The sequence below is a fragment of the Mastacembelus armatus genome, chromosome 14 (assembly GCF_900324485.2).
Source record: "Mastacembelus armatus chromosome 14, fMasArm1.2, whole genome shotgun sequence".
In the NCBI taxonomy this organism is placed as follows: Eukaryota; Metazoa; Chordata; class Actinopteri; order Synbranchiformes; family Mastacembelidae; genus Mastacembelus; species Mastacembelus armatus.
The window spans coordinates 14703085-14825257 of NC_046646.1; the positions used below are offsets into that span (position 1 = coordinate 14703085).

Below are 122173 nucleotides of genomic sequence, written 5' to 3' on the forward strand. Positions count from 1 at the left end.
TAACGATCAAGAAAAAAAATGACTTGATTTGCTCTTTTGAGATTTTTTGAGATTGGATCAGGACAGCCCTAATTTCAAATTAATGTAAAATCAACCATAGCACAGAAATCTTCTTAGATATGACTGAGTTGCCTTCAACAACAGAGCATTAAATCCACTGGTGAGTGGGGGTATTCAGTTTTTGCTGTAACAGAGAGGCATTGATTCAACTTTGTGATCATATTAGAGGACATGGTTTGTTTTGCTGTTGAACTGTATTGCACTGAAATGTGTTGCTGATATTTTGCCCATTTATAGCAATGAGGGTAGACTAAATATTAGAAACTACAGGCTACAAAATGATTTTAAAATTCAATATAAAAATTCAACTGAAGATAGTTTTCATTAGTGATTAATCTGCCAGTTATTTTCAGTTTGGTCTGTTTGTTGAATAGAAACTGAAAATAATAAAATCTGAAAACAGTGAGCCCTAAATATGAGCCCAATCAGCTATATCAGTCTCAGTGTTGTTGAAAATCATCTCATCATGGAGCTTAGATCAATGTCCCAATAAGCCACTTCCTCTTTCGTTCCTCTTCTTCACATCATATGGTGGTCAGGCTTACTTGACAAGCGCATCCTGACATGCACTGCATCACGAGCAGCTCTGCGGCTGCGATGCGCCATGAATAATGATTGCGACATGTATCGATGATGCTAACTGGTGTGAGCACCAGAACCACCGCTTGCTGACAATTGTCTGGCCTTTTCCTGCAGCTCTGGCTGGTTTATAAATTCTTCTGGGAACGCAGGAGAGGATGAAAGCTGCCGGCTCTAGGATCATAATTACCTTAAAAGGCCAACACAGGCAGTCCACTCATTATTAACATAAAAAAGTCTTGTGAGTCATTACAAATATACTGATCAAAATTTTAAGCAGTATTCGTGGGAATATGGGGCAGATCCTGATCTGAAGTTGGTTTTATAATTCACTACTCGCAGCATACCCCCTCCCCCCTCACCTCTGTCTCTCAAAGTTATTACAGCAGTGTGCTCCGCTCCCTCTGCTCTGCGCAGATAACAAGCAGCTACACTCATCTGCTGACTCCTCGTCACCCAAAGCAAAGCTTATCGTTCTTAAACACACTGCTCCTGTGAAACTAATTATTGTGCTGGCTTTCTGCTGCGTGTGTTACACTGGAAGAAAAAAATGTAAAAAATGCAAGGGTTTTCAGCCCAGCCAGTCCTCTGTTGTCCTTTTAACTCCCTGCTCCCTCTCTCTTGAGTCCCACTCAGGTGACGATTTAAATGCTACAATAGTTCAATCCGAGTCAAGCTGCATTTCCTTTTTCATACAGTAAATACATAATGCTTCAGATGAGGAGGTGTATAATTATTTTGGACAGGAGGGAACAGTGAACTTTTCTTAGTAGTAAGAGGAATTGAATCCAAACTCATCCTCCCACACATTGCAAGTGACATATTTCTATGTTTATTTGCACTTATCCATATGTTGAAAAAATATGAGCAGAAAAGAAAAGATGAATCATTGTCATAACTTTGAAATTTACAATTTTTTGTAATTCCCTCTGTTTTCCCCTCTCTGTTTGATTAGCCTGTTAAGGGGTTCTGGCACAAAGAAATTTGCTGTTGTGTCCCTGTGCAACCACACTGCAACTTAGGAAAACAACCACAAATAGAGAAAACACTAGTAAACAAAGTAAGCATCTGCAAAAAATATCACAACATGAGCAGCATTTAGACAAAATGCTGCAAAGGGAGAAAACTCAAGTACTGTAACACTACTAGTAACACATGCTAATGTGCATATCTTTATTCTGATTATATGATGCAGACATTATTCCAGATAACTGCTGTAGCATTTCTGTATTTGGATGTGTTTTTTTTATTTTTACCTAAATGCTGCATGTATATGTGCATGGTTTTGTTACCATAATGTGCTTGTGTGACTAATGTATGTGTCTTCTCTATTGTCTGTCTACTCACTATTGACCTTTCTTAGTAGAGTCCAGTGAACAGAACAGCATGGCAGCTTTATTATTTGCCAGAAGATCCAGAAACAAACCAGTATGGAATGTGTGTTGGGCACATGTTGTACAGCATTTTTAATTAAACCATCATTTTAAATAATAAAGCTTTTAAAACTAGACGTAGGACCCATGTACACGACAGGGCCTCACGATAACACTAGCTAATAATGCACGGTCTGCCTTGGAGCAAATGCTGTAACAAATTTGCAACTCATCAAGTGACCAAATATCAGTCGACGTTTACTGACCTTGGGATGTGGGGGAGGAGCCGTGTGGGATGTTGCCTGCTTTGCCAGGTCAGGAATCACACTTTGTTTATAACCGCTGTCTGGGTCACTGGGTTCAGAACCACTGTAAAAAGGCAAAAAAATATATGTTATAGATTGTGTATCTTTAGTGTGTGAGCTGTCAGTCATACACTCACTGTTAGGCTTTGCATGCATCTTTATTTTGCAGGTTTAGCTTGCTGTGCTGTGAAGCCTGATTGAAACCTGATGGATAATTTATGCTGTTGAGGTGAGCCTGTAATTTCCAGGGGAGCAGTAGTCTGTGTGCTTGGCTGGTCACCATAAATGATTAATACGTAAACATTATTCATAACTTTCCCTCATAAATTTAGCTGGTCATTAATTCAACCAACCTCCGCACAGGTTGAGAGGAGAGGCAAAGCGGATGAGTTTCAGGCTGAGGTGTGAAACTGTGTGTGCAGGCTAGAAAAGCACAACGGAGAAAAGGGATGTCATGATTCTCCCTGTCCCTCGTTCTGTTCATGCTTACCCTCTTTTCGTCTTTGTGTTGTTTTTGGAACAGTGGTCTAATGTGGTGGTTAAACATGCTGTTGACATTTTCAGTCCAGCGGTTTGAACTAATTAGCTACTAATTAGCCTGCGTCTCTGTTGTCCTCTGAGACATGTTTCTCTGTGGTTTTTCCAGAAAAAGGGCCTTCAGAAAGCAGCTGATCAGACAGAAAAAAGAAGCGATTGATTTTCCTGGCTACCAAGTGCAATAAGCATGTCTATTAGCTGTTTATATATATCTATATATATATAGATATATAGATATATATATATGTTTGTGTGTGTGTATATTAAATATAACTAAATCATTTTTATTTAATCACATACCGATTTGAGAGATTACTGCTGTGGGTTAATGAGGCCAAGGTTTTATGATGTGTTTAACAAGTGGGACGGCTGCTGTATCATTAGCTCCTATCAAAACAATCAGATTCAACTTTGTGTTTTACGCCTCTAAACTTTCTGGTCAAAATTGGTTTGCCAGGAAAATACACCTCTATTATCAGATTGAGAATTTAAATACAGGCAGGCTGTTTTGCTGTGTCAGCTATGGTCTTTTGCTCAAGGTATGTATGTCTCAAAAGCTGACAACATAAATCTAATAGAAATATTTTGCTTTGTGGTGTAAGTGGGAAGTAATAGTAGGCTTATATCTAATACTGTAAGTGTTTGCACAAGCACCAATGCAGAGCTGCACATCCTCATCACTACGGATGTCATGTCTGATATTAGAGCTTGTTTTACTATTCTGAAGCAGCGACGTTGAAAGCAGTGCTTCAGAATTGCGAAGGCCACTTGACTGATGACATCTGAAGCAATTTAATGCATGGATGGGTTTTGAGACAATGGACCCCCTAGCACAGACATGTAAAAGGCCCCCCATCGCTCCTACCTGGGAGGAAGACCCACAAAATGAAAGAGATAACAAAATGACTACAAGTGAAGCGTCTTTGTGTAGTTCTTTTGCTTCTTTTCAGACTCTGGGGGGTTGATTGTGGTCATAGTGATTTTGTGTCTTTTGAGGTCATTGTGTAGTTGTATCGTATCTCTGTGGTCATTTTGTGTTTTTATGTTTTGTGTCTTTTGTGGTCACTTTGGTGGTCTCTTTGAGTGTGGTTATTTTCCAATTCTTTATAGTTGCTTGATTGAAGCAGACATTTTGACAGTCGCTTTAGCAAAGCAGGGCAGGCAGGGTTTCAAGCAAACAAACTACACTTGTTTAAGTAATTAAATCAAACATGCAGCCTTAAATAAATGTCTCTTGGTTTTATACACTATACATCTTTTTTGTTTTTTTTTTTTTTTTGGGAGGTTGCTGGGATTTGTTTGATTTGGTGACAAGTATGGCTGCTGGTGAGAAATTGTCTGTGTCCAAAGCAAACATATTCCTTTCTCTTTGAGGAAATTAAAAGCCGGTGACATGGGTTTCAAATTGTACTTTGTGAGTCGAACTCATTTGCCTTGTGGTGGGTACAAGACAATTAATTTCTCATTTTCAGTGCAGACCTCCAGTTATTTTAGGAGATAAATATTCCGTGATGCTACTGAGTGCCACACAGTGCCTTTAAAAGAGGGTCCTGCACACCGTTCTGTCTTAGTGACAGGTGCGTGGGATCAAAAACCCTCGAGTTGAAAAGAAAACTGAGGAATCCTGCACAGTCTACTTTATTAACACAGTGTTTTGGTCCTTCATCACTTACCTTGGTGTAAACTTTAGCTTGTACTGGGAGATGGGTGGAGTTGCTGCTGATTATTGGAAGTATAGAACATCTCTTTAAATAATGGAAAATAAAACAGATGGTATGGAATTTGTTTTCCCATTAAGTGCTCATACCAATGCTAAACTTTAATTGAGGTGGAAAGTGTAAAGGTACAGGGTCAAAATTAGAGTGCACAGGACACACTTCACTGTCACAGCTCTGCTCTGTGATTACAGCTGTTGAGGCTGGTGTGTTAAGTCCTGCCTAGCTCAACATTTACTACAGTTCATGTGGTAATTGCATGTGAATTGATCAGTTTGCGTGTCTACCTCTGAAAAGCTGTTTCTCTTTTGCACATCTTCAGCCATGTGATGTTGCCCTGGCACCTACTGTATCTTAGTTAACCATGATGCAATTGTTCTGATTTGAGAAATTGGTGCTGAGGAGAGATTTGTACATTTCAGTACGGAGCAGGGATCAAGGCAAGAATAGATATGCCTTACTTAAGGAGATGCAGATTTTTGAGATGTCAATATTTGCAATACATAAAAAGGGGTTCATAAATACATATAGCCAAAAGCCTTTTTTCATTGGCTGACCATTAATGTGGAACCTTGTGTTTTACCTGGCTCTGAATCAATACAAGTTTAGAGACATGGAGCGCTTAAGTTGAAAAATCTATAAATAGGTCTATAAATAACCCAGTTTGAGGTTTAGGCCCTGACTGGACCGGATGATGGATGGCTGAGGCGACTGCATTTCTCCATAGTGAAAGTGATATCACAGCTTCAAAAGACCAACTCTCCAGAGTATCTTGGAAAGGTTGGGCACTTTGAGCAGACGGTGCATTATTTTACATGGCTTGGTATCTGTCAAAGTTCAAAGTTTTCTTTAAAAAAACAGCAAAACGAGTCTCTGCTGACACTCATTTGAAGTTATCAAAGTTTCCCTTAACAACATTGATTGACTTTTAACTGACTTTGCACTGGGCTTGTTATCGGACCTGATGTGCTGACTCCAGCTGACATCCCTCATGTAACTACTCAGCTCTCTCCACTTCTACATTAGCACTTTAAAGCACATCTGTTGGCTGCCAGGCCAATTACTGCCAGATATGATGATTTCACATGAAGATTTTTCTCAATCTAGATGGAAAATGATGCTGGAAATTTTAAAGGAACCAGAAAGATATTTGCATTGAAAAAAGATACATGAGGAAAACACTTTAAAATTTAAGGAGGGAATATATGAACCAGTATCAATCTTACATGGTGTTTTCCTCGACTATGTGATTTATTTGTGCTGACCCAGATTTCATGTTGGTTTGCCTTGGAGGAGTTGGCTTTGTTTTCAGGGTTGGATCTCTCCATCTGGCTATTTCAAACAAAAGAGGCCTTTTCAAAACAAAGCCATATGCTGCAATGGAGTCCAATTTTTCTTCAAAATTCAGACAACATGCACAGAAGCACTCTGAATTTTGTAGCACCCATGATCAAGAGCCTCAGTTGAAAATGGTTGAAAGTTCCAATAAACAGTTTGTACCTTCATATTAACGAAGTTCAGCGTTAAAAACAAGCCGTAATAATGCACTTACTGAGGTAATTGCTGAGATCTGGAAACATTGTTAAAACACATGTAAAAGCCAAAGAACAGATGAATATGTTGTAAACAAACTCCCACATTGACAGACAAAAAATTTAAATTACACTGGACAAGAAGGATTTAGCGTTTTGAACACTTCTGGGTGTACGTTACAGATTTTAGGCTGCTGGTCACAGAAATCACCTTTAAAATTATCTGTCACATAATGTATTTAAATCAGATTTTTTTGTAATTTCATATCTTAGCTTTTTAACATTTGATTCATGGTTTTCAATCAAGTGCAACATGTCACTGAAGATCCACTTTCTGTGTTTAGGAACACTAACTACAAATAAGTCCATGGGTCAACTAACATGAGGTCAGACAATTGTACATGTTGTTTAGCAACAGACGACAAAGGCGAACACTGAGGTTATTTAAACTGTGTGTGTAAACATACATGTACTGTAACTTGTGTACTTACTGTAACTGTTTGCTGTTTTCTTGGGAGATTATTAGCAACATTTAAGGTTTGGCCAGTTTGAGTTTTACTAAAGTGCTTCAGATAATCTTTCCAAACTGCTGGCTTGTTTACAGCTTCTCTGATCGTTTGAGTACTCATGTTTATTGCTCTATCAGACTTTGTTGTAGTTCTTTTGCTGTGGTTTTAGATCTAAGTACGGAAATGACTTAAATAGTTGTAAAAGTACTTTTTTTAAAGCTATCGATGATAAGGAAGCTCTAATTCCAGCACTGCTTTTGAGCCATCATGGCCATCAGTCAGCCTGTAGTAAGCCACAAAGAACAGCAGAGCAAACACACAACAAAGCTAGTCCCATCTGTGACCTCACCAGTCTGCGTGTTTTTTCTGTGTTTCAGGTACACAGCATTTCTTATCCAAACTATATTTTTACAGTAGCATGTTTCATCTTCAAAGGTCTTTTCATGATCTCACAGATGTCTACTTTCTGCCTGGAGTTATAAAATATTTTTCATAGCCTGTGCCACTCTGCTGTACTCTACAGTAGTACTTTGATGGGACATACTTTGAATCTGCAGCGCAGATCTCAGCAGTGTCGGTTGCAGTTTGAAATAATGAAATATAAATAAATAATACAAATAATTAATTTAATTATTAATTTTGCCCATTGTAAACATTTTATCTTTGTGGGCAGACACTAGAAACAGTCAGACCACTTTAAAGATACTAAACTACAACAATAAAGAAAAATAAAGATGTTTTCTTTCTAAGATTTGTGTTGTGTTGAACATCCATCCATCCATCCATCCATTTTCTATACCCGCTTATTCCTTAATCAGAGTCACAGGGATCTGCTGGAGCCTGTTGAGTTGAACACTGTGGCCAAATCAAGTGGTAACATGTAGACTGCAGAGGTCATAAATAGGACTGTCTCTGAACATGCTGTTTAGTTTCTGCATTCACTCAACCCTGGCACTTATTCTGCTCCAGCGTGACATGCTGCCGGCTGACTCCACCTTTATCGCTAACTGATCAGCAGCCAGTGAGCACAGTTTCGGAGATCACCCAGGTATCACATATATGTCTCTCTTTTGTGAAAATTCAGTGATCTTCATGAAACATAGGTTTGTATTTATATCTAAAATGATAGAAATGTGACTTTTCCCATCAGTACCTCAGACGCTTTTAAAAGATATTCTTAAAAGAATATTTTAATTGGTTTTGTAAACCAATGAAATGAAAACATCTCAGGAAGAATCTAATCATTAAATTCTGTAACCTGGACAGATGAACAGGACTTTGAGCTCCTAAATTAGAAACTGTTCTCACCTCCCAGGACACATTAATATTAATCTGACTCTGTTCATGAAGTTTGAGCAGTACTTTGGATCTGGAGTCATAAGAATTAAAGCAAAACAATTATACAAACTTACTGTTTACTGCATATGCTGATTGTGAAATTAGACTTTATAATTAGCACCATTCATGCATTACAATATGGATCCTCATTTTAATTAATTGAAATTTAAAGGCAGAAAGTTTCTCTTTCATATTTCCAAACTCTGACTGCATTTTTGAGAATTCCTCTACCTGTATGTTACTTGTACAGTATATGTGGTGATAGAATGCTGATAGAAGAATCAACGTTATATAATGCCTGTAGCATAGATGGGACAGTGTCTGTTGATAGCTTGGTTTTCTTGTCAACAATAAAGTAGAAAAAGTAAATGCATGTTTGTAACAGATCGTGGTCTCATTGAAAACTTGGCAGCAACACTGGTTTTGCATCGTAATTTCAAACAAGCCTCCTGAGTCTTGAGTGCACCAGAGGAGACAGCTGCCAATTCAGACTGCGGCAGCTCTCTGCAGTGATGGATGAGCCTGCCTTGTGGTCTCACCTTGCTCATGTAATTGAAGCTTCAGTTGTTGTCACACCATAGGATTGTGGGAAATGCCAAAGATCACTGCCCTGCGTTTTAGGACAGGACCAGCAGAAACAGCAATATTGGTTGAATCGCTTGGACGTTGTAATTAATTGTACATATGGTACAGTAAATGGTTAAGTAGATCAATGGGCTCCTCAGTGAGCACACTTTAAGTTAAGATATCTTAACAATGGGCTCATGCGACATGATTTCACCAACTCTATTGTTTATATGTATGGTAGACGCAACAAACCCCCCAGAATGCACTGCGGTTTCCAGAGTTTTTACTTCAGCTTCCTTCTAGGAATTAAACTGCAGAAAACCTTCCATTGGCATGTGGCTTGAAAATAGTGGATATATATATTGTTTAGTTTCAGAGAGTTTACTATACAGAATGGTGTAAATAAATACCTCCACAAAAATATGAAATTGCTTCTGTTTATAGAGCTCTTTCATTTGACTTTAATGGAGGAACATGTACGCAGATTGTTTAAAGTGCACTGTAACAGTGAATGGACATCTGAAATGTTTGGTAGTAGCTCATAATTAAAAAAAAAACTGCTGCCAGCTGAAAAGAATATAAGTAATAGCTCTATGTTGTTTGTGCCAAAAGCAACTAAGAAATGCAAAAATACATTCTGCCTTGCTTTTTTTTTTTTCTGGGAGTGACCATTAAAGGGACAAATGATCCTTCCTCTTCTTGTGTCATATCTTTAAAGGCGTCATCTTTCCAAGTGTCATCAGAACCAGCATGCTGTGCAGCATTGATGGCCATTTAAAAGTCTTTAAATGGATCTTTAATGATAACGCCTCCATCAAGCCAGTCAGTGTAATGTTTTTGAACACAGCAGTCCAGGAACAACCAAAAATGAATCAAAACCTTTATAAAACCTTTTATAAGTGTCACTGGCCTGGTTTTAGCTTGACTTTCATATACTGAGGCTACAGTATCTACAAAGCTTTGTCCAGATTGTCCAAGTGCCAGATTATCTTCCTACATACATACTGGTTGGGAATAATGTTCTGTCTTGTGTGTGCTGTTGTTTAAAAATATTGCAAGAACATAGTACAACATAGAATTATACTAAATCTAAGGCTGCAGTCAGAATTTCTAGCTCTTTGTTTATCCATCTCCCTATAAATGGATCCAACATGAGCTATGACATTTATGTTTTTTACTGTATCTATAATTAAGCTGAAACTGTGTTGATTTAAATACTTTTTGAAGGCTCGAGTTATCTTGCCTGTTTCTGACACATCTTTCCTGATATCTGAGTGCTTAATATTTAACACAGCTTGGCGATCTGTGAACACAAACTGTAATATATCTATGTGCAAACACAGCAAGAAACAGAGCAGATTTAGTGGAGCTGCTCTGTGAAGCAGAGGACGTTCGGCTGGATAAGGACCTGAATACCACTTTTGACACCAAGTCTCCATATCTGTCTTTCTGCTTGCCTTAACTTCAGATTGGATGGGGTGTGGGTGAAGATGTTTGGAGAGTGTGTATTGATATGAGATGAAGTGCTCATGTTCGAGTGCTCATGTTCGAGTGTGTCAGCAGAGCAAAGGAGAACTGTTGGTGCTTAAGCTTGTGTCAGCCTCTCTGTATTGGTGGTCAGTTTAATTTTATTTTTTGTAGCTGCACAAGTCCTGCAGATTTGGACAGATTTATGACAGGAAAGAAAAAAGTACAGTAGCATTTAAAGGTACCATGTTAAATTTTTTTTTCAACCACTAGAGGGTCTAATGAGAAACATAACACATTTGCACGGTAAGCCACTCCTTAGAACGGTTTGTCTCTCCAATCCTCTTGTGATATGTGAACTATAGATGTCCTGGTTGTATTAGAAGGTTTATAATTGAAATAACATTTAAAAAAAAATAGGTGGATGGAAATGCACAATGAAGCACATCTGATGCTTCTTGTTGAAGCACATCAGAACTGGCTACAAGTGGCTACAAGTGTTCCTGCTTAAAGGAGGTACATCAGTAATTTAGTGTTGTGTTTCCAGGAGTTTGAGACCGACAGGAAGAAAACATGGTAAAAACAGAAGCAGCAGAGAATGAGAAATCTTGACCTTGACCTCCAAAACCCAAGTCCTACATTTCCCATAATGCAACTCATTAGCTACCTGCAGCATAAGTTTCAGTGTTCTCAAAGCATAACCCTAATGTTATCTCCTCAGTAGTTCCACTTGACTTGTCAACGAGTTCGCAGAATCACACCAAAAAGAGTTTGTGTTAACCAACAGCAAAAAACTCTCCAAGTGTGTGAAGTACTATTCGCAAATTGACCAGTGCATATTTTAAAGAGGAAATAATTGCTTTATTGCAAATAAGTGAATCAGCTTTTCTCTCTTACAAGCACTACCCTGCTCACTCTGACACACAAATGGCTAATTTGCTTTGCCTATAATTGTTATTGTTACTAAAATGATTAAATAGACAGGATTCAATTAATCAAATTCCCCCAATAATCCAATTAATTTGACTGAAGTACTTACGCATTGTCAAAGACACAATTTTTGTTTAAAGCTAAGAAAACGGAAGAAGAAAAGAAGATATTTGTTTCTTGTCCAGGTCTTATCAAACAGAGCCAATGCAACGGCAGCTGTGATTTCCACAACACATTGTTCTGTTCACACCAGCCATAAGCCTTTCTCTGTGGCAATTAAAATGCACTGCCTGAGGCATTGTTAGTCAAGTGCATTTTTTTTTTTTTTTTTATGAAGGCAGAAAACACAAATTTGTACCACATATTACACCCTCTATCCTTAAAGCCTTGATAATGAAAAGGGAAAAAAATGTCTAAAAACAAACTTCAGGAAGAGCAACAGTGGAGAGATAACCAAGGTGCGGACAGTAGATAATATACCTACCAATGAATCAAGTTTAATGAAAAAAAATACACTGGTGTTGTGCTTTATATCCATTCTATAGGTTTAATTTATCTTCTCTTTATATTGTGGGTCCTTAATACTCCCCTTACAGACTTTGAGTATGAATAGGTGTTTCAGTTCAATTCATTCGCTAACCTTCCACCTTTTTTGGCTAATTCAGCCTTCAGCAGTGCTTCTGGAAAATGCAAGATAATCTGTAGTGTGTATTTGTGCTTTTGGTCCAGAACGTGATTGATTCTGGCATTTACATCTCTTCATGTTAATGTCAATCATATATGCTATTTATGTGATGAAGGCAGATTAACCACAGCTCAGCCTGTCTGTCTATGGTATGTAAAAAGTGTGTAATGGTTGTGAGGCAGGTACATATTGGAGGACACCCAAACAGCACACACAGACACAGATGTACAGAGACAAACATGATCAATTCAGCCAGTTTGATATAGTTGATGAGAGAAGAGAAAGCGCGGGTCATATTCCACGCCTCTTCAGCTCTCTTTAGTATCTTTTGTCGTGGAGGATCAAAGCATTCGCCATTGTGCTTCCTTCCAGTGAGATTTTAGTGCTCTGCAACTCTCAGCTCAGCTAAAGGATTAGGCCAGCCTTGAATTTAAAGGGGTGGGGGAGAATTTTAGCCTACAGGGGGTGGCATGTTTCTATTTATGGCATGTGCTGCATAAACTCAAGCTTGGTGTCTTGCAGGCATTCACTGGAGTCTTGGCCCTGTTTTGATAGAAATAATGTGGTACAGTTATGTTTATGAGCTCCATGAAGGCATTTTACTTCCACAACATGTTTATTTCATTTATAGCAAGGGATTTTATATACTAAGCAGTTTTTTTTTTGTTTTCTTGTCAGATTCCCCAAAGTATTTTAGGCGTATGAGACATATCTGGGATCCACTGACAGTGTGATGTTTCTTTTCTATGCTTATATTAAAATTAATGGAAACCGCACTGTGTTTATGTCTCTGACTGTCGTCTTGTGTGAAACACCGGTGTCACTGAGCTCATCTGGGCCGGGGATCTGATGTCACATCCACCAATCACACCAGGGCTCAGAGCAGATCGACCAATTACACACCAGCTGTGCACACATGGTAGGGGGGCGCAGATAACACCTCTAAGACAGAGATCTGAACAGAGGAGTCTTGACAGTATTGGTATTTCCATTTTTTAGTAATAGTTGAATATTTTAGTGAATAACTCATTGCTTGCATTTAGTTCTCAACTGGTTCCTGCTTTCTACTCTTCTGTTTCTTTTTGAGACCGTGATAGTGGAAAATGACAAATATTCACTCTTTCCTTCCAAATTTTATTCTCGCCACTGACAGGATTTCATGACGCTATCCTCCTGTGAAACAGCGTTTTACTCATTTAGTAATATCAGTAATATTCTTGCATACTTGTGTGAAGCTGGATGAAAAGCAGCAGTGTGTCTCTGATTAGGCAGTTACACATGGCATTGATTTTTTTTTTCCATCCAAGGAAATTTCTAGTAACTGACCATATCAAATTGAGTTAAAGGAGGAATTTGGTTTATTTGCACGTTAATCTATTTATCACTCTAAAAGCCAATCTAGATGAAAATTATACATTACACAAAGAGAACCTCACTGCAAAACCACAGCATTGAAATTAGTGATTGGTGAACTTTGGAGGAATTTTTAGGAATACTACCTTTGTGGTACAAGGGATGGCAATGCTATTTTGTCAGCTGGTCCACCACTTTGGTCTGGACTCTAAATATGTCAATGACTTTTTGATAAATTACCATGAAATTTCATAAAGATATTCACAATTCCCAAAGGAGGAAGCCTACTGACTTTGGTGATGCCCTTATGTTACCTCAAACGGCATCATGAGCTTGACAGTTTTTAATATATCTCAAATGTGTTGGCATAAAATAGTAGCAGTAAGAAAATAAGTCATCTAGCACCATCAGGGGACAATTTCATTCATTTTCAGCAGTTGTACTTTCTGGTTAATTCTTCTTATTTGATGTTAGCTTGATGTTATGTTGAACTAAGATTGTGAACATGATGTTACCTGCTGCAGTATATTACAGAGCTATGTGTATTTTCTATGTCTCATTGCTTATGATTGCAGACTGTGAATTTGTCTCCAGTGTTCACAGTTTATAAAAGGTGAGCATTATTGAATAACAGAAGACAGTGATTTTGCAGCCTGCCGTGATTATGAGGTATCTGAGGACTGAAAGTCTACACTCAGACTCAGACTTGTTTCTCTTTTAGAGAATTGCACAGTTGCGCCATGTATATTCAAGTGTTACTGCTCATAGAGAATACAGATGGTTGGTTTGGGTCTCAGAGAAATCATACAGCTATTTATCTCCTGAACTAAAGGGAAGCATATCTACCTGTGAAAGACGAGTCCTGTCTCATTGTAATACAGACAACAGCTGCAGGAAAATCAAACATCATTTATTTTGTTTATTGTACAAGTTTGGTTCTCTCACAGATAAGGTGTCTAAGAAAGTGTATGTGCGCTAATCAGCCATCACGACTAGGGAAAAATAAATCAGTCCCTGAAAAACATTTCCTCCTTTCTGGCATTTCTGCAATGAAGTGCTATTTAAAAATGCATGCAGTGGCCTCTCCTCCATTCAATAAATAGGTCCTTAATAAAATGCTAATTAATATTTAATTGTTGCATTGTGCATTATTAAAACCATATTGAGTCATTGAGGTATTTCTCATTGATTTACCTAGTTAACAGTGTTGATTTACATTTAGAGAAATCTCTTTATTTGTGCAGTTTATGTACTTAACCTAGCTGAGATCTGGCTCAGAGAGCAGCAGTATATTCAACAAATGGCCAGATGAACAATAAACAGGCTCAGAGAGAGAAAAACACAGGAACACAGAGGCAAGAGAAGGGTGACAGTGTGGTAGTTACAGTATGGAAAATAACAAAACAAAGCACTGATAATGTCCAATTCATTCCATGCCATTTTAAAATATTTTTATCTTTAAACCCATACTTATCCTTTCTGTGATGCAAGACTAAATAAAGATAATTACACTGGTTATAAAACCATGAATTAGGCTAATTATTTTCAAATCCGACAATGATGTAAGGGTTAATCAGCTGGCATAAATAAGACGGCCCACGCAGTCTTGTCTGTGCAGAGCTGAAAAGTAGACATATTGCAGTGGATTTGTCTGTCTGCTGTTTTGCAGCAGTGCATAGGTCTACCTGCTTTTCCTCAGTAGGAGGCCTTCCCTGATGAGTGTTTGCTGCTGTTTTGTTCCAAATGAACATCAACAACATCTGTTTATCCAACAGACTGAAGAAAGGTGTGTCATGTTTGTGTTACTGCACCTGATTAGGAAAACTGGATAGTTATACAAACTCCATCCTATGAAAAGGTCTGTAATCAGGAGGTTTAAGGTGTTTATTATAATACTGATCATACTCAGCTACTGTGATTAAAATGTACATGCCAAAAGTGAAGTTATAAATGGCTTTACAGAAAAATGATTGCAGAAACACTACCCAGTACTAAGAGTCAGATTATTTTAATGTAAAAAAAATCTTAAAATGAAAAGAATAATGTGCAGGCGTAAAATATATACACCTTCATAAAAACTAATGCAATACCCCTGTGTTAAATCAATATTTACAAGTAACAACTACCATCTATGACTATTAAAAGTCATCAGAGGAAAGGTGATGTGTTTAAATGCTATACCCCAAGAGTTTCCCATTGTTTTTGTCATGTACTATGCTTGAATCTCATCCTGTTAGAGACCACGACATGTAAATTATTATCCTGACTGTACAACATGTTGATTTAAAATATATACATACATATTTTTCTCACTTTTCAACCTCGGTATGCGCTTATTATGAGTTGATTCATCAAAAGCATTTGCCAAATGAATGCCAGTAAAGACTTTACTAAGGTTAATTAACATATATAGTGCATATTATGAATGGGGCACAAACAAAAAAATGGGTGCCTTTGACTGTAGTGCCTCATTAACACGCCTGTGATGATCGAACTAAAATCACAGTATTTGCTATTGTAGATTGTGACCATTATTGTTTACAGGTTAATTATAGAGCTGTGTTAACTATAGACAAGTAGATGGTAGTGCTAAGCATGAGACCTGTGATTAAAAGCTGTTCTTATATCCACTGTTTAATTTGAATAATAGCCTAGGTCTAAGTTTATTTCCTGTCAGCTACTGATAATTGTATTGTATAAACTGCAGCAAAAAATAAATCAACCATTTAAAACATTCACTTGTGAAAAGGTCTAATTTGTATTGTTTAATGTTTTCCAGTTTGCTGGGCACTCTCCTAACCTGTGGAATCCAAGCCCTTCATACACCAGGGCCCACTAGAAAACCTGGATGACTCCTAGGAGCACAAACAGTCCAATAGCACACATTTTCTGCTTGTATGCTGAAAATTGCCATTTGTCAATATTAGTCAAATATGTACACTAAAATATTTAAAAGTACATTTGAATAATTAAATATAGCATTATTTTCCTTCCACATTTGGAATCTGATTTCTGTCTGCTTTTGTTTGGTGCTCAGCAATGTGCAGCTCAGCCCTGTGTAATGGGACTAACAACTCCGATAAACCTAAACTGGAAATGTAATGAGGAACAATTCATCATGCAATACAGCCAGCCTGTCACACGATGCAGCCTAATGTGTTGGCCACAGAATATTGTATCTGATTCTGCAGGAAACACATTGCTTCCCTTGTAAGAATAATGACACCTACTTCTCAGCTGATATGTTTCATACTGCTTTTCTGTCAAATAAATATATTCAAAAATGCACTGTAGTGGAGAGTAAGCTTATAGAACATCCTGCTCTAGCTGGCAAAAATATTTATGGAGTCAGGTTTATAGTTCAACTGCAATCTTTCAAAAGGACAGCTCCACTGTGATTTTTTTTATTTGCTTTAGATGCAGGATGAGGCAGAAAAAGCTCACAGCAACATGCACTACAGGAACCTTGCAATAATTCACAGTTGTTACACAAATGATAATTCAACACATGCTTTCAGCCTCATTTATGGCTTTAATGACCTGTATTGCATTATATATTAAGGCGTTCCTGTTATTCTGCCCTTTTACTTTGCTATAGCTTTGAACAGGTTTTCATATTTAATACTTACATTATTATGCATGACTCCAAATCAAGTTGCCTAAAGGAATCTAAGAACAGTTATGTTAAAATCACTATTGATATTTAATCATTGCCATATCTGATATATGGGACAGAAAAAAAAAAGATTTCAAATGTCGCTAATGTTTGTATTTTGAAGAATGTGCAGAATTGTGCCAGTTGTAGTGTTGTTAAGGGTTTTTGTTTTTTTGTTTAATGAATCTGGTCATGTCAATATTGCTGATGATTTCTGAAAAACAATTGTGAGGATTTTACCTAATGGGTGAACTATGTATAGTATTTAGATGATGACAGGACCCCACAAACTTGTGAAACTAAACACTACTGGTGTGAAAGGAGGCAGGATTTTGAACAAATGGGGTTTGAACAAGTTTCATAGAAGAGATGAAATGATTACCCAAACTGTTTAGATCATCTGGTTTAATCTGGCTGACCGATTAGCTTGTTTACAACTTATCTCAGCACTTCTGTTCCTTGCCCTATTGGATTCGTAGTGCCACCTGCTCTTGCAATGTTTCCGTGTTGTCAGATCAAAACGAAGACTTTGGTGAGCACCGTGTTCCAAGTTGTAATAAGCTGCAGTTTTTCTCTGAAGCGGAGGGCGTATTGAACAAATCAGATATGTACTGGATTTATCACCACAATACTGTATGAAGGAATTGTCTTGGCCATGAAACCAACACAGCCTGATCTACAACTCTCGTAAACCGTGCTGCTCTTCCTTCAGCTCACATCACGGCTGATACTAGTTTCTGTCCCATTCGGGTCCTCCATGTTCTCCTAGAGCAATATTGAGCTCCAGCGATGCAGTGATGTGTGATGGAGGTGAGAAATTAGAAAAGAGCTGAGAGAGGGAGAGGCTTCTGAAAACTGACAGCAGCTTTAATCACAAGAGTGCAGGCATTTGTTCTGTCAGCAGAAAAGAGAGCGTCACAGGGGAGGTATGTATTCAGAATCAGGCTGATATGAGCGTGCCTACCTCTGTGGAGTGTGTGAATGCGTGTGTGTATATTGGGGTGAGAAACACTGCAATGAATGGTAGTGAGGACACACACATGCAGGAGCTGGAAATATGCGAGGATTTGTTCCATCATTGTCTCAGTGGATGAACCCACACAGCTGGAGTCTTGTCTCTCCACTTCACTTCTCTCCCTGCTTCTCCTTTTAGTGATTTTGGCACAATTGGCGGCAATCATTCACGCACGTAGTGGAAGACACTGATGGATGCAGGTCGACCTCTTGGACTCCCTGGTGATTTCAAACACAGAAAAAATAGAAAGGAGGGAGTGTGGAGCCTTGTCTTCTATAATCCTATATCTTTGTTATATATCACTGGGACTAGCTTTGATTCAGCTGTAAAGATTAAGTTAAGTGTAAATTTAGATCCAAACATCTGTTTGCTGATGCATGGAGCGCATTTAATAATATTTAGGTACAAAAAATAATTGGGTAAGGAAGAACAGAATGAGGTACTAAAATCACCAAACAAAATAAATAATTGGAAAAAAGACAAACTTGACTTGTGTTAATCTTTTGTCTTCTATTTACTAATGTCCACTCATGTGCTGGACCTGTAACATCAGCTGTACAGAATATATGTAGTTTGCAATAATTTTTGCACATAATGTAATCGTTTTTTTTATTTACTTCATATTTAACTAATATATTTTGGAAGGTTAGAGTATTACAGTGCTAAATATATCAATTTGAATGGAATGTTTACATGAAAACAAGGTTTAGTCCATACATGAGTTTGGACATTGCTTTCAAAAAGCTCTCCAGCCACAACAGAAGAAGCTCTTGTTCTTCCAGTTTTTTCATTATGGTCAACAGTTGTGATGTACATTGACATGCCACCATGGTGTGGACTTGTATAAAAAACTAACTAGGTGCAGGCGTTTTGATGCTTCTCATATGCGCTGGTATGTGTTGTCATATTTTTAGCATTTTTTTCCTTTTAACAAGGCTAAGAGTTCACAGCATGTTCGCATCTCTGTGATGTTCTGTATTGCCTGGAGCAAAATGCCGTGATGACAACCTGATTATGTTGGGGGACCACCAAAGTTATTATAATTCTTCATGACAGGGATCTAAATGTCTGTGCAAAATTTCATGGCATTCATCAAACAGTTGGCAAAAGATTTTATTCAGAACTCACAACAGTAAATGAATGGGATGACTGAAGTCATCAGGGTGCATCATCAGGGAACCATGTGGGAGGAAACCGGAGTGCCTGGAGTAAACCCAAGCAAGCAAACTCCACACAGCAAGAAGGTCGTGGGTTGCGAACCCAGGACCTTCTTGCTGTGTGGCAACAGTGCTGAGCCACCATGCTGCCCAGGTTAACAAAGCCATTAGGATTAAACATCTGTGCACCATGAATATCTTTACCAAATTTTATGGGAATCCATCTGATAGTGTTGAGATATTCCAAAGCACAAAGCCACTTTATTGGAGTCAAATCCCTTGTATATGAAACATACCTGGCAATAAAGATGATTCTGATTCTGATATTTCAGTCTTCACCAAAGAAATTGACTGACATTGAAATCCCTATAACAACACAGAAAAGATGGTAACAAATACATTAACTAATTTACAAAAGTTTTTATTGGTCATATTCTCTACAGCTTACAGTGACTTATACTCTGCGAGTCACACGCACAGCCAAACAGATAATAATGGTGGCTCTCATTCTTTTCAGCCCACCTTTTCCAGTCACAGAAATGGAAAGGACTATATGAAGCAGTGCAAAAATCAAAGAGTTCATAGCTATGGATTATACTCACTAATGGTAAAGACGTTCTGCACAGGGAGCAGCCAAGCGCATTACAGGGACTCCATATTTTCTATTCATGAAATGAGGGAAAGAGCGAATGAGGGGAAGAATGAAAGAGAAAAAAAGAATGGATTGAGGAAGGATTCACCACCCCATTCATGCTTCAAAGAGCCTCCAGTTGCTATAAAAAGTGAAGTTATCAGCCTTGGGTGGTGGTGGGGTGTGGATCAATGAACCAGTATATCCATGAAGAGCTGTCAAATCCTCTGTATAAGAAGTGGGAGGGTGTGACTGCGGGTTTTAGTGACAGGGGGTTACCGGGTTTCCAATTGTGCTAATCAATATGTCTCTAAGCAAGAGCTGCATTCGTAATTCAAAAGCACTTGTTCATGAGCATTTGAATTTAAATGTTGCTGTAAACTTTAATTGCTTCAGGTCATTTGCACATCAGTAGACGAGACGTGAGAAGGCAGGAATGATTCATTTCAGTAATAAAAATCCCTGACTCATTTTGTGTCATCATGGAATTGTTAAGAGTTTACACTGGCGGGGGGGGGGCATGATTGAAATGAGCAAAAGACAGGCGCTACAAATCACAGAAACTGTCATAGACTTAGGAGCATAGTAATTTGGCAGCACCCAGACTTCTGCCATATAGCTAATCTCTACTAGTACCTACCTAACTTTGCTAATTTAGGTTTTATGAAAATTTGAGCCTATAGGGGTCATAATCTGCCAATGGAGTTAATGTGAATGTTAATAAGGCTGTTATTTTTTCCTAATTACTTCACACAGGACAAAACCAAAGGATCAGCTCTGTTAAGCATTCAAACTTATTAAGCAGTTACCCAAACCATCCCGCTTTGATTGCATTTCATCATCTCATCTTTACACAAAACAATATGCCTTCACCAACTCAGCACTCTTTTTGGATTTTTGGATGTATTTTATTTTATCTAAATACCTGTTAAAAGTGAAGAAAAAATAAAAGCCCCTCCTAGAGGGTATCTTCATATCTCTGAGGTGGCGGTGCCCCTGAGCCTTTAGTAGACAAACGTGTGGGTTGGTGTGGATATAGTAGTCAAACGTGTGCAGGCTGCAGTGCTGTACAAAACAAATAACTTTTGCTGCAGCAAATGTCATGTTACATTATGGGGGCTTGGTGGCATGAAAAGGGTATTTATCATAAAATACCAGGACTGTTTCCTACTTACAGCCCAGTGAAATCCAGCCTACAGCAGCCACCATGATTACAAATAACACACAGCGGCACACAGGCATTCACACACTGCTTCACCCATTCACTCACACACATACCCATGTGTGCACTTGCCCCAATAATACACATTTACACCATCCTTGGGGTATGAAAGGGGAGTGCTGTTACAAAGGGATCCTCTTGGTCTCCACCCTAAGAGATGGCTGGAGGCTATAGGAAACTCTCAGCCTGACACTAAGGAAACATACAAGCTAATATAGATGCACTGTTCCTACTGCAGTGTAACTGTTAAATATATTTTTATTGCACTAATTGATTTTGGTTTTCAGTGTGTGGCCTTCAGGGATGAACAGGTTTAGTCTTTTGAATTCAGTGTGCCTGTGGGTACATTAGACAGGCTCAGATCAATAAGAGAATTATAGGCTCATCTTTTAGGATTACTGTATTACTCACACTTTTTCCTGCAGGACCCTCTGAACTTAACCCATCTTCATTGGCTCTGGCAGATTTTTTGTAGACGTAGCAAGGGCGGTACCTGCTCAGTTGGTATTGCAGAGGAAAAAAAAAAAAAAAACACAAGCCACAAGATTGTTTGTCTCCACTCGCTCCATTAAAATTGTTTAATCCATACCTCCGAGGGCGTGTGTCTGCATCAAACAGGGCCACTTGTGAAAAATTAAAAACCGAGTGCTTGTTCATCTTTTTTGAGAGCATAATGATATTTGGGCTTTTATTTATTTATTTATTTATTTTTTGCTGGTTACTTGGAAGAAAGTGGTCCCTTTGCAACATATTGCTTGACGAGCAGTATGCACCTGCACAGCTGATGTGAGTGGTAGGATTTTTACAGAACACGTGTTTCTGTGCAAATTTCCCATCTCCCAACCAAGCTTGTCAAGTTTCTTCCCATAGTGATGGCATCTAAGGATGGACAGACTTAAGTTAGACTTACTTAAAGAAGTGACCTTAAATGCTCACGATTACTCAGGTAATTGGTATGAGCTGATGGACAGGAAATTAAATACAAACAGTTTTAGCTGGCAGTATGGTGGCTGAGTGGTTAGCACTGTTGCCTCACAGCAAGAAGGTCCTGTTTTCGCAACCTGGCCTTTCTGTGTGGGGTTTGCATGTTCTCCCTGTGCTTGCGTGGGTTTACTCTGGGTACTCTGGTTTCCTCCACAGTCCAAAAACATGTATGTTAGGTTGATTGGTGACTCTAAAATTGCCCATGTGTGCAATTGTTTGTCTTTGTGTGTCTCTATGTGGCCCTGTGATGGACTGGTGACCTGTCCAGGGTGTACCCCTGCCTTCCACCAAAAGAGAAGTGGGATAGGCTCCAGCAGATCCCTGTGACCCTGGTTAAGGAATAAGCATGTATAGAAAATTGATGGATGGATGGACAATTTTAACTGGTTAATATTTTAAACAAAATGACAATCATTTGCTAGTTCCAGCATTTCAACAATTTGTGATGGTAAATTAAATATCTGGCTGTAGGTGGTGAACAAGAGAGCAATGCCGTTTTTAAGGCATGAAGTTGCCTCTGTGTGTAAAACCACAAGAGTTGTGCTCTTTGAGACTGAAATATCCTTGTAAAGATTCCCTTAAGGACAGGGTTATTCATTTGTCTTTATTGCCAACCTATTCAATGTGCATTGTGGGAATTACTAAATGGAATAAACAAAGCACCAATTCTCTAAAAATTGCTTCTCCACAGCTGTCTTGTTGGAAGAAAATTTAGGGGTTGAATGAAGTCATGGTGCTGTGACTAATTACAAATAGCATGTCATTGTAAGAGTTGGTGTCAGTGAAGAAAAATGCTGGGTTCATATATTATGGGAATTAATGCTTGAGTGAGTTAATCGTTAAGAAGGAAAACCTTCAAAGTGAATCCATTTTTAAAATGTTTTGAAGCCATCCTATTGACAGATCTAGTGTCAGGGTGTCCTCGGCGAACATCAACAGGCTCCGCATGCCAGTGGGTCCTTGCATGTGCATGTAAATTATGACCGATTGTCCAAGATGTTTAGTCATACTACAATTCTTACTTATTTAACTTAGCTGAGCTACTCTCCAGTCTTTCCACATACCCACTGGAAACTGCAAATGTGCCTTGCTGTGCCCTGAAGGTTTCTTCAAGTAGTCACACAAATATTTTTGTGATGAGGCCCATTCGGCTAGATTTGAGATGAATACACTGTCCCTGCACTTGACTGAAGGTCTGTCCCTGGTGACCCCAGTGCACAGGATAGTTTAGGTTAACTGTGACTCATCAGCTCATCATTTTGAATTGTTGTCACCCCTTTCAGTGGCTTGTTTCAGTTGTTGTTATGGTCATAATTATTTATGAGTTAGGGCAGTAGGCCCAAATGCGCATGCCATTGATGCATGTTATAATTAGGTGACCTCTAGCAGCCTTGTGATTATGCCAGGAGCAACAGCAACATTATTTTTCAACAGTGATTTGTAACCAGTTTTAGAAAAAACAGACAAATGCTGTTAGATCAGAAAATGCTTCTATGTATTCACCTTTATTTTGGTGTATGTTCATTTTAGGTTTTAAGTCACGCCAATGGCTTGTCAAATTTTACTTCCACCTTGCTATGTAAATGGGGTTTTCTTAGTTATAGTGCATTGCACTTTCAGGGCCACTGTACCAATCCCTTTACATAAACAACTAAATGAGATGATGTCAGAAAAATGACTTTAGAATGAGCCCAAATTGTAGGTGTCTTATTTATCCCAAGACATAAATTGTAAGTAAATTTGGTCAAAGCAATCAAAAATACTTCAAAGTGATAGAATGGAGAAGTTTTTAATGAAGGTTCCTCCAGTGGATATTTAATTTCACGCAGGGACTAATCATGACTACAGTTGTTCCTGTTCAGCTGCAGAAGACGGTTTGTGCATCACTTCATCTATTTAAGATTTCATTTAAGATAATCACTGTTTCTTGCCAATATTCCTTTCCCAAATGTGGCTTTTAGCTTGACCTATGAGGATTAGCACATTCAAAGTAATGTTTTTATTTTGCTTTCCATATTTCACCATTTTATTTATTCCTTCTACCATCTGCCTTCTCCTGAAACTCTAAAAGCTCCATCATTTTAACAGCTGTTGGATGGTTTGGCAAGTAATTTAAAGCAAACATTCATGACACCTCCTAAGAGTAACTGGTTCCCTGATTTCTTATGTCAACGTCAGGTCATAGTTTCAAAATGCCCACTGCTTTGATTTATCACCAAATTATGTAAGACCAATGTCCCCACAGGTCCCAATTGAACAGTTTGTCAATTTAGCAGAACAGTCTTGTAACATAAGATGACTCACGATGGACAGATTTTAAGAAGAGTCCAGAGTCCTTTCTTCCTGGCATCTGTATTACCTCTAACGTAACATGATCGCTGAGCAGTGTTTTGGGTGTGTAACGCTGACAGTGACTAATGTAGCCTTGAACTGTAATTATCAAGCAGAGATGAGGAGTCAGTCATAAAGGTCTGGTAAGCTGACTCTTTAAATCCTCACCCACATATATATATATTTTTTTCACTTTCAAATTTGTACTATAGCCTTCAGCCCCAACAGCGACTCAAGTGACTCCACTTTAAGCAGTTAGTCAGACTTTGTGTAGCTCCCTTAGCAACCAGAAAAAGGTTTTATACAAATGTTCACATATGCAATTATACGCCTCAAGACCTATAAACAAACTTTCATGTATAAAATCTGTGCAGTTTCCCTCCTGTAGTTTTGTTATTGAAAATGCTCAAATACATTTTTCTTTTGATGGAGTCAGGCATTACACTCTGATGTACTGTTGGTTAATAATTTAGAATTGTAGTTGCTTTGCTATTGTGTTACAAAGAGCAGAAAAAGGTTTAAAATGTTGTTTTCTAAATCTTTCTGGTAACATTCATTATCATGAAATATTCACCAGTCTAGCAGGAGCGCTCGTGTACGCTTTCCATAATGGATAATACTGTCTGCTGACCTTGCTAAGTAATAGGACACCTCATAGAAAATAAAAATACCTTTTTTGTGTGATCAGCTCATACTTATTTCACTTGTACTTTTGTTAGTATTAGTTCAAGTAGTGCTTTATACTTATACATATTTATTTTTACAGGGAACTGTGTTTGATAAAAATCAGACACTACATGACTTTAGCCAGTCTAATAAATACAAGAAAAAGACACATTTCCTTCTGCATGCATTTCCCAACATATCACACTAATGTCTGTGAATGACATAAAAAAAACGAAAAGTCCATCATCAAAAAGTTCCCCTCCCGCCTGGATTGTGGATGATTATCAAGCAGTATCTGTTTATATTTTAGAATTTATCTCTTTATATTCTTCCACTTCAAAGCTGACTTGCCCATGTACTTTATCTAGGAGCAAATGTGCATACAGGAACAGATTTATCAGAAGGTGTTTGACTAAAGCAGATGGTGTGTCAGGCTGCTGTTGGAGATGGTAGCTGCAGCCTTCCTGGAAGGCATCTCTGTCAGTCAGCTAGGAGACCTGGAGGGTTTTGACTGCCTGCTAAAATTCTTCATTCAGAGCTGGTATGAGGGGAACACCTGGCTGAAATATTCTGTCTCTACAGATTCGGCTTAGGAAAGAGGACAGGATCGGTGGGAAGTAATTTAGTACCTTTTAGCATTGACTGAGATCACAAACATTTTTAGCAAAAATCTGAAACATTTCAAGTAACAGAGCTTCAAAGTTAACCCTGTTAATTCTGCTCCTTTTAAAATTAACTTTTGGTTACCATTTGACAAGTCTCATTACATTTACTCTTGAAAAGAAGTTAAAGTTAATATTTTTTTAATATCTACTTCGGATTCATTATTAGCCCGACAGGCAGTTTTGTTGAGAAGATACTTCACAATGGAGAAGAGACATAATGACAAGGTAATTTTTATAAACCTATTTTTTCTTTTATACTTTTATAACTAGAAATTTAATTCTCATGTTCACTGAAAGGAGGGTGGATACATTTTTTTTTTTCCACTGCAGACTTGGTATTTTTCAAGAACACATATGCGCATACATACACACGCTACCTAAAGACAAATGCATGCAGGTGAAGCACAACACTGTGTGTATGGGATTTCCCAACAGCACTTGAACCACACACTCTGTCACCCCCAGTGTCAGCAGGAAAAAACTACTTCAGGCTTCCCATCTGTTTAACTCCAGAGTTATGGCAGAAATCCATCACACACACACACACACACACACACACCTCATTCATAAAGTCAGACAGATTCAGACTAGTATCCACTGGGAGCAGAGTATGAGGGGGGAACAGCAGCAATGTTGCCGAAACTCTTCTGAAGTCTGGTTATAACATGCTGTGCCATTTAAAGCCATTACACAGTCACTCTGCTGGGCATGCTCAGTTTCAAACATTAATGCCAGCAAGCATACATTGAAATGAACTGAAGTCCTAGTTCCCAAACATGGCCCAGATTAAAAAGTTCATGAACAAATGAAATTTTTGTCTGAAATCGCTCCCTTGTTCTTATTCATTCCTTCTCAGGGGACACAACAGGAGCACCACTGCCATTCGTCCCAGACCTTTGTCATAATGGAAATCTGCTTATGATAATGGAACCATCACAGTTTCATTTGGTTCAGGCAAAAAAAAAAAAAAAAAAAAAACTACCTTGTTAGGTTTAGAGATCATGGTTTGGGCTAAAGTAAATTTCGACATCACTCCTACAATAATAAACATGGGTTAAAGTCTCTTGTGGGAAAGTCCTGTCTTTTCTGATCTATCCATCCATCCGATGGATGTATTATGAGAGCTGGATATGGCACCGTCACTTAACACTTTAGCCAGTTTTTCCCAGTAGCCCCTACTGGTACTGCAGCAAAAATATCCCCCCATTGCCCCAAAAGCTTTTTCTCTACACCACAATGATAAAAGAGATATCTTTAAAACTGTTGACTCCTGGAGCTGCAACTAGGTCAATTAACACTCTGTCTTTTATGAATTTTTAATCTATACTTGTAAGTACTTTCTCAAACACACACCACACTGTAGTCTTGTCTAGAAGATATCTTGAGCAAGAGAAACTGCACCACAATAAATTGAATAATGCCACAGGAAATGTTTGATATGTCATTCTGCAAAGATCCCACTGATTTCATAACATAAGGTTGCAGCTGTGATGGTTGAGGGTTTGTCACAATGTTGTCTGTAATGGATGTGAGTTTTCGAGCCTTTCGTAGAAAGGTAGAATTACAGTTAAAAACTCTGGCTTTATGTCATATTAATGTTTTTAATCATTGTCAGTCTTTTGGGTGCAGCGTTGAGAATAATCTTGAAGAAACTTGAACCTCACTTGGGAAACAAACTGTTTCAGAGGCCATTATATCAGCTTGTGTTTTTGTTCATTTTATTTATGCGCTTTGATCAGTGCAGATCTTCAAAATCTGCACTGACAGCTTCATTATTTCTGCACATAAATCTGGCAACTAAAAAGGCAGACAGGATGTTCGGTTTAATCAACCAGGTTTCAGCCCTAAAAGGAAACCGTTTCAAGGCCTTAGTCTTTAGAAGGTTCTGTCTTTATCAACTTGAATATTACTTCTTCTTGATCATTATGTCCATGGTTTCACAGCCCGCATGGCAGTGGTAGCACCCTCTTTGTTCTCAGGAGCGAGCATAGGGAGCTCTTACAGTTGGACAAAATGCACAACATGAAAACATTTTGACTGTCTAATTTGCACTTGAGAGACTTCTTGTGGCAGGGGAGCACAAGAAAATCCCAACATTTAATATAGTGTATTACTGCCTGGAGGCATTTTCCATTCATTATCTTCCACTGATGGAGGACTGGTCAGGGATGTTTAATGGATCAGTGCTGGTCATTATATTCACTTTTGGATTTTGGTATTGCCGTGCATAAATGAAAGCAATGTTTGCATGTAGGAGCACCCAGTGCTCACAAAGGCTATGCTGAACTTTGTGTTCCTATTTGATTTGCGATTTAAAAAATATTTATGAAGCGCATATATCTTGATGTCACAGTTAATCTATTATTTTGTGTCTTCAGTATTTAGGTGTGTATTTCCCATAGTGTAGTGAACTATTCCTTTAAACAGCTATATATTTTTTTTTAATCTAAAATATAAACAAATTCCCTGAATCAACCCAGTTGTTGCTATTTTTTGTGACAGTCAGTAAAAGCATTCAGCACCATGGACAGCTCCTCACCAGTGTTAAGTTTATCCAAAATATCAGTGTGTACAAAGGTCGATTACAATATTCTCCATTTTATTATCTTGAGTGCTGGAGTGAAAAATGAATCAGTTGCAATAAAACAGACTTTTCTAATTTAATCATGAACTAACTGTTATGCAATCACTTCCATTAGTTTGTCATGAACTGACTTTGAGGTTCTTGTTCATCTTATTGTACATCCTCAGATGGGAAAAGAAACAATTTTCCGTGATTTGCTCATGATCTTTAAGTGCTACAAAGGCAAATATTCTTAAATATATGCAAATGCTCTATGATCCACAGTCCAGAAGTGATTTCCCTAACAGTCATTGGAGGGCTGTTGTTTTTGCTGCCCTGGTGCACAGTAAGAGAATCTTTGCACTCTCTAGCAGCAAAGATTTATTCATTTAAGATAAAAGTGAAAAATATGTGAACCTACACTTTAAGAACCTTTGCATGGGTGGGAATCACAGTAGGTTTCTTGGACACAACATCTAGTGGCGATTAGAGGAACTGCAGCTGAACCTTCGCCTTCAGTTTTACGCCTGATGGTTGACACGTTGATGTTTTAACCATTATATCATGGTCACTGAAGATTCTGATGCAGGGACATTTCAGCTGTTTTATGGCAATAAAAACTATGTGCTGCTGAGGTCCAAATATAGGTTTAGAGATCTCTGCACTCAAAACTTTTTTTATGTGTGAATCTAAAAATCAGGGCATTTTCCTTTATTCGTTTATTGATGAAGTGGTTCCTTTATGTGTACGCGCATGGAACATAATGTCACAGGGCGTTTTGCCATTGTAGTGAAAATAAATGAGGCTCAACAACCCAGTGTGAAGCCAAGTAACGTCTGGTAAAATAAAATAAAAGAAGCAAAGTTAAACTAAACAAACCCCAAAGCCTGATTTGAACTTGTTCGGTATAATCCTGTTAACAGGTGCAGTTTGTGCGTTTTAATTCGCACCTTAAACTCTTTTTGCAGAATGATTTGAGCATGAGAGGACATTTATCCGTTTAAAAAAAAACACCTATCTGTGATCATGTGTCACACTGGGTAAAAAAAATCTGTGAACCATCAGTCACCACATATTCGTATTTTCGTATGAGTGGATGTGGAAGTTTGGGCGTTAAATGAGCAGCGGGGACTTTTTCCTGCGCTCGGTGCTGAGAGGACGGACTGACGCCACTCCTGCCTGCCCCGGTCGGTCGGGTAAAAAGGCGCATGTGTGTTCTTGCCGTGATGTGAGTTGAGCCGCATCCAGACTCACTGGCCGCCGCTGGCTGATGCCCCCCCACCCCCCTTCATCTTGGTGGTGTTGTGCGCAAAATCTCCAGCGACGGACGGACGCAGTTTGACGGTACAAACGAGTGGCACTGCGGGGGGATATCCAAAAAAAAAAAAAAAAAAAAAAAAATGCCATCCAAAGCAGACATGGATATTTAACGGGCACATTCTTTTTCTTTTTTAATCTTTGTGGGGTGTTTTTTACCCTGTGATGTTGCTTTTGCCCCGTGGGTGTTAATTAAACCTGCTCGATGTCTCTCATCAGTTTATAACCGAAACAAAATGAGGATTTCTTCTCGCGACTGGCTTCTGTTGATGGTCTCTGGCTTTTGGGGACTGACAATGGGCGCTTTCCCAAGCAGCGTTCAGATCGGTAAGTGTGAGCCTAAACGTTCATTTGAACCACAAAATAAGCCATGTGATTGCATGTGTGGACGTCCTGTCCTGCCATTTAACACCTCAGCGCTACTCAAACTGGGTATTCTTTTTCTTCTGCAGTTTTTTCATCTTTCTTCTCTGAAATATCACATGCAGACAGGATTCTTTTCTCCGTTTTAACACACACCTAGTGCGTTTTGTATCTGCAGGCTAGAGTGTGTATTCCAGCGCACTCCGCCACTGCAGCAGATCAGAGCAGCAAAGTCTGTACGTGTGTGTGTGTGTGTGTGTGTATTCCCTATGCAGGCTGCCTGTGCAATGAATGTTGTTAACACTCTCACAGACCCCGATCCTGACTCTGCAATAAACCTCTGCCACAGTCCAATCTTTACAGCTTCGCCGTTTCCCCTTTTTTTCCCAGGTGCGCCTTTTCAAAACATGTCCATATTTCTATTTAACAACTTCAGAGTGTCTGTCATGGGAAGGAATAAAGGCGATGGGTTCATGGTTTTCATTCCCCTGAATTGATTGACTTGGAGGATTTTAAAGCAGTAAATGAAAAGAAGGGCAAAGTGTAACATCCAGCTGTTGATGATCACCCATCCCTGTGCCCCCACCCCATTAAAAATTCCAGTTATCATTCAGATGAAAAAGGTAAACTCACAAATGACTTGTTCATTTTTAGTCTGGCGTTGTTTAAACTTTATTAATTGAATTAAACATTTGCCCAGGCTGACTTTTTGTTGGTTGTGTATCCTCCACTGCACCTCCTGCTTGTAGCAGAGTCAAGGCACATCAGAACCAGCCAGGCTGATGAAAAATGGCAGGCTGTTCAAATGATTCTCCTTGTCCTTTTATATCAGTGTGGTGCTCAATGCCCAGCCCCTCCAGGGAGGTCAGAGGTCAGGGTCTGTTACAGAACTGCACCTCTGGAACTGAGGACACTTGAGCTGAGTGGGGGTTTAAAGCTGTGGAAGTGCTGTGCCATCCCAGACATTCAAGTCATATTTTGTTGTTTTTTTGGGGCAAACACTTTTTGGGAGCATTTTTGCTGATAGAACTTGTCTGTTATTTCAGTCACAATTTCATATTTCAAATGATGTTACTTCTCAATGTTGCTGTCAGTGATAGAAAACGTTGATGTACTAAGTATATCTATTATTGTGTGTGTGTGTGTGTGTGTGTGTGTGTGTATGTTCTATCTCAGCCCTGTAAGTGATCTGTGGCAGTGTACAAATCCACACTCTGCTAGTGTTTCCTCACCCATCACACTTCATTTAACACTTACATGGGGTTTATCAGCCACCCCTGAGCTTCATCAGCTTTTAGAGAAGGTTGACATCTATCCAGTCAACTCTTGTCTTATTTGATACATACAGATGTATGTATTACAGTCCAGCTTAAAAAAAAACAAACCAATAAAAGCAGAAATATTCCTTATCATTAAAATGATCTGCCTTCTCTTTTATACCAAATCACACCACTGTTAAAGCAGATCAGGATTTTCAAAATGATTTCAAACAACTTTTAAAGTTTTTTTTTTTTTTTTTTTTTAAGAGTTCTGAAAGCATTTTATATGGTCTGTAGTGAGGGGTCCCAAAGGTCTTGTCACTTCTGAAGAGGATACTAACAGCATCTCAGCAGCCTGACTCAGTCGGTGGGTGTAAACTCTCCTAAGGCTGTGCCTCTTCAGAGGTCATTCACTAAGGTTAAACTAGTGTTGATACATTCTTAGACCAATTGAGACCAGTTACATCACTATGCATTCAGAAGACATTCATAGCTGATATTAACACTCAACCTATATCTGGATATGTTGTCAAGATAAAGAATAACACATGCTAATGCAGCTGTAAGTGGAAGTAGAACTACAACTGGTTATCATCTTTAATATGACTGGATATAAAATTGCTTCAAATGATCCAAAATTTCTATTAGATGTATTTTTTACTGTTGCATTGGAGAAGGTGTGGCTGTCTGATAGAAGTCAGGGAAAACCTTGTGTAATGAAATTTGGCTACATGAAACACAAGTTCATCCGCACAACATCATCCAGAAGAAAACAGAGTATACAGTGGGTATGGAAAGTATTCAGACCCCTTTAAATTTTTCACTCTTTGTGTCATTGCAGCCATTTGCCAAAATCAAAAAAGTTCATTTTATTTCTCATTAATGTACACTCAGCACCCCATCTTGACAGAAAAAACCAGAAATGTAGAAATTTTTGCAAATTTATTACAACAGAAAAACTGAAATATCACATGGTCATAAGTATTCAGACCCTTTGCAGTGACACTCATATTTAACTCACATGCTGTCCATTTCTTCTGATCCTCCTTGAGATGGTTCTGCGCCTTCATTGGAGTCTAGCTGTGTTTAATTAAACTGATTGGACTTGATTAGGAAAGGCACACACCTGTCTATATAAGACCTTACAGCTCACAGTGCATGTCAGAGCAAATGAGAATCATGAGGTCGAAGGAACTGCCCAAGGAGCTCAGAGACAGAATTGTGGCAAGGCACAGATCTGGCCAAGGTTACAAAAGAATTTCTGCAGCACTCAAGGTTCCTAAGAGCACAGTGGCCTCCATAATCCTCAAATGGAAAAAGTTTGGGACGACCAGAACTCTTCCTAGACCTGGCTGTCCAGCCAAACTGAGCAATCGTGGGAGAACAGCCTTGGTGAGAGAGGTAAAGAAGAACCCAAAGATCACTGTGGCTGAGCTCCAGAGATACAGTAGGGAGATGGGAGAAAGTTTCACACAGTCAACTATCACTGCAGCCCTCCACCAGTTGGGGCTTTATGGCAGAGGGGCCTGACGGAAGCCTCTCCTCAGTGCAAGACACATGAAAGCCCGCATAGAGTTTGCCAAAAGACACATGAAGGACTCCTAGACTATGAGAAATAAGATTCTCTGGTCTGATGAGACCAAGAACTGAACGTTTTGGCGTTAATTCTAAGCGGTGTGTGTGGAGAAAACCAGGCACTGCTCATCACCTGCCCAATACAATCCCTACAGTGAAACATGGTGGTGGGAGCATCATGTTGTGGGGGTGTTTTTCAGCTGCAGGGACAGGACGACTGGTTGCAATTGAAGGAAAGATGAATGTGGCCAAGTACAGAGATATCCTGGAAGAAAACCTCTTCCAGAGTGCTCAGGACCTCAGACTGGGCCGAAGGTTCACCTTTCAACAGGACAATGACCCTAAGCACACAGCTAAAATAACAAAGGAGTGGCTTTGGAACAACTCTGTGACCGTTCTTGACTGGCCCAGCCAGAGCCCTGACCTAAACCCAATTGAGCATCTCTGGAGAAACCTGAAAATGGCTGTCCACCAACTTTCACCATCCAACCTGACAGAACTGGAGAGGATCTGCAAGGAAGAATGGCAGAGGATCCCCAAATCCAGGTGTGAAAAACTTGTTGCATCATTCCCAAGAAGACTCATGGCTGTACAAGCTCAAAAGGGTGCTTCTACTCAATACTGAGCACAGGGTCTGAATACTTATGACCATGTGATATTTCAGTTTTTCTTTTTTAATAAATTTGCAAAAATTTCTACATTTCTGTTTTTTTCTGTCAAGATGGGGTGCTGAGTGTACATTAATGAGAAATAAAATGAACTTTTTTCATTTTGGAAAATGGCTGCAATGACACAAAGAGTGAAAAATTTAAAGGGGTCTGAATACTTTCCGTACCCACTGTATATATTCTTAGTGGGACTGCTGGCAACAAACTTTTATCCACGCAATTATGATAAGCTAAATGGTGCTTGCAAAGCTAGTCAGGTGCTATTAGCAATCTGCCTTTGTACTATAGCTGTTCAGAAATATATCTTCACCCCCCACACAAAGACATTTGGGTGTTATTAGCTTTTTTGTTATTTGTATGTATATACTGTATGTTTCAGGGTGTTAGTTTCATTTTCCAGCTATTTGCCCCCTTGGTAGGTGCAGAGGCTAATGCTAATGTTTCCTAATTAATATAGTTAACACATTGAGGGATGTAGTCAGCAGCTAACTCAATGCTAATGCAGTGCTGGCACTGTAATTGATTGAGATGTGGTGACATTTAGCTTTGTATGTAAAGATCAAGTATATTATATCAAAGTTAGGTAATGTCAGGCCAACTTGCTTGCCATTAAACATACTTTAGGTTAAGAGTGGTAATTTTGAGTTTGACTGTAGTTGCAGTTCAAATGTGTAACTGTGTTCCTGTTCAGACATTAGCGCTTTTGGCTTCTGAGTGTCATGAGATTCTCTTCTCTCATCTTGCAAAGAGAAAAAACCTCTACCCCTGTTTTGTGGAAGCTCAGTCATCAAAGGTGATTATTTCAGTGTTATGGTAAGACAATTAGCTGGTGTGGCCATGTCCTTTTGTAGCCATACTATAAGAATTTAGATACACTGTACATTACCAGATGTGAGTACAGAGGCCTGCAATTAAAAGCTATCATTCAGATATGTTTTGTCAGGTGGAAATGGGGTCAAAAATGAACAAGTTCACTGGAGCCATATGAGTTCGCATTAGTCCCTGCGATTTGGGTCAAGGCCTGTATCTTTTTGTTATCACCAGTGACAATAGGTTTTCAAGCTTGAAATGTTTAATGGTTGTTTCTAATGAGTGGTGGCAAAAATGCACAAATTGTTCACACCTTTTTTTTAATTTGGGAAATCAGGAATTTACATCTCCCGTGAGCATTATAGCGTCAATAAGCAAGTCAATAAGACATGAAACACTCACGCCAAAATTAAATAAAGATGAAAACAGCTCTTTTGCTTTATTTTTACTGGAGCCATGGGAAAGATTTACATGACTGGGCTTTATAAAAGAGTAAAATATTCTAAAGTTTACCTTTAAAGAGGTCAGCCATAAAAGAACACACTGGCATTTTGCTTTAAATGACATTTAAACAGCCTCATCCCAAGAAATGTAGCCGTAAGTTAAGATTTTGAAATGTGAAACATAATGCTTCTAAGCGAAAACACCACTGACATTTACACAAACATGAACAGCTTAGTGAAGATCTTTGTATATGAACGAGGCTGAAAAGAAAAAAAAAAAAACCAGCAAATCATGCATGTATGGTTGATACCAGAGGTGATCCTGTGTAAAAATGTCAAGGTAGAGAATGATATGATGATGCACTATTGCTGCTTGCTTAATTTTTGAAACAGAGGTGATTTATGTGTTAAACAGACTGTGCCCTGTTGTATGCACACCACAAAGGCTAGTGGTGCCTAAAGAGCTATGACTTGATATATTGTAACATTAAGGCTGACTTGTCAGCAATAGGATATTGGCAAAGTGATTTACCAGACCAATATTGGCTTTTTTATTACATTTCATATACTGTCCAGTCAGTTGTGTCCACCTCTAATATGATAGAGGCCCCTATGTGGCCACAGCTACTAAAACAGTCTATTAAACTTTTGGTGACTGCTTTAAACAACCCATATTGAGGTTGTCCTTACAGAACAGCATTAGTTATTTGTTCACATGTGTAATACAGACCATGCTTGCTTGACAACTTCATTTCTTTTATTAAACACAACTCTGGTCCTTTTGTAACTAGTCTGAAGATCTGAGTGTATCTCAGAGCCTTTTGTGGTATACAGTAAAACTGGCTCATTATACCCAATGGGCATTCTACCCTTTGGGGTCAATTAATATGGGTACTCTATCATAAGTTTATGAGTATGTGTAATTCATAGAAATATTTCAGTACCTCTGTCTGCAACAAAGTCCTTTACTTTTCAATAAGGTATTGTTTACATTAGGCACCTTTGGACCACTTCTAGGAACTACCCCACTGAGGAACATGCTGGATTTTCTTCTGGTGTTGTTTTTTCCTCATTTGTTCTGTGTTTTTCTTCCCTGTGTTCAGGTGGTCTCTTCATCAGAAACACTGATCAGGAGTACACTGCCTTTCGTTTGGCAATCTTCCTGCACAACACCAGCCCAAATGCGTCAGAAGCCCCATTCAACCTGGTGCCTCATGTGGACAACATAGAGACGGCCAACAGCTTTGCTGTCACTAACGCCTGTAAGTCAGCCGCATTTCCTCATGTTGAGTTACTGCTTGTTTGTTGTTTTGTTAAATAAGAAAATAAGTCTTCAAAGTGTGTGATTCAAGCAAATATCCATCTAGTATAATAACAGAGCTCCTAATTGGTATCATCAGTAATAACAGCAGTTATGTATACATATCAAGTTAATGCAAGTCTTCATATTGCTGTGACTGAGAATGCTTCAAAATCAGTAAATTAAAAATATGTTCTTTAATATTATTATTAATATTTAGGTTGTGTGTTTCCCTTCTGCTAAAACGGTGTGTGCAAATGTGTACTGTACGTGTGAGGCTGCATCAATGTAATATATGTGTGTGTGTGTCATGGTGTGGCAGTACAGCTGTGTCTGTAACTGTCTGCTGGTTCACATCTGATCCGAGCAAAGCTGCACACGCTGAAGGGGACAGCAGCTGTACACACGCAAACAAAAATAACACACACTGCCATGGTTAGATCTCCTAATAGTAATAGTCAGTGATTTTTATTGAGGATCCCTAGGGAAACCTCGTTCCTTCTTTCTCACTATTTGACTGAGTGAGTGTCTGTGCAGTGGGTGGGGGTTCCCGCAAAGACCATAAAACACTGCAGCCTGATGTCTTCTGCTATCTTTGGTGTGATCTGCTGGTAGAAAAATCAATGGCTAAATTAAGCAGAGAAAGCAGTGCTGTTGTGTTTTTTTGGTAATCGGAGGGGATGTAGTTGTGTGTTTGATATTCTCTCATTTTCTGATTTGTGGAATCAAATCATTTTCTAGGAGAATGAGTGTTTTGAAAAGTCTATTTTTAGTAAGCATTTGGAGGTTAGTGGCAATATGTCCCTCTAAATTTTCCCTTAACCTTCAAATTACACCAATGGTTTTAGCAAATTAGCACTAATAAAAAATGCTGAATTAGACGTTAGTGGCACCTGCTTGCAGTGTACCCATGGACGTGCACATTATCATTACTCTCAGACAAGTTCTGTTTTAAATAGCATCCTTTTTCTAAGGAGATTCATGGGATTTTATACACAATGTGCACTGGAAAATATAAATCATACTGAACCTAGAAAGATGTATATTGTCTCGGTATCTTCAGATTTGACTGAGTTATGGCTCCAAGGAGTACATATTTTTTACGCATCAGTCCATTTCTCAACACAGTATGTTTACTTCAAGTCTCTACCAGTGTCACCTCCTGTTCTATCTCCCTCACAGTTTGAAAATCTCTGAATTACACTGACAACACTGCAATTCACCTGGTTGTAGCACTTTATTCAGGTTGTATTACATTAATTTAAGTGACATCACATGGACAGTTTTTGCTGCATCATCATTGCCAAAATATATGTATGAGTTATTTTGTGAAATATTATATGTCGATTTCCCTGGTGGGATCATTGGAAACCTTGAAACCAAGGTAATGCAAGCTTTTGGATCAAATGCATTTATAGCTAAAACTAATCTGTAAGGTTTTCTCTATTAATGAGTTCTTAAGATGGATTTACAGTATATGAAGCTGCTATATGAAGTTGTAGTGATCCCTTTTGTGAAAGACAGTAGTAGGCCAAAACAGAAAAGTAGGTAATGAGCATAAATATTTTGATTAGAATATACCATGAGCAATAGCAACATGATTTTGCTACATATTCAAAGTAGAGTATGGGAAATATCATCCATACTAATGTGGTCTTAGTTTCAAAATAGTTTTGATGTTTTAAAAAAAACTTATAAATAAACATAATGATCCAGATCTAAACTACTGCAAAGTGTTTGCGTATGTTCATGAACTACTTAAAAATGAATAAACAACAAGAACAACAACAATAATACTAATGATATGCATAAGAATAGGTTCTCCAACACAGTAAAAGACAAGGACTGTAGCACAGTGATGTCCTTGTTTAAAGGTGCAGTGTGTATGATTTAGTGGCATCTAGAGGAGGCTGTAGAAACATGGAACAACATGGCAACCTCTGGAAATGGGGGTCTGATCTCTATGTATATATTAAAGGTTCATTCTAAGATTAAGAATATGCAATTCTTATTTTCAGCGGTTACAAACTAATGGAAACATAATTATGAAAACTATTCTATTTCTGTTAATATAACCCTCTAAATCTTTTACACTGCATCTTTCTGCTTTTGCTTGAATGTTACTTGCAAGGTTAAACCATCCTTGAAACAGGCATTGTGTCACTTGGTCAATACAGACACTGAAATAGCATGGAGAGCCTGGAAATGGCTCTAAGAAGAACACTCAATGATTGGTGCAATAAGATGAGAGCAGAAGTTCTTGCCTGTAGTAGAGGCAAGAATGGGCATAAACTGTATATTTCTACCAACTGAGGATTTTCACCTCTCGTCTAATGGCTGCACCATCACAGGAAGTGAGTCTGCAGCCTATTGATTTGCCAAGTCAAATCAGAGCAGAATTACATGAGCCAATCAAAGTCTCTGATAGCTCGGAGCCAGTGGGGAATCTGCGATCGAACCCCTGTTTTACATTTCCCAGTGTCTTTATGCTCCTTTTCCTCCTCAGTCCCTGTCTCACTCCATTATTAAAGGCCCTGACATAATGGTTATGAATCGGCAGTGTTACCATGTGACGTTTAAGAGCATAGCATACATTTGGGAAAGGGATGGGAGAGACAAAGCCAATTTGTGAGGAGAGATTAGGCCATTCAGCTCAGCGAGCTGGTGTCAAGAAGTCTGATGGAGCTAATTGGTGGGAGGATGAGGACAAATGATGTTGTATATCCCCATTTTTGTTGATAATCATTTTGTGGACCCAAAACCCTCTGATAAATTCTGCTCCCTTAGTTTGATCAACAGTACAGTATCATTATTATCCACAGTGGGGCTACTAGGGTGAAAATGCATCTTGTTGGTAATATCACAACTTTCGAAGACCTTGTTCTTAGTAGTTTAGAGCAGAAATTTAATACATCAATATCAAGTTAACTGCAACACCTCGGTATAATTTCCACTTAGAAATGACAATGGTCAAGATATTTGTTTGTCTTTGTGTTGCAACCATGCTCAGTTCTCTAGAGGGAAACTGCTTCTGTCAGCTATGAACTTTTGAAGATAGTTTGTCTTTCACAAAAAATATTCAAAGATGTATAAAAGCATTAGCACTTAGCACTTTTAATTATAACACAATCATTTGAATGATTGAATGAATATTCTGTTTTACTATCTATATGTGATTATATCCTCTTTCAAATGCAGCACTGCCACAGAACTAAATTGTTTTTCAAAAACTGTTAAAAACACACCAGTGAGCAGCACTGTTGCTCTGGGTGGCATGTTTTATTATGATGAACATTGATATTGTAGTTTATTTTGAGTCCCACATACACCATCCTGCTGCTGTGAGTGCTCACTAGAGCTCCAAATATATACAGTATGTATGACTGAAAATAGTTCTCATAAATGCACATTTTACTCCCCATCTAAATAAGGTGTGCTTAAAACTAGAGGTCTTAGCTATTTTTGGGAAATTACTAAACCTTTTTTATTTGCAAATGCAGCGATGTATATGGGGACTTTTTTTTCATCATCTTTAAGAGGAACTCAGAGACATAATACTCTTGATTTGTCTCAATCCGTCCATTTGGCCTTTTATTTAATTTGAGTGTGCAAACTATGTCTGATGTACATGTTATTAGACTGTGAAACCTTAAAGGGAAGTACAGCGTCTTACTGCTGTGTCTTGGCTTTTTGAATGAGGTCATTTGATTAAAACATTGACACATTTTTTTACAGACTGTCCTGGAGGAACATCACATGTGTGGAGTCAAATGTTTACCCTGTGACAGCTACAAATGCTGCAGCAGCAGTTACGTTAGATTTCAGTGAGACTACCACCCAGGTCTAGTTGTTTTTTGTTTTGTTTTTTTTTTTTTGGAAACTGGTTTGAATACAAAAATTTCCTCTTTCTCATGTGTGTGGAATCACTGGCAAAGTAAACTGCCAGTCTGCCAAATAGACTTCTGGGTTTACTGTGATACAGAGACATCATGATGATTTCGTGGACCTCTGTCTCAGTCTAGGTGTTGTTGCTGCTGATGTGCTGCAGTTCAGAACAGTCACTGAACTCTGTTAGAGTCTGGGAGTCCTTGAACTTAAATGACTTCTCAAACATAGTTCCCTCAAACATGAAGATATCTATACAACAAGGGAGTTATCAACGTCACCAGGGAAAGGTCTTTGAAGAAAACCGAGGCAGTGTAACCGCTGAACTAGTGTGTTGCTGAAGAGCTTGGGATATCCCATCTATCTTTAGTACAATACAACAGTAACACTTAAGAAAAAAACATCTCTGAGGAGGTTTTACCTCAAACAATAATTCGCAAGATAATTCTCTAAGCTCAGATTCTCCACATCGAACTTGAATGAAAATGAGGCGTGTACGTGAAGGAAATACCTGAAAGACGTTTTCATACTGACTGCAGCAAAAATCCACTCATTGGATTTTACAGTTCATTTTTTCATGACTGGTGAAAAGCATCAAACCGAACTACGACATCACACATAAACATTCACATAATTTATGTCCACATGTTTTTCAGACGACAACTGTAACCAAAAATAAAGCTGTACTGGGTTCTATTAAAGGCATGCAGAATAACACTTCAGTTGCCCTTCATCAATGGGTCAGGAGTAGGTGGAGTTTTGAGTTTTTCATTAAATCTTTTCATGAAAATTGAAAACCTGACTGGTTTTGTCCTCACTGGGTCTTCTTCAGGAAGGAACACGTGACTTTCTTTTTAAAAATAACACATTACTCAGGTAGTTGTTGATATCTGGGAACTTAGGGACACTGTTAGAAATAGGTTTAGCAAGCCAACACACGACATCCACACACAACATGAGTGGTTAGGTGAAGGAGGGAAACCAGCCCCAGTTTAGCCAAATGTGTTTAGAAGAGAAGATAAAGGTGAAAGGTAAAACGATTTGCTAAACTGTCTGATGTAAACAACTATCACAGTTTTCAGACTCGCATATTAGTTTATTTTTGACATAACACATTGACTTTTGTTGGGCACAGTTTTCCTGTGTAATAAAGATAACTTGTTTTTTTTTGTTTTTGTTTTTTTTTTTTTTTTTTTTGCTTTAGAAGAGGTGCATGAACTGGAGGAAAGCTGAGAGTGAATAGGCAGTTGGAAATAGGTTATTGAATGAATTAACCTCTGAATGATGGCTAAAGTGTTTTGTAGAGCTGTATTGGCACATAGTTTGGGTGTAAATGAGTATTAGAGCTCCTTGCCTTCATTATAAACTGCAAATTATATGAAGATTTAGATAGGCTAAACCACTATCATGCAGAAGATAAAAATGAAAATCAATATGCTTCTGAGCAGCTGCAGATTTCTCAGCGGTGCGTGTTACCTTTTCATCTGCAGTTCATTCATCTAGCTGATATTTGTGTGGGTTTCACAGTAACCTCTTAACCAAGCAGCCAAACAAAGGTTTTCAAAGGAGCGTGGGGGTGGAAGGGGTTAATTTGACCTCCTACATGCTGCCCTTGCATTTGCCTTCATTGAAACGGTGACATCTTAATCTGCATTGAGTCATTTATATTCAGCATGGTGCTCTGACTCACTCCAGATCCAGATAGTGAGCAGCCTGTTCTCCTATAAGCACTCATGCTGTATAGAAGACTACATTTTCTCTGCTGCTCACATGAACACATGCCTTCCTTGTCTGCCCTTGAGTATGAAAGCACTCTCTCATTTGTGTTTTTTTTACGCGTGTCTGTGGGCATGCACACAAATAATCTGGCTGTGCAGCATGTTAGCCCTATTTAAGTCTATTATCTCTCCCTCCATGGGCTTCATTCAGAGGGGCTCTTCTGCGCCGTAATGCTGCCCTTTAAATGGCTGCTTGTGCCCCTCATTTGCCTGAGGATACTTCTGAAGCATGGATGAAAATCTACAAGCCTTTTGGCAATATATATTTGTATGTCTATAATGGCTGGTGTTAGAACAAAAAGGATAGAAAAAGAAAGTGGGGGGAAGGGCTGCTAATGAGAGATTAATGTGGTGAAGCAGGGAGGAAGATGGAGGATGGAGTAGCGAGGACAAGTGGGGGTAAAAGGAAAAGGAGGTGATGGGGGTGATTTTTACAGAATGGATTCATTAGCTTGGAAAAAGGTATAATGTAAGCATGATAATTAAGTAACTCTGCTCTTGTAGATCAGAGCCTGAGCTATTTTTGTCTTTACATGTTAAAATATGCTTCTTCTTCTTTCAGCTGTATTAGCATTTATAACCTGTCCCTGAAATGTGTGACGGTACAACATTAGTCATACATTGCTAATTTTAGTCAAGACACTTTGAGAAAAAAAAAAAAGTGCCCTCTGCATCACCATTTGTGTGGTGGGCAAAATGCAAGGACAACCAGAGAAAGAGTTGACTCTGCAGTCAGACAAACAGCACCCACCTCTACAATCACATAATGATATACTGTAAATATAAGGACTTATTTTAGTATATATTTTTGTAAATAATTAGTTTCAGTTGACACCACATGCAAACATAATGTGATGGAAAGGTAAAGTCAGTCAAACAATGGAGAGATGGAGTTTTGAAAAGTTTACACAGAGCAAAACTATTGGTACTGAAGCTGCTTTTATTTCATATCTCACGAGATTGTTTTTTTTTTTTTTGGCCGTATCTGTGCGTAGGGTATGTTTTATTTCTTATTATTGTCAGAAAGAATGGGTCTTTTTTCTGTTTTATTAGCTGAGGTTAGGATGAGAAAAATATCTGTCCTATTGACAAAAAATCTCATCCTTATCAAACTTAACAAGAAGACAAATATTTTCTTACTCTGAATAGTTAAATACAGTATCTGCGGATCTCATAAGACGGGAAAACATGAGAGCGAGCTTATATCTGATCCCGAAGGGCTGTTATATAATGATTTTCAAAACAAGTAATTTTGCAACACATGTTGAGGTGAAACTGCCAGTTGAACAGATCTCTGCTGCTAAATATTTAGAAAACGTCATATGAATGTCTCTTCTGTTTGCTCATTGCAAGACAACTTTAATTCCAGGCTACACTGAAAAGTTAGATATTGTAGTGCAGGCAAGTGCCTACATTTAATTAGTCTTTTTTCATATGAAGGAGATTATTGAACATTTAGAGGCTATCTGGGATGTGAAGCAGCATCATCACCTTCTTACTCAATTAGAAATCTATTTTTGGCTATGAGGATGTGCTGATGGATTTTCTCTAAACTAGGACAGGAAGTCATGCCAGTTACTTTGTGTTAATCATTTAGAGATTTCTGTTCAAATTTGAGCATTTTTGGTCTCTCATCTGATCTTTAATGCATCTGCATCACTGCAGAGGAAAAATAAACCACAATAAACAGCACTGGATAAAATGTATTATACAAGTAAACAAGTGCATCATTTGCCATTAAATAAGCCAGGGAGGCCTCATATGACCTCAGTGAGGCTCATGGGATGTCTTGTATATTATACCTCTGCTTCACCAGTTTTTTTTTAAAGGCGGACTGTTGAGCAGGTCATTTGATTTTTTTTTTTTTTCTTACTGATTATAAGAGAGAGTTGTCAGCAGGTGGAGGCTAGTTTTGGTTTACACTTTTGGAGACGAGAAAAGGTAATTTAGTTTGAGCAAGAGTTGTTCCACTTCATAGATTCCATGTTTCAAAACTTTTATTTTGTAGGTTTTCTTTGACCCTGATCTTTCCATTGTTCCGAAGCAACTTTAAAAGCTTTTTTTTTTCTCCTGCATAAAACTAGAAAAACAATCATTAAAAGTACTTAATACTGGCACGTAACATGACTCAAAACCCTCAATGCAAAACTATTGCAGTTTGCATCAACCTTGAAAACAACCGTATCAGTCAGCTGCTAATATCAACAATGTTCATGCAACATTAACGCTAATGAAAGCCTGACGGATTAAAGCGAATTGCTTTGCGAAGCAGAGACGCCCACAGTATTTTAAGAGACTGACAGAGACAGAGAGGGGAGTAGGAGGGAAATAGCAGTAAGTCTGCTCTCAGATCACAGTGAATAAGTCGTGTGAATTCACAGATGGGTTTTAACAGGAACACACTCTGGCCAGGGGAGTTTTTCTCACATGCTGGAGGATGCTGTTACAGCTCACACACATACTCATACATACATACTCAGATTTTTTTTAAATGACAGGAAGTAGCTGCCACACTGCTGTCCTCAGATTTCAAGCTGAAAGAGATTCCTTCTACATCAGGCAGAGGCAGGATGGAAGAGCTCATCTTTAATAGTAAAACATGATGCTGATATCACTGTAATATACATTTTGTTCACTGTTAATTCAGCTGGATGTTCTTTCTGGTGGCTGTATTTTGTGCTGCTGCTGTTTAATTGTACTGCTCTACCCAGAGAGGTGTTTCTGCTGTGTAACTTATTCTCAGTGATGTAAAAGGGGGGTTCAGTTACTGGTGGTCAGTCTAAATTGCCACTGGAAGGCACGAGGTGGGAATGGATCCTCTCATGATTTTCCTGTGGCCCACAGCTATGGGGGTCTCTTCACCTTTATCCCCAAATCCTCCAAAATTAAGATGGAGACGAGCCAGGTAGTGTTTGAAATTTTCTCATCATTTTCACAGATACAACTCTTTGTAGGGAGTTTAAAGGCCATATGGAGTTTTTTTTAATTAAAAAGTCAAAATTATGATTTATATATATCATTAATATTTTTCATATCAGAAGTTATGTCAATTTCAGGAAATATTTGAAACTGTTTTTTTTTAACACCCATGTTTGCTAGACACATTCTTTATCTTTTTGCCCTTGTTGGAATGAGTTACCTCCACCAACTGTTAAGTGAAATAGTGTGAAACTGGAGACACAAATGTGTGATGTTGCCTACATAGTCACAAGTTAGTTTCATGCATGTGTAGCCTTGTGCGAGTGCATGATTCAGACAAACAGGGGTCCAAGGATAAAAACATTTCTCCTCAGTGCTACTAGTAGTCTGCAGCGTACCTTTATTTGGAACTTTTAACACAAACCTACGGTACCAGCCATTAGGAGACAATTAGTAGATTTTCTGCAGCCATTGTGTAACACATTTTACCCAGCCATGTTTTATCAGTCAGTATTGATTCTATGGAACAGCTGGACAACTGGCTCGCTCGCATGCACCCTTCACAATCTGCTTCCTAATAATAGCAAGCACATATGTCTCTATAGGCAGATATACAATCAGCGATGAAATACAGGACCCCACACCAGCAATTACCACACCCACTCTCTCTCTCTTTCTGTTGCACTCAGACACACTCAGCATATTCACACACCCACACAGTCATGGTTTCCTGCAAACTATTCTGATCTAAAAGGGGTGGGGTTGGGTGGGGTGAGGGCATTTTGGGAACCACTGCCTTAACCTAAACCTAATTCTACCCTTAACCATACAACCAGGTCTTAACTGTTAAAAAGCCTTGTGTTGTCCCAAACACACATGCACGCACACACACAGACCTTTCACCCAATGCTACTATTACTTTGTCTAATGAGACTATAATTAGGGTGGATTAGTACGACTTATCATTCACTTTCGATGTGCCAGTGATTCTATGAGTGTGTGTGTGTGTGTGTATATGTGTGCGTGCGTGTGTGCGTGTGTGTGTGTGTGTGTACACGTACATGTACGTGTAACATGTGTTTACTTCATTGTGGGGACTGAACCCTGTTTAGCAAGTCCCTACCATGTAAGTGACTGAATTTTCGAGAGATGACTTGGTTTAAGGTTGGGGTTAGGTTAGTGTTAGGGAAGGTTAGGGTAAAGGTAACGGTTAGGAAGGTAGCGGTTATGGTTACGTTTTGGGCAAGTCTCCAGGAAATGTAGGTAAGTCAATGTAGTGTCCCCACGAGGAATGAAATCGACTTTGTCTGTATGTGTGTGTGTGTGTGTGTGTGTGTGTGTGTGTGTGTGTGTGTGTGTGTGTGTGTGTGTGTGTGTGTGTGTGTGTGCGTGCATGCACCTCCTTGACAAAGATGCTCTTGGATGGCCTCAGCATTTCAACTCTCTGCAGCAGGCTACCAGAGAAGAGCCCCTGATTGCAGCATGATTGGCCAATTATTGCACTTTTGGGATACCAGATACATCTCTGACTGTTCGTGGGCAAAGAGAGGGAGTGGATGAGCTGATCAGAAGAAGTTGGGTATTTTTGCTGCTTTGTATAGTAGCTTAATAATGCCATACAAAATCATTCAAATGATTGGCCTGATGACTGTTATTATGGTGAAGATGCTCACAGTACTGTCACTGAAGAAAAAGGAAAGAAAATGCACGTCTGCATTATGGCAAAATAAAGGACCCTGAGAAATCTAACATGACTGTTCTGACAAAGTTAAAATAGGCCAAGTTCCATGCACAATGGCGTTCTCTGCACAGTGGTGGGATTTATGTACATGTTGCTTTTAAATGGGAAACATTTGGGACTGTCCTCTTTGCAAAATAAATACTGCCTACTGTCACGAGATGGATGATCTTAACTAGTTCAAAATTTAACCCAAATCTCATCTAGGTTTTTACAGTAGATGTTAGATTTTTTTTTTGCATAATTATGTTGAGGAAATATTCTGACATACCAGTAATCACATTCATTTTCTTTCAGCCATAGTTTGCAATGATTCTTTCTCACTTTTGAGTCTGGAGGAGGAAGTGGTCAATTTCGATCACTGTACTGGACTAGATGATTAATTAACTATGTAACCATTGTGAAATTACCATTACTAGTAACTACAAGAATTTCAGTCCAAAACAAGCCTTTTTCCAGCAGAAATTTTGCTGTTTGATAAAGTGTAAAGTGTAAAGATAACGGGAAAAAAAAGCATATGATACTGGTTAGATTTTTAGCATGGCCCTGTTTAGCACTCTTCCTTCTCTGTACACATAGATTCACATTCACACAGCTGACGTAATGGCTGAGACAGCTTGCAGTGGATTTGGAGAGTGAGCAGGGTAGCGGCTTGTTTATGTGAAGCCCTTGACATTTTCCCAGCTCATCTCACTTCAGCTCAGTCAGAGAATCAAAATTTATAATATTGAACTGCAGTCCTACAGCCAGACTCTACATCCCTGCCGCACTCTGCCAGTGATAATGAATTGTCCTTGAATCCTGACTGGGGATCTTAACCCCACCCCACCCCCACCCCACCCTTCCTCCTCTCAGAGTAAATCCGCTGAGTTTGCCCTGTGCTGTGGGAGCAGACTCCACGATAATGCACATTAATGGCCTATAGAGAAAAGACAATTTGGTATGATGCTGCATGACTGAGACCAATTGGATGTTTGATTCTTTAAGAGAAACAAAGAAAGAGATGGAAGTAAACAGAGAGAGTATATAAGGGAAATGGTGGAAGGGGAGAGAGGAAGAGCGGGTGGTTGAAAGAAAAAGCATGTTTCATTTTGTTTGTCATACTGTATTAACAATCTTAAGACCTAAAATGCCTATAATTGTGGATATAAATAGAAAGAGGATCACAACAGACTAAAGGCTAATACTGCATTCAGGGACTACATGACCTGGTAAGACAAGTTAAAAACAAAACGAAAGAAGCATGTACATGTAGTGATACCAGGTCCCTACTGTAATAATGATGTATAATATTGCTGAGCAGTTGGTTGGAAAATTCAGACTTTGTTGTCATCTGCCAGGAGGAACAAGGTGAGAAATACTCTTGTTATGCAGCAGTGAGACTTTAAAATTTCAAGACGGTCGTGTCAAAAGAAGCCACCACAGTGTAGACAGCTGGATTTGGATTTTTTATGAGTGCTTAAACAGTAAATCAGCTCCCTGTGCTTGTCTGCCACTTTCAGGCATCAGTGGCTGCATTAGAATAGAATATTAGTATAAGAAAAATACTGCATTTCTGTTGCTGTGTGCTAGAGGTAGGATACTATTTAAACAAGAAAACAGTGTTTGCTTACAATAGTTGTTCTTTTGCTGTTTGTTATGGACAAGGCTACAATTCACATGATACAATTTCAGAGGAAAACACTGATTAAAAAGATTTTAAAGTTATAATCCATACAATTGATTTTGCTGAACAATCCCGCTTTTGGTTCTCAGGACCCTCAAGGGTGCTTTGGTTGCTCTGATCCTCTTGCTCTCTCCTTGTGTGTGTCTTTACAATATTCCCATTTCCCTGAGCTCCTCTGCCCCAGTTTTGTATCTATTGCCCAAACACACACAAACACCCATCATTCATACCGCTCCATGCATCCAGCCCCCCTCCCAGTGTTATTTCCTGTCTCCATGGGGAGTTGAGGTTGGGTTAATGAGGCAGACAGGCCAGATGATGCTCCTTCTGGTGAAGAACATTCAAAGTTTCTTAACCTGCATTATGTAAGACCCCTGTCTGACAACAACACAAAAGCATGAGAACATGAAATACAAGGTGTTTGAAGCATCCATGTCTTTTTTATTTGTATGTGTCTGGTCGACAATCTCCCTGGATTTATCTTTGGTCTATTTGTCAGTTTGAAAGCTATTGCCATGATTTTGTCCGACTACTATAGGTTAGATATGTCTCCGGGAAATCCTTACAGCTTTTGTAGCAAACATAAGAGCAGTTATAAAACTATTAGCCATAACTAGAATCTCTCTTTATCACATAGTGGCAAATCAATGAAAACTGCACAATGCCTTGACTTTTTTGCCATTTAAAAACTTACAGACAAGAAGCATCTTTTCTTCTTTGTCTTTTCTACTACCTTGTTGCAAGTCTAGCATGTGGACAGGCTCACCACCATAAATTATAGCCTCTAATGTCATGTTCACATCATATTTGATGCAGGCCATGAATGCAGCACATGTCAATTGGCAGGTTGATTAGATAACGTATCTGCTATCATATGCAGTTCACTGCAACAGCAACAATTCCCATAGCAATACTGTATGAGTTACAAATCTTTATACAAGATGTGACAAATAAGATTTTCATGATTTTCTTTTAGCATGCATGTATGTCTTCATAAAACACTATTAAAATGTTAACATGCTGATGCTTAGCTGGCATAATGTTGACCATGTTCACTATCCTAACTTAATGCATTAGTCTGCATACTGTACATATACTAAAACTAAACTAACACTATCAATGTGGCTGAAAGACTATGGGTCTTAAGTTACTCCTGCACATTTTTCATAGTTCATAAATGGCTTGTGTGTGTGTGTGTGTGTGTGTGTGTCAACTGTATTTATGTTTGATATGTTAAATCTGTCTTGCAGACTAAATGCAGTCCAGGAAATGTGCTCTGCAGGGGCTAGAGGAGAGATTTACTGATGTGGTTTGACACCAGCCTAATATAAAATGCAAACACTGACACCTGTACCAGTAGAGCCTCTTACTGAAATGGATAAGTTGCAGTTGGGAAATAGAATTGGGTTACTGCACAAAACTAGAGAGCTTGATATTGGACCAAATCCAGTCAGATGTCCTACTTCTGTCCTACAGTTTTTATTTATTCTATGACCTTAAGAAAAAGGAGGAAACTTTAATGCTCTGCAGGGAGATTGATTGTTATGGTAAGAAAGTAAAACATGACTTAGTATTTATGAATTAAAGCATAAAAATGCAGACATAAAATAGAGTTTTGCATATCAAGGCACTTTGAATGGTTATTCTTCAGTAAAGTAATGATCTGATTTTCAGAACTGCATTTTTTGTCCCTGTACCAGATACACCAACTGTCAGAAATTCACTTGCTTAGAACAATTTCTCCACAGTGTAATTGAACAGAGGTGCTGAATAAATAAATAAACAGCAGTCAGCATTTTTAATTGACACTGACAGTGAGCACACCTGTTGACGCTCACAGCAGACTCCGTCAGGATTTCTGTGACAGGTTGCAGGTGCATCGCACCTCCAGAGGGCTGCTGCTATTAAATAAAAACTGCGCGTGAACGTCAATAATTTGTCGACATTCTGGCGATGATGAAGTGCTGTTCTGCCTAGAAAAGATGCATACCCTCACGGCCTTCTCTATGGATAATCCAAACCACTACAGGACAGCTACAGTAGTGGACTACAGGCCAAGTAACCATCTGTTTCATCCACAGTCACATCCACAGTGAACCTCCAGGATGTTTTTTATCCTCTGTCCTGCAGTTCCATTTCATTTTGGCACCTTTCTTCAGTCATTAGCTATTGCTTCAAGCACATTTGATGGCTACAAAACAACTTTATTATCATCTTTTCTGCATTTACTGTTACCCATTTACTCTAGCTCTGCTGTGAAGGGCAGCTGGGAGTCTTCTCTGAACTACACCAAGCCTTGATCTGAAGGATCCTTTTGGAAACTGCAGCCAATAGTGTTTTATACTATAAGAAGTCAAATTTTGGATGTTTACATAAGATCTTGATCTAAAAAAAAAAAAGAAAACTTTGGACACAGCAGGTCCAAAACATGTTTTAAATTAAAAATGGTTAATGTCCAACCTTGTATCCTAGAAATTATGTTCATACAGTATATTATTGAGCTGCTTACCCAGAAATCTGAGCGGTCTGAATCATAGTCACAATATAATACAGTGTAGCAGCCCAGAGGTTAAGAGCAGGGCTGCAGATATATTAGTGTCACAGATATTAAATATTGTAGGTTAGTTCAGGTCCCCTTCAGTGATACAGTCTCTTGCTTGCCTTTATTTCACTTTGTACAGTAGAACCACATAGAAATTAAACTCCCAAAAGTCAGTATTTGTGTGACAATAGAGCTACAAAGCTAAAAAGCAGCGATTCATCCACTCAGGACCTCAAATGTCATGCACTCTAATTAATGATATCTTACTTTCGATAAAAAGTAAAAATATATTTATAATTGTTTTTAATGAATTGCAACCTAAGCTTGAGCTACTAGCAGATTTTGGTTTTACATGAAAAATCATTGGCTTTTATTTAACCTGGTCTGAACTCTACACTACAGTAAAGTGCATCAACTCTGCAACACATCAGTTTCATTGCAGTGTAAGTTTTCCTGTGTCCAAAAGGAGCAAGGAGGTAGTCAGAGAATGAGAAGATAAATCTTGAGCCCAAATGGTGTTGATAATGCTTGTTACCAGGTGAAATGAGGTCAGAGCTGCTGCTGTCTGGCTCAGATGGAGATTTATACAGAAGCGGGGAGGTCCAGCTGTCTTCCACAGCACACACCAATAAAGATAGATGTTCTTGCATAGTAGCAGGTGAAAGGTGTCGGGCATGACAGAGAATGCCGCTGATGCAGGGGCGAGACAAACATGTAGTGGCCATTGACACCGTGGAGAAAAGTCACTTTTTAAATGGTTAAATGAGGCACAATGAACTGCACTCATAGTCAGCACCCATTGTTTACGATGACTGGCCATGTAGCAGCTAACTGTGCCTTCACACTGTGAACAATTTAGATAATGTGTCACTCTTTTCTGACCAACAGTGGGTGGTGGAAGATGCATGATTGCATCTATGTTGGAGTCTGTAGCTACACAGTTTAGAACAGGCAGCTCACAGACTTTCAGCTGCTTTGGTGGTCGCTTTTATAACAGGGTATTGATTGTTGACCTGAAGTGCATGTGGACTTGGGATGATGAATATGATGATCTTGACAAACTCATAACCAGTGACCTGTGACTTCACTTTGACTTGATTCAGGACTTTATAGCAAAGATTTGAGACAGATTCATAACTTGAGTCATAACAATGACTTTGTCTCACCCCTCTACTTTAGATTTACCGTAGCTAGCAAGTGTTAATAAAGTAACATAGAGATATAAGAAACAGATTGACTGTCAGGATCCCTACTCACAGTGTGTGACAGTAAGATTCATCAAATCCATAATATAGTCATGTTTTATGTCTGTTTGTAGAAGTTACATTTTAAAGCATTATGCAGACAAATGGAAATGTTAATGTGAGGCTAGTTGGGAACTTTCTCTCACGGTATATGTGTCTGAGCTGCCAGGCTTTTATCAGGAAATCCAGTTATTTCTGTATTTTCATCCAATTTCTCTGCATTTACTCTGTAATATTACTTTTTAATTTTAGGTATGGCATATTTTTTATTATAATATTCACTTAGGTATAGTCATTAACAAGCTACCCTTTGGTTACTGGGCATCAGGGTCATCAAATTGTACGTGGCCATCAAATGATTTAGTGGAAGTGAAGTATTTTTATGAAAGTGAAGTGCTGAATTCTGTCTCAAATGAAATACCACAGTAGCACATTATGAGTCTCACCCCAATCATCTGATGTATGAATCTCTCTGTCTGGGCCAGCAGGGAGGCTTCTTGGAAGTGGAAAGCAATTAAACACACAGGTTGAATCAAATTCACAGCGCTGAGCTTTACTGAAGTGTAACAGTAACAGACGGAAGAGAAAGACCAAAGGACCAGAGTTACCCACCACCGTGTCATCTTTTTTTCACAGTGAGAAAGAGACTACATTAGTAGTTGAACAAATACTGAGCGAAGAAAAGAGTTGGCTACTGAGAATAGCTGCATTCATAGTCAACTGGGAAGAAAGAGAGAGAGAGAAAAAATAGAGTCAAAGAACACAAAACACAGTAGATAACAGATGGAGTTTTGGCTGAATACACTGTACAGTGCAGTTTGGAACAATGGACATTCCAGTGGGGATAGAGGGTGACATTTTACCAGGTACATCTTCCATGTATTGGCCTGTATATCTCAATGTGAGGATTATCTCAATGTAATATGGAGAACCCAATAAAATGCTTGACAAAGAAGGGGTGACTGGGCTTAGGAGGTAGAGCGGGTCATCCTCTAATTGCTGGGTTGGTGGATGATTCCCTGCTCCTCTAGTTCACATGTCGAAGCATCCTTGGGCAAGATACCAGATCTCAAGTTGTTCCTGGTGGCCAAACCAATGCCTTACATGGCAGCTCCTCTTCCACTGATGTGTGTTTGAATAGGTGAATGAGACAAATGCTTTGTCCATTTACTAATGCTTGGTCTGTGCAGTGTTTTTGCGTCTAGCAAAAGTTGCAGTGTGCAGTCTGCAGTGTGATTTATCTCAATTGAAAGAAAAACAGCCTTTAAATGGGGCTCAGGTGTTCTGCACATAAATTTTAGTTTCTGCATTGGATGAGAACACTTTTTGTATGTGTCGCTCAAAGCAGTGACTAGACTAATGCCAAAACATTTAACCATAAATTAAGCGATGGACCACTGACACGCTTTTATCTATTCACCCAGCAATATTTGCATATACAGTTCAAAAAGATCCAAATCATTTCAAATTGCATAAAAGTTAAAAATAAAACATTCTTTGGTGATATATAGTGTTACTATTGGCATATTGAATGTCTACTGTCTGTGCCATAAGCCTGTAAAAAATGGTTAACACTCAGGATCAGGATGTAGTTTAAATTCTTATATACTATATATACCAGGGTTTGTGGAGTGAATCCAGTCAGGTAAAAGTGTTTGTCTAGTAACGTTTTTCAAAATGTATTAATGCTAAGGAAAAAAAAAAAAACACATAACACCGTCTCAACACTGGCCTGTCATTTTCAAGGTGAAAGCTTAAGCTTTAATTGTGCAGTGATTTGAACTGGGAAAACAATTCATATTGTGTCGTGAGGCGTGTAAATGCAACAATGAGTTATTCATGGTCTGCCTTTTAATAATGCATGCTGTTTAACTTTACATTTGCTGCATATTTCACAACAATGACAGTGCAAGTGAGATGGAGCTGTGTGTCAAAGACTTGCAGTCTAACAGCAGTTGGCTGAAACCACAGGGAAAGCAAGGGATAAGGAAATAAGGCTGGTGTGTGAGTGTGTTTGTGTGTCTGTGTGTGATTATGATTGGGTGTCTACTGTAAACCTTGACACTCACATGCACACACAGTGTTTTGGGTCTTTTGGTGATTCCTCGTGCTAAAGTCCGACACAAAGGCATCATGTTCAGGCATGACTATCTCCTCATTAACCTCCCATCTGGTTGCAAGTTGTGGCAGTGTTCAAATTGAAGCATGTTTTCCAAGCAGTGTCTCTCAATCAGCACTCTCTTCACACTGAGCTCTGGTTAGCTGTCTTGTGAGGTTTATTATCTTCCCCTCACTCTGTGGTTCCCCTTTAACCTCTGAGGTATGCTTTCCTCAGAAGGTCAGACTGATAATTAAAAATGATTGTTCATGTTTCATTCAAAATCAGACATATGGCATATCTCTGAAATGACACAGCAGCAGTAGTTATTGTTATCAGCGTTTTTTGTTGTCTCTTGTCTATTGTTTTCTTGTCTGTTGCTCAGCCCACCACTTTGGTCCAGACTGAAACAATCTGGCACCAACAATCCTGTCCCCTTTACAGTGACTTGTAACTTGCCTGCCTTCTCATCTAACAGTGTCATCAAGTCATAATTTAAATTAGTCTAACACTGTGGTTTATGACCAGATGCCTGGAAAACCTAATGACATACTTTGTGTTAATTAGTAAAGGCGAGCATGCCCACACACAAATGTAAGATAGTAACTATTATCACTGTGGGCATGTTAGCATGCTGTCAGGATGGTGGCATACCCAGATGACATGACTTGACATCAAACCATGATGGTGTGAGAATAATGCTGTGGTTCTAGGGATGACAGTGTTGGTCTTGTTATATTTGTAACATTACTATGTCCTTTTCAGTTGATTTGTAGTATGAACAGATATTTTACAGATCTCTTATTTTGTATTTTTTATTCTTTTATTCTTATGTTGTTGTTTTTTTTAATCAGGATAAAACAAGTGAATTTTAACCACAACAGCCAAGTGGTTTTGACAAGTGCATCAGGTATATGGGCACAGTGTGTTGCTCTCACTCTCTCTTCTTTTTTTCTATTTACCTCTCTGTGGCTAACTTCCTATTAAAAGCAAACAATAAATGCCTGGAAACAAAATTAAAAAATTGAAACACATAAGCTGATACAAGAATATCAAATGGGAAACAATAGGATTGCATCATGCAGTACAGGCACAACACTCACTCTAACATCACTGCGAGTCTCCTTTGAGCATTGAGATGCTGCACTTATAACTGGACAACTGTGTTGACTTTCTTATGATATTGTAATGCTTGTTATTAGATGTTATGTAAATCTGTAAGCACCCTCCACATATACATCACTAAAATGTACAGACTCTACCTAGAAACATAAGGTAGAATTTCCACCTTTGACCTATCATTTTGATAAAGACAGAAGAGAGGTAGCGGCTCTTTCCTAGCAATCCAAATAGATGAATACGTAAGGATGCAGTTGTAAATAACTGCCCCCTCCTCCCCAAGCCTTTGCTGAGTAACTCAGCAAATATATTGTGTGTTTTTTTTTATATTTTCTGCTTGTCTGAGCTGCTTTCAGCGCTTTCTAAAAATAGGACAAATATCTCTACAGTGGTTAGTGCAAGGTAGCGGCAGGACAAAACGTCAGCTGTGGGACGGTAGTGTTGGGACTGGACAACATTTCAAAAAATGTAGATGAAACACTTTATTGTTTAATTAGTCACATTGTTTTGCATCTCTAGGACAAAATTCAAAAGCATCTTAATAGTTTAATTTTGTCCAAAAGCACCTGTGCAATTTAACATAATGTAAGACAATATATCTGGAATAATGCGGAGTTGGTGTGTCAGTGGAGTTGGTGTGTCAGTTGTCACTTGAAGATTATTTAGAAGTGTTTTTTCTGTCTCTAATATTTTGATCCATTTGGAGCTACAGGCCTTTTGTGTTTACTGTAGTGTGCTTTGTTTTTAAAGTTGCATTAATTTATTTGAATGCTCTCAACTGTGGAACAAGTTGAAAACATCTCACACCACCATATAAGTTATAATGTTTTACAGATTAACAGTTCCATTTTCCTACCCACACATAATTGTCACTCATTTGGACTTGATTTTCTGACAACATAATGATTGTACACTGTGTTTTCACTTGAGAAAATACACCTGGTTCTTTGTGAAATGCTCAGCTGTGACATTCACCATCTAGTTGCTAATGTTGCCTGTCTGTCAGTGACATGTAGTAGAGTTTTTCAAAACTTTTTTCACAAAAACAGCGTGAAACAAGGCTTAATGATAACAACCCTTCTCTTATATGCAATAGATTTAGAGATATCAGTGTCGTAAAATAAAACTTTTATCCTAAAGGTGAGACGAGAAAATGTCATTAACTGTCCAAATCAGCAAAGGTTCATCCTCCAGACAGTGTAGCTGTGCTTAGTAAATTTATGGACATCCTAAACATTAGTTTTCCTATGTTTTCCTTATTTTTATGTCTGACAGTCAGTAATAAGCACATCGTACTACGTATGGTTATGTGTGTGACGAAATTTGAATTTGATGACCATCGGCTATTAATGCCCTTGTTTTATTTCGTCTGTAGCAGTCCTTGAGATTTCTCTCTTCATCTGTGTTGAATGAAAGGGCAAATAAAAAGCTTTAATCATAGAAGGACATTACCTGAATCTAGCAAGGTAAGAATTAGTCCATCAGCACAGTCCTTTTCTTTTGTGTCACCTTCTGAAATAAAAGCTTCTCTTAACCCTCAAAAAATCACGAATGGAAATGTAGAATGTGACATACAGTGAAGCGGAAGACTGAATCATGAAGGGAGAAGGGGTGTGAAGGAGGGTGGTAATGAGTGAGTCTTGATTTTTGTGTGTAATGGGTACTGCAGTATTGGTGTGTGTGTTGCTCTTCCTCTATGTCCTGTCCTCCTTTTTGCCTGGAAACCTTTCATCCTCTTGTCCCTTCTTTTCCTGACTCATAGCTTTGATTTACTTCCCCTCATCCCACATACAGACACACACTGCATATGATGAATATTCATCTGTTTGTTTGCCTAAATCCTATTCTCTCACTGTCTAGTCCGTTGCTCTTAAGAAAGAGCTTGAGTAAGGCCCAATATGTGTGTGCGTGCATGTTCCCAATGAGTTCCATGCATCTCTGAGGATGAGTGGATCTGACAGCATCAGCCGAAAAAGAACTGTTGTCCTCAGACCAGGAATCTCCTAGCGCCTGTAGTGTGTATATGCGTGCACGCATGTTGGCGTGTGTGTTTGTCTCTGCATTGCTCTGTGTGTCTGTGTGGGTGGATACGCTGTCTCAAAAATCACTGAAGCAGAATGTTTCTTTAAGCAGCGTGCTTCCTCTTTCTGAATGCCCTTACCCATGATGTCCCAGTGTGCACACATGTGTGTCTGCCCATGTGTGCACTTCTATGACCTACAACAGATCCTATTAGCGATAATATTCCTCTGTGGGGAGCTAGGCAGAGCCCCACGGTGCAGCTCCAAGCTGGGCCGCAAGGGCTGACAGCAAACCAGCAGCCACCTGACTGAGTGGGGCAGGGGGGAGGCCTCGTGGTGCAGCTCTTCCCCCAAGCCCAGGCTGTGCTTTTTGACCATCCAGTGAGTCATAAACCATTAGCCAACAGAGCTCCATACTCTGCCCCTGGATGCCATAATAACAAAGAAAGAAGAACCTTTAATATGGCATCAGTTTACATTATATATATCACCCACCAGTAGCCACAAACCTAAAGAACAATGTTCTGTTTTTAATTAAATCGACCACATAAATAAAATAATGCTAATAATAAAAATATATGTATGTATGTATATATATATATTTATGAGCACAACTGTACATGCATGTGCTGTACATTTATTCATTCAAGCACTTGTACACTTTTTTATACATACTGTGCAATATGTACACTTAAACACACACACAACACCACCCAGTGCTGACTGTTGTGTCTGGCTGTCTGTGCTCTGTCCTTGTTTATGAAAGGTGCTCTGCACTTCACTCAGCTAGTTTGGCTCAGTGTTCCCATTGTCAGCATATCTGCAACATTTCTTCATCTGTGGGTGTTGATGTGTGACATAACTGATGCTGCATTCAAGGGTTATGGTGACGCATCCTAGTTTTCCCACAGCTCTGCTGACACTCACAGTCGTGTATTCTTGCATGCATGTTTATTGGTTAATCTTCAGATATACCCAACCTCAGATTAGCCAGTTTGAGCTACTACTAGGCTGTCCTTCAACTTCATCTTGTAGAGAATGAAATACATCTTCAGGGACATCTGGACATGATAGCACAAGTACAAGGTCATTTTTAGAAATGTTTTCTTATTGTTTTGTTGTTCTGACACTGAAACTGTTATCTGGCTGCTGTTTTGGCTTAGGTTAACTGATGACTCTAAATTACCTGTACGTGTGAATGGGGAGTGTGAGTGTTTGTTTCTGTGTCAGCACTGTGATAGACTGGCGCTCTGTCTAGGGTTTACACCGCCTCTCATCCGACAGCTGGGCTCAGCTCCAACCCCCACCTACCCTCAACCCTAGATAGCTGGAATAAGTGATAAATAGTGGGTGGATGGATACATTTCCTGTATATCATTTTGAAAGAATTTATTTTTCTGTGCATTTGTAATACACACAACATCTACAGAGTTTTGTTTGTGCTGTAGACTACATCAGCTGCTAGGTGACACTGGTGATATCTCTGTTGGATGAACCACACAACTCTATTGGCCAAGTCACCTGTGGAGCAGAGGAATGTCGAGCAGCTGCTGTAAATCAAGGCTGTACAGATATGAAGCAGTCGTGATTGTCAGGGGAGCCATACTGCGGCTTATTGGTTTTCTTGCTGATTTGCAGGCATGCATTTGGGAATTTATGTGTCTCACTGTGTGTATGAACTATTTAGTCTGATAAAGCATCATGTTTAAAACCATGACAACACTGGATCTATATTTGTAAGAAAAAGACGATAGGAGAGACATCTTAAGGTGAAGAGGTAGAAGAGAAAGAGCAAGAAAAACTAATTAAATATATAAATCAACCAAACTGTCACTCCCTCAGGAGGAGAGTGGTAGAAAACTCTATTGCTCAATACAAAAAACAAAGAATCATCACGTGCAGAATAGCTAGGGGTTAACATGACTAATGTGTCAAAAACAAATGACCTTTGCTCAAGGATCTCAACTCATTTATTCTAGTGCGCACAATATTATTGCCGATACTGTAGGAATGGTGACAAAATCTATCTAAAATCAGACCTCAGCTGTTATAACTAGAATTATTCTTTCAATTTTTTGATCCTATCAATGCTTGGCACTTTTCAGCAAAAGTCCTTCAGTGCATTTACCTTTTTATATAGCTTTAATTCTGAGTGGAGGAGTCCACTGTCCCCGCGCTGGATTCAGTTTGCCTCCACATACACAAAAGGATTCATAGGAAATGATTAATGCATGAAATCCAGCTATTCATAATGCAAACCCAACTTTTCTTATTACTGCTAGTTCACATTACAGGGTCACTTTTATTGTAAAGCAGTCACAGGTGTATCTGTCAACAAGGTTAGTGTTAACAGCAAAGAGAGAGAGGACGCAAACTGTCCATATACAATGAAAATATCTCTGTATGCATATCAGTGTAGACCTTCTAAAGTGAAAGTAGTGCTCATGTTATAAATGTGATGCTTTTGCTCTTTTGTATTAATATGAGTTTTTGTTTAGAAGGAAGAATTAAAGATAAGAAACGAGTCTGTGTGGAGACTGTGAGAGTGTTTCTGAAGGACATCAGCTCAAAGCGCAGTACATAATGATCTGTTTTTCACACCTTCATATTTCATATTTGGCAGCCACCTGTCTATCAAATACACCTCTGCTGAAACACTTAGACTGAACGGTTAATTTACAAAAGACTTCAGAAATTCAGATTTCACATACTCTCCCACACGCAACATCTCGACTCCATCAGTTTTGGTTAGAGTCAAAGCATTTTATAATCTTCAAACCACTATGCTTTATTTCGGCTTTGGTTTTATTTTGGGTGTGACCCTTGTTCTTTCAGTTGTGATAACCTTGTATTCAGACGATTAGGCAGGTTGTTGATAAAAGAGACTTAAACTCAACAGTACAATTATTACCTAAACTGTGGTATATACTAAATTAAATAAGCAGCAGTGGGACTGACCTCATCTTTTTGTGGAACAGACAATAGCAATGGCACTGATATTGTTATTGATTTTCTTTCACATTGAAGTGAACATGAAATATGTAGAGCTCATTTGCTGATGGAAAATCCAGAGCACTTCTAAGACCCGCATAAGCTGGTTGGTTGCACCACTTCATATTTCTTAGCCTTGAAAATCAATCATTTTATTTGAGTCAAGTTCCGACCCGGCCCCGGATAAGCGGAAGAAGATGGATGGATGGATGGATGGAAGTTTTTCATGGCAATTTCTTCAGTGAAACAGAGATATAATGCAGTGGGCAATTTTCACAGAGGACACTAGGAAATGTCATAGAAAAAGCATAGGTGCAAATAATCAAATGACTGATGGCTAAACTCCATTCTGATGCTTTGGTTTCGCAGTTCTGATATTTGCATGCTGGCTCACTGTCACATTGTCATGGCTTGCTGCGACACCAGTATCACCAATGCTTTTTCTGCTATAACAAATCGAAAGGTGTTCTCGGAAAAAGGCTTATAGCTGCAAATGTTATGGGGCTGTAATGCCATTTAGTGCTGATGCCCAACTGTCTGTTTCACCTCTAACTTCAGAAAGAAAGCATTTTACTCCACAGTCTCTCTGTCACAGGTTTTATTCTATAGAAGAGACAGGAAAGTCTTAGCAGGAAGAAGCCTGGCCTGTTTGATTGGCTGTTATCTCCCAATAAATATCCCCCCAGTCCTCATTTACCTCATGTTTTATGGATTCTAAGTGGTAAAGGATTAACGAGGAGTTTAGTTCACTCATCCCTTGGTGTTTGCACTTAAAATATTCTTCTTTGGGAGTGTTTTGTTTGCCTCTTGTGATCCCTCTGTGGATCTCTGATACATTAATAGTTATTGTAGTTGTTTTTTGACTTGTGAATATAATTTGTTGTCCTGCTCTCTTTTAATAAAAATATAGCTGATTTAGATGGGGTCACGGGCCAGCAGCACTGCTAGTGGCTACTGTATGGCTGTGACTCACTGTAGCTATATTTTACTAATTTATTCTGTTTCCCATCATAAGAAGTACAAGTCCACTGGCTACATGCACTTAATATAATTGTGTGGCTTCAGTTACGCTTCTGATTGTGTGATTTTAAGTATTTTATCAATATGTACAACAGATGATGCAGTGTTTTAAGGCTCATACTATTGTTGTGACTCCCAGCCTTCTTTTTGTACATATTGTATATACACATATACACACAAGGCTACCTCTAATTTTTTAGTATTCATCCTCGGGCTGTGCGATTTTATGACAGGGTGGAGGGAAATGAAGGGGTCGGGGATGTGTATAAATGATGAGCAGAGCAGGGCTTCATTTTCCACCATACACCACCACTCTTTCATGTAGGGCATGGTGGGAAATAGTCAAACAGACAGAATGGGGTGCTGCACAGCACATGTGTGTTCATGCGTACATGTGTGTTTGTATGTAGTGAGATGTGGACTGTCACTGGTACTCATGGATTATGTGGCAATGTGCTGCAGCGATGTCCAATGGGTCTCTCACTACTTCCCTTTCTTTCGTTCGCTCATTCTTAGTTATGTGGTGTAGTTATGTTGGTAAATGAAAAGTCATCCGCACAAATGCATGCAACATACACCTGAATGCACATGAGCACATGGCACGAATGCTTCATTGCTGCTGTTAGCACTTCTGCGAGCTTTACTTCACGTTTTTGTTTTGGACATGGGAATTCTTCTGTTCATGCAAGACATAACCCTGTAAATAGTTTGTTTCTCTTCATCAAACAGTCCTGACAGTATTGTCCTTGTACAATGTTCAATTTAATATGCTAATTGACACTGAAAAAAGCTGGTTTTCCATATACCACTTGATTAAGGAATCACTGAAGTCATTAACATAAGATCAAGATTTAAAAAAGCTTTTGTTCATGACATTTTTAGCTCAAATGTGTGAAATGAACTTGTTGACAAGTGGATTTTGAAATCCTACATTACGAAGAAGCTTATGGACAGTCAGTCATTGAATGTTGACAGTGGAACAACCATCACTTTAAATGTGTTTAAGTTGGACACTGTTCTGCAAGTTACTTAATATACAGTAATTGTTAGTATGAGGCAGGTTTACTGTTGCAGCTACAATGATGTTGGTGCTCTACTTTAACCTATTTGTTGTCCATCTAATAAAATGGAAACCTATTCAGCCAAATAATTAAACCCTTAAATAAATGAATGGCAAACTTCACTGAGCCCTCTACATTGTGTCTGACAGTAGTAAGGTCAATAGAGGTGTTGAATTAAAAGAAGGAATTGAGCAATTTGCTGTCTGCTGTGATCCTGTTCAAAATGGCTGCCTGCCCAGCATGAGCCCTGTGTACGGTCTGCAAAATAGTGATCGTTTCTTTTCATCTGGACTGCTCAGACAAGAGGCCTGTATTGATCGTTACTTTGTTGAAACTGTTACAGACACAAAGGGGTTTCGTTTCCATCCTTTTCATTAAAGACCTCCACTTATGTTTCGTGCTTCTTTGTGAGTTGATAAAGATGTCATATTATCATGCACACTTAAAGAGCCATTGATGATAAAAAAAGTACCATCATAAATTACTTGTCACAGTAATTCCAGCTACCAGATCCCGGTTGAAAGGCTTCTAACACTGGATACTCTGGTATTGGAAAATATTCTTTCCTCAAAAATCCTAGAAATACACGATAGTTCATCTAAACATTACATTTTAAGAAAGTGCTGTAATATTAGGATTACCCATAACTTGAAATGGAAGGTGTCAACAATAGGAATAGTTTTTATATCTTACTCCTTCTTTCCAGGACAGTTGGTTAACCAGCTGAAAATCAAAAAAACAAAAACATAACGTAAAGGCTGGGCAAGAATCAAGGGAAAGAATTTTTGCTCCCACCTCTGTGGGAGCAAAAATCTAATGTTTTTGCACTAAAGCAAGTGGTAAATAATGGAAGTTTGTTCTGTGCAGCTGAGATCGATATATTGATGGGGTAGAGGCTGGGGGCAGTGATCATCAAACTGCCTTGTGCTGTGGGTGGGGCCTGACACCTGGGAGACCAAGGGGAAAGTGTGTCACTGGCACTGGACCCTCTCCCACCATTCACTGCTTTGCAGAGAGCAATGATGACAAAGCAGTTTAGCTGCTCAAAGTCCTACTGGTCAATAGGACCAGACTGGGGTAGCTTAGTTTGCCTGTGTAGTTATAAGCATAACTTAACTCAGCTTGGTAGTTTGCACGTTTCAGATGATTCAAACAGAAGATGCAATTCAGAGAAATTTGCTCATGAGGTTTATTTTTGCAGGAAGTGATATGAGTTGATTTCAGATGAGCGTTATGTAAAATGACAGGAGAGTTTCTGTTGCATTGCTCTGTTAGTGTGTCACATACATAGTGTCTGGCCCATTGATCAGAATGAGCTGCAGTGAGTGTGTGTGCGCTCTGACCTGTTTGTGCAGTGGAGTGTGAGGCCAACGGATGCTGTTTCAGGGTCACTGCTGGTGTGGGACTAAATGGACCCGTCCAGGAGACTGGCCTGTCACTAGCGGCCGCCCACTCACTGTCAGTACTACTGCTGTCACATCACTGCTAGGTCATACCGAGCAAACGCTGTCTGATACAGCTTGACTCTGATGGATTGCTGCTATTGGCCTCTGCTGCTTCATCACACTGGAGCAATCCCGCTCTGGATTTTCTGTAAAAGCTGTGTGTCTTAAAATACATGTGGGAAATGTCACATCTCAGACAGAAGACAAGTTCATGTGACAGTTTTTGAGACAAACCCAGAAGCTAGCCTCAAACTAAACAGCTAAAAATATTAATAAATAAGTAAATTTCCCCATCGATCATTTGCACATACATAATGATATATATTACCATTTTCCATAGGGTCTTTTCTCATATTCCCTTGTTTACTTATAATAAGCAGAAGAAAAAGAAGAACATGACATGATATGACCTTGCTGACTCGGTGGCTTTCACTTTAATTAACCATGTTTTATGGACAGACTCACCTTCATGCCTGATAATAGTCACTTTCACTTGGCATTGTGTTACTTTTATCAGTGAGATGGATCAACACATAGTCTTGTTGTAAACACAGAACTGACATGACATTATAAACCTTCCAAATGTGTTAGTAAGGTTAGAGTGGTGAGATTCAAAACAAAAAATACCTGGGTACTAAATCCAAAAGAATGAGCTTATAGATACTAGAGGGGTGGTGATAATCCTCTGATAGTTTGTTTGTTTTTTATTACATATAGTCCTTCGAGCTATTGTTAATACAAAATGTATTGGAAAGTGCAGCTTTAAACATCAGATCATAGAGCCGGGTGTGATAGCCTGTTCATCCCACTGACAGCTGCTCGCCCAACACAGATACACAAAGTTACTATATACTTTCTTACTCATAAATCATAAGTTCTCTGATCAAGTAAAGACAAATGGCATCAAAATAATATGTAGATATATAATAAAATATTGTTTAACTTAACTTCTTTTGTAAATTATGTGCATGGCCAGATGGTCACGTAATCCACTCAGCATTAGCATCTATACACCTAAATGGCAGCACATTTTCCTTCACTCAGAGGTTGCTTACTACTTCATCGCGTGCATGCATAAAATAAATTCTTTCTGTTTTCCAGCACTGAATAGAAATCCAGAAGTGATGCTCATGTTTGCCATCACGGAAAGACACACAACTAGTGCAATAGTGCTGTTTATGGTTTTGATGGATTCCTTCTTCATGGATGAAGCAGCGTGTTTTAATCCAACACACACACACATCATTTGCCATTTGGCATGTGCTCAAGCTCAGTACTGTACTGTCCACTCTGCCAGAGCTTCTCTGGACAGATTGGTCTCACTGGCAGCTCGAGTGTGTAGAAATTTGACCTTGAAGTTGTCCTTAAGTTAATGGAACATTCTACTGTCAGTCTGACAGCTGCTTCAGGATTTTAAAGTAACTTAATGCCACATAGAGGGCAAAAACATAGGAGTAAGTATTAGTTGTGGTATGTCTTTGTGGTGTCATCAGTTCTAGCCCTAAATAAGCTCAAATTAAACACTAGTGGTATGAAAACAGGCAGCGATTAGTGATAATCACAGCAGGGGGAGACAAAGTTTGAGCAAAACTATCAGCGTTAGATCTCAGACCAGCAGGTTTCATTACATGCATATTGATTTTATGTTTTCCAAGCTACTGTAGTATTTCTGCCCAATAGCAGTGCAGCATGTACTGAGAGGGTGTGGGCTGACATGTGAGGATTCAGGGAAGTGCGTGCATTTGTGTGTGTCTGTGGATGTCATACTGTCCTTTGAGGGGACATCAGTGGGCTGTGTGGATTTTCCAACCTCTGGACTCCTTTCTCAGTTGAGTAGACACACACTGTTCCGTGACTCTCCCTCTCCCAAGAGCCTTCCTCCCTCTGTGTTAACACACACATGCACAATAAATATTAATCACTGTGTGGCCTCAAGGGAGCAGGTGTGGTGTTATTTACAGTTGCAGGTGTGGTTTGTGCAAGTAATAGGAATTGTTTGGCACTGTAATGGTATGTTGCAGTAATTTGAGTCTCAAGCCGAATTAAAAGCATTTACAGCTGTAAATGACCCGTTCTGGGAAAAAATAAATTCATCTTTATTTATTTAGTTATTTTTTCTGACAGCACACTCACACTCACACACACACACACACTCTCTGTTTGTATAATTCTGCTGCTTTTGTATGTTGCCAGTTAACAGCAACATGGGGGAAAATGACTAACAGCGGCAGAGACACTGTGTTGCACCTTGGCTTTTCTACCAAAAAACCAGCTCTGCTAATGTCAGTGCTCAGGCTAGATAGCAACTTACTCAACTGAGGCACATCAAGCTTCTTAAAAACATACCTGCAAATGTCAAAATCCATAATCTAAATGCTGTCAGCCTCGTTCTTCGTTGCTAGAAGAAAGGCTGTCTGCACTTGTGTTTTTAGTTACTTAGTAGCACAGATCTGGGCCTAGAGGCTAAAGGAGTATTTCTGATGTGTATCCTAATACCTTTGTTTCTTCCAATTCAGCACATGAATACATTGACAAATCACCAATATAGTTAATTATTGTAATCATTGTAAAGACACTGTAGTATCAGTTCCACTTCAAAGTGCATAAATTAAACTCAAAATAAATAATGAGTCTCTTTCTGGTTAAGTATATTACTTTGGATCCATGAAGATAAAATATGTGTAGCAACAGCCTCCTATTCAACACTGAGACTGACTTTAAATGAGTCATGACATCGGTAAAGGTAAACTTCAGCTGTGATTTTACAACAAACCCCACTACAGTGCAGTCTTGACTTGTCATCTTTCCCTGATACTGTAGCTCCATGTTCCTTAATTGTGTGTGCAACAGAAGAAGCATGACTTTCCTCTCATTGTTTCTCTGACTTTTGTCTTGCTTGTCTCACCGAGGGAGGAGGCTGCAGGCCGATCAGGCACAATGTTGACTTTCTCTGTCTTGACAGTAGAGTACGCCACTCTGCATGGAAACAGTGAGTTTGTCAGTAAAGCAGCTCTCTTGTCCCCCCCCCCATTTTTTTTTTAACAACAGGAACATTTTGAGCTCTTCCTTCAGTGTTCTGCTCGCTCTGATTCTTGCCATACCCGGAACCTGGCAGAGGATGCTCATTATCTTCCTTTACTGTTTTTCTTCTGTGTGTGTGTGTGTGTGTGTGTGTGTGTGTGTAAGAAGTGGGCAATTATAGTACGACTCTTGTAGACAGCCAAACCTTTCTATAATGAGGAAATCTCCTTAAGCAGGATACGCGGTATATGTGTGTACAGCACAGCTTGTGTAGACTTTATGCAAATGAAAGGTTTACATGTAATTCAAAGTCTGACCAATAAAACACAATAAACAGAGGTTGAGTTTGTGCTGCTTTGATTTCATAAAGCAGCACAGCCTGAATGTGTTGTGTCTTGTTAATAGGGAATATGTCCTGTAGAAGCAGAATGATTCAGTGTGCTGCTAGGAAATGTTGCTGCTGCCGTTGTTGTTTAAATGGGGAAGAGAACAGCTTTTGAGATGAAAGCAGCAGCGAAAACGAATGTGTTTGGGTTTGATCTCTGTTTACTGCATTCAGCGGTTCTCCTGAAAGGATTTAAAGTGGTAATCAGTGTGATAATGCTTCGTTATTTGGTCTCCAGTTATGCTTCTTAGTGCTCATTGCTGTGGTGATTTTTGCACTCCATTTCCTAACAATCAATTGTCATTCAAAACCGCACAGTTTGTTTGTGTTGATCATCCAGTTCAGATGCATTTGTTAAATATGATGCCTATCACCGTACACCTTACCTACCCAGGTCTTTTTTAGTCTAATCCAAGCAAACTGAAACTATCACTTCCTGTGTTCCAAGTATAGTTTCCTGCACCAAGATTTGTGTTCTTTATAAAATACTCTTTGTCTAAACTTGATTTTTTTTTTTTTGGCTTTAAAACAATGAAATTATCATGTCAATAATGGAAATCAATCATGGAAATAAGGGAGCTTCTCTGCCAGACAATGTATACTGTAAGTGTGTGAATGCTTTTTTTTAGTGTTTTATTTTTGAGCATTTTTGCCTTAATTTAGAGGACAGTAGAGAGATGACAGGAAATGTGGGAAGGAGGATAAGGGAAGACCTGTGTCTATACCTGCTTATTTCTGACCAGGGTCACAGGGATCTGCTGGATCCTATCCCAGCTCTCTTTGGGTGAAAGGCAGGGGTACACCCTGGACAGGTCACTAGTCCATCACAGTGCTTGAGAAACCAACCCTGTAATGTTCAGTATGGTAAACATGGTAAAATTATTTTGGGAAAGACAGGAACAAAACCACTGACTGGATGTGATCTGATTAGATAAATGGCAATAGAGAAATAGAAGGTGCTTGCAATACTGATGATCTGAGGAGACCTCCCTGGCCTACTTTTATACTATATAAATCTCTTGACATGATTTTAAAAGGCTTTCTAAAAAGTTATGTAATTTTGTTATTTTTTTCTGTCACCATCTTCACAATCTCTGTCTTAATTTTACTGTTGTTGCTTTCTTCCTCAGTTTGCTCCCAATACTCCCGTGGTGTCTTTGCCATCTTCGGCCTGTATGACAAACGCTCGGTTCACACATTGACGTCGTTCTGCAGCGCCCTGCACATCTCCCTCATCACGCCCAGCTTTCCCACTGAGGGTGAAAGCCAGTTCACCCTGCAGCTCCGACCGTCCATTCGAGGTGCACTCCTGTCCCTCCTCGACCACTATGACTGGAACAAGTTTGTTTTCCTGTACGACACTGATCGGGGTGAGTAATGCCATAAAAGTTGTTTTGATGGAAGTAGTGTAATTACACTTGAGTCCCATCTCCAACACTGACAGATTGAATAGATATCACAATTTAAATAACAATCTTTATAATAAGATGGTAAAACCCATATATAACGTGTCATACATAAATATCAAAAATTGTTTATATAAATAGACTTTGTGGACAATCACAAATATTATTTAAACCTGCAATAAACCTTTCAGCAGGTTATTCATTAGTAAGGTCTATAGCATATCCCACTTCTGCCCTTTACCCTCATGGCTCTTCTAAACTAATGGCTGTTTTTTAACCACAACAAGTCTTGGGGCCACCAAGCAATCAATCATGTAGCACAACTGCTGATAGATGTGCTGTGGGTGTCACTGGACCTCTCTCTCTAACTCACTCTGTTTCTCCGGCTCAAATGCCCACCCGAGGAAGAGGACCATGTCTCCTCTCTGTGTTTCTCTTCCTCACTTGTGCTGTATTTCTTTCACAGTTTCTGTCTGTTTTTTCTTTTCCCTTTTCATTTTTTTCTGTCACCCACTGAATATCTGCCTTTCTCTAACCCCATACACACTCACAGAGTCAATGGGTTTGTGCTTATTCACCCCCACTCCCCTTGTATCACATTTCCATTGTAAGATAGAATGGATATGGGCTACTGCTTGGACCACATCTCCACAGCTCACTTTCATACATTTTCCAGAAGCTAGTCAGGGGTTTTCATTCTTTCTCCCTGCTGCTGTGGGGACTGCGATGAATGTTTGAGCAGATTGGCTGTTAGGGGTTGCAGGGTGAGGACCGTATCAGGATGGCCTCTCTTCAGAACAGCTCATTCCCTGCCTCTTTTTCTCTAATCTCAAGTCGTACACGGTTGACTAGGTTAAAAGCCTCCTCTTCTCTCAACAAAACCTACTTGTATCTGATCAAGTGTTCTCCAAAAACACCACAGAGGTTCCTAGCTATAAGACTGTGCTGCCCTACATGTGGGCTGAGGACACACAACCTGACCTTTATTTTGCTTGTAGCCTCAGCCTGGCATCATATCTGATTCATAGGTTTGTGACAGGAATACAGATGAATTTGTAGTGTGTGATATTTCAAGATTCTAGTTTCCTGCTGTTTGATTCAAAAAGACTGCAATGATTCTTTGAAACACTAGACAATTTCTGCTAAGCCCATCAAATTTAAACAATGAACAGCAATAAGTACTGACAGCTGAATACAAGAAAAGGAGGCACAGGCAAAAAAAAAAAAATCTCTTCAATGTCTGGTCGTCTGCTGAGCATTGAGGATTTTTGTTTTCAACATAAAAGCCCAAAACACACAGAATATGTAAGAGAAAACAATTAACTGTGACTTGGCCCTGAAAGTGCAGAATGTTATTCTTCTTCTTTTCCTTTGGGCTGCTCCCTTCAGGGGTCACCACAGCGAATCATCTGCCTCCATTTAACCCTATGCTCTGTATCCTCCTCACCCACACCAACTATCCTCATGTCCTCCTTCACTACCTCCAAGAACCTCCTCTTTGGTCTTCCTCTAGGCCTACTTCCTGGCAGCTCTAACCTCAGCATCCTTTTACCAATGTATTCACTGTCCCTCCTCTGAACATGTCCAAACCATCTCAATCTGGCTTTTTCTCCAAAACATCTAACATGAGCTGTCCCTCTGATGTCCTCATTCCTGATCCTATCCATCCTCGTCACTCCCAGAGAGAACCTCAACATCTTCAGCTCTGCTACCTCCAGCTCTGCCTCCTGTCTTTTTCTGTCTTTTTTGTCTGTTTTTCTGTCTTTTTAGTGCAGAACGTTATTGATGAGTGTAGATACGGTATGTGTATTTCAGAACACAAGTTTAAAATATTTGGAAAACATGACCAAGAGAATTCAGATAGAGGCAGTTGTGTATTGGCATGTGACACATGTAAGCCTGTCAGAGTTGATAGTAATACCAAGCATATCTGTTCTATGAGACAGATGACTGATGGGTGTCTAAAAAAAACTGCAGATATGCTGTCAGCTTGTGTTGCCCTTTAGTGTGCAGACTGTGGTGTTCCTCTGTCTGAGAGCTAGGGCTATTACTTTTTACTAAAGTTAAGCTACTGATGAAAAAACAAATCATTTGAGTTATGTGTTTAAATTCAAAATGCACTCAGTCTAACATACACGGCAAAATTAGCTTCTGCAACAGACAGAAGCAGGTGGAACAGATAAAGAGCATGGGCAGGGCAGCAACAGTTCACAAACTCAAAAATGATAACACTTTATTGCTGTTACCAGAGATGCTCATGAGTTTCAAAATGCAAGTCTGATTTAAGTTTGAAGTCTCCAGGGTAATAGTCTGAGGGAAGGCTCAAACTTCTAATGTTTCCCACTTAATATCAGTTCCAAGTGCATTTCTCCTTTTGAAGTTTATCTGATGCTGACTAATAAAAGCTGTAACTCAAACTCAGCTTACAGTAGGCAACTTATAGGCAAACTGTCTGCATGAGTTTTTAAGTTCCTTGTAAAATTTTAAGTCCATTTATGCAAGAGGATAAACATGTGAAATGAATTCTGCATGATGTTTTCTCATCACATCACAGGATTAAAATGGTCGTAAAAGATAAAACTTTCATCCTACACAAACGTTCACTACCTTACCTACCATTGAAAGACTCTTAATGTTCTTGAGTCATTATTCGTGAGTGTGAGTCAACTCGAGTCAATTAGGGACGAGCTGTTAGTCAATTCATGAGTCTATTTATGTGAGACTCGAGTCACTAAGTGGAGAGCCCCTCTGTGGTTGCCCTCTGATAATGTCTTGCCTTTAGAGCAGCCATACAGCATCCCTCTTCTATGTATTATTTAATCCTGCAGTTATATAAATAATGATATAAACAATCAATAGGCTGTTTCCTGAATAAGAGGTCAATTTGAACTCAGTGCAAAGTGAACAGGGTGGGGGCATTTTATGAGTGGAAGAAATACATCATGCCTGGTTTCTCTGGGAAATGAGTGGGGAGCCCATGAATATTTGATACTGAATATGATAATGGAAGTGCCATACAAGACTACTCATAAATGTAATCCAGTTGCACCTTACATGATAAAGTTTAAACCTGATTTAATATGTGAACTGTTCATTCTGCAAGATCTTTTTAATGCATGTTCTCTTTTTTCTTTCTATTGCTATAACATGGCTTTGTTTTCATATTTTTCACTAAAGTAAAAACAAACATAACTTTTTTATTAATATAATTATATAATATACAGCACTTAAGATATAAAAATGGTTATTCTTTGTTTTCTTAAAATAATTTAGCCTTAACATTTAAAACTGTTGAATTCTCTGTTTCCTGATGGAAAAACACTGATGTTTTGGGCTCTGTTCTGTTAAAGTTGCTGTCACACCAATAATGGGAAATAGTGATTGTCACATATATACTGAACACAAAAGAGCAGCTGTCAACATTGGTGCTGTTATGACCCATTTTTAATAGTAGTTAATAGTAATAGTAGTAATAGTAATTTTAATAGTAATTTTAGTAGTAGTACTTTAAATTTTTACTCAAATACCATGTAAAGTTCATCATCATTTTTTCATGATGAATATCTTGCAATAAATACTTAGAGTAATGTGATTTTTTATGATATGAGTCATCTGGTCAAATTTCCATAATTTGTCATTTCGTTTCTTCATACATGTGTTTTTAATGTCTTATGTATTTTGTTCTTTAAGTGTCCTTTACTCATTCATTTCCCCTGCCAACTCTAACTGATTGGCTGAAATCTGTTTCGTAGCCCAGCGCAGCATGAAATCAAATCTCTTCAGTATTTTTCCAATTCTTAAAAATAATGAGACTTTCTTTCTGTAATGGCAGAGTATAAATGAAGAATCACCATAAACTCAGGCACAGTCCTTCAGATTTATTATCATTTTATTATTGTTTTATATGTCTTGCATAGTTTTTGTACTTCACACTCTATCCTAGTCAGTGAGCAGTGTTTGAATACTTCAGTTTTTCTTCACACAAACATGCACATATTAAAACTTCATATTTGATATGAGGATTTTGTCTAACATATGTGTGTGTCAGCATTGTCTGACAGTAGTCTGACATATTAGTGTTACATGTGAGAAGTCTTTTGTGTGCAGGCTGTAGCACTTTGGCCTGAGGATTTTTTTTTCACACACAGGACCCAGCATTCATCCAGTATTGACTATAATGTAGAATCAGCCCACGCATGGCTGAGTCCAGTCAATGAGCGCCGGTCTGATTCCCTGCATCAAAGCGCCAGAGATACATGGGGCTGGATGCGTTAGCTCTGTGTATGTGTGTGGTTCTAGTGAGTGCTGATTCTGCTAGCTTTCCTAGAATTCCCATGAATGAATAGAGTAATACAAATGGTATAAGGTAATACAAATGGAATGAAATACAAAATTAATCCAGGAAATAGTTTAGAGAGAAACTCAAAGGAAAAGAAGAAAAAGCGAAGAGGGGTGAATACTAATAAAATAGAATGAAATACAAAATGAAACCAGGAAATGTTTTGGAGAGGAGATGAGACAATGGGACAGGAAACAAGGGAGGAGGGGGGGGGGGCAAATTAGAGCATGGGAGAGAAAAGGGCGCAAGATGAGAGGAGAGGAGGAGAAAGGAGGAGAAATGAAAGGAAAAGAAGAGGAGCGGAGAGGAAATGACACAAGGAGAGATGTGAGTAGATGAGACAAGACAAAGAGGAAAGAAGGAAGGAAGTGAAAATAAGACAGAGAGCAGGAAACAAGATGATCTCTGCAGAAGATGGACTAGTGGCAGCAACGTATACAGGCCCTGATGAATAGCTCTGTTTAAAAGCCTAAGCCTCTCTATGTAGTCTCTCTGGAGAGGAAGAATGGAAAGGACCCACTTAGTTAGGAAGGGAGGGAACGAGGCTCAGCAGACAGACACTGACAGTAGGTTATGCAAGGACAGGGCAACCACAGGGGACAGATAAAGAAGAGGCAGAAACTATACACATGAACCCAGATGTGCACTTGCCACCCTGCCACTCCACCTGCTGCAGCTGCTTCCATCTAGTGTCCGGCTCTGCTCCAATCAGCACAGCATGCATTAGTGTCAGTCTGCGCACTAGCCTGTGGCTGTGTCTTTGACGCTGATGCTGATTGCAGCTGGCTTCTGCTCCACGCACTACCCCTGGGCTACACATTTATCAGCTGGTAATCAGCTGGCCCTTCGCATGCTTTGCTTGCCTCTGCGACCTCCACTGCAGCTTTCTGTCCATACAATGTTTACATCATGCAGCACAATAGGACATGATGGGATATCATATAGTAACTTACTGTAGAAGCAACTCACTCCAGCTGCCAGTTTTTCATCTGGGTTAGTGGGAACAGTGAATTATACCTCTTGATTTTGAGATTTTGAAAGTTTAAGTGTTTTGATAAATCATCAAAATAACTGAAATAAATAGTTTTACTCCCATTTTTTTTTCAGTCTGACACTGTAACTTGTGTTCGACAGTGAACTGTATCAAACTCATAGGTTAGTCCTCATCCTCAAAACCTTTTTTCAATGTAAAAATGAAGAATGCTTTTTATATGTACAAAAAACACTAATGCATATAATAAATCAACCACGACATTGCTTGTCCTGGCGTGTTTTTGTACAGTAAACTTTCAAACCTTCCAAGCCTATGCTATAAAAAGTAACATTTTGATTAATTTTCATTTATAATACTTTATTTTAATACTAAGGCTATCTAGCTCTACCCTTCAATACAAGAATGTTTATCAGGCGGTGAGAATGCTGTGTTTTCGATTGGAACATTGTAACATGTAACAACAAACAGTTTTAGTCTCAGTCTTTGAGCCTCATAAAATGTCTGTAGCCATCACATTAATATTGTATTAGAACAAGTAAACAGGTGTCAGTAAATCACATGGAACCATTAAAAAGTCAGCTGCGTACATTACATACAGCAGATGCTGTGTACTGTTATTTCTGCCAGTTCAAATATGCAGAAAACACACATTTCATGGGTCTTTAATGTAAGTTTTTTGTTTTCTTATAAATAAGCAAGTTTGTCTTATCTGATTTCGTTATTGTTCTTACATAACAAAAGTATTAATTTTATTTTTACAACCAGCTTAAGCTGAAAATCATGTGATACATAAAAAACTTTATAACAAAATATGAAACTTACTGTTTTCAGATCAGCAAATTACATTATTGACCTATTGTAAAGGCTTGTCAGTCAGTTACAAGGTGTAACAATAGAGAAACATCATTTTATGTAATTGTCAAAGATGTTTAAGTATTGTGCTCTAAAAAGGACCACATCAAAGCCCATTTTAAATTTCATTTTCTTTTCTAGCTTTTGCAGAATGCAACCTCATTTTTCTTTTGTTATAAATAGGAAAATAAAAAATGATTGCACCCCATTTGAGGTCTGCCTTCCCAAGAATTATGGAACTCAAAATGTCAGGAATTTCTTCCCTCAGGAGTTAACAGAGGACACTCTGACATGATAAACTCTATGTGTGTATGTGTTTTCCCCATGTGTGTCACCCCAACCAACAGTTTCTCTTGGCATCAACATGCCTCTAATGGGGAGCAAGGGGCTGGGGAGGGTATAGAGGAGGTGGAAAGGGAGCCTGGTTGCCAGAGCACAGGTTAATCCACTAATTGGGAGCAAAGGGAGACGGGTTGCCAGATTGTGACGGCCACCAGGAGGGGCCGTTTAAGGGGGACATCTGTTCCTGCTGGAGAACAGCCGCCCTCACAGCTCCCTAGTTTCCTCTCTGACACTCATCTCCTTTATACACAAACCTGACAGCAAGGGTCTGCATCCTCTAGAGTCTAGTGGTACATCTAACTGTACATGAGCCTGTTTCCCTATGTTACAGCCTGGACCCTATGTTACTGGCACATAACACCTAACTGGACCAAAAGACAGCATCTGGTTGGAAAAGGATTGAAGCTGTAGAGGAGTTTACTTCAGTGCTGTTCCTTTTAGATTGGGAAAAAGGTTATCTTGCCAAGGATGTTGTCAACTGGTGCCAGTTTGCTATTTAAACCAGCAATTATGACTAATATGTTTTTATCATTTGGACATCCTGTGCCATGCTCTATTTTAGCCAAGGTGATATTAGAATTAGTTTAATCAGTAAATCTTCAGGAGCTGTCATGCTGACGACTAAAAGGCCCTCAGAAAGCACCTAGAGTTATTATGATAATGGATAGCATTTATTTTATTTGAAACACCACATAGTGATATTCATGGGATACATGAAATATGTTTCTTTTTCATTAAACTAAGTGCTGTAGTTCATTTGAAGATCAGAGGTTTTTTTTTTTAAATCTCATGTTGTCTCATGTTCTAAATCTCAAAGTCCTCTGTGTTTTGGTCCCAGTTTTGTTTGTGTCTTACATGTTCTCCAAACATATACAGCGTTTTACAAATGTTTTGTTGAGGAAGAAACTGCACTGCCCACACTTTGTTGATACAACATTACAAAACTGGAACATGAAATCAGGAAATGAAAATAGGAACAAAACCCCGTACTATACAAACAAACAAACAGCTAAGCACCTTCTCCATTGAGTGTCAGACTTACTTATGCCCATCCATAATTTAAAGTTGGACATTGGCATTGGCAACTCCTGCTAGACTCACAGTGTAGTCCCAACTCAACAGACTTGGCTTCCAACTCATCCCTATTTTAATTCCAGACTCATGAATGATGACTCATGAGCATTTCTAGTTTTTACAACCCTTTGGAACATGTGACACCCAAATAAAAAATGCACAATAGGCCGTGGTGGTAGCAGGATTAATATACAATGTTGGATACAGAGATTTCAAAACCCATAGGCTGAAAAAAGTCAAGTCTGGGTCAACTCTTTCCAACTTCATGAGGCACCTAAAAACCCATGCAGGTAGGTAAGTGTAGTAAAGTAAAGTACAGTTAGCGCCTTTCAACCTACAACAATGGGCAGTACATAACACATAAACAACATATATTATAGATTATTATCCAGAAATGAAAGAGATTAAGTTTAAAACCCAATTCAGATACTTGAGTGTTGTGCAAAATAAATCTGTTCCATATTTTTTCTTGTCTTGCCCTTTTTGTCTCTCTCTCAGGTTATGCCATCCTGCAGGCCATCATGGAGAAGGCAGGACAAAACAACTGGCAGGTCAGCGCCATCTGTGTCGAGAACTTCAACGATGCCAGTTATCGACGATTGCTGGAGGACCTGGACCGGAGGCAGGAGAAAAAGTTTGTAATTGACCTTGAGGCTGAGAGACTCCAGAACATGCTGGAACAGGTGATGCCACCGTAACAAACACTTTCAGAAAAGTACTAAGGAAAAGTTTATTTCAATCAAATCTTTGAAAAATTAAAATATGTTTTAGCTACTTCTCAAAATTAACTTCTGCTCTCTTTTATTTCAGCATAAAAATCCAAAACTATATGCATCATTTGTTATATGACAGATCCCGCAGTCCTGGCTGCTACAAAGAAAACACACTATATGTCAGACACAATCATAGATGACGAAACAACCTAAGTTGTAATCAACTATAGTTAGAATTTAAGGGATAATACCTATTCATTACAACTTAATTTGTAGTTTGGATTTTGTTTTATATAAAAATGTTCATGTTTTCAAGATTGTAGCAATTAACTGCATAGTCCTAACTGACAGAAATAATGAGCAAAACTATGAAGTAAGATTCAATTTGATGTAGAGGCAGCTGACAATGGACTAGATATTGCCTATGTATCTCAATACGTTATTACCATAAGATCAGCACAATATATTACATTGATGATTTATACCTGATTCTTTGAATTTCAATAACAGGATCCCAGAAGATAAATTTATACACAGAACAGAAGTTCAACCTTTACACACTTGCTCAGTGTTTGTTTTACTCAGTTTTTGAGTATGCTTGTGCTAATTAGAAAGTTTTGAACTTGGAAACAGTCTGTTCCGATCTCCAGTGATATCAGTTGGCATAAGCACACTCAGAATATGATGTATGCCTTCCTCCTCCTCCTCCTCCTGCTACTGCTCCTCTCATCCCTTCATCTGTCCAGCTTTCCCTGGGGCAACTGGTGTCTCTGTAATTGTTCAATTATTCAGGAAATCTCCACTCTGACATCTGTCATAGTTATAACGATTTACTCTGCAGATGTCTGTGTGTTTGTGAGTCTCTTTGCCCCACAGAGCAGCAGAAGTCCCACTCCAACCTTGCTTGATGCCAATACACAGAACATCTCACAAATAGACATGATGGATTCTGTCACATTTGGAGCTTATGGGATGATGCAGTATTTTATGCAGTGGTGGATAGAGTTACTGCCAAAGACATAAACATCTGTTTTCTCCTGTATTTGTTCCAACTGTCAGTGCATTTATATGTAAATTGTGCCAAATTATAATCATCAAGGACAAGGATTTGACTATATAATTGGGCTTTATTAGCTGGTTGGAACACGGTCGGAACATACCAGGGCTTATAACCGCAGATGTTACTGTGAATGTTAGAGCACTAAATAGCTCAATGCAAACCTGTTTCATTTACTTAAAGTAGTGCAGCTCATTTGCAAGTTGTACGAACTGTGCTACAGCCGCAAAATCACCAACATAATGAACAAGACTTTATTGGCTTCAAATGAAAACTGTACAAAAGGGGGTGTCAAAGTTAACCAGACTTTACAAAATGTTGCTGTATAAGTTTGTAATGTGCATTTGATAATATAAATGTATTTGCAATCATCATGTTGGTCTAATGCCTGAAAAAGTCCTAAATGTAGGCTTGATATGACCCTTTGGAGCACTTTATGAAACAGCCTTCATCGTCATGGTTACAGCAATTCACAAGTGGTTACAGTCATGAACAGTCACAGCTTGTTTAGGTTCAGAGCTTCTTTAGCTTTAGGTTAAAATACCCAACCGTTGTCATCATAGTTACAACAAAAATCATGCTCTGTGGAACAGCCGTGGTTAAAAGAAACAATGCTGACTATTAGTCTGAAAGGGGAAACAAATGCCAGCCACCCGTGGCACAGTCCTGTGTTTAGTCAACCTAATTCAGACATCATTATGAATAGGTTTGATTGGAACTGCTCTGGACTGAATAAACAGTTTCTGTGAAGCAATGAACTATAAGCAAATTAACCCCTCTCAACCTCACATAGTGTGGATTGGATGCTGATGTCTCCAACAATTCCAAATTATTATAATGGAAACATTTGTGTGTTTTCACCTTGTGTATTCAAGCTGTAAAGGTTCACCAACACCCGAGTTTCATGACCTGATGCTCAGACCTGGACAACAGTGAAGCTGTCCAAGCTTTTCTGAGAGATTGAAAGCATTATTCCAGTGTAATTCATGTCCTTATTAACGTGATGTCCAGATGGGATTTCCCTGCAGATGTCAGCTATCAAAATGAGTTTATATAACCATTACGCAGCTCTGTAGTTTTATTTATATGTGTTGTGTAAGAGTGTCATGTCCATCAAAGTGTGAAGTGTTTACCTCCTCAGTAAGATACTGACGTGACTGTGTTCATTTGTTTCGGTGCCCAATCTTCTACGCCCACTCTGTCAAGACATTCACACCTGCCTGTCATATTCACCATTTAAAGTAATTATCGTATGCTATGCTGTAATCCAGTCAGATTAACGTTAAACTCTGCTCCGCCTCCTCGTAGATTGTCAGCGTTGGAAAACATGTCAAAGGCTACCATTACATCATGGCCAACCTGGTGAGGGAAAAAGTTTACCTCCTTTTAACTCACCAAAATTATTTCATCCATCTTTCTTGGTGTGCTTAGTAACTGCTTAGTACTTTCCCCCTGTAATTTCAATTCATTTGTTCACTGTTGTGATATTGATCTATAGTCTGGTTTACAGTGTCAATACCAACCCAATGACACTGCAAAACTGATATGAGGATCTTGAACAGAACAGGCTCTCAGTCTCAGTCTCAGTCCACAGGCTGGATTTTTGGATTTTGTCCATTTTACCAGAGGGCACCAGATTGTTTCTTCGCTCACCCACTAGATTGGTGCTGGCACTGTTGATTTAGGAGCATAGACTGCTGTAATGTTCAGCTCTTTTTGACAGCCTTCCAGGAATGTGCCAGCATGAAGATACTGGCTCAGACATTTTTCACCCACACTTATTCCACCATATTCTTATAATGGGATGAAATCAAATCATCAGTTCCTTCTACGTTTGTTAAAGGACAACCTCATTATACATTTCTGGCCTTTACATTGACCAGTCTTTTTCCTTGTTGCCCCCCTCAAGGGTTTTAAGGACATCAACCTGGAGCGGTTCATGCATGGTGGAGCCAATGTGACAGGCTTCCAGCTGGTTGATTTCAGCAACCCTATGGTCATCAAACTGATGCAGCGCTGGAACAAGCTGGATCAGAGAGAGTACCCTGGCTCGGATGCCCCGCCCAAGGTATGTAACCCAGATGAAATCTTATAAAATCATCAATGCAACACAGCATTTATCTTGTTTAAGTAAATATGTGAGCACTGATCCTTCTGAGAACTCCTTGGTGGTTAATTCAGAAGTTCGACTGTTGAGTCTGAGATGTGAGATTTCAAATGCAATTTGCAGACTGTATTGAAATGAACTGAATCCAACAGCTACCTGGAGGGTGGAAAATATTTTAAGAACTGATGACTTGTATTTGAAAAATAGTGGGCTTTAATGTAAAATTTCTGCTATGTGTAAGTAGTTCTTTGGTGATGAATAAATTGTTGTAATGGAAGAAAATATAAAGGACGGTTCCAGATAAGATTGTGTATGAATATATAGCAGCATGTTTGCAAGGTGTGCAAAGGAAGAGGGTACACTAAGGCAGAAATACATAACCAACTAACAAATAACAACTATGATGAAACACATTCATAAGATTGCACATACGAGGAAGAGGCGTCATCATCAGCAGTATGCTCTGGTTCATCCACAACTGTCATATGCACTGATGTGGCAGACTGACCCACTTTACATGGTTTTTAGCCACCCAAATTGCAAATGGCACTAGGGCAAGAAAGCATCACGCCATGGTGGTCAGCAAACCCCCCCCCCCCGATCCCCCCAGCAAATCTGTGCCCAACAAAGCTTTCCTTTGTAAAATCCAGATGCAGCAGAGTGGAAATGGTGTGAGTCAAGCAGTGTGTTTAGTGTGTGTGTGCCTGATGGATTGGAGTGGTTCAAATTAAAAGTTTATACCATGGGGCAATATCACATGACATAAGTGTGTTTGTGTGTGTGCATGCTTGCGTGTGTGTGTGTGTGTGTGTGTCCAGTTCTTGATAAATTGCTCTCTCTCCTGGAAATCCACTCAGACCAAATTACTCCGCTCCCCGCTAAGTTTGTCCACAGCCTGAGTCACAGTCAGTCCTTTCTACTAATATATTAACCCAAGTGGTGAGTTGGGTCTTCTTCTGGTGTGTTTACTCACTTTGCAAAGACAAATGCAGTTTGTTTAAAACGGTCCAGGGATCAGCAGGCTGTGAACTAAAAAGACATTTCTGCGCTGCGTAAGAAACAGAGCTCTAAGGTGACAGACAGTGCCCGGGAAATATAATAATAATTCTAATATGTAGTCTGTATCTGCATGTGTTACTGTGTCCGGATAATGACATCTGATCACGTTAGCTTTGCATTTATACTTGGTATTATTTAACTTCTCTTTGCTTTTTATTTCTTATTTGCTTGTTTGTGTTCACAATGTGATTGAATCAGAATATGTAAATTTGGAAGGAGGAGCTCGCAGACCTTAACAAATATCAAAGGATTTCCAAATCAAGGGAAATGATTTAGTGCACATGTGATGGCCACTACTGCGTTTAAGGTGACAGATGGAAACAATAAAAGATATCCATACTTTACTTCCTGATATACTTGCCAGCTAACCTTCATCTCATCAACACTGATTTCAGCAGTAACAGCATATTTATATTCTTTTTAAAAGTCTTTTTATCTTCCACAGCAAAAAGTGCAAATATTTTCATCATTTGGGGGCCACATGAATTTTAGACCACACAATTCAAACTTTTACAAATTTTCAGTGTGTCATCAGTCAGACTTGGATAAGCTTTGCAAGAAAGGGCGCTTTTCCCAGACAGTAAAGTTCACCCCCAGAAACCGCAGAAGAACTTTTGGTCTAACTTGCTTTTGTTTCAGCAGATTTGTTCAGTGATTTGGTAATGCTTTATGTTTGTTTTAGGTCGTAAGATCAACACTTTTCTGAAGCTCTATAAAGAATTTATCCAACAGCCTGTGTTCCCTGAATGCTTTGAGTTTGATAGTGGTGAACACGGTCCTCACTGTTAGTGAGTGTATCCTGCACCTTGACTGTTTGCGTGAATGTGTGTTAATTTAGGCAGCTTGTCCAATAGTAACACAGGGATGGAGTGCAGCAGTCTCCATAGAGAGCCATAATGTCGCAGTGAGCAGTGGGCTAATGAATAGGATTCACCCCTGGCCGGAGGCAAAGTTAATGAACTCCTGCTAGCTGGGATAATTAATGCCAGACTGCTACCCGGCTGGACAAAACACTCAGCTTTTCCATTTCTTTTTCCTCCACTCACTCTCTGACTTGCTCCTTTTTGTCATTCACTCAATTAGTTTTCTGTTGTGCCAGAGGTGAGTTTTAGGGAAATTTATGGCTCATGAGGGAGAGGGTGATTTTTGTAGATGCAAATAATCAGAGGGAACATAGAGTCTTCAGGTCAAAGATAGATTAGGGGAAATTGGGAGCCTTACACTGTGGGGAATATTCTCTTCTGTTCTCGCCCTCTCCTCCTTTCCATTCCCAGAAAATAATGAGCAGACTGCTCTGTCTCTGCAACGGCCAGGCCGTTCCTGCGTAATACTTTGCCCTGCAGAAAATCAGCCTCAGAAGCGGCCTTATGCAGATTATTTTTAAAGAGATTTGACCAGCAAATATTGTGCAGTATTTTGTCCAGCAAATCAGCATTACCCTTCTGGGTTACTAATAAATCTAATAGGGCAAAGTTGAACTGCAATTTCCACTGTAGAGATTTTATATGATGTTTATTTTAGCTCGAGAGCCATGCACATAAGCCAACTGTGCCCACATACAGTAGCATCTGGATCTCTGATTACCTCTTCCTCTCTCCTAGTACACTTCAGCATTGACATATGATGGGGTGATGGTGATGGCGGAGGCCTTCAGGAACCTGCGCAGGCAGAAGGTGGACATATCCAGACGGGGGAATGCCGGCGACTGTCTCGCTAACCCTGCTGCCCCGTGGAACCAGGGCATCGACATGGAGCGTACTCTGAAACAGGTCAGAGAGAGGAGGATGTCGACTTTGTCTAAATAGAGTACAGTTCAGCACTAGTGTCACATCTGCTTAGTTTAGAAGCTTTCCCAAGTTTAAGGATTACACTGAACAAAAATGTCATCAAGGTGTCTTTCTTTGGCTAAACTGACCCACAGTCCATAGTGTTTGACTTTCTTTCTGTAATATAAATAACATTTGCTGTTTTTCAGATGTGTTATATCATTGACAGTGTGCATTCTCCTCTGTGTGCAGGTCCGACTACAGGGATTAACAGGTAATGTCCAGTTTGACCACTATGGCCGCAGGGTCAACTACACTATGGACGTGTTTGAGCTGAAGAATAATGGACCCAGACGGGTAAAACATCACACCACACTGCTTTCATTTGTGTTACAGATAAATATTTGTCTCAGTCAAGTCTGTAATACTGTATGTTTTAGTTGATATAATGTATCCTTGATACAATCAAAGATATGTGCAGACCGCTGTCATGTCAACTATTCTGCGGCTGGGATGACACAGTATGTAGTGTGGTGTTTTCTATTATTATAAATAGGCTTCTAGCATCGCTTCTGGTATGATAGGATGGATGTGGCAAGATGAAATTCGAGGAAAATGGGAAAAAGAGCAAGAGAGCACTTGTGAGAGTGATGGCAAGAGTGTAAAATGAAATAGAGAGCAATCAAGGTGGTAGAGGTTGGGGTGAGGAAGCAAAGAGGTGTTCCCATCAATCAAAAGCAGCTCCGGACTGTCTCTGTGCTCACAGCAAGAGTCCTGTCAGCACATGTTGTGTAGGTGTGTTTGTGTGTGTGTGTGTGAGTGTGTGAGTGAGTGAGTGAGAGTCTGTCTCTCTTCTACGTTTTCCATGTTCCTCAATTACCCCGATGCCTCAGCCCACAGGAGGTATCAGCCAATCATAGCTCGTTGTCCCCTCAGGCTTCCAAGCAGCAGTAGCCAACCAGTAGCCAGTTGACTTGCTCAGCATCTGCACACCCACTGACTTATAGCTGCTTATGGATGCTGTCAAACTCCTCTCTCTTATAAGATCATTTGACACAATATTGGTTAGTAGATATATTTTAACTTTTTGTTTAAAACCAACCAGTGCCATTTACCTTTACTCAACATTTTTTTAGAAGTCAGAAAATGTTGATATTGTGACCACTACATAATATAAATAAAATAAGGTAGAAGAGACTTTATTAATATAATATAAAATATTAGTTGATGTTTCATTATAATGACTTACAGTTTTACTGTCTGCAAAGCTACTCTGCAATTGTCAGGCGACCTTTGAGAATATTTTGTTATATAGTACAACTTTATTCTGGAAAGCAGCCTTTTTTCACTGAAAGTGGCCTTACTATTCATAGCAACTGTCTACTATAGGATCACAAAGGCAAGGACACTCGGATGCAGCAAGAACGAGGCTTTCATCCATGTTGTTCTGGCAGTTGCACCCAGTTCTGTTAAGCAAAGAGTGACGCTGTGCTGGCCTGGTGTCTGGAATTACGTTAACTGAAGTACTCCACCAAAATGGCAAAGCAATTTGCACATGCTGTGTTCTACAGTATATTAGTCACATACACATGAACACATTAAAAAATGCACGCTGTGAGATAGATGCTAATATTTTCTTTTCCCCTCAGATCGGCTACTGGAATGATGCAGACAAACTGGTGCTGATCCAGGACTCTCCACTGCTTCCAAATGACACTTCTGGCATGGAGAACCGCACTGTTGTAGTTACTACCATCATGGTAAGAGACCGGCATGTGCTCGTCGACACACGCTTGTGCATGCGCTCATATTCTTAGCAATTTGTAATGGCAGGAGACGTCCCTAGCTAGTGTTGCTCTGGGCTACACTGAACATTATGTTTGAGGGATATGCAGAGTCTGAGGTGCAGTGACTACACATCATGTACATTGAGCTTCAAACCCTAAAACCTGTCCTTAAATCCATAACACTGGCTAACCTGACATTCTGTTCAGCTGCACTGTAATTCCTTCACAATTTCTTTCCTGTGCCTCAGTTTTTCTAAAGCACTTTCAGATATTACTACAATAAACTCTGCATTTATACTCTTACATGGTCAACAGACGCAGTAATCGTGATGAACCTTGTATTCCTACATAATTTGCCTTGTTTGTGTCTGTATTTTTTCTTATTGTAGACATACTATAAACATATTGTTGTACTGTATCTGCAGTATAATTCAAATTCACCATTTTGCACTGACATTCTTACTGCGAGAATCCTCATCATAAAATGCAGTAGGTAGTGAGACCAAATATACGCCAACAATCACATCAATAGAACAGAATACAGCTGTGGCAGGAACATCTATGGTGTGATAAAATAATCTCTACTCTAAGGACTAAATTCTATAATACACTCACTGTGATGTTACGTAAATAGACTAAAATCTAGGGTTGAAATGGTGAAGCTTGTGAGGATGCATATTGCCATACAATGCTCAGAGTTTAGCACCTTTCTAGGCCTGTAAGTTTTGTACCATGACTGACTAGAGTTCAGGAGTCACACATTCACAACATTACAATGTTATCAGTTAAAAAGACTCTTACAGAAAAGGGGTTCTTGTTCTTTTTATTACTTCAGTATGAACTAAACCATCATACATCCTGAAAATCAGCTACTGTCACTAAGACTTTTATGGCACCAATAAACATCTCAACAAGCAAACAGCTTCATAATCATCCACCATTACTGAGGCTTTTGCTCTTATTGCACAGATAAAGGAGTTCCATACAGTTACAAAATCAACCAAAGCGTTTTTATACTGATGATATGAGTGAATGGCCTTTGCATGGCATGTAAATCACTGGCTGTAATACTGACTCTGACATGGATGACTAGAGTAGCACAGCCAGATGTTGAGCGTACATGTAGCAGCTGAGTGGAGGAGGGAAGGAGGTGAGAATGGAGAGTCATAGCTCAGCACAATCCTCCCTCTTTTCAGCCCCTGATGAGGAACCCCATTTTAAGAAACTGAGCCCCAGTTGGATGCAAGCAGGATATGAAAGCCCTTAATGACAGCGTGATGGACACAACCTCAGCCAAAATGACGCCCTAGAGACACTGGGCAAAAGGAAAGACACAGCAACAATGTTAATGGACACCCTGTTTAGAAATCTGAACAAGAAATGGAGCCACTCAAGAGGAAAATGAAATGCAAATGGAGGGAAAAAGACACAGTCTTTTTAAAGGACACTGCTTGTGGATGGACACCTTTTGAGCCCCAAATGGGTCCCCAACAGCACAGCGTCTGTAGCATAAACAAGCTCCTACTACACCTCCTGGTGTGTGTTAGATTCATACATTGTGATGCCCGGTGTGTCTGTGTGGCCAATCTCATCCTGATTAAAACTTGTAATTTTTGCAAAGCTCCACAGACCCTGAACTGTCTAAATGAATTCTTGTTTGTTCTAAATTTATCTTTCTCCAACTACCTGCTCCGCTATACAGTCGGCTACATAACATATTCAGAAAGCTTCCTGTAAGCCTTAAAACAGTTTAGAAAGACTAATGCTCCCATAATCATCCAGGTTCATGTCCATCACACTTTTATGCAGCATGATATTGTAGTTATATTGTGACAGCTGCCTTTTACTCTCGCGTTTAATGTTTGTTTGGTATGTTTGTGAGAGCAATGTTTGTTTAGCATAAACTTAATGAAGTGGCACAGTGTTATATCACATCCAGGCTCCCTCTGCCTCTCCCTTCTTAGGAACTTATAAGGAGCAGTTATAAAGCAGCAGTTCAACGTGCCGGGAAATATGTTTGTCATCAAACATACTGTAGGCTAGTTGGTTTCAGTTTTTGATTAAGATAGAATAAAATTAAAAAAAAGAAGAAATCATGATGATGTTGTTATTAATTTCCTTTGTGTTTAAACGAACAGGTGACAGTTGATATTCACTGATTTTTTTTTTTCTACTTTCCTGTTTTGTCTTTTTATATTTCAGTTTAGCTGTGAGGTATAGTCATCTTTTGCACAATATGGTGCCACACAGGCCTTTAACTGAGACCTGAACTCAGCCAGTATCCACGTCTTTCAGACCTAATCATTTGTGATCTAAACATGATGCATGACTAGCACCTGCTACTGGGTTATATTTTGAATGTTATGGTTAGCAGGATAGGGATGGGTTTGACTGGGGCTAAAGATAAACCTAAATTTGTTTACAAACATATTTTATGAGGCAAGGTGTTTTTTGTTTTTTTACCTTGGTAAATATGAATGAATAGATCTGTACTCCCCTCATGGTCTTGTTTCTTCTGTCGGGTTTCATTTACAGCATATTATTTGTCTTTAGACATTAACATATAACAGACGTCTATGGGCTCTCTGGCTGTACTATAGCTGCCTGGAGGTCACTGCATCAACAGAAAGTTCCATTAGACAAGGAAAGTGTTTGACTTTCATCTTATTGGCAGGACAAGGCTGAACACTTTGAAGTGTGGCTTGGCTTTAAACTCCACCCTTGCACTTTAAACCTGGCACACTATCAATCTGCCAAAGGGCAAGAACTGGAGCGTTAAAAGCAATTTGGGCAAAGGAGGAAGTGTTTGTAAAACTGAAAATTAACAGAAGTGATTTTGCTGACAAAAAAACTGCTTTGAAACCAAAAAGCCATACAGACGATGCAACGTATTGAGTTTGAGTCACTGATATCAAATCATGGCTTAGCAATTTACTGGCAAATTATACTTTTCTATTGCTGCAAGGAAAGTTCTCAGTCCAGTGGTGACTTCAAAATCTTTTAGGAGGTTAATGAACAGGTACAGGTACAACTATTCATCCTTTATTTCTGTAACAGTCTTCTTCTTTTCCTTTCAACTGCTCCCTTCAGGGGTCGCCATAGCAAATCATCTGCCTCCATTTAACCCTATCCTCTGTATCCTCCTCACCCACACCAACTATCCTCATGTCCTCCTTCACTACATCCAAGAACCTCCTCTTTGGTCTTCCTCTAGGCCTCCTTCCGTGCAGCTCTAACCTCAGCATCCTTTTACCAAAGTATTCACTGTCCCCGCTCTGAACATGTCCAAACCATCTCAGTCTGGCTTCTTCTCCATAACATCTAACATGAGCTGTCCCTCTGATGTCCTCATTCCTGATCCTATCCATCCTCGTCACTCCCAGAGAGAACCTCAACATCTTCAGCTCTGCTACCTCCAGCTCTGCCTCCTGTCTTTTTCTCAGTGCCACTGTCTCTAAACCAGACAACATTGCTGGTCTCACCACTGTCTTGTCCACCTTTCCTTTCATTCTTGCTGACACTCTTTTGTCTCACACCACACCTGACACTTTCCTCCACCCGTTCCAACCTGCTTGCACACGTCTCTTCACTTCTTTTCCACACTCTCCGTTGCTCTGGACTGTTGACCCTAGGTACTTAAAATCCTTCACCTTCTTCACTTCTACTCACTGTACCTCACAGTTCTACTGGAGTCCCTCTCATTTACACACATGTACTCCATTTTACTGCAGCTAACCTTCATTCCTCTCCTTTCCAGAGCAAACCTCCACCTCTCTAGATTTTCCTCCACCTGCTCCCTGCTCTCACTACAGATGACAATGTCATCTGCAAACATCATGGTCCATGGAGATTCCTGTCTAACCTCATCTGTCAGCCTGTCCATCACCACAGCAAACAAGAAGGGTCTCAAAGCCGATCCTTGGTGCAGTCCCACCTCCATCTTGAACTCCTCTGTCACCCCTACAGCACACCTCACCACTGTCTTACAGCTCTCATACATGTCTTGCACCACTCGAACATACTTCTCTACCACTCCAGACTTCCTTATACAAAACCACAGCTCCTCTCTTGGCACCCTGTCATACGCTTTTTCCAAATCTACAAAGACACAATGCAGCTCCTTCTCGCCTTCTCTGTACTTCTCCATCAGCATTCTCAAAGCAAATATTGCATCTGTGGTACTCTTTCTTGGCATGAAACCATACTGCTGCTCACAAATGCTCACTTCTGACCTCAGCCTAGCCTCCACTACTCTTTCCCATAACTTCATTTTGTGACTCATCAGCTTTATTCCTCTGTAGTTTCCACAACTGTGCATGTCTCCCTTAAAAATGGGCACAGTACACTTCTCCTCCATTCCTCAGGCATCCTCTCACTCGCCAAGATCTTAAGTAGCCCAGTCAAAAACTCTACTGCCACCTCTCCTAAACACTTCCATACTTCCACAGGTATGTCGTCAGGACCAAATGCCTTTCATCCTCTTCAACGCCTTCCTCACTTCATCCTTATTGATCTTTGCTACTTCCTGCTCCACAACAGTCACCTCTTCTACTCTGTGCTCTCTAATATTTTCCTCATTCATCAACTCTTCAAAATATTCCTTCCATCTTTCCATCACGCTTGTGGCACCTGTCAACACATTTCCATTCCTGTCTTTGATTACCCTACATGCAACAGAAGATCCAAGTTTATCTGTTCATTCTTGGTTTAATTCTGCTAATAATCAAATTATGGCATTAATCAAGATGTAATGAACAATTCACAAACCATTTTTGTAATTAGAAGAAGGGAGGGTAATAGACGCTTAGAATAAAAGTGTTCTCGCATGATGTTTAATTTTTTAGGGAACATGAAAGGTTGAAAAGTAGCTGGCAGTAATTAAATATAAAATATGATCAAAGCATAGCACTTATTCTTCATGAAAAAAAGAATAGTATTTCGGGCATAGCCATTTAATTTTAAAATCTTTTAATTGTTTAATTTTCAGTTTTACTCACTCTATCTAGTATCTATGTTTTCATTGTTGCTGCTGCATCAGTGACTACTATAAGTACACAGGTTGTACACAACGTTGAGGCCCAACTACAACAATCCTGGCATTTATTGAAACACCATGACGATCTGAAACGCATGATAAGGCCACGATGTCTCACTGCTGGAGTGAGTTGAGTGCATTTTATGTAAAAAGATTGGACAAGTGAAAACAATGGACATTTGACAGTTTTTCTGTTTGTGCTTTAAAGAAGGTCATTTTATAAATGTCAATCAACCACATTAAGTAAAATAAAAATGTGATTAGTGCCTAAAGCAGCTATGGTCACTTACTGAGAAGCATTAATGTGTATTTGCTTCATATTTTTTGTGCTTAAGGTATTGTACAATCTGGACTATTATATTGCTGATTATTGCTGCTTATATACATTGTATAAACCAATAAGGAAAATAGTCACACACAAGGCCAAACACAGCACAGTGGTCCCTGCAGTATGCAGTGCATGCGAGAGTACTTTTAATGGCATGTATAATTAGTCCCATTAGGCAGTGAGTGAAGCAGTGTGCTTGTGATTATTGACCAGTCTGTCAGCCATGATGGTCTTTACTGTGAAGACCCCTGAAGTACTGCTCTTTTCTTGTGCCAGAAACACTCACTGCATCCTTTATCTCTGCCAGTTCTTCTCCTACTGACTTCCAGCACTCTCAACATGTGAGCGAACTCTTCCTGTGTGCATCATAAAAATCATTTTCCATTGATACAAAGTTTGATTGATACTAAGTTTAAACAGTAGCGTGTAGGAAAACATTGCTTTGTAATGTAATGTAACTGTAAATGTTATAGCTTATAAGACAATTAATGAATAGAATTTATATGTGAATCTTTCAGTTAGTGAGTGGTGCCGGAGTCAGAAAGTTTAAACCCTTCACATGGTGTTAACAGATTCAGGTCAGGCCACTGAATCGTTCTTTTGATTGTCACTACCACTGAGCAGACAACAGGAGCAGAAAGTGGCTTTAAGAGACATTCATTGATGCTTTGTTTTTTCTGAATAGCTTTATAGTAAATGTAGTGGAAAGAAGTAATTTGTAATAATTATAGGTAAAACTCCATTAAAACTTAAGTAAATATTAATTCATTATTCATTTATAATTGAAAAGTTGTAGACCAGTGCCATTTGTTGCAAGTTTAGATGACCTGTTGTGCACGACTCTATAGTATATTATGCTAAAAGTTAATGCGAAATTAATGCATTGGAAGGGGACCGGCACTGCCTGCATTTTCCCTATAATTAGTACCATTTTTTCCAGAAAACATGTAAATTATTAGGATTTTATTTAAAAATGACAGACTAATAAAATAAAATATTTCATGATCAGTTTCTATGAGATTATAATATTTTTCAAATAATTACCCCTGGGTTAGATATTTAGAGGATATTGTAGAAACATGCACTGCTACCTGCCACAGTGATTCTACTGCTGGGGATCACCAATGTCAGAAAATTTCAGATCATACTCATGTGGTACGGGTTTTAAAGGAAGCTCTGATGTGACCAAAACTGCATATTCTTTTAAAGACATTCATAAACACTGTAGAATAAGACTGGATTAGCAACAGACCAGAGCAAGAACCTGGCACTGTTTTGCACCAGACACTAAGGGGCCACAAGATTCACTGTGTGTCAATTAGTTTGCGGATTTCTTGACTGCTTGAAGATTTGTTTGACAAGTTTGCACCCTTAAGACACAACATAAGATCAATTCACAAACCCCATTTGGAATTTCAATACCTGGCCCAAAAGCCCACCATTGCAGCCAGTCCTTAGCGAGGAGCTTGCCAGTGAGCCCTGCTTTGGCCAGAACTTGACCCATGGCATCTGGTAGGGCATACCCTGAAGAAACAACATGGAGCTTCTATCTTGTCAACCCTCCTTCCCTCATCTTTTGTCATGAGCTTTGGGTAGCGCCAGCAAGAATGAGATTACGATTACAAGGAGCCAATATGTATTTCCCATGCAGGGTGGCCTGGTTCACCCTCAGAGATAGGATCAGGGGCTCAGATGTGAGGGTGTTTGGGCATCTGGTTTTGGAAGTTTTCCAAACCCGTTCAATTGAACTTGCTGAGGAGATTATGTTTTATCTGTCCTGGGAGCTCCATTGGATCCTCCTGAGGGGGAAAGCTTGCTGGGGAGAGGGATCAGACATCTCACCTGATTATCCTAGTGCTGACTCAGCTCTGAAATGTGCCAGGAAATAGATGGATCAATGAATGTATACACCAAAATGTACTTTTAAACCCTTTCCTTTGTATTTTGTTCATGTGGTACATAATCCTGAAGGGCTGTGTTTTATGTTTAATAAAATAATTACAAACTGAGATATACACAGCAAACAGGCCAGGATAGGAATGGTCGTAGTAGTAGAGAGGGAAGGAACAAGGAGCCAGGTGGGGCCAATGGCCCTGCTTTTAATGCTTTTTAATTTATTGTGATTACAGTTTAATAACTGCAGTCAGCAAAAGTACTGTACAATGCATAGTTTTACTTAACGGCAAAACATCATTCTTTATGTGATGGCTTTGTAATAGGCTTATCAAATTATCTTAATTGTGCTATTATTTATGCATCATGGTGCACTAAAGTGATCATAATCTTCTACAGTCATTCCAAAACACAGAGCCTTTAAATTGCAATTGTTCTACTATTTTTGTTCAAGGCTAGTTGTAATTTCAAATTTCAGATGTCTTTATTATGTTTTGCTACAGGCTCAGCCAAGCATTTGCATTCTCTCCCTGCGAGGAGTATTTGGTTTACCTTGCTTTGGCTTGGGGCAATGTCAAGCAAACACATCTTGAATAAATTGCTCCTGTTCTCAGTACGCAATAGGCTGCCTTCCATGACAAAAGTAATTTGTTTGTATATATGAGCTCAGAAACCAGGTGAGGTTTACATTTAGATTACTTTTGGAGCAGCAGTGAATTTGATGATCTGTAACCTTCCACAGGTCACAGTCAGACTGTTGGAACTACCTTCGATTACTTTAAATGTTCTAGTTGAGTCAAACTTCTTTTAGATATGAAGTCATTGAGTCTGACAGCTGTTCATTTCTCACTTCCCTTCAGCTTTATGTCTGCCTGTATTTATTCTTGTCATGCTTTGAGTCTCTGTGCCTCCTGTATCCAGATTAACACTGATTTTATTTTATTTTTTTCTTTCCTGAATGGCTGTTTGTTCTCTGTACAGTATGTACATCATGATAGATAGATTCATCGATCACATTAAAGCCCATCAAAAATTAGTGCCTGCATCTTTAATTTGGATAACCAGAAGCATTATATCAGCCTGTGACAAAGCCATAATCTTCCCTTTTTTATTTAAATATTTTTGGAGTATTTTTAATGTGTAGTACAGCTTCATTTTTTCATTATTTTATGATATATCAGATCTTTTAATGTACTGAAGAAAATATATATGGTTTTCTTGTTAACTTGTTTATCAGTGAACTAGCATGAAATTATTTGGAAGAATTTGCATCACTTGCATGATTGTATATGAGATACAAGTCATCCGGAGGCCCACACATCAAAATATTTATCCTTATCACTCCTAGAGGTCAAACTTTCACAGGGTTCCTTTAACCTCAACCTCGGATGGTATTAATGATCTAATCATTTCTCATTCTGTTGATCAGTTAATGAGCCATTATGTGATCCCCCCATGTCCGAGTGTCTGTCTGATTGTTTGGTTCACTGGTTATGGTCCCTTGTGTAGGAGGGTCCCTATGTGATGCTTAAGAAGAACTGGGAGATGTACGAGGGTAATGACCAGTACGAGGGATACTGTGTGGACCTGGCCTCAGAGATTGCCAAACACATTGGCATCAAGTACAAGATATCCATCGTCCCCGATGGAAAGTATGGCGCCAGGGACCCAGAGACAAAGATCTGGAACGGGATGGTCGGGGAGCTGGTGTACGGGGTAAGAACTTTGTTTTCACTCAGTCAATGATGCAAAGTGGATTTTGTTCCATCTCCCTATTACGCTAATGTGGATAGAAATTAGCTTTTCTTCTATGCTGACTCATCATATTTTATGCTGTCAGCAAGATTTATGATGGTATTTAGACACAATATGGTGTTTTCTTCTAATTTGTTAGTACTAGCAAATTCAAATTGTTTTTTAAATTTGTCAAAGCTGAAAATGGCATAAAATCGGTGATCAAAGTCACTCATTCACTCAGACTATAGGCAGAGAGCCCATAAAAGTAAGATATATTAATCTGAAGTTTATTCATCATATGAAAACAATAATAAAGTCCCAAAACAAAATATTATAAGTCAGTAGTTGTTAAAATGTCAATATTTAAATAGAAATAACTTAATGTAAAGTGTGAAGTAAAAGCTGGTAGATATACAAGTTATGGCTGAGCCACCACAAACTCTTAAAGGCTGGATAAAAAAAAAAAAAAATGTGTGTCTAGTAGTTTACACAGTAATGAAGAGTATAATGTACATTTCCACACTCTGCTTTTCATTAGACATGCTACCAGTGTGGTTCTAGGGATGGCAGACTGAAAATCCTAAATATCACAGCTATGTAATGGACTGGCGTGAAATGTGTGTGTTTTAAAAACTCTGTAGCTCAGCAGGTGAAGCTTAGCTGCAGTGCAAGGTCCTATGGCAATGAATTGCAGACCATCACTCTACTAGCTTTTAAGGCTGTATGTGCGAACGGCCCATTAGTTTTGTTTTATCACTCAGCATTTCCTGCAGATGTTTCAAATTAAACACCTGCTGAGCGATAAACTGGCCCTTGGAACCACTGCAAGGCCTTTAAGGTGAAACATCTGTGCAGAAAGTGTTGAGTTGCAAAGAAAAAACAAAAATGGTGGGTTTTTTTGTGTCAGAAGAGAAACTCACAGGTGAGTATGAGTGTTGTTCTGCTGTGCATGTACCTAATATTATACATAATGTTTGAAACAAAACGCAATTCCCGTTTTAAAGCCTGTATTTTGTTTGTCCATCTGGGCTACTGTAGAAACATGGCAGCACATCAGTTGCTATTTTCTGATTACGCACTAATGACAACATATTTATGGATAGAATATTCAATTTCTGCTAATAGATCACTCCAAATATTGCTCATTGAACCATTACTTAATAATTCAGAAATTTTCTCTATAAATAAACATGATATTTTGCTCTGCATCACTGACAGACAATAGAGGACAATATTTATTTAACCTTTATCCAGCTTTTAGGATTTTTATTGCCATAAAACATTGTCTATTCTGCACGAGATGTTTTCATGTTTACAAGCACAGCAGTAGCAATTTGTTTAGTACACAGACAAAAAAGAGAAACTGTTTTTCTAGTTGTGTTTTTTTGTAATGTGCTAAGTGGCATTTTCACAAAGTGGCATTTTTCTCTCCTGCGCCTCTTTGGTACTGCACTGACTCACTGTGAAGTCGACTGCAGCGAAGAGAGGCACAGTTCGGGATGTGTCAGGACTGATCAAGCAATACAGCCCACTTTTGGTGTCGAGACTAACCAGTTTGGTCCAAAGCACAGAAATAAAAAGTGCAGCTGTATTTGCTGCGATTCAATCACTGTGACCAGTCACTCTCCAGTGACTTTGCTTTGACTGGACAACATGTTGGCCACTTTGATATGAGTCCTTCAACGAGAAAACTTAGTTATGGAAAATGTGTCCAAGTACAACTAACTTTAGCCCTGTCATTCTAAAGTCAGAAATCGGGCTTTTGCACTATCCTTCCATTTAACTGCCTCTCGTTTCTTAGCTTGAACTATTTAAGTGCCAAGTATTTACTTTTTCAATATAACCAGGGCTGTTTGAAAATGAAAAAAACATGAATTGTTGAAGATTTATGTTGAATTTCTTGCCATAATGCTAGAAGTTTACTTTAAGAGTAAACGTGTAAATGATCAAGAATAACAAGAACAAGCTTCAGGGTAAAGCTCCAAGCTAGAACCAGAAGGGGCAGAATGAGTAATGGCAGACTTGGTGGAAGGCTCTCAGATGCACAGTAGTACCAGAATATGTGCACTTGTGTTTTGAATTGTATGGTGTACACTAGCGTGTGAAGCCAGAACTGCACTATAGTGTGTGATTAGGGCCACGAGAGAAGCTTCTGCTGTGTTCATGGGAACATCTGAGGACATGGAAGCTGTCAGCACTTTCCCATCTAAGACTTAGAGATCTGCTTAGAGACCATTCATTTCTTCCTGGCTCTGCCTGAAAAACTCTGGGCTACCACAAAAGCCCTGCTTCCTTTTAACCTGCTATGTATTTTAGCACATGCTAAATGCCCGGAAGCTGTCATATTAGTGCATTTTGCTGAGGATGAAAGAACTTAAATCTCTTTCATTTTCTTTCCCTCATTCCTGTTTTCTCCTTCCTTACCTCCTAAAGTGTCAGATGGTCATATTGAAACTTTAAATTCTTGCTGATATTAAGCCCTTTGCTCCCAAGCCATGAAGACAAGGTCAAAGTATGGCTAAGTCACTAACTCTAATCTGGTTTCTGGGGTTTCAGCAAGCCAGTATGCACTTTTCCACAGCTGCAGACCTCAGAGGAGGCTGTATCCCATTTTTGCCTCCCTGTGCTGTAAGCATATTTCTCTGACACATTATTTTATCCTCGCTGCTGATTCTCCAGGGTTTCAGCTAAGCCTCTCTGCATTAAAAGGGTTTTGGAATTTCTTTTTCAATTTCTTTTCTTACTCTCCCTGTCTTAACCTGATCACACTGAGATCTATTGAGCTGCCATCTAAACTTGATCGCTCCGAGAGTTGTTCATTCAAGGGAGAAATTCAGACAAAATAAAACGAGCTGAAGAAGAAATGGGGTAATTGTTTTGTTTTCTGATGACTGGCTGGCTGGCTATTGGCCTTCAGGATCTTTTATCTGTGACTAAGTGATGTTTGATTGTTGCATGGCACAGCTCAAAGAGATGATCCATCATTTGCATTTGTTTATCTGTCATCATTTGGATTTTGAATTGCTTTCAGAGTGGCTTGTTCAAAGTGTTAATCAAATTCTGCTTCATCCAAATCCCCACAGAAAGCGGAAATCGCTGTGGCCCCTTTGACTATCACGTTGGTCCGGGAGGAGGTGATTGATTTTTCCAAGCCCTTCATGTCACTGGGCATTTCCATCATGATCAAGAAGCCCCAGAAATCCAAACCAGGGGTCTTCTCCTTCCTGGACCCGTTGGCCTATGAGATCTGGATGTGCATCGTGTTTGCCTATATCGGCGTGAGCGTGGTGCTCTTCCTGGTCAGCCGCTTCAGCCCGTACGAATGGCACACCGAGGAGCCTGAAGAGGGCACCGACGGTCCGCCAAGTGACCAGCCCCCCAATGAGTTTGGTATATTCAACTCCCTCTGGTTTTCCCTGGGCGCCTTCATGCAGCAGGGCTGTGATATCTCCCCCAGGTAAGCAAGACTTTCATTAGCCTGGACCATCATAAAGATGACATTAAGGACTGCCAATCAAGATAAGACCTTTGTCATTCCAAACATATTTAATTGGCATATACCAAAGAGGGCACGTCTTGACACTCTTCTGTGACAGTAAAGAGGAAAAAAAGGCACATTATTATGTACTGATGTTGTTATACATGTTACATTTTCAGTGGCACTCAAAACCAGTAGACTCTAATTCAGTAGTTTCTAATTCAGCTACAGTACCACTAAAGTATCTGCACCTTTACAGCTCAAGATAGAAAATAATCCTCAAAAAGTGATGAACATATCTGAGAGACATGTCTTACATTATGTGTTTTTCTTCATATACCACTGATGATATAATCTACCTCATCTTATCAATAACCTGCTTGTATATATGTAAGTTACTGCATATAACCTGCCCTATATCACTGGTAATTGCATGGAAGTTGTAGTTTGAAAGTATAAAAGTATCAAGTATCAAGTACTTTGTTTAGTGTTGTTAGCTCCTGTCTCTTGTGTTACACCACAGTGTCTGCTGCTCATGCTGTGTGTATACCTGTACGTGCACAGTGGCATCACACTTGTAATGTGGTGTGTTTGTGTGTGAGAGTGAAACAGAGTGTGTCTGCTGGTATTGATTTTTAGTCTCCCTCTTTCTTACCCAGCCATATTATTCTTGGCTGTTTGACTTGCATACGCCATGTTGTTCACTTGTAAGGGAATTAGGTTGTGTTTGTGTCTGTCAGCTTTTTGCAGTTGTGGCTTTGTACTTGTGCTCCTCATGTCTGTGTATTTGAGCTCCAGTTACATTAATGACCATGGTTCTGTAGCTTCTGTGTCTGCTCCATAGTGTGAAACCTGTGTGATTCATTAAGAACACACTGTCAAGGTGTTGTCTTTCACTGTGTCTGTGACTTCTCTTCCCTTTGTCCAAATTACGAGACCCAAACCCAGCATCCCTTGGGCTTCAGACCATCGAACTGGTAAAGCAAGAGCGTACTTTGGTAGAAGGGTGGAGAACTGTAGCTTGTGCAAGTTATTATAAGCTCTTCCCCAGCCTTTAAGGGCTGGTTGTCTTTGTTTTTCAATCAAAGATCAGGCTTCCTGTTCATCATCACACAGTGACATTCTCTCTGCTGACATCTACTGTTATGGTAAAACCTATAGACTGGTAAAGACTGTAATTCTTAATGGTTTCCTCATTTTCTGTAAAACCTTTGTAGCTGTTTGAATGGCTTTCTCAAGCTTAAAGTCGTTGCCGATGGATTGTTAGGGTTATTGTAAGATACTGCTAACATGGCGCCTATAGTTATTTTAAGCCTTTTGTGTAATACTTCCTTTATTTGTTTTAAGCCCGTATGGATCTTGTTCTGTAATAGAGTTGGTAAGATTTTAGCAGATGAAAGGAGGACCAAACCAGATTGTATCTTTCAGCCTTCCCCACACCAGAGGAGAAAAAGAAACACACAAGATGGAGGATCCCGAGGTACATTAGAGCGGCTTCGAAATTATACCTGGCTTCACGTAAGCAACCTATAGAGGAGACTATAGTGGCCCTGTGACTGTGATTAAGCACCCCCATTTAAGGAGTACACTTGTTTTGTTCACATGTGCGCAGACCACTCCCACCCACCACCATAACCACCCCTGCCCGTCACATCTCTGCCTGTGTACAGCAGATAAGGACTTTAGAGCTGCACTATAATGTCAGCATCAGAATGAAAAGTCTACATTTCAACACTCTATGTCTCTGGCTGTGGTCCACACTGCTTTCCACTGTCACTGCTAATCCCATGGGCCTCTCCCAATCCATCAGCACAGAGCCTCAGAGCTAAGAAGCGCTTCCACTCCCATTTAGCCTGACAGGGCAACATGCAAATCCCTTCACACAGGGGAGATTAGACAGCATGGACAGAGTGATGAGGGCAGAGGTGAACGCGATAAATTTGGGGTGAGGGCCGCATTGTTTGTCTGTGTTATAGTCAGGAACTGGCTGGACAGTGGAAACTCAGTCTCCAAGCAACACAGTGTCTGAAACATCTGATAGTCTACATTACATAAGAACTTCATAAGTTATCCAAATAATTTCATGATCGTGGCTTCAATTGTTTTGATGGCTTTGGTGACTGTTGGTCACCCCGTTGGTTTTATTAAGTGCTCCATTTCATTTTTATTTGAGAAAACCATCTTATTTTTCAATACAAAATTAATAGCTATGTAAATGCTGTTAAACTACTGTCCAGTGCCTAACAAACAGGTAATGTAGAGGTAGCTTTAGTGTAGCTTTTAAAGCTTTATAGCCAAGAACAGGTGCCTGCTGTGACTGAAAGCCTCACTATAAAAGTGAACCTAAATAGGAAAGGTATGGGGCCGGACAGCTAAACAATTACCTGAAATCACTATAAAGCTCTTTTAATCCAAGGGGGAGTTGCAGGTTCAGAAGATAATTCTCTGTAAATTCGTCACTACCTGTGACAACATTCACAGTGACAGATGATCTACAAGCTATCACTAGTGGAGGACAATTAAGTGTCTCTTCAGCTTCCTGGTCTACTTTTACTTTCCACTCCAGTAGTTCAATCAGCTGTTTCCTTGTTCTCTTTCCTGCATGTGATTCTGTCTTCTTAGAGAAATGTGATCCTCCCATTCGATATGTAGCTTTTTTAAAATTCATCTACTGTATGATACACCTCTGACAGGAAAGGCAGAGGTTGAAATGGCACAGAATATCTTCCTCTCCTTCTCTCTTTTTCCTAATAAGGGTTAATACCCCCATCTGCTCCCTAAAGGCAGCCCATAATAATTAATTCAGTGATTAATATCCCAGTCTCCATTGGTAATGTCTCAGTGGAAACAGGAGAAGAGGGGAGCTTAAATGAAATGGTGACACGATAGTTGTTTTAATTGACTACAAATCCCAAATGAATAGACTTTAAGTTATTCTGGTATGTTCTGCTGGGATTGCAGGATGTCACATCACAAGTCAGAAAATAGCAGTAAACATATGAAGACAGCATTTGCCACTTCATGCAGGTTTAATTGGTCATGGCTGTTCCAGGTGTTTTCAGTCACTTCCGTCTCATTGCACGAGATAGATTATCTTTGTCTCTTCCGCTGCGTCATATTTGCCTCATCTCTGGCGAGCTAATGAGAATGCTATGATTGGCTTGATTAGGCCTGATTAGCTCGGAGTGTATGAATACTGATGGCAAATTTCCTGATGGCTACAGATGAAGCATAACTTTTAACTTGACTTGTGAATTTACGCCGACAAAAGCTGTGCTTGAAAAGGAGAAATAGGTTTCAAGTGTTCTAGCTGCAAGATTTTCATTATTCTATTAATGCGATGACAATTAGCTTTGTTATCCAGCTGACACTCTGCTGCTTCGCTTATTGCCTATGTCAGCAGTGCTTGTCCTTCTTCACAGTTGGTTGATTTGTCGCACTATTCTTGCAAATTATGGGAACTGCCAGAGGCTCTGATTACATCTATGTAGAGTACAGTGCCATAGCTTCAAAGTCAAGAACCAGTTTCCTGCATTGAATAAATTTCTGCCACTGAGAAACTTGCTTATGTAGGCTTTCGAAAAACATTTTAAAATACTGGTCTCAATTGTTCCTGCTTTTGCTCCCTAAATAGTATCAGTGCTTGTCTATGAGGTTTTGTGAATGATGATTTTCCTCAAGTATGGCACAAATTGCTTGATGGCAATTGCTTGATGCTTCTCCCATTCTCACATATATATATATCTATATATATATAGATATATATATATATCTATATATATATGTGTGTGTGTATTAAAAATAATACAAAAGTAAAATGGATTCCAAAACCTGACAGTAATATAAAACAATGGATTTTACAGCTCATTAGGTGCTGCAAAAGAGGATCTTCAGCCGTGAGGTGTTTTTGGCTTTCTATCAGCAACTGTAAAGTTACTCTGATTATTCAGCTCTGTAGCAAAGTAATGGGCTAGACATAAGCAAATAAATAATGATTTGTTGGACATTTCTAAAATATAATTTCAGAACAACAAAGTTCTGCAGAACATCCAAACTAAAAGAGCCTGAGTTGTGTTCTATGGCATATTGGCCCCCTGTCTATAAACTTATATGTGTAGCTAAGGTGAGGAAGGAGGCTGAGCAGCAAAGTAGGGGTAGAGGATGAGGAATGGCAGTTTGTCTGCAATGAGTAAGTGAAATAGTGTGGTCTCACCTCAGGTATTCCCCCCGGAGCAGAACAGAGCCTCCTCTTTTTTTTCAGGCTCTGCTCAAGGTCAGCACTGTATCTCTTTCTCGCGACATCTATCACTTTCTCACCTCCCCCACTTCATGTTGCTGTATTTTATTTATTTATTTATTTATTTGTTGCACAAGCATTCTTCAAATCTTGTGGAAAACCTACACACATATTATGCAGCAAATCATCCCTGACAGCAGCTTTTTGTTTTCTCTTTTTGCACATCAGTGGCAATAAAAGAAAGAAATAGAGAATATCAGCTTTTAGAGCTTTAAAGAAAGCATATCATTTGTTTGTCCTTTTCATTAAATGCCTCATCTTTATTTCCCATTTATTGTCCCTTTTAATGGCTCTGGATTCAGTAATTAAAAATTATTCCACACAGGATCACATTGGATACCCATATACAGTATATTTCTATTTTGCTTCTTACAACAGGCAATTTGAAATATACACTATTTGAAATGTTTAAGCCAACGCCACCTTTTTCTGGCTGCATAGCTGCACCAAATGAAAATATTCCTGGAATGTCCGCATTTCATTTTTAACGCATTTCCTGATCTTTTATTCATGTTTGTGAAATGTAAAAATTTGGACTAGCTTTTGAAATAAAGGATTGATCAACATACAACATGGATTTTTGGTTTGGCTGGGTGGAAAATATTTGATACATTTTAGGAAATTTAATAAATTGAATGGATCCTCTTTATATTTAGCTGAGATTTATGTATAATAACCTTCCTGTTCGCAAATCTTTCAGTTCTTTGGAAATTATTGCAGATCAGTGCGGTAATGTCACCTCGCTAACATGGACACTATGCCAGCCATAATACATCTCTTTCATCCCATTCTATAAATACAAATGAATTTGGCTTAGGCTGCTTAACAAGTAGGGGGAAAGTGCTGACTAATTGCTGTATAATTGTGGAAATTATTCTTTTTTTTTTTTTTTTTTAGACATTTAGTATTCTTTATACCCTAAGGCTTGCTAGACTGCTGAGAAGAATCCCAATCCCCCACCACTGGAGCCAATTTCTATTTTGTTTCCACTTTATTTCTTCTAATACTTTCCCTGTTTGCTTTTCTTGTTTTTGCCACTTGTGGGAAAACTGAGCTCATACATCATTACAGTCAAGTTCTCCCCAATGTTTTTCACAACATCTTACTGCAGTTTCCACATTTTAGTACTGTAGCAATATGTTCCTCATTTTGTGCAGAACCTTATATTGCATAAAATGCTTGTAATGACCACACTGGGACCAGCACATATTACTAAAGAATACAAGTAATTCAACAGTCTAATCCTCAGAGCTAAAACATAACACTGACTTTAACCTCTCTCGTACTTACCCATCATTCTGTTTAGTATCGATTTTGAGGCCTTTTGATGAGCATGTTTGGGTTTCTGACTGCCAGATACACATACAGTCTAATGCTGCATATGAAGTCAGTGAATAAAACTGCAAAGTGTAGTAAAAATTATGGTAGTTATGGGCATTACCAACCAAAGAAAGCAGATAACCGTTTTATTGCAGACTCCCAGAGGGCCGAATTCAACTTGTAGCAATTAGTGTGTAATTTAAAATTTGTTTCATAAAACTGCATGCAGCCGTAAAGTACAAAATAAACCAAAATCATAGGGCCCGTAAATGATCATTCTTGTAACATTCTCTTACATTTTCTATTGTCAAAAAAAAATCTTCCAAGCCAGCAATGAACTTTTCTCACGGCCGAGTTGTGGGTATGAGTGAATTAGAAAATGGTTTGGAATCTTTGTTACTCAAAGTAAACAGGGGGCTTGTTGCCACTACGTATATTTATCTTTACCAGTGGGTCTTAGCCAACAGGAGGGCCTGCATTTTTTGTTCATATACTGTAGTGGCGCTTATGAAAACACTGAATGTGCATTTTATGGCAGGATGGGGTTAAAGAAAATTGCTGCTTTTTGTGGGACAGTGTGGTCTTATATACCCTCTTTGGAGCCACATGATAGGTTAAGCATCATTAATCTGGATATGGCCCCTCCATAGGAAAGATCACCCAGTCTTTGGCACATTTCATCGTGTACTGGTAAATAAAGACTATAACCCACCCAAAAATGATACAGTAGAAAACAATGCAACATACCCTTTCCTACTGATCAAAGTGATCCAGACAAAATTTTCACAGTGAAATTAATAAAATATTCCTAATTAAAAAATTACCTCAAATAGATTACACCATACATCTTAATGGTGGATGAGAATGAACTATATTTATGATAGAAGTCTAATTATTGACCCTTCAGTGATTCTACCCTTTATTGTTATAATATATTAGTAATAATATATTATGTAAAATCCATTAGCCTTGTGTATTGCCATTATCTATTAAAGGTGAATAGAGAAAGAAGAGACCCTGGAGACACTGACATGGCCTGAAAATTACCCAAACTGTCACTGTTGAGCTTCTCTCACCACCATCCCCCATCCCCTCTGTTTACTGCAGGCCCATCAAGACACAGCAGTGTGTCACTGTGGATCAAAGTCAGTGGTATCAGCCAGCAAACACACGGCTCAAAGGGTTGAAGGGATGGCAAAGAGATTCTTCTCCTCCGGTTCCATTATTACACTCCCACAGTCCACTGCTGCTCAAGCAGAAAAAAGAAGGAAAGAGAAAGATGGTCTGATAGAGAGAATGAAGGAATTTGGCAGGTAGGAAAAGGGAAATAAGGCAAGCAAGAGAAGTGAGGATAGCAGTCATCCGCACATCTTATCATGTGCACCTCCATCCCTTTAGTCATTATTTTATAGTTAAATTCTTTGTGCTCAAAAGCCACACATATACTCTCAATCATCTCAAGGAGACGGAAAATAGAGTGTGGGAAGAGAAAGAGAGGGAAGTAATTTGTATTCAAATCCAGAGCTAATACGTCAAGTAAGTCTATTTCATGGGCAGAGCTTGCTGTGTGTGTGTGTGTGTGTGTTTCTGTCTATGTGTATGTGGAGGAGACATGCTCTACTGCAGCACTTCTCTATAGGAATTTGCCTTAGCCGCCACAGGCTCTTTCATCGCTGCAGACCAAGGAAACGAAGGTTTCCTCTGTGGCTCTTTGGTTACATTGATGGTTCTGAGTAAGAACTGTGCTGGAAGTATTCGGTGATTTTTTTTTTTTTTTTTTTTTTTTTTTTTTTAAATAATGTACCTAAAATGTTTTTTCAAAAGGTTTTTTTAGGGGTGATAGTAATCATGGTTCTTTCAAGTATTTGAGCATTGGGTTGTACCTTTTCATTTACTGCACGCGGAGATAATTGACATAAAGGATATTTCCACCATTTTTGTAAAGCATGTACATGCATGCTTACAGACCACTGAGAACAAAGAATTCTGGGTATATTGGGAACAATGGCATATGGCCAGATTGCAATAAGACATAGTGGAAATAACAGCCAAGAAAACACTGTTGCAGATGCCTTTCCCCTCTCCTCCTCATATCCCCAGCTCCCTCTCTCTCTCTCTCTCTCTCCATCTGACAAGGAGGCCTGAGGGTTTTGTATCCTTTGCTGTTTGATTTGCACCGAGGGGAGATCATGTTTGTTCTCCTCAATGCAGCATTTATGGTTTAAGATTCTTCTCACGACCTGCCACTGCTCCTGAGCAGCGAGCTATCTGTCTTCCCCAAGAACAGGAAAAGAACAGTGCCGCTGCTACGCCAGCTGGGGAACCTACAACGCTTTTCATCCCACCAAAAAACAAAAAGAGGGGGCTGGGGAGGAAGGGGCAGAAGTAGTGTACCTTTTATAATAGCTGGTCAACACAAGCATATAGTTTTTTTAATGAGGTAAACTGCACTAATGAAGGGTAAATACAGCTCTGATAGGTATACGTGTCGTCAGAGCTCCACCTTGTGGTGGCACTTCATTATTTTGTTATTCACAGTCTTTCCATGCTTTGCTCAGTCATATTTTATTGTAATCTGTAATCTCACTCTATTTTCCAACACTGACTGGCTGTTCTGTTTTTTGTTTTTTTTTATTTCTCCTCTCTCTTTATTCTAATTTAACCTCATCAACCACACCAATGACCATTTCCTACTTTTACTTTCTGGCATTTTATTTTTTACTTTCCTTGTCCATCCTTTCCACTCTCATCTGTCTTCAAATTTTTCTAAAATATCTCCACAATATTCCTCCTCTCTCTTTCACCTCCCTCCTTTCTCTCTCCAAGATCATTATCAGGGCGCATCGTAGGAGGAGTGTGGTGGTTCTTCACACTCATCATCATCTCATCCTACACGGCTAACCTGGCTGCCTTCCTCACTGTGGAGAGGATGGTTTCACCGATCGAGAGCGCCGAGGACCTGGCCAAACAGACAGACATTGCATATGGCACTTTGGACTCTGGCTCGACCAAAGAGTTCTTCAGGGTGAGTTAGTGTTACTGGGTTGAATGGTCTAATCTCAGACAGGTAGGGTCACACATGCAGTACTTGCATTATTGACACGCCAGAGAAAAAGCTGCTCATGCACTCCATTAAACACGTGCAAAAATATTAAGAAGCTTAGTGGGTCTCCAAGGCAACTCTGTGTTCTAGTAATTGCAGTAGCGTAGTCTTGATTCATTTTGTGAAGTAAACTTTTCAAGAAACACAACTTCTGCCCTTAATGATATTCAGCTGACAGGGTAAATGCAAAAACTGTTTGTTAAGGATGTTTAAAATGACTCAAATAAAGAAAAAAAATAAGATTTTAAAGAAATTAGAATGGTAAAATTAAAAAAAGACACAATACTTTGCACAATATAATACAACTACATAGAAACAGAATGTGCAATTTACAGTAGTGCATATGACAGCCATGATGTATGAAGTGTATAAGTATCTATGTACAAATGAATAAAAGGTACTATTCTCGGACATTTCAGAGACTGAAACCTCAAAACCCAGACAGGAAAAATTGTTGGTGTTGTCTGAGAAAATCTTTTTATATAATTTGGCTGAAATGACCCTTTAAGGCCTAGAATAAGCAACATGTAGGATTTCGGTTATTTCAGTGAACACATGTGGAGGTAGTTTATACAAAGATTATTGCTCATATTCTTCCTTGACTTGCTAAAATCAACCTTAGCGAACCAAATGCCAACTTTATCTTCCATGATGCAGCTATGCTTTTTCTGATTTCCACAACTCTGACAACACATCTACTTTTGAAACTCCGACAGCGGTCGAAAATCGCTGTATATGAGAAGATGTGGGGATACATGAAGTCGGCTGAGCCCACAGTCTTCACCAAGACCACTGCTGAGGGTGTGGCGCGGGTCCGCAAGTCCAAGGGGAAATATGCCTTCCTTTTGGAGTCCACTATGAATGAATACACAGAGCAGCGCAAGCCCTGCGACACAATGAAAGTGGGAGGCAACTTGGACTCCAAAGGCTATGGAGTAGCCACACCCAAGGGTTCACAGTTAAGGTGGGTGGAATAGTGTAACAATATGTTTTACGTGTTGTTATGGTATTCCACCTTCCCTGGTGTGCCGCCTTTTCTATTTGTCTCCACTTACTGCTTGGTGTGTGTGGGTGGGCATTTTACTTGTTTTGTTTTTGGGCAGAAGTAGTGGCTTTCTGACATCTGTGTTTGTTGCATGCATGTGGGAGTCACTGTGATGATGCAGGGGTGGTTTTTATTTCATTTATTTTGTCTTTACAGCTCTTCACACCAGGTAAATCGCTGTGCTTGTGCTTGATCTTTGGGTAAACATGTTGGAATGGCATGCTCGGGGCTCTAGTAAACTTAATTCCTCTGAAAAAGTCTTATTTAGAAAAGCCCATTTAACACAATCTGCTTTTTTATATACAAATGTAATTAGTTTGGGATATTTAGCTAATGTTACTTCAGCTTTCCTTCACAGCTGACTGGGTCTTTCTTTTTCACTAAGTGACTGAAATAGTGTTTTGGGAGCCATTTGAATGCTCAGCCCTGGGTAACGCTGCCAGACTCTGTCACTGCCTCCTGCACATAGTGGAATTTACAGACCTGCCAGAGAATACAGTCATTATTGTGGGGAGTCCCACGTTGAATCTGCACACATTGATCAAAGCCCGCCGGCAAGGTCTCACTGAAGGAAAAAGATAAATACACTACAGACAAAACTGCACAGGTGTGTGCATGTATTTGCAAACCAGTAGAGAACAACTTCATGATTGCTTGCAAGAACAAACCATACATAAAAAAATATAAGGAAGTGCTCCAGGCATCTTTGCTGTACTGTATGAATACATGATATTGGAGTATTGCTGTCATTAATCATATGTAATTACAGGGGGCATTGAAACAGTAGCCAAACACAAGGCTTTTTCATTCTTTTTGAATCAGTACCAGGAAACTATGAAAGCGGCCAACTCGTCCCAGACAGCAAATTGAATCTTGTTAGTTGATTTCTGTAAATTCCTCTGCCCATGCCAAGCCTGAAGTCAAAGAACAACTACTGGTGTGTTTTGCAGCCAGGCTGGTGCCAGTTTTCACCCAGGAAGAGTCCCTGACAGATCACGGTAGTCCCTTCCTCTGGGCCTCTGTCTTGTTATTTTGCGGATTATCATCTTCTGTCAGTCACTTGTCTTGAAATCAGCAAGGAAACACACCAGCAACATCTCAAGAGCAGGCAACACTGTTGGTCAAGGCTGTTATTTCACATGGCTCCACAAACAACATCATCAGCTTTAACAGAAACATCAGCCGTGTTGTTTTGTGTTTATGATACATCTCCATTACTGATTCTTATTTTTATTTTTCTTAATGTTACAAATAAATTCAAAGGATCAAAATCCAATCTGAAGCAAATCTGTCTCCCTCACTCTCCACTATCATTAACATTACTACAGCAGCCTTCAAAAGAACCCATGAAATTGTGGTGCACACTTATTTTAATATGCTTTTCATAGACATTTCATGCAAGTCAATCATGATTTTCCAGAACAGCTTAATGCTCAGAAATCCCATGAGCTTTGAATTGGCTGACAAACATACACTATATATACATGTGTAACACAGGGCCAAATTGCGTGCAAGTGGCTGTTTCTTAAACCACTGGCTCGTGGTCATATTTTGAACCTGCCTGTGCAGATTGCCAACATTTGATGTTTTAAAATGGGTTATTTTGGTGCAAAAAATGCTCAGTTAAATATTGTGTTAGTGTATAAACATTTTGACTTGTTTTACAATTAAACCACTGTACATTGTACAGTACTTGAAGTATGCACATGGTAAACATATGCATCCAAAATGATCATATTTGCAGAATTTCTTTAATTTTAGATATGAAAAACATAAACAAACATCACTGGCTCTTAATATCATACAAACACTAGGCTAAATGAATTTAGAGGCTCCATCTTATAGAACATTACAGGCACGTAGGACAGTAACGGAGAGAGATTTGTGTTCAGTGTGTGTTTGGGCCCTGGGATGGGATATAACCGTTTAACACACTTTTCCACCCTTGTCCCTCTTTTACTGCTACTCCTCCCTTTCCTCCCCCCTTTTCTTCCTTCCCTCTCAAATTGGACAGCATACTCACCAAATATGTTTTATCGTTTTCAAGAAGTGCAGTTAACCTGGCAGTGTTAAAACTCAATGAGCAAGGCCTGTTGGACAAATTGAAAAACAAGTGGTGGTACGACAAAGGAGAGTGTGGCAGCGGAGGCGGTGGCGAGAAGGTTAGCCGCTATGTCGCTGTGCCCATGTGACCCTGATGCGGGTAAAAGACAAATGTGTTTTGTTGGTAACAGGGGCATCTGCCGGGTCGACCCTCATGATGGAACGATGCTGACTAGAAAACAGCGAGAGAAGAGAGCGAGTACTGTTGAAGCAAAAATATTTGTCGTACTGCTTACATAGCAGTAGTACTGACTTAAAAGTTCTTAAGAGTGGCTTAAAATTTGGCCTTTAGTGACTTTAGTGCCCTGCTTAAAATAAGTATATAATATGACAGTAGTGGCTTCTTGAGTGTAAGGAAGGTGCATTTAATGACCAAATAGTTTTGGGTTGACAGTACACGTCTTGTTGTGATAAAGGTCCCGGCAGTATGTGCCTGTTCCAGAAAAGCGATGCAGCCGGGGCCCTGTGTATATATGTCTGTTGGCTCTACCCCTTCCCCTTTAGATCTTCCAATAAACCCAACCCTGCAAACAACTGTCTTCACCAACGAGCAAAGAGACATGTAACATTGGGGCCCTTTCCCGGCTTCGTCACTTTGTGAAGAGTACTGAGCTGCTCTTGTTGGGCTTCTTCTGATTGAATAACATAAAATAACATGTCCTATGATGTTATTTATGTTATTTTCCCCACCCCACCCTTCCCCATCCCCCCATGATTTGAAGAACGCCCGTAAACCTTGCCGTATTGAAACTGAGTGAAGCAGGAGTCTTAGACAAACTGAAAAACAAATGGTGGTACGATAAAGGGGAGTGTGGACCCAAGGACTCGGGAAGTAAGGTCAGTCTCCACCAGCCCGGGAGCCTCCCCTCCTCTCTTTGTCTCTATGCACACTTTTATAATGCTGGCAGTACTGTTCTGTTATTACAGCAGGCTGGCTGATATGACGCAGACACATAATACTCTGAGAAATACTGTGTGACAGACATGCAGGTAGAGACTTAAGGCGTAGCCTGAGGGATATAGCATGACAGAAACAAGGCATGGCACAGCGCTAACAGTTTTACCGCAGCTAATCTATGTGTTGCAACTGCAGATGAAGGCTCACACTCACATTGGTTGTCACATAAAATGGTCCCAGGGCATGTTCAGACGATACTGTATGTCACATTAGTTGTCAGTTTTAGTGCTTCCATCAGGTGCAGTAGCCCACTAAGACTGATCCATATTGTTGATGCATGGAGAGAGCTGTCACATTTTAAGCAAAGCAGTATAAATAAGTCATGTCTTCCTAATCAGATCCTTACATGCAGGACACACACAATGTCACCTGCAAATGAGAGTGAGCATGACAGACAGTCGTTTATGTCAAGGTAATAAGTTGAATGCCCCTTAAAGTGTAGGTGATTTGTCAGAAGGGGATAAAGGGCAAAAAGGAACATGAGTCAGAGCTCAGAGAGATCAGCTGTGGATATTTAAATAAAACAAGGTTAAAAGGTGACTATCAAAACTGAGAAGCAGGGTGGCCTGTCAGGTTATGGAGGAAAATGAAAGGGCCGATTCATCTAAAATATGAAAGCATATTTCTTCATTTGCCTTTAGTTGGATCTGTCCGTGCAGACCGTTTTAACATTTCTTTTCAGGAACAGGGTCTTTGTTGCTTTGTATAACTCACAAAATCTTACATAGGATGAAATAAGATAAAAAACAGTTGTCAAACAGGGTGGACTTATGTGCATTTCATCCCAACAAAGTTTTTTTTATTACTTTGGCTGAGAAGGATAATTTGGAGTATCAATAAAAGCAAGAAAAATATGCTATGAAAAAAGCCTTAGAGCATTGTATAAATCATAACATAAGTGAAACACATGAAGCAAGTGTTCCATGAAAGGATGCAAAATAATGCCAGATGAAAACATACAGTCATGAAATTGTAACATTCTTCAAATTAATCCATGAAACCATCATTTGATGTTTAATTGTTGCTCCCCTTCTCTTCCTTTTCTTCCATAACACTTTAATGGCATTCAGCAATATTAGTGCAACCAGATCTTTATCTTGTATGTGCAACTCTTAACATTTCTATGTTGGTACTGCATGGTAGTGTGCAAGAATTCACATTTAATTTGCAGATTTTCTTGAAATTCTAATTAATATTTGGTGGGAACGCAATAATCTCAAAGTGTCATCACTTTGTGAACTATTCAAAGTGCAACATTGTTCCTGGAAAGAAAATTTGCTGCTGTATTTTTCTGCATTTTAAAATTCCAATAACTTTTACTTTGTTCGGGTGGAGGAACAATCTCAAAGGGGCATATATCAAAACCTAGACCAAAAAAACAAAACAAAACTATGAGCTTGGGGTTAAGTGATAAAATATGCTCTTTTATAATTTGATTAAACTGGCCCTTTAATTCAGAGAGATAACTGATTTCTCTATAATATTTAAAATACAGTAGGCAGGAGTTAGAAGATGGATTGTTTTTACGTTAGCATGGCTACAAACAGCTGTGCAACAGTAGTGATAGTGTAGTGAAAAGTAAGTTGCTCTGTCAGTGTAATTGGTTGTGTGTGCATGCATGTCATGAGGTTGATGTGAGATTTATATAAATGTATATATATTGTGTAAATGTTTAGCGACTGAACGTACCTAATGCTGCCACTTCTAAAAATAGCACTGACTATTGTGTTTGTTCCTGTCCCTGCTGGCTACAGGACAAGTCATCCCAGGCCCTCAGCTTGAGCAATGTGGCGGGGGTCTTCTACATCCTCGTCGGGGGCCTGGGCCTAGCCATGCTGGTGGCCCTCATTGAATTCTGCTACAAGTCACGCAACGAGGCCAAGAGAATGAAGGTGGAGGCCCAGTCCCAATCCCAATCCCAACATGAACACCCCCATTACCATCATCCCCGCCGCCACTGCTACCCCTGCCAGACAGCCAGCCCCCGCCATAGTCCAGAGCCTAGCCAAAGCCAAAGCCAGAGTCCAAGACCCAGCCCCAGCATCCACAACGTAGTCGAATTTAGTGAGGTTTTCAATGCTTATGGCAGCGATGGGGAAACTGATAAGATGTAGGTGGGGTTTTCATAGAAGGTTCGCCCACGCCCACCCCCTCACTAGCCCCTTGCACAGAGACTGTAAGTGAAACCTATCATATCTCCGTGCTAGCTTTGCCATGCTGAGTGACTGTCGTGACCAGTAGCAAAATGCTTCCCACTTCTGTCTTATCTGCTCACCATGTGGTCATGTGACGTCCTGGTCTGCGTGGAAGCTTTTTCTCAGTGTGACAGGAAGCGATTAGTCATCCTCAGACATGACGTTGCCTCTATTGCTTCACAGCTTGTGTGGCTGCAGACGTTGGCCCTCATTTATCCAGCGAGCAAAAATGTGTTACTCAGTCTGAATTTGTGGGATGATAATATTCATGTGATTTTAAATAACGCTGGAAATGCATAATTTGCCTTGAGACATCAATGAAATCAGACATCTGATTAGAAATTATAATATTTTTGACTTAATTAGGATAAATGTAAGAATCATAATAGCATTTAACACAGACTTAGAAAGTAGTTTTATTGCCATAAAAAACACAAAGCAGTCCTAGAATAAATTTCTAATTTTATTATCTCATTTGGCCTAGTAGAATTTATTAGAAGTCACAATGCTAATTTGATCAAATTAACTTTTTGCTTAGCTATGATAACACTGCTTCCACATTCCTAACATATAAACAGGTAGGAAAGGCACGATAAATGAGGACCAATGTCTTACTCGTATACACACATCTATACTTGTGAGGACATTTCATCAAAATGCAAAACATTTGTTTGTGTAGTGTTACCCTCTGTAGCTCCAGTAGCTTTTTTTCTATAACAAACCATCAAGTTCTTTGCAGCCTTGTGAGGCCTTAATGAAACACACACACACACACACACACACACACACACACACACACACACACACACACACACACACACACACACACACACACACACACACACACATAAACCTGAATAGTACATGCTGCGGCTCAGGGATATTACTGCCTCAGGTCTGTCAGTGTATAACCACAGAAGAGATTTAATGAGAAAGCAGCCCTGGGCACACAGGACACCTTATAGAAAACCATATTTAAACTACATACAGGCTAAAGTAAGCATAAGTGATGTATCCCTCAAGCTGAGCAGATTTTATTGATGTGAGCTGTTTTCTCCAGATATTTCCCCCAGGCCCTTGATCATTAGACTTTCATATAACTTTTCTCACTGTGTGTGTATCCGTCCAAAGTGATTATGCGTCCCCCATCAGCACTTCAGCACAAACTCTTCATTAGCTTGACTGTTGCTTAGTCAGCTTCCCTGTCCTATTGCCTGCAACTATCACTCACTGTGTAATAATTCTGTCGCTAATGGATTTACATGTAGTATGGGGCTGGCTTGATACTGTACTGAATGGCTATGAAAGGTGTTCTCTTACTGTGGTAGATGTCCAATTGTTCTGTATTGTGAGGCTGTTCAACCTGTTGTTTTTACAGCTCATTTTGAAGCAGACTGGAGTTTTCAGTTCTGCTCTGGTTTTTAAGAGACAGAAGAAATGTATGGACACCAAACAAAAAGTCTCTTTTTCTGTTATTTTTCACAATTCTACAAAATAACTTTTGTCTGAATGCTGGTCAACATATAAGTTGGTAAATTTCTCCAGAGTAACTAATGTAAAAAATTTACTTTTCCCTTATTTCTTGTGTTTACCAGGCTTCAGCAGGGAGTATTAGCAAACAAAACATGTGGCCATTTCCTATAGATTTGGTAGCATTTTAAAGAACTCTGGATCCAAACATGGGCTATGTGAGGATGAAATGAATGGACCTTCCTTCATTCTTTTCTAAAATTATAGCTCTGTCTCGTAACCATAAATGGTTCTGACCTAAGGTTAACTAGTGTCTTTGTAAGATATCTTAGTTCACAATTAAACATTTTTGGTATGAATTTATCCCAAAACTCCAGTCTGCATCTGTACAGTTCTGCTTTTTACCTGTTCTGTACACAAGCCTCTCTCTTTATTTTTCTCCTCAGCTAACATTTACAGAAGCCATGAGGAACAAAGCCCGTCTGTCCATCACAGGCAGCGTTGGGGAGAATGGACGGGTGCTGACCCCCGATTGTCCCAAGGCTGTTCACAGTGGGCCTCCCCTGCGCCAGAGCTCCGGCCTCGCCTTGGTCTCCTCTGAGCTCCCGTGAAAACCAAAAACCTCTCAAGTGCCTTATTCCACTAACAAAAGAAAAAAACTATAATCACACCCACCCATGAAACAACCAGAAACTAACCAGAAAGGAACCGGTTTTCCATACACAGCAGGTCACCTCCAGTGGGCAGGACAGCACCAATAGAGGAGCAAACAGAAAATCCCACAGTTAGTGGTCAAGGCTTGTTGTGGCTCTATGCTTTCTCTCTGAAGTCTGTGAAAACCAGAGGCAGAACAATCTTGATTTTCTTTTACTGTGTGTGGCCACATGGAGGTGTATGTTCGACTCAAGGGGTCATGGCAATCAACTGGAGCCATCCAACCTTTACAACTCCAGTTCTGGAAGAACGGCGGGCAAGGAAAGGAATAATATCATAATATATGATAAAGACAAAGACCAGAAAACTGTAAACTTGAAACTAAAAACTGTGCATTTATTTAGGTATTTATTTATTTTTGAATTGCTGTAAATTGGCAAAAACCGAACCACAGTCAAGATTGTTTTCAAACTCAACAGTATTTGCTACACATTTGAGTGGCATTCAAGAATAAACAACCTCACTAGATATCAGCAAGTGACACTGGGAGAGTTGTAGCCCAGTGCTGTGAAGACGAGACGGAAAATATTTGTATTCATAATAATGGAATCTGTTGATAACGAATATATGCGCAAACATAGGAAACTGTGAAAATAAGTAAATATGTATATTCCATAAAAAACAAAATCAAGACCCTAGGTGTACATAGGGACGACTGTGTAACATGCTTGCTTTTTAAACAGATGTACATAGCAAGATACTGTAGTGGACAGACAGTTCTTTTTTTGTAAATCATCTTAAAACATTTTATTCATCGCAATAATGAAAAAGATGATGCCATTTGAAGAAGGAAACATATGGAAGGCAGTGTTGAAAGTTATGTGTTGAATTCTTAACTGTACTATATAGGAACATTCAAACTCGATGTGAAGGGTATCGACTGCCCAAATATTCTGATACCTGTTACATACAAATTCATAAATATATTTAAACATGAATGTTAACTAGCTCCACCCCCAATCCTTAAACCATAACCCTCACTGTGCAGACGTAGACCCGGAGAGTTGTTCATGAGTAGAGCTTTATAAATCAAGTTTCTGCCGTCAGAATATAACTATTTTTTTCAGTCTTTGATCTATTTTTTGTACTGAGAAACTAAAAAGAAACTGTCTGTCTCCTGGTTTTAAATGTCAGCAGTCAAGTAGTCTCTGTTTAGATCTTTTAGACCATTATGTGTGTGGAGACATGAGTCAAAATGATGATGCAAAATTGAAAAATGCTATTTCTCATTTGTCCCTATATGTTGTTGAAGTGTCTATGATATTTCCAGTAAGACGTCAAATCCGAGCTGATGAAGTCACTGTTTATATGTTTGAACAATGATTAGAGCCCTTCTTGCTTGAAACACTGTGGATCCTCTGGGGAGGCCTGGCACGCTGTAGCAGAAATGTATTTGCTCCAGTCTCGCTGACTGAAGTGTCCTCATCTCTTCTGAAGAATGGATGGACAACCTGTAATAGTATACAAGATGACACATCTTCAGCAACAGCAGCCTATAATGGTGCTGGTCAATGTTTTTGTTTATTCCCAGTTCCAATGCAGTCCATTCCCTTAAACATGCTGTAAATGGATGGGGAAATTTGCAGCAGAGAAAAACCAGCTGAAATATTTCAGGTGAAGCCTTTGTGTCCTGCCATTGGTCTTTAAAGCTGAAGTGTGTAATATGGCATCTTATTTTGGTTCAATTGTACATCTTTATTTTGATCTTTTGTAAGTAAAAACAAATTTCAAATTTCAATGTTCTGTCATTATTTCACAAAGATAAGAGAGAAGCACGTTTGATGTTTACATCCGGGCTCCCATTGAAAAATCAGCGCCAATTACTAAGTCACTATTGTTGCCACAGTGATCATTGTGGCTTTGTCGTCTTTGTTTGAACACCCTCTTAATATTCCTAAGTTTTTATGTCGATATTTGCTCCTCAACGCAAGATATTAAGGTAAATAACTGACCAATCAGGTGTCTTCTTTAATCCGTGTCTCCTGGTTCCAGCGCTACATAGGGATGATTGACAGGTTGTTTTACCAATACACATGGGGGCTTGTACGTTCAACAAGCTCACTGCTGATTGGCTCAGCGGTCGCCTTGGCAATGTTCCCTATATGGCACGTCTGGCTCCACAAAAGCAAAATGGCGGCATCCCTAACCGCCGAAAATGGCGACTGAATTGGCTTCATTCTCGCGGTGCGTAACGCTACGGGTGACGTCACACTGCATAGGTCTACCGCCTATACATACTGCAGGCCGTTTTAACATTAAATAGGTCAGAGAATTCAAATTTAAGATATCGGCAATCTATTTATGACTAGTCACAAATTTAAGATATCTACAATGACATTTTGACAAGTCAGAATTGCTCATTGATTTGAATTGTATTGGGTCCTAGCCTTTTACATCATGCTTCTCATTGGGCATCTAAGGGAGTAGGGGGGAAGTATTAGTGTATTCGCAGCTCAGTATTCGTCATTATTAGTTCCTGAAAAAGGTGAGTTATAACGACCCGTTAATGGTCGCGAATTAGTTTTAGTGTTATGTAAATGTTCTAGCGACCAATTTAGTGCGTTATACACACTTTTGTTATTAGCGCCATATACTGTACTGTTGCCACTATAAGCTAACTAGCTATGGTAACGCTAGCGAACATGTTTTGACTGCATTTTATTTTCATTTGTTACAGGATAACGGACTGAACCAGGCTTGTGTGCTTCCACATTAAAGCGGTACAAACTTCTACCGTGTCCAGCCTCACTCTCTTACTGGAGTAGCTGTGTGGATGAGGTGTTCCAGTGAATAACAATACAGTCCCAGGTCTGCGCAATATTCGTCCTTCGAGCCGGATTATTTCACCCAAATAAGCAATATGGACACAATGAGAAGAGTAATAACTGACAGTAGAGCAGCAGAACGGCCACAGCAGCTTCCAATGGACCTCCAGGGCTTTCAGGTCAGCCTCCCTCATGCCTTATACTGCCCCTATAAGGACAGCCTAGGGGCCAGCGTACAGAAGCTGCTGTCACTCGGCCTACAGACTGAGTCTGCCACTAAAGATGGCCAGCTACTGTCAGTGCTCAGGCTTCCTTCCTGTCACTCCTCAACTACAGCAGTTTATAAGCCAGTGGAACACAGCATCACAAACTAGCACCCAAACCGGCTTACTAATGGAGTGGGGAAATACCCTTTCTTTGCCTCTTAAGTGAACAAAGCATTCAAAGTCAGCACTTAACAAATTACAGTTTCAGCCTGGTTCTCCAGCATCACAGCGATCAGTACATATTAATCAAAGTGTCCACCCAGACCATTGACCCTGGGCAAACACTCAAGCAGTTAGAAGCCGTCTTTACCAGTAAATCCCATGAGTACAGTATTACTGTCCCAAGTTATTATGTCCAGTACACCGGGCCACAGCCAGGGGCAAGGTGACATCCTCATTCAGTCCCTGCAGTCATGCTAGGATTTGGAGCAGCTCCAAAGTAACAATTCCCTTTAACAACGAGCACTATCGTGCCATAACATATCATGCCAAGAGCATCACACTGTACCATCCAGACTATCAAATAATCCGTCCCCTACCTTCCTCTATATATCCAGCATGATGGCACAACTACACCCATGCCGGCCCATTATCAGATCACTTGAGTAGCTCTAGCCTATCCAGTATTCACTCCACTCCAGCTGCAACTGCACCAATGTCCCAACCCCAGGCTCCATCAGCACCGTTTCCAGCCCTCCAGCCAACTGCTCCAACACCAGCCCCCACAAGCTATTGCTGCGCAACCAGTGTACCAACAGGAAATTAACCAGTCAGGTCAGCCTCTACAACCTGTTCTCCAGCCTCAGCTTCCCTCCTCAGCACAGCCAGTGTACCAACCACAAACCTGCCATCCATAGCAGCCTCGACAACCTGTTCTCCAGCCACAGCATCTCTCCTCAGGCCAGCCTGTCTACCAGCTGGTGCCTCTAACACCTGGTCCAGCTCCTCAGGTATGCAATGGCTTCTTGCCCCAGTGCACCCTGCCACAAGTTACATATCGTCACCTTCTTAAAACAATGGCCTATGTAATTTTTTTTTAACAAAAATGATTTTTTTTTGCCTAAGTGATGCCTTCATGATGCTGGCCACCTCTGGTAAAATCGCCTAAATCCTCAGTTGAACAGATCATGCAATTCTAACCCCATAATATAATTGCCTATGCCAACAGTGTGACTTAGGCAATGATAATTTGCCCAAGTCACAAGACAGAGTGACTTAGGCAGCTTTAGAAGCTTTTCAAGATGACGGCTGCTTCAAAAAGAAAGAAATTCCTCCTATCTAGCGAAGTTATTGCCATAATACAGGATTCCAGACTCCATTGGTAAGTCATAAGATTCAAAAACCCAGCAAAGATAAGGTGGAGGGAGAAGTGAGGAGATGCACATGTCCTTTTGTTTAATTGTGTTTTATTGTGCACAGTGTTGAACAATAATTTCACATTATCACAGAGGAAAAGATTACCGGCCATTTGTTTGGTTTATCTAAGAGTGATTACAGTTTTGCTGTTTGAGTTTGCATTTACTGAATTAAGGGGCCACTCACTGCTGAGTTTCTGTGTGCTCCACTAGTATTTTCAAATATTTGTGGCCCATGGTCTGTTACAGTAGGGGTAAAAAAAGAAATGCACTGTTTTACCAGTCATTTATTCCAGAAGTAATTTGGCCAAAGTCAGGTTCAAAATTGAGTAAGGTGCAAAGGCAGGTTCATAAATTTGGCCTAAGTCATCTAATCCTCTTATGTTACATACAGTGTTGTGAAAAAGTCTTGGTCCCCTTCCTGATTTCAAATTTTTTTGCATGCTTGTCAGACTTTGTTTCAGATCATCAAACAAATTTAAATATTAGTCAAAGATAACACAAGTAAACACATCATGCAGCTTTTAAATGAAGGTTTTTATTATAAAGCGAAAACAAAATCCAAAACTACATGACCCTGTGTGGAAAAAGTGTTTGCCCCCTAAACCTAATAACTGGTTTGGCCCCCCTTAGCAGAAACAACTGCAATTAAGCATTTGCGATAACTTGCAATGAGTCTGTTACAGCGCTGTGGAGGAGTTTTGGCCCACTCATCTTTGCCTAATTGTTGTAATTCAGCCACATTGGAGAGTTTTCGAGCATGAACCGCCTTTTTAAGGTCATGCCACAGCATCTCAATTTGATTCAGGTCAGGACTTTGACTAGGCCACTCCAAAGTCTTCATTTTGTTTTTCTTCAGCCATTCAGGGGTGGACCTGTTAGTGTGTTTCGGATCACTGTCCTGCTGCAGAACCCAAGTTCACTTCAGCTTGAGGTCACGGACATTCTCGTTCAAGATTTTTTGGTAGACAGCAGAATTCATGGTTCCATTTATCACAGCAAGTCTTCCAGATCCTGAAGCAGCAAAACAGACCCAGACCATCACACTACCCCCACCATATTTTACTGTTGGTGTGATGTTCTTTTTCTGAAATGCGGTGTTACTTTTACACCCGACGTAATGGGACACACACCTTCCAAAAAGTTCAACTTTTGTCTCGTCAGTCCACAGAGTATTTTCCCAAAAGTCTTGGGGATCATTAAGATGTTTTCTGGCAAAACTGAGACATGCCTTTATGTTCTTTTTGCTCAGCAGTCTCTTTCTTATGGTGGAGTCATGAACAGTGACCTTAACTGAGGCAAGTGAGGCCTGCAGTTCTTTGGATGTTGTTGTGGGGTCTTTTGTGAGCTCTTGGATGAGTCGTTGCTGCGCTCTTGCTGCGTAATTTTGGTCGGCCGGGCCACTCCTGGAAAGGTTATTAGCTTTAACAGAGCAATCCTACCCCATGGCTGCACTGCAGAAACATCATTATCGCCACCTAAGGGATCTCCCGCTGCCGGAGTTCAGTGAAGTGCAACCATTGCTGCTAATTGGTGCGGACTGCACACATTTGATCACGGCTAAAGAGATCTGGCCGAAAGAGTGAACCTACAGCTATCCATACAGTCCTTGGATGGGCACTTCAGGATCCAGATAGCATGATCTAGTCTCTCTCACGCCAGCACTGGATAACTTCTACCAACATGTCAAATGTCTCTGGCAGCTAGATGTACTTCCATTCCGAAATTAAATGTTAGCAGTAAGATCCCATCTAGACCAAGAAGTAATAAACCTTCTCGAGATATGCATAGAAATAGTTAAAGTTGATGCACTCTGGTACGCTATGCCTCTAGTCCGTATTGAAAGTCCACCACCACTCAAGGCTACTCCTGAAGCAGTTATGTCCCTTCTCCGCAGGACAGAGTGATGCCTATTAAGAGACCCAGCTCTAGCCAAACAGTACGAGGCAGAGATCCAGATACTCGTCAGTGGAGAATGTGTTACTAAGCTCAGATGAGGTGAATGTATCTAACGAGTTCTGGTTCATACCCCATCGTTCATCACCAGGGCAAAGCCCATCTTGTATTTAACTACTCCTTTTTCCACAACAGCCTCTCGCAGCCTCTTCCCAGCCCAGCCCTCAGTCCATCCACTCATCTGTGTTTACGCCAGAATGCAGTTGCCATCAGCATGGACATCCGGGCAATGTTCCATCAGATTTGTCTCCTACCTGATGACCAGCCACCACTGCGATTCATCTGGAGAAATCTGCAGAAAGGAGAACAACCTGACATGATGTTTACCAGTGGTGCATCCTGCCATTTGGTACAATCAGGAGCCGCTGCAAATGCACGCCAAAGACCATGTGAATGGTAACAAAGACATCCTGTAGTCCATAGAATAGTCTTTCTACATAGACAACTGCCTAAAGAGGCTTCCCACCAGTGAGTCTGCCAAACTCTTCAACAACAAGCTAAGGCAACCATGCAATCCGTGTATTGTTCATCATGGCCAGGTCTTTAGTAGTCCCGAAGAAGCAACAATCAATGCCGTGGCTAGAGCTGTGCGCAATGCTGACGGGAGCTCAGCTTTCCTCCCTTTTCCATCGAGCGCTCAACCTAAAGATCAGACTTATTTTGGACTGACTCAACTACAGACCTGACCTGGCTGACATCCGAGTCTTGCAGGTTCAACGATTTTGTAGGAACCAGGGTCTCCAAGTGCTGACTGCCTCACACAGCTGGAGGTATGTGGACATGACAAGCAACTCTCCTGTTGACTTGACACGAGCTAAGACCCTAGCTGAGCTAGCCACTCCAAGCTGTTGGAGCCACGCAGAATGCTTCCCGGAGAAACAAAGTGCCTCAGACACGTTTAGAAATTAACTTTTTTACATGCTAGCACTGGTTTAGGAACACCATCAAAAATTGAGGAGCACCAAACAGAATTAAAAAAACAAAGTAACTAAAATATACAGTACTGTGTGTGTTAGGCACTTTAGACAGATTCTTATTCCATAACATCAGGTGTCTGATTGATCCCAGGTTCACTGTGCAGGACAAGTCCATAAAGAACCTACTAGAGTTCATGAAGAACTATTTTCAGATGGCAGATGGTCTGATCCCCACAGAGCTCCGTTCTGGGCAGTGTGGTGTCAGTTTGGGATAACATGAAGAGACAGAAACACTGGGTCTAATCAGTATTTGCAGCACTCCCCTTTTCCCTTAAGCCAGCCGCAGTTCTCTTTGGTTTGACCTTCACAGTTTCTCCTGGCACTTTAAGTCAAGATTCAAGAGTCTTTTTATTGTCACTAAACTGAGTACAGAAAAATTACAGCAGTCCATACAGTGAAATTCTCATATAATGTGCAAACTACATATACATTTTAACAAATGAAATAATGAAAAAAAGCAGTAGTTATATGGAGAAGCTCCTGGAGTTCTGTAGATGCAGGCTGTCCCAGTGTTTCTGTCTCTTCATATTATCCCCAGATTGACTCCACCCTGTCCCAGATCTGGGGGATTTGGGGGTTAGACCATTTGCTGCAGGACTCCTGGTTCTTCTTGCCTCTGAAAATAGTTAATGAACTCTAGTGGGTTCTTTATGGGCTTGTTGTCCGGTACTACGTTATTGTATATTATAGTACTGTATATTTTTGTTATTGTGTTCTGTTAAATTTCTTTTGGTGCTCCTGACTATGACAGTTACGTGCTCCTAACTGTCATAGTCAGGAGCATCAGTGCTACCATGTAAAAAAGTTTTCTAGCCCTGTAGCAGCAAGAGATGGATCAAGCGTCAGGCGGAGGTCGCCTTAAACGCTGATTCCATTGCAGACATCCACCCTGTCGTGCTTGATCCTCGCCAGGCTGACTCCTCAAAAGGTGAGTTATAACGATCCTTCAGTGGTCGCTAATTATACCATTTTAGCATGTTATACATGCTTCTGTTGTTAGTTTAGCATTATATACTGTACTGTTTATGCTATCATAAGAGAGCTAGTGAACATGCTTTCATTATATTGTATTTTTATTTATTACAGAATACCAGACCAATAACAGACTTCAATATAAACGAACCAGGTTTGTGTGCTTCCACATTAATGCAGTACAAACTGTTCTACCTTGTCCA

General features: G+C 39.5%; 1 protein-coding gene and 1 long non-coding RNA gene across 4 annotated transcripts; both read left to right on the forward strand.

The window, feature by feature from the left end:
* The first annotated feature begins 29377 nt into the window (after positions 1-29377).
* Positions 29378-113576, forward strand: gria4b (glutamate receptor, ionotropic, AMPA 4b). 3 transcript variants are annotated; one of them, XM_026327956.1, is made up of 16 exons: positions 29378-29483; positions 35378-35536; positions 67638-67877; positions 76013-76197; positions 78593-78646; positions 79194-79352; positions 82052-82219; positions 82469-82573; positions 83866-83976; positions 92769-92975; positions 96080-96453; positions 104918-105116; positions 105911-106158; positions 108287-108401; positions 111055-111192; positions 113412-113576. In XM_026327956.1, exons 1-16 carry the CDS (start codon positions 29393-29395, stop codon positions 113574-113576), a joined length of 2718 nt encoding a protein of 905 aa, XP_026183741.1. In that variant the 5' UTR covers positions 29378-29392. The 3 variants fall into 3 exon arrangements, with proteins under 3 accessions (XP_026183741.1, XP_026183740.1, XP_026183742.1); XM_026327955.1 differs by lacking the exon at positions 108287-108401 and adding an exon at positions 109065-109179 and having other exon boundaries at positions 29393-29483; XM_026327957.1 differs by lacking the exons at positions 92769-92975; positions 96080-96453; positions 104918-105116; ... (2 more) ...; positions 111055-111192; positions 113412-113576 and adding an exon at positions 85200-85232 and having other exon boundaries at positions 29393-29483.
* Positions 113577-116098: 2522 nt separating this feature from the next.
* Positions 116099-121517, forward strand: LOC113142819 (uncharacterized). Its single transcript, XR_003296987.1, has 3 exons — positions 116099-116164; positions 116357-117660; positions 120157-121517. It is a non-coding gene; the product is annotated as an uncharacterized LOC113142819 (long non-coding RNA).
* Positions 121518-122173: the final 656 nt, after the last annotated feature.

Coding starts and splice junctions, on each gene's coding strand:
- gria4b (XM_026327956.1), top strand. CDS start 29,393: ATGAGGATTTCTTCTCGCGACTGGCTTCTGTTGATGGTCTCTGGCTTT. Junction 35,537..67,637: donor CTTTGCTGTCACTAACGCCT/GTAAGTCAGCCG, acceptor TTTCTTCCTCAG/TTTGCTCCCAATACTCCCGT. Junction 106,159..108,286: donor CCCAAGGGTTCACAGTTAAG/GTGGGTGGAATA, acceptor ATCGTTTTCAAG/AAGTGCAGTTAACCTGGCAG.